The following is a 119,478-nucleotide window of genomic DNA, read 5'->3' as shown; positions in this document are numbered from 1 at the left end:
CGAGCGAGCGCGAGTTGGGGCCACGAACAGCGGTGGTTTGTCCCCAGTCAATGGATGGGGAGGATACGGGTTTCTTTGCTTTTTAGCCAAGAGGATGGTGAGAATGTGCTCTTGGTGTACAGGCTTAGGCAGTGATGTTGAATATTGGAGCAAACGGACTTTCTTTTAAACTCGACTTTTGTTTTATGCACTTTTTTTTCGTTCCAGGAATGTGACGTGAGAAAAAACTTATCCACACAGCGAGTGGTGCTGGTCTGGAATGCACTGCTTGGAGGTGTGGTGGAGGCAGGTTCAATCGAGGCACACGAGAGCATTAGATGATTATTTGAATAGAAACAATGTGCAGGGGTACGGGGGAAAAGGTAGGGTATTGGCACTAGGTCAGTGCAGACACGAAAGGCTGAATGGCTTCCTATGCCGTTAAAATCCTGTGATTCTGTGAGCCTAGATCAGTATTTGTTGTCCATCCCTAATTGCCGTTGAAAAATGTGGTGAGCCCCTTTATTGAATCACTGCAATTCATGTGGTGTAGGTACACCCACAGTACTGTTAAAGGAATTCCAGCTTTTTAACCCAGTGACAGTGAAGGACTGGTGATATATTTGAGTCAGGATGGTGTGTGGTTTGGACCAAAACTTGCAGATGGGGATTTCCCATGTGTCTGCTGCCCTTGTCCTGCTGGGGTAGTGAGTTTGTAAGGTGCTCTCAAAGAAGCCTTGGTGAGTTGCTGCAGTGCATCTTATATATGATACACACTGCTGCTACTGTGTCAGTGGTGGAGTTAGTGCATGCTTAAAGTGGCAGATGAGGAGGTGATCAAGCAGGCTGCTTTGTCCTGGATGGTGTTCAGCTTCTTGAATGGTATTAGAACTGCACTCATCCAGATTAATCGATCACACTCTTTACCTGTGCCTTGTGGATGTTAGACAGGTTTTGAGGAATGAAGAGGTGAGTTACTTGCTGCAGAATTCCCAGCCTCTGACCTGCTTTTGTAGCCACAGTATTTGTATGACTGGATCAGTTCAGCTTTTGGTCAATGTTACCCCTAGAAAGTTGATTGTGGCGAATTCAGCAGCAGTAATGCTGTTGAATGTTGTCATGAGTTAGAATCTCTCTTGTAGGAGATGACATTTGTGTGATGTGAATGTTACTTGTCACCTAGCCTAAAATTATCCGGGCATTGCTGTATGTAAGCATGGGCTGGTTCATTATCTGAGGAGTTGCAAGTGGAACTGAATCCTGTATAATCATCAGTGAGCATTCACAATCAGACCTTATGATGGAGGGAAAGTCATTAATGAAGCAACTGAAGATGTTTGGGAGTGGATCACTTCCCTGAGCATCTCCCGCAGTGACGTCCTAGGCTGAGATGATTGCTTTTCACTGACCACACCATCTTTCTTTGTGTTAAGTATTTCTAGAAATAGTGTAGAGCTTTTCCCCTGATTCTCATTGACTTCAACAAAAACAAAATGCAGGAAAAACTCAGCAGGTCCAGCAGCATCAGTGGAGAAAAAAAGATAGTTAGCATTTTGAGTTCTTATGACTTTTCTTCAGAGCTGCAACACCACATTCACAAAAACATAGACTGATGTGATGAGTTCAGTAATGCATCTCCAAACTCAAGACAGGTGAGGAAACATACACAAGTTGGGATGAGAGAAAATCATTTAAGAGTGTTGCTTAAAACTTTCATCTGAAGAAGAGTCATAGGACTCAAAACATTAACTCTTTTTTTTTTCTCCACAGATGCTGCTAAACCTGCTGAGTTTTTCCAGCATTTTCTGTTTTTGTTTCAGGTTTCCATTACCTGCAACATTTTACTTTTATCTCATTGGCTTCAGTTTTACTAGAGCTGATTGATGCCACACTTGGTAAAATGCTGACCTCATGTCAATGACTTTTACTTGCCTCTAGAATTTTCTAGATTTTGGACCAAGGCTGTAATGAGGGAATTGAGTGACCCTAACGGAACCCTAACTGGCCATCGTTGAGTGGGTTATTGCTCACTAAGTGTGGCTTGATAGTACCGTCAGTGATACTTTCCATCACTTTTTGATAACAATCAAGAGTTCACAGTGGTAATTGGCGGGATTAGATTTGTGCTGCTTTTTGGGAACAGGACATATCTGGGCAATTTTCTGCATTGTTGAGTAAATGCCAATGTTATAACTGTGCTGGAACGCAGCTAATTCTTGAACACAAGTCTTCAACACTGGGGTTGGCTGTGGTATAGTGGTATTGTCACTGGACTGGTAATCCAGAGACCCAGGGTAATGCTCAAATCAGCTTGGCTAGGAACACAGCTAATTCTCATCATGCCACCATGGCAGGTAGTGGAATCTGATTTCAATTAATATCTGGAATTAAAAGTATGTTGTCGATTGTCATAAAACCCATCTGGTTCATTAATGTCCTTTAGGGAAGGAAATCTGCTGTCCTTGCCTGGTCTGGCCTACATGTGACTCCAGATACACAGCAATGTGGTTGACTCTTAAAAATGCCCCCTGAACAGGGCAGTTAGGGATGGGCAATAAATGCTGGCCTAGCCAGCGGTGCCCACATCCCACGAACGAATAAAAAAAAACTTATAGCCAGAACGTTGTCTGGACTTGCTGTGTATTCAGCTGTTGCCTGATATCATGTTGAGTGAATTGAATTGGCTGAAGACTGTACAGGAGGAGGCCAAGATGGGTCATTCACTCAACACTTTTTCACACAGTGAGTGAATCTGGAATGCACTGCCTGGAAGTGTGGTGGAGGCAGGTTCAACCGAGGCATTCAAGAGGGAATTGGATGATTATTTAAAAGAAACAATGTGCAGGGTATGGGGAAAAGGCAGAAGAATGACACTAAGTCATAATGCACATTTGGAGAGCTGGTGCAGACATGATGGACCGAATTTCCTCCTGCGCCATAACAGTTCTGTGCATTTATATGAAGATGGAGCTACCTAGTTGAGACTTTTCCGACTCGAGCTTCCCAACTCAAAGGCAAAATTCAGGCCACAAAATTAAGGCAGCTATAATGAAATAAAATCGGAAAATGCTGGAAGTACTCAGCAGGTCATGCAACATCTCTAGACAGACAAACAGTGTTAACGTTTCAGGTCGATGATCTTTCATCTGAATCACTTGACTATGATGAACCTTTATATAACACTGGTTCAGCCTCGACTGGAGTATTGTGTTTAGGAAGGGTGCACAAACGGTTTACGAGAATGGTTGCAGGGACAAGGGATATGAGTTACGTGGCTAGATTGAAAAAGCTGGGTTTGTTCTCCTTGGAAAAGAGAAGGTTGAGAGGAGATTTGCCAGAATTGTTTAAAAGCATGAGGGGTCTGACCACAGTAGATAGGGTGAAACTGTTTCTATTGGCAGAAGGATCAAGAACCAGACGATACAGATTTAACGTGTTGGCAAAAAAAGCAATGGCGACATGCAGAAAAACTTTTTTATGCAGTGGGTGATTATGATCTGCATGGCCTGTAAGGGTGGTGGAGACAGAGTCAATCATGACTTTTGAAAGATAATTTAATAAGCGCATGAAAAGAGAAAATTTGCAGGGCTCGGAGAAATGGCGGGGGAGTTGAAGCAGCTAACCTGCTCTTGCCGAGTCTGCCACTGGCTTGTTGGGCTAAATGGCTGCCTTCTGTGCTGCAACCATTCAGTGATTCTATGTATGGCATTGGGATTCTCATTCAGGGACCTGATCAGGTTTCAGGAAAGGAGTAATTGCAATATAATGACTCAGCTGTTTCTATTGCCTTATTTTGAATATGCTGATAAATACGTTCTATGTGTATTTTTCATCTTGTTTTAATTTATGTTTTCAAATGTAGTGAATAGGTAGCAATAATAGGTAGCAATAGGGTATGATATAACAGCATGCATCAAGTTGTTCACAAACGAGTGAACTGACGTTGCATTTGTTGTATGCTGCAATAGTGATTACGTTATGATGTACTGTTATGTGTTAATAAGATTGATAATGTTTCCAAACAGGTTTTGTGCCACTTTTAAGATACTGAGTAACCCTTTCTTGCCATTTTCAATGTGCTGGTACAAAAGCAATCATGCATTATGATTGCTAGCTCAGATTTAAGATCACTTGAGTATTTCCACTTTATATTAGATTGTTTAAATTTATATTTCTATTTGAATATAGAGTTATTTTTAGTCTTAAAATTTTAGTCTGAATTGAAATCGGGGTTTAAAAGTTACCTTTACATTATACTGTTAACCTAACTCACCATCATGTTGGCAAGTTCATCCAACATGAATGTTTCTAATTCCTTTATCATCCAGATTTCCTGTGATATATAGGCCTAGGTTTTGCAGTGATAATGATGTTGAACTATTAGGGTTTTTGGTATTCATCCACTGAAGTTGACAGCAACTTCTGGAGGGAAGGTTTCTGTCATGAAGAGCCATAGAGGCCTACAGCACAGAAAAAGGCCCTTCGACCCATTGAGTCTGCACCAGTCAAACAAGTACCTGAACTATCCTAATCCCATTTTACAGCACAATGCATTGCACTCATCTATACACCTGGTCATGTCTTTGAAAAATTCAATTAAATTGGTCAGGCATGACCTTCCCTTAACAAAACCACGCTGACTGTCTTAGATTAATCCAAGTGTAGATTAATCCTGTCCCTCAGAATTGCTTCCAATAATTTCCCCATCACTAAGGTTAGACTGACTGGCCTGTAGTTGCTTGGTTTATCCCTTCCTCCCTTCTTGAATAACGGTACCACATTGGTTGTCCTCCAGTCCTCTGGCACCTCTCTTATGGCCAGAGAGGTATTGAAAATTATTGCCAGCGCCCCTGCTATCTCCTCCCTTGTCTCACGCAACAGCCTAGGATATATTTCATCCGGGCCTGGAGATTAATCTACTTTTAAGCCTGCCAGACCACTTAGAACCTCCACCCTTTCTATGCTAATTTCTTTAATTATATCACAGTCCTTCTGCCTGATTTCCACAATGTATTCATTTAGAACCCTACCTACGTCTTCCAGCTCCACACACAAATTACCACCATGGTCCTTAATGGGCCCGACTCTTTCCCTAGATATCCTCATACTCTTAATGTACTTGTAAAATAACTTTGGATTTTCCTTTATTTTACCTGCCAATGTATTTCCATGCCCTCTTTTTGCTCTCCTAATTTCTTTTTTAAGTTTCCCCCCTACACATTCTATACTCCTCTAGGGCTTCCGCTGTTTTGAGCCCTCGGTATCTGCCATAAGCCTCCCCTTTTCTCTCTATCCAATCCCGTATGTCCTTTGACATCCAGGGTTCCCTGAATTTGTTGGTCCCACCCTTTATCTTTACTAGGATATGTTGGCCCTGTACTCTTCTTATTTCCTCCTTGAATGAGTCCCACTGCTCTGATGCAGATTTACCTAAAAGTAGCTGCTCTCAGTCCACTCTGGCCAAATCACATCTGATCTTATTAAAATCGGCCTTCCCCCACTTTAGAACTCTGATTTGTGGCCCATCCTTGTCCTTTTCCTTAACAAGCTTGAATCTAACGGAGTTATGATCAAATATCTGCAAAATGCTGCCCCACTGATATCTCTACCACTTGCCTGACTTCATCCTCTAAGGTTAAGCCCAGGACTGCCCCTCTCTTGTAGGACCTTCTGCGTACTGGCTTAAGAAGCTCTTCTGGATGCTTTTAAGAATTCTGCTCCCTCTAAACCTATCACACGATGACTAATCCAGTTAATGTTGGGGAAGTTGAAATCCCTCACTATTACTGTCCTATTATTTTTATACTTCTCTGAAATTTGCCTACATACCTGTTCTTTTTCTCTCTGTTTGGGGGGGCCTATAGTACACTCCCAGCAATGCGATTGCTCTTTTTTTGTTACGTTTTACCCATGTGGCTTCATTTGAGGAGCCTTCTAAGATGTCAGATTGATGAAGCTATTAATGTATATAATATTTTGGAAAATATTTTTTTTAAAATAGAGGTTTAGTCTGTGACTGTCTTAATTGGATTAAAGCCAGCTAGTGTGGGTGCTTTGATATGTACTAGCTCTGAGATGTAAACAGAGAGGTAGAGTGCATTTAATTTTTTGAATCGAGCATTCAAGAAGTGGGGTGAAGCCTTGATGCCTTTCTAGCAGCTACCAAGCAATATGTTTATATTATTAATAAAATTTGCCACAATGAATGGGGTTTCATTGCTAAAAGGTAAAGTTCAAAGAGCCTGGTGAGACAAAAGTTTGAATTCAATCAGTGGTGGTAGGTATAACTTCAGTAGTTTTCTGGTGTGCAGAGCAGAGGCAGTGTAAGATCAAAAGGCAACTGCATGCCTCCAGCTGGCTCCACAGTGAAAAGAACCTCATTTTGAACTCGTAAGGTGAAAATGCTTTGCCTCATGTTTAAGTTGATGGGTTGCTGTTGCTTAATGGAGATTAGTTTGGGAATTTGTTAAAAGGAGAGCAAAGAGGGGATATGAGAAAGCTCTGGCTGGTGAAAGTAGGGAAAATCCCAAGATATTCTATAAGTATATCAATGGGAAGAGGATAGCCAGGGAAAGAGTAGGGCCCATAAGGGACCAAGGGGGCAATCTATGGGTGGAGCCAGAGGACATCGCTAGAGTGTTGAATGAATACTTCACGTCCTTCGTCACCCAAGAGAATGAGGATGAAGGTATCTAACTCAGGGAGAGAGACTGCGAGTTTCTTAAGCAAATTGATATAGGGGTGACAAGGTATCGGAGGTGTTGGCAGGCTTAAAAATGGACAAATCTCCAGGTCCGGATGATTTGTGTCCAGACTGCTGAAGGTGGCAAGGGAGGAGATCGCAGGGGCTCTGACCCAAATTTTTAATTCCTCTCTGGCCATGGGTGAGGTGCCAGAGGACTGGAGAACAGCTAATGTGGTTCTGCTATTTAAGAAGGGTTGGAGAGATAAGCCAGGGAACTACAAGCCAGTGAGTCTCATGTCAGTGGTTTGGAAACTATTGGAGAAATTTCTGAAGGAGAGTATCTATCTCTATTTGGAGAGGCAAGGTTTGATCAGGGATAGTCAGCATGGCTTTGTCAGAGGGAGGTCATGCCTAACAAATTTGATTGAATTTTTTGAGGAGGTGACCAGGTGTGTAGATGAGGGTAATGCAGTTGATGTAGTTTATATGGATTTCAGCAAAACCTTTGACAAGGTCCCACATGGGAGACTTATAAAGAAGGCAAAGGCACATGGGATACAGGGTAATTTGATAAGGTGCATTCAAAATTGGCTTAGTTGTAGGAGGCAGAGGGTGATGACAGAAGGATGCTTTAGTGACTGGAAGCCAGTGTCCAGTGGCGTACCACAGGGATCTGTGCTCAGTCCCCTATTATTCGCCATTTATATAAACGACATAGAAGACTATGTGGGGGGTAGGATTAATAAGTTTGCGGATGACACAAAGATTGGCCGGGTGGTTAACAGTGAGGTTGAGTGTCTTGGGCTACAGGAAGATATAGACCGGATGGTTAAATAGGCAGATAAGTGTCAGATGGAATTTAACCCTGAAAAGTGTGAGGTGATACACTTTAGAAGGAGTAATTTGACAAGGAAGTATTCAATGAACGGCATGGCACTAGGACATTCTGAGGAACAAAGGGACCTTGGCGTGTGTGTCCATAGATCTCTGAAAGTGGAGGGGCATGTTAGTGGGGTGGCATATGGGATACTTGCCTTTATTAATTGAGGCATAGATTACAAAAGTAGGGAAGTCATGTTGGAGTTGTATAGAACATTGGTGAGTCCACAGCTGGAGTACTGTGTATAGTTCTGGTCGTCACATTGTAGGAAGGATGTGATTGCATTGGGGAGGGTGCAGAAGAGATCCACCAGGATGTTGCCTGGGATGAAACATTTAAGTTAGAAGTGAGGTTGGATAGACTTGGGTTGTTTTCATTGGAGCAGAGAAGACTGAGGGGCGACCTGATCGAGGTGTACAAGTTTATGAGGGGCATGGACAAGGTGGATAGGGAGCAGCTGTTCCCCTTAGTTGAAGGGTCAGTCACAAGGGGACATAAGTTCAAGGTGAGGGGCAGGAGGTTTTGGGGGGATGGGAGGAAAAACCTTTTACCCAGAGGGTGGTGACGGTCTGGAATGCACTGCCGGGGAGGGTGGTGGAGGTGGGTTGCGTCGCATCCTTTAAAAAGCACCTGGATGAGCACTTAGCACATCATAACATTCAAGGCTATGGGCCAAGTACTGGTAAATGAGATTAGGTAGGTAGGTCAGGTGTTTCTCACGTGTTGGTGCAGACCCGATGGGCCGAAGGGCCTCTTCTGCACTGTGATTGTGTGATTACGATAGCAATTTGTAGCCATTTGTATATATATTTTTGACCGGTGTAAATTAATAAAATGTTTCAATTAGTTCAATGGTCTGATTCCTGAATTTAGAGTCGTATTGCAAACATAACACTTAAACTATAATTTTATGACAGTTGTTTAAAGTTTCCCTCTGGGATTTTTAAATAACTCCGCTTTACCAACTGCATCGGTCATAACAGTTTCAGATATCTAGGGAAGATGGGATCTGTACAAGCTGGACGGTCAACACCTGACCAGGACAGGGATAAACGTCCTTGCAGGGAGATTTGCTGGTGTTGTTGTGGAGGGTTTAAACTAGATTGACAGTGGGATAGGAACCTGAGGGCAGATTCAGAAAGGAGAGATTCAGAGCAGGGTGTGGGAGGCAAAATTAGTGAGGGAGTCTGAAAGGCTAAAGATGCAAAAATTTAAACGTGTACAGCACAGTAAGTTGGCAGTGTTAAAAGATATATATTTAAATGCAAGAAGTATAGCAAACAAAGCCGATGGTCTGAGGGCACAGATAGACACATAGCATGGTGTAATTGCTATTAATGGAAACTTGGCTTAAAGAGGAGCAAAGATGGCAGCTCAATATCCCTGGAAATAGGGTTTTTAGGCAGGATAGAGAAGGGGCTAAAAATGATGGGGGTGTAGCATTATTGGTTAAAGAATCAATTACATCTATGAGAAAGGATAATATACTAAATGAATCATCAAAGGAAGCCATATGAGTTGAGCTCAGAAATAAAGGGGCAACCACAATACTAGGAGTGTACTATAGACTCCCAAATAGTGAGAGGAAAATAGAAGCGCAAATATGTAGGCAAATTTCTGAGTGCAAAAACAAAAGGAGGAGTGCGAAATACATAATAGTTCATGACTTCAACCATGACTTCAACCATCCTAATGTCAGCTAGGATATGAACAATGTGAAGGGCACAAATTCTTGAACTTCCCTTAAGAGAACTTTTTTAGCCAGCACATAAGGAGCCCAATGAGAGGAAGCACAATTCTAGATTTTAGTCTTAGAAAATGAAGCTGGGCAAGAGGATGAAATAGCAGCGGGTGACCATTTTGTAGATAGTGACCATAATACAGTTAGTTTTAACATTATTATGGAAAAGGGCGAAGAACAGGATTAGAATTTCAAAATTGGGGAAAGACAAATTTTACGAAGCTGAGAAGTGATCTGGTAAATGTGGACAGGTTACAGCTTCTTGAAAGGAAATCAGTGACAGAGCAGTTGGAAGCATTCAAATGCGAGATTCTATGGGCACAGTGTAGACATGTCCCCACAGAGAAAAAGATTGGTACTGCCAAATCTAGATTAAGTTATCTAGATGCATGCAGGGTAAGATAAAGCAGAAAAAGAAAGCTTATAACGGTCAAAAAAAAAATTAATACATTAGTAAGCTTGGAGCAGTATAGAAAATACAGGGGTGAAGTAAAGAAGGAAGACAGGAAAGCAAAGAGAAGATATGAAAATAATATTGGCAGGTAAAATATGGAAAACCCCAAAGATGTTTCAGCAGTACACCAAGAGTAAGAGGATAACAGGAGGAAAGGGTACCTTGGGGTGTCCAAGGTAACTTATACATTGATACTGGAGTTGTGGGCAGGGTTCTTAGTGAGTACTTTGTCTTCACAAAGGAGAGGGGTGATGCAAACATTCTAGTTAATGAGGAGGAGTGTGAAATATTAGATACAATAAGATACATGAGAGAAGAAGTACTGGAGGGACTGAAGTTCTTGAAGGTGGATAAATCACCAGGGCCTGATGGATTGTATCCCAGGCTGTTGAAGGAAGCCAGGGAGGAAATAGCGAATGTCTTGAGGATCATTTTTCCATCCTCACTGGATACAGGTGAGGTACCAGAGGATTGGAGGTCTGTGAACATTGTACCAGTGTTTAAAAAGGGTGTGAGGGATAGACCAAATAATTATAGGCCAGCCAATCTGAGTTTGGTGGCAGGCACATTATTAGAATCACTTTTGAGAGCCAGGATAAACTGTCACTTAGGCACAGATTAAATGGGGATAGTCAGCATAGTTTTAAGGGAAAGTCGTGACTTATTAATTTAATTAAAATTTTTGAGGCAGTAACAGGGAGGATTGATGAAGCTAGTGCAGTGGATGTGGTCTACATGGATTTATTAGTGACTAACTTATATTTATGACTACTAGTTTTGGATTCCCAGAAATGGAAACATCTTCTCTACATTTACATAACAAACTCCCTTGTAATTTTAAAGACCTGTATTAGACTGTAAGAAATAGAAGCAGGAGCAGGCCAGTTGACACACCCCCCCTCCCCCGCCATTTCTCGATTCCACCTCGCATGGAAACATTCTCTCAGCCTCTACCCTGGCAAGCTCCTTCAAAGTCTTTTATGTTTCAATAAGATCACCTCTCATTCTTCTAAACCCCAAGAAGTATCAATCCAACCTGCTCAACCTTTCCTCAAAGGACAACTCTTTCATCCCAGGAATCAACCAAGTTGGACTTTCTCTGAACTGCTTCCAATGCAAGTATAACCCCACTTAAGCGAGGTAACTAAAACAGTATGCAACAGTCTGCCATCTGTACAGTTGTAGCAAGACTTCCCTACTTTTATACTCCATCACAGCAGATAAGGCCAAAATAGCAAAAATATAAAACTAAAGGCTTTGTATTTGAATTTTTGTAGCATTTGTAATGAATTGGATGAATAGTCAGCACAAATAAAAATAAATATGTATGGTCTGATAGCCATCACAGAGACTTGGCTGCAAGGTGATCAAGGCTGGGACCTGAATATTGACATGTACTGACATTTCGGAAGGAAGGAAGCGAGGAAAAAGTAGTGGGGTAGCTTTGTTAATTACATATGGTATTAGCACAATAGTGAGAGATGACTTAAGTTCTAAAGATCAAGGTGTCGAATCAGTTTGGGTAGGGATAAGAAATATCAAAAGTAAGAAGTCTTGTGTGGGTGTAGTTTATAGACCTCCATACTAACTGCACTGTAGGACGGGATATCCAGAAAGAAATATTGGGGGCTTATAAGAAATGTACAGCAATAATTATGATGATATTAATCTACTTATAGATTAGATAAATCAGATTGGCAAAGGTAGCCTGGAAGATGAGTTCATGGTGTTTTCGGGACAATTTCTTAGAGCAGCACATTTTAGAGAGAGCAGGCTATTCTAGATCTGGTAATGTGCAATGAGACAGGATTAATTGATGACCTAATAGTAAGGAATCCTAAAAGTAACAAAGACCAAGTTAGTGTTTTGTTATATGCTGTCGGGAGCATCATGGATGACATGCTGGCCGGATGGGATGAACGAAGATACAACCTCCTACAAGGATGTCATCGGAGCCTTTGATTCATACTTCACTCTCTCTAAAAAATAATATTAAAGAGGGCAAAATTTAATTGATGCAGTCAAAAACAGGGTGAAGGGGTCGACTCATTCATATGTTGTACCACCTAGTTGACAATTGAGAGTAGGGAATATTGAGAGATGACCTGATCATAGATAGAATAGTTGTAATTGTTTAGGATGAAAACCTCTGACTTTTTACAATCTCAGGAAGCTGTGCAACTGGCCAGGCAGGCTGAAGAGTGGAGGCAAAATAAGGTCTTTGTAAGAAATGTGAGGAATTCCTGCAGGAACTGCCCAAAGAAGTTGTTCAGTTTGTGGGTTGTAAAACCGAAAGGACAGCAAGGCAGCAACGAAGGAAACACCCTGAAATGGTGCCAACCACCATTTTCCATTGTTTCTGCTGTGGCACGAACAATGCCTCGCCTGAATTGTGCAGTGCCATGGGCAGGTTGGCCATTTTAAAGTGGTCTGCCGTTCCAGGAAATCTGTGTTCACAAGACAGAAGGAGAAATCTATTAAAGGAGCCATCATTCAAGAAATCCAAGAACTTGACGGCCAGTAAAATTGCCTTCCTAGGAGAAATAAAGGAAAATAAAAGCCAGTATTGAAGTGCTGACATTTGAAGTAAATCAAACAGGATACAGGAACTGGAGTCTCAGTTTTATCTTAGTTTTATGGGTAAACAAGATAACTGCAATATTATAAAAGCAAAATACTCCGGATGTTGGAAATCTGAAAAAAAAACAAAAATAGCTGGGGAAAAACTCAGCAGGTCTGACAGCATCTGCGGAGAGGAACACAGTTAATGTTTCGAGTCTGTATGACTCTGCAACTGTCCTCTATTCAACTGCAGGGTCCAGGTGAGATGAAGCTTAATATTAAAAGTCAGTTTGACACCACTAAAATACAAAGATAGGAAAATTTCTGCAGCATTATATGTTATTCATAATTAAGAATGCTATTTGCTGAGCAGAAAAGCCTGCATAGCTCTGAACCTGCTCATGAAAATTGGTGAAGTCAAAGCACAAACACAAGATAATGAATTTAGAAGGAAATTCCCCACACACTTCAAAGGCTCAGGTAAATATCGCATGCAATTCTGGTTGCCATATTACCAGAAGGATATGGAGGCATTGGAGAGGGTGCAGAGGAGGATGCTGCCTGGCCTGGAGGTTATTAGCTATGATGAGAGGTTGGAGAAACTCGGATTATTCTCTCTAGAGCGACGGAGATTGAGGGGCAACTTGATAGAAGTTTACAAAATTATGAGAGGCATGGACAGAATAGATAGTCAGAAGCTTTTTCCCAGGGTGGAAGAGTCAATTACTAGGGGACATAGATTTAAGGTGAGAGAAGAAAACTATAGAGATGTGCGGGCAAGTTTTTTTTTACGCAGAGGATAGTGAGTGTCTGGAATTCGCTGCCAGAGGAGATTGTGGAAGTATGATAGTGATGTTTAAGAGGCAGCTTGACAAATACATGAATAGGATGGGAATGGAGGGATACAGACCCTGGAAGTGCAAAATGTTTTAGTTTGACAGGCAATATGATTGGTGCAGGCTTGGAGGGCCGAAGGGCCTGTTCCTGTGCTATACTTTTCTTTGTTATAAACAGATAAGACTAAAGGCTCTGTATCTGAATGCATGAAGCATTCGAAATGAAACAGATGAACTGAGAGTGCACACACAAATGAATAAGCACGATTTGGTAGCCATTACAGAGATATGGCTGCAAGAGGACATGGACTGGGTCTTGAATATTAAAGGGTACAGGACATTTGGGAAGGACTGGAAGCGGGGAAAAGGTGGAGGGCTGGCTCTGTTAGTTAATGCTGGTATTAGCACAATAGAGAGGGATGACCTAAGTTCAGGAAACCAGGATGTGAGAACGGTTTGGGTAGAGATGAGAAATGGTAAAGGCAAGAAGTCATTTGTGGGAGTTATGTACAGGCCCCCTAACAGTAACTACATGATGGGCTGGAGCATTAAGGAAGAAATAATGGGAACTTGTCAGAAAGGCATTGCGATTGTCATGGGAGACTTTAATGTACATATAGACTGGAAAAGTCGGATAGGCAAAGGTAGCCTAGATGAGTTCATAAAATGTTTCTGGGTTAGTTTCTTAGAACAGCATGCTCTGGAGCCAACCAGGGAACATTCGAACAAGGAGCAGGAATAGGCCATTCAGCCCCTGAGCCTGCTCCGTCATTTAATAAGATCATGGCTAGTCTGGTGGTAATCTGAAATATGCATCCCACCTACCACCGATAACCTATCACCACCACCACCTCCTCGCCCCCCTGCCTTGCTTACCAAGAATCTATCCACCTCTGCCTTAAAAATATTCAAAGACTCTGCTTCCACCACCTTTGGGAAGAGAATTCTAAAGATTCATAACTCCCCTAAGTGAAAAAATTTCACCTCATCTCTGTTTTAAATGGGCAACTCCTTATTTTTAAACAGTGACTCCTTGTTCTAGATTCTCCCACAAAAGGAAACATCCTCTTCACATCCACCCTGTCAAGTCCCCTCAGGATCTTGTATGTTTCAATCAAATTGCCTCTTATGCTTCTAAACTGCAATGGATACAAGCCTAGTCTGTTCAACCTTTCCTCAAAGACAACCCACTCATTCCAGGCATTAGTCTGGTAAATCTTCCCTGAACTGCTTCCAACACATTTACATCCTTCATTAAATAAGATGACCAATACTGTACACAGTACTCCAAATATGGTCTCACCCATACCCTGTGCAGCGGAAGCATTAGCTCCCTAATTTTGTACTTAATTCCCCTCACTCTAAATTATAACATTCTATCAGCTTTCCTGATTACGCTGTACTTGCATACTAACCTTTTGTGATTCATGCATGTTATGACGGATGCAGTTGGTAAAGCAGGGTTACTTAAAAATCCCAGAGGGAAATTTTAAACACCTGTCATAACCTATAAGTGCTATGTTTGAGATGTGACTCTAAATTCAGGAATCAGACCATCTCGAGGTTTTACATTAAACTAAAGGAAACATTTTATTGATTTACACAGATTGAAAATATATATACACATTGCTACAAATTACTACTATCATAACTTTTAACAAATCCCCAAACTAATCTCCATTAAGGCAACAGCAATCCATAGACTTAATCAGACACCAGACAAAGCATTTTCACCCTATGATTTCAAAATGAGGCTCTTTTCTTTTTGGTTGCTGTGGAGCCAGTTGGAGGCTTACAACTGCCTTTTGATCTCAAATTGCCTCTGCTCTGCATACCCGAAAACGGTTGTCTTGTTATACCTACCACTCCTATTGAATGTTAATTCTCATTGTATCAACAACCTCTGAGCTAATGCTCTCTAACAATAAAACCCCTTTCAGAGTACCAATTTTATTTGTAATATAAACATATTGCTTGGTATCTGCTAGATAGGCATCAAGTTTTCACCCCACTTTAATGCTCTATTCAAAAAATGCAAATGCACGCTATCTCTCTTACATATCAAAACCAGTACCCATCACAGCACCCAGACTAGCTGACTTTAATCCAATTAAGACACACCCACAGTCTAAACCTCTATTTTAACAAAAATATGTTCAAAATATATACATTAATATCTTCATGACAATGCACTAGGTCACCCAAATCCCTTTGCACCTCAGAGCTCTGCAATCTCTCACCATTTAGATAATATGCTTCTCTTTTATTCTTCCAGCCAAAATGGACAATTTCGCATTTTCCCACATTAAACTCCATCTGCCAGATCTTTGTCCACTCATTTAATCTATCTCTATCTGTTTGTAGCCTCCTTATATCCTCTTCACAACTTACTTTCCTACCTATCTCTGTGTTATCAGAAAATTTGGCAACCCTTCAATCCCTTCATCCACGCCATTCATATAAATTGTAAATAGTTGAGGTCCCAACACTGATCCCTGTGACTTGCCACTTGTTACATCTTGCCAACCCGAAAAAGACCCATTTATGCCTCCTTTCAGCTTCCTGTTAGCTAGCCAATCTTCTATCCCTGCCACTATGTTACCCCCTATACCACGAGCTTTTATTTTTTGCAATAACCTTTGATGTGACATCTTATCAAATGCCTTCTGGAAATCTAAGTACAGTACATCCACCGGTTCCCCTTTATCCACAGCACAAGCCACTTCCTCAAAGAACTCCAATAAGTTGGTTAAACATGATTAGTGCTGGGATCTCCAACTGTTTAGAATTTATATAAATGATTTGAATGAAGGGATGTTTGCCAAATTTGCTGATGACGCAAAGATAGGTAAGAAAAGAAGTTGTGAAGATGGCAAAAGGAGGTGACAAAAAGATATAGATAGGTTAAGTGAGTGGGCAAAGATCTGGCAAATTAGTATAACGTGGGAAAATGTGAAATTGTCCATTTTGGCAGGAAGAATAAAAGAGAAGCATAAATGTATTTCAGAGCCTTGCAATCTCTCTCCAGAGGGATCTGGGTATCTTAGTGCATAAATCACAAAAGGCTAGTATGCAGGTTGTTACAATACCCAGCTTGATTATCACTAGACAAGCTTGATCCCAGGGTGCAACCCAGCTGATAGGATTTGTTTATTTAGATACATGGAGCGTAGCTACTGAACAGAGTCACAGGAGTCTGCCGATGAACTTTTAACAAAAGAATAAAACATTTATTCAACAACAAAAGATGAACTATATTACAACACTCTTCACCCACAGTTATACCCTTACAGATGTATACAGATTTGTAAGGATAACACAGGTTACAAAAGCAATCTTATACTCTAATATCCACAATAAGTATACAGTCCATGTACCAATAGGCACCGTGGTCAGATACACCACGCTGAAGGTTACAGACCTTCAGCCGTCTCTTTGGAACTTCTTGCCTCTTGCAAGCTTTCTTGCTTTAAATCTGCTTTCTGCAGCTTTTGTCTCTTTAAATCTGAAGCATGGAGCCGTTCTCTCTGCCCCTCACTCTTAACTTCATTAAAAGGGTCTTTTCCAGGTTCCTGTCCTTCCTTTGACTAGAAGGTGGTCTTGGGACTTTCCCCTGTTCCACTCCCCTGGACTTTGGGGTCTTTTCTTTATCTTGGGACTGGTTATCTGTCCCCTTTGCTCCAGTCTCTCTCTGGCAGCGACTTTCAACTAATTTTAGCTTTAGCTTGGAGCTGGCTATCTGCCCCTTCTAGGTGGCTTCTGTTTGGCAGCTGTCTTCCAAACCAGCTGAACTCCAACAGCTTGCAAAAAGAAAACTGCTGTCTTTCTTCTTGTGTGTGTTGCCTGTGGGAGGGACCTGCCTCTCTGGACTGCTGTTGCTAGGCAACAGCCCAATTCTTTCATACTTGTTTGTTTACCTTAGCTTAAGTCATAAAACTCCCATTAGAAATGCAAGCATCTTTTTAAAATGAAACTAAAACTCCATTTCACCTTTTCTTAACAGATACACAAGTACAAATGAAACTTAAACTTTAAAGCTAAAACTCATTCCTAACATTCACAAATACAAATATAACTAACTCAAACTATCTCTATTTTCTAACAAGGTACAGCAAGTAATTTGGACGGTTAATAGAATGTTATCATTTATTGTGAGGGGAATTGAATGTATAAAATAGGGAGATAAAAGCAAAATACTATGGATGCTGGAAATCTGAAACAAAAACAGAAAACACTGGAAAAACTCAGCAGGTCGAACAGCATCTGTGGAGTGAGAAACAGAGTTAACGGTTCGAGTCTGTATGACTTCTTTGGAGCTGAAAAGCTAAATCCTTTTAGCTCTGAAGAAGAGTCATACGGACTCTCAACATTAACTGTTTCTCTTTCCACAAAAATGGGGAAGATATGCTTCAGTTATACAGAGCACTAGTGAGACCTCATCTGGAGTACTGTGTATGGTATTAGTCACCTTATTTAAGGAAAAATGTAAATGTGTTGGAAATAGTTCAGAGAAGGTTTACCAGACTAATACCTGGAATGGGCGGGTCGTCTTATGATGAAACGTTGGACTGGTTAGGCTTGTATCCACTTGAGTTTAGAAGATTAACAGGCGACTTGATTGAGACATATAAGATCCTGACAGGGTGGATGTGGAGAGGTTGTTTCCTGTTGTGGGAGAATCTAGAACTAGGAGTCACTATTTAAAAATAAGGTGACGTCCATTTAAAATGGAGATGAGGCGAAATCTTTTCATTCAGAAGGTCGTGAGCCTTTGGAAATCTCTTCCTGAAAAGGTGATGGGAACAGAGCCTTTGAATATTTAGAAGGCAGAGGTGGATAAATCCTTTGTAAGCAAGGGAGTGATAGGTAATCGGGGGTAGGCAGGATGCAGATTTGAGGCTTCTTTCAGATCAGCCATGATCTTATTAACTGGGGAGCAGGCTCAAAGGGCTGAATGGCCTACTTATGCTCCTTGTTTCTGTGTTTTGTCTGAATGTGGCACCTTGTATCACAGAGTACAAATCAATAACTGAGACTTGAGCCAGGATTTTCCGCTCCCGTTTGCAGCAGGCATCATGACAGGCTGGGGGGAAAATTCAGTGGGAGGGACAGCAATTGGTTTCATGCTAGTGTGAAATGACTGGAGTTTCCCATGGTTTCTGCTGTGACAGGTCGCAAATCCTGATGGAGGGCGGCGTGAAATCGATTTGCATCCTGCTAATGGGATGTGAAGTATGGCCCAACCGGAATCATCCCCCCATGCCCAATTTACAGTTACACTGGCGGGAAAACACACCAGCCCAGAACATGTCTGGACAAGTGTAACACGCAAAAGTCAGCACTTACCTTTGGGGCCTTGCTCAGATCACGGACATCCGAGGAGATGATGATGCTGCTGCTGGAGGCCTACAGGTACTGGATCCTGGAGGAACATGTGTATCGCATGCTGGATGGATGCTCATGCACATGACTCCAGTGCAAAGCAGCTCTCGGATGGTGGGAGGTCACCATGCAGCAGCTTCGATTTCGTTGAGGCTTCAGATCTTCATGGATTTCGCTGATGCTTTGGACCTGGGTGTGCACTCAGTGGGTAGGAGGAGATGCAGGTCAGCTCAGATTGACAACTGAAAGAGAAGCCCAGCAGGCAGCATTGAAAATGCTTGGGACAGTGAGATTTGATAAATGACAGCTCCACGTGCTTGGGAGTCTGCTTGCACAAAGATCCGAATGGCTCTGCCCCACACGCATGCTTCTCCCTCTAGATTCACTCCTGATCTTGCTGCATGGCGGGGGCAATGCAGGGGGAGGACTTGCGAAGCCTGTAAATGAATCTGAAAGACAACATTACACATTATTCAGTGAAAATGAATATATTTTCAGATTATAAAGTGACAAAATGTGTTCACCATGCAACCACTTGTGATCAGTAGTTCTTTACTTTTCTAGGTCTACCATTTCTTCTTGGTGCTGCCCTGACATTTGCAGCAGGGGTGGAGACAGCCTGTGCAGTGGCTGACCCTGTTGCCTCAGGCCCTGGCTTGGTTTGGCTGTCCTCCTTTGGGCCTGCTGCTCCCTGTGGGGTGACAGGATGAGCTTTAGGGGGTCACAGGCAAAGGGGAATTGGAGGGAGCGGACAGCCTCCTGAGATTCCTGAGTGGATGACCCAGGGGTGTCCAGCTGCTGCTCCTGGAAACATAGAAAATAGGAGCAGGAGTAGGTCATTCAGCCCTTTGAGCCTGCTCTGCCATTCAATATGAACATGGCTGATCCTCTATTTCAATGCCATACTCCTGCACTCTCCCCATACCCTTTGACGCCTTTAGCATCGAGAAATCTATTTCCTCTTTAAATATATTCAGTGATTTGGCCTCCACAGCCTTCTGTAGGGGAGAATTCCATAGGTCCACCACCCCCTGAGTGAAGAGGTTTCTCCTCATCTCAGTCCTAAATGGTCTACCCCGTACTTTGAGACTGTGACATCGTGTTCTATACCTTCCCCCCACCCCAGCCGGAGGAAATATTATCCCTGCATCCAGTCTGTCCATCTGTGTCAGGATTTTATGTTTCAACGAGATCTCCTCTCATTCTTCTAAACTCCAATAAATTCAGGCCTGGCCAGCCTAATTTCTCCACATACAACAATCCTGCCATCCCAGCAATCAGCCTGGTGAACCTTCGTTGCACTCCCTCTATGGCAGGTATATCCTTTCTTGGGTAAGGAGACCAAAACTGCATTCATTACTCCAGGTGTGGTCTCACCAAGGCCCTGTACAGTAAGCTGCAGTAAGTTATCCTTGCCCCTGTACTCAAGTCAACTCGCAGCGAAGGCCAACATACCCTTTGGGTGCCCGAGGACCTCAGCCTGACTCCTTGAGGGGAAGGAGCACCTGGAGGGACATTAAGATGCCCCGTTGCTATTGTAGGAACTCGCCCATGGCGACCACGATGGAAAGCAGGTCTGCGCGCATCTGTGTTCTGCTGGACCAGGGTCTCCGTGGCATCTACTATCCTTCCCATGAAGACCTCCATGCAAGCACATGTGGGCACCACTTCATCAGAGAGTAGGCAGATGCACTCCTCTGACTCGTGCTACTCTGCTGAAGGCTTCCAACAGCCCTGCGTAATGTTCCCTCTGTCTTCTGCTGACTCCCCATGATGAGCTGAATCCAGAGGCTCATTGTTTGACTCAGACCTCAAGACGCCTCTCTCCTCACAGTCCTCTGAGTGCCAGGGAGCTTGGCTGAACCTGCCTTCTGCTGTGGACATGTGCCTGTGTGTTGACCACCAGATTGTGAACCTGAGCCTGCGTTACATCTAGGTCTCACCGAGGTGTATGTTTGTGCTGGTGGAAAGTGTGGGTAAACACTGAGACAGGTCTTCCAGGCTGCTTATTTCCAGCTCTTCAATGGAGGAAGTATCCTCTTCGCTGGAGGTAAGGACCTGGATGAAGCTGAGGGACTGACTGGCTGAGGGCGTCGGTCTTTTGGCAGAACACCCTGTGAATCAAAGTAGAGATTATTAGTGTATGGCAGCAGAATCCAAAACAGGAGAGCACTCACAGTTGCGTTGAAAGAGGGTTGATCTGGTGCAGGATCCTCACGTGGGTGTTCGCTGCCGACCTCACCATCACTGCAGGAATGGTCCATGTCCTCACCAGCCAGTGTGATGGTATGCTCCTCTGAGTGAGTGAGGGGCTTAATATTGGCCACTCAATCTTTGGACTGGAGCCTCTCACTTCTGTTGTGAGCCAGCTTCTCCTGCATGCAAACAGAGAATGTGAGCAGGATGCATGTCACAGCAGATGATAAGGATGCGTGGAATGTTTGTGCGATGAGTGGAGCCATGGTCCGGACGAGGACATGAACTCCAGAGGATATGAGCCTGATGGAGATGTCAGGGTGTGAGAGAGAGTTGGTGGTGTCCCTTGAGGTGCGAGATCCCTGTGGATGTGTGATGGGTTTGTGAATGGAGAGTTGAGTGATGAAGTGGTTGACTTACCTTGGCGGAATGGATGAGATCATTCACTCTCTTCCTGCACTGGATGGCTGACCACCTCTGTGCTCCAGTGGCACTGACCCTCAATACCACCGCTTCCCAGACTGGATTAGTGACTCTGGTAGACTTCCTGTGGCCAGAGCAGGGTTATAGGACATGGCGGTGGGCTTCCATGGCGCCCAAAAGGCGCTCCAGTGAGGCATCACTACATTTGGGAGCTGCAGTTTTCCTTGGTTTTAGGGCCATCTGTCGCCTGGAGCAGTCCTAGCCTGTAGACATGAAGTAGGCTGTGCTCTGGTGTGCTTTAAATATGGCGCCCGGGGTGCAGAAGCACTAAGGTGACTGCGTAGCGGGCAAATTCAAGGCCGCCGCGGTGATCCACCGTGGTTCCCGTGCATGCGTTATTAATGAGGTTGGATGTGCTGAGAGTGGATGATACTGCACAAATCTGCCATTGCAGCCGGCGGGAAAAGCTTTGTTTGGAGAGGGATAAATGCAAAATTTATTTACAGTGAACGAACACTCGTACCACCATGTGCATTCAAAATTTCTTAATTTTCCTAAAGCTATCACTAGATATGGAAGCAACCTGCTGACTGCTATGCACTTTTGCCTGAGATGACTTTGATGGGTATCTTCTGGTGGCCAAAGGTCTGAATGGCCCTGGCTTGCTAAGAATCTTCTGTACTGGGAGGGTGCATCCTCCTCAGCCTGATATGCTGGAATTGAAGGGGTCACAGGCAGAGGGGATTTTGAGTGGCAGAACAACCTTGGAGATTCCTGGATGGCTGTCCCAGAGTGTCTGGCTGGCACTTCTCCCTTGGTGTGTCCTAGGGCCCCTTCCTGAGGAGAAAGGACAACTGGAGGGAGTCGAGGTGCCCCATCCTCTCTTGCCTAGTGACTGCTGAAATGCACCCATGGCTAGAGCAATGGGTTGCAGGTCCAAGCGCAAATCCAGCAGAAACTACTGGACCTGAGTCTCCAAGGCGGCCACCACTCTTCCACGGAGACTTCGATGCACTTGCATGCCAGAGCCACGACATCACACAGAACATGCACGGACTCCATCTTTTGTTCTATTCTGGTGACAGCCTCTAACAGCTCTGCCTGATGTTCCCCTGCCTTCTCTGCATCTCCAACATTTCTCTTGGGGTCGATTGTAGAGGTTCGTCATCAGACTCGTGCTCTGCAGGGGACTGTTCTCCTCAGTCCTCTTGTGTGTCAGACCTCGGCTGTCATTGCCTCCATCTGCTGTGGTCGTGTGTCCGTGAGGTGATCACCAGATAATGACCCCGAGGCTACTCTAGAACTAGGACCCACTGGGGTGCGTATATCTGCGCTGGTGGAGGGTGCAGGTGAACTCGGTGATTAGCCTTCATCCGTTGGTTCCTCAGCAGCCTCATTGGAGGTGCTCTGGGGGCTGGGGCTTAGGTGCTTGCTCATCGTCCTCATCCGTCTTTTCTTGCTGGTGGCTGGAATAGAGAAAAGAGATAATTAGTGATTGATTAGGTAGGCTCCCACAGTCGTTTACCACATGCAGCCGATGTATACTGCATGATACCTCACAGGCTTGTTCAGGAAAGCCGATCTTGAGTTTTGCGCAGGAACAACCTCTGTCCTCACCAGCCAGCGCTGCAGCCTTCTCCTCATGGGATGTGAGTGTCTTCTGCTCTGGGGTCCCCCCATTCCGATCTTGGCCCTGTCATGCCAATTATGGGCAAGCTTTTCCAGCATAAAGACAGATGGATTGACTGTGAGCACTGTAGATGAAAGGGCAGTTCATAAGCATGCATGCCTGCTGTGTGTGCTCAGCCCTCTCAGTAAAGGGTTAAGACCCTGTTTGTGCAGGATCTAACATAAGATGGGGATCATAAAGTGGCAGGCAGACATGCAGTTGGTGATATCCCATCTGCTGCTGGTGCATGATGTCCCTGTGGACTCTAATCCTTTAGACCCCCAGATGCCCTTATGAGATTGAGAGTTTGGAGTGAGTAAAAGGTTCACTTACCCTGGCAGAGCACATCATTCATCCTTTCCTGTACTGCAGGGCGGACCTTTGTTGGGCATTGACGCTGACTTCCCTGGTGACCTCTTCCCAGGCTGACGTGGTCAAGAGTGTGACCATCCTGCTTCCGACCCTTGGAAAGAGAATCTGCCATCCACCTGTACAGCCTGGAGGAAAATCCCTAGGGGTGACTTGCTGAACCGTGGTGCAAGTGGTTTGTTTCTTTTTGGGGACATTGCTTTACTCGCTGCAACAACACCTGACCTGCATTGAGTGAATGTATGTGCCATTTAAATATGGCGCCAGGACCTTTGACTCCATGAGGTAATGAAAGGGCAGATGAATCACTGCCTGCCTGCCTGCCATGAGATTCAACAAGCTCCTTGCTGATGCATAATTAATGAGCTGAAAAGTGAAAGATCTGGTGCAAAAATCTGCCCCGCCGCCCAGTGGGAATCACACCATCTTCCCTGTTCGCCGCCGCACTTCGTCTCCAGAATGGAAAATTCCACCCCACGTTTGGAGTACTGTGTACAGTTTTGGTTTCCTTTTTTTAAGAAAGGATATAATTGCATTAGAGGCAGTTCAGAATCACAGAATCTCACAGTGCAGAAGAGGCTCTTCGGCTCATCGAGCCTGCACCGACGCGTGAGAAATACCTGACCTACCTACCTAACCCTAATTACCAGCACTTGGCCCATAGCCTTGAATGTTATGACATGCCAAGTGCTCATCCAGCTACTTTTTTAAAGGATGTGAGGCAACCCGTCTCCATCACTCTCCCAGGCAATGCATTCCAGACCGTCACCACCCTCTGGGTAAAAAAGTTTTTCCTCACGTCCCCCCTAAACTTCCTGCCCCTCACCTTGAACTTATGCCCCCTCGTGACTGACCCTTCAACTAAGGGGAACAGCTGCTCCCTATTCACCGTGTCCAAGCCCCTCATAATCTTGTACAACTCAATCAGGTCGCCCCTCAGTCTTTTCTGCTCCAACGAAAACAACCCAAGTCTATCCAACCTCTCTTCATATCTTAAATGTTTCATCCCAGGCAACATCCTGGTGAATCTCCTCTGTACTCCCTCCAGTACTCCCTTCAGAGAAGGTACACCCGACTAATTCCTGGGATGAAGGGGTTGTCTTACGAGGAAAGGTTGAACCTGTATCCATTGGAATTTGGAAGAATAAAAAGGTGATATTATTGAACTATATAAGATCCTGAAGGGACTTGACAGAGTGGATGCTGAAAGAATGTTTCTCCTTATGAGAGGGACTAGAACTAGGGGACACAGTTTAAAGATAAGATGCCTCCCATTTAAGACAAATGAGAATTTTTGTCTGAGGTTCATGAGCCTATGGAATTCTCTTCCCCAGAGATCAGTGGAGGCAGGGTCATTCAATATTGTTAAGACTGACTTAGATTCTTAATTTTAGCAATGGATTAAAAGGGTATAGGGGGTACTCGGGAAAGTAAAGTTGAAACCACAATCAGATCAACCATGATTTTATCAAATGGCAGAGCAGGCTTGAGGGGCCAAATGGCCTAATACTGCTTCTAAATCATATGCTTGTATACCTTGATCGATTTGATGGAGTCCTTCAGCATGTCCCAGTGAGAGTCTTGTGTACTGTAGTGGTCTGCTGTGCACTGCACAACCTGGCGCTGCAGGGAAAAGCATTGAGCAAGAGCTTCATGTGAATTGTGATGCTTCCTTCAGTAATGAGGACATGGAGGAAGCTCCTGACCGGGCAATGCAAGATGAGGACCACAGTGATCACCAGGCAAGGCACAACGAGATATGCATGAAGGGAGCTCTGGAGTTGCTAATACATAGATGTTTCATATGACCCTTACAAGCTGTTGGATCCATACCAGTAAATTCTTACCTTCATGCAGATTTGCTGTTGCTGCCTTCATTTCCATTCTATCAACAGAACCCAGGTGCACATTATACAGCAGCAAGGGTGAAGTGTTGACTGCATGTGGCTTCAACTCTTGTGACCAGCCCCTTGAGGGAGCTAGGATGATGGTGAAGTCCCATAGGGCAGCAAGAATTGGGAGGAGATGTAATGCAACATACATTAATCCTTTATTAAGCAGCACAACAAACAAGAGGCGTAATATTTAGATACTTTCACCAGTTAACCCCCCAAGTGCAGCTAGGTGATCTTCTTAAATTTCTTTTTTTATTCATTCATGGGATGTGGGGGTTACTGGCTAGACCAGCATTTATTATCCATCCCTAATTGCCCTCTTTCTTACCGTGCTCCTATGTAGTGCTCCCCCTGTGCTTGCAGCTGAATTGGAAGCAGGATGCTGACCTTGCCTCCCTGTTGCTTGGGATGATTTATCTTTCACCCTCTAGTTACCTGAAGCCTCAAGGGCCCTGGCATGCGGAGGAACTCCTACAGAGTGTAGGGTCCTTCTCTGTTTTTGTGACTACTTGAGGCACTGGTGTCAATGGCAGATGGGGCTGAGGAGCCACTGGCCACATCAGGAGGGCCGGGAAAGGAGTCCCCAGATGCAGAAGGCAGCTGCTGCTTCTCACATCTAAGGCATACTTCTACCTCCCTGCTGACCTGAAGTGAGAGAACATGGCAGAGACTCTAGGCACCTTGTCACACTCCCTTGCCACTTGCTGCATAGTGCTCATGGTCAAGGCAAGCGTAAACAGGTCTGACTGCATCACTGGCATCCACTAAGTGTTATGCTGGTTCATGCTCTCCATGAGGGTCGCCAGACTCCCATTGGAGGAAGCCAGTGCACATTGCCACAGACATGGCAGCACTCATGGCCTGGATGGACCATTGTCTGTGCTTAGGTGTGCATAGCCTTTGGAAACTCTGCTAGATGTTCCCTTGCCTCACTCTGCTGCTGCAGCACTTGTCATGTTGCTGACTCCTCCGTCTTCAGAGGTGGCTGGCTGTTCCCTGGTCTCTCCAGCTCTCTGCTCTTCGGCTTTACCCTGAACTGCGTGAGAGAATAGATAGAGTGAAGGGTTATGGGCTTCCCATTGTGTAATTCCAACTATCTCTACTGTGGACCTCCATGTGTCTAGTGGTGGACATATGAACACCATGCTTTGTGTATGCCAAATGCACCCTTGTGCCCCTATAATTGTCCACTCTGTCTCCTGGGTGGGCACTCCTGTGCCGCAATCAGGAATGGGCGGCTGCTGTGCTGTCCTGCAACTTCTAACACCTCCTTCGTGGAGGTCAGGATGGACAGAAATGATACGACTTTGATAGGTCTGCCTTGGATCGTACGGGCAGTCTTCTCCTGCAGGCTCAAAGATTACCACTGTTTGTCTCCCCATGGAGGCAAGCACAATGCCTATGCTGTTGGCAATGTTCCATGATGGGGGGAGGGGGGGTGCACATAAATGCCTCCTCCTTGTGGCCACACTTGAGGGATCTTGTGGATGTCAACAGTGACAGAGGAGTGTCACCCACCAAAATGCAGCTATGCCTCTGGCATATGCTGCTGCCTGATTCTTTTGCCACTGACTGGGTGGTCATTCCCTCTCCTCCAAACACATCCTCTTTCATTGCCACATGCTTGGCCCAAAGAGAAATTAGGTGTGGCATACTCACTTTGGCAGATCGACTGTGGTCATTGATGCACTTGTGGCATTGTGTTCAGGTGGTGAAGTCACGACTGCTGACCTCTTCTGCAATCTCCGCCTGTGCTTGCTTGGTTAGGCAGGCAGATCTCCTCCTCCCATTCCTAGCGAACAAGACTTCCTGCCATGTCCTTGCAGCCTGGAGGTGAGCCTGCAGAGAGGTATTGCTGAACCGTGGGGCCACCCAAGGTCTTCCTTCTGCCATTCTAGCTGTAGGTTTCCTTACGTTTCTCAGCTTTCCAGGCAAGCAGATGGTGCCTGTTAAGGGCAGTGCTGGCAGCCCTTTTAATATCTGCCATATTTCTGCCACCTCGCAAGCTGCTTTTGCACTCAACGGTCAGTGCCAACTCCTCCCCACTGTGAATTGGCCGGCAATCAGAAGATTGCCTTTGGCCGATCCCTGTCCAAACAGAAGTGGCACCCACTTCCGCCCCCAACGTAGGGACCTGTGACCTAGCTGTTAGCATTATAACTGTTTCCAAATGTAGAAATTAGCTAGTTGATTCAATTTTTATTTAAAGTTTTGCAATAACTACTTAAGATTTATGTAAAGTTTTAATTTTTAAAATCTTGCCTGCTCTTTTTTCGTGCTTTTCCAGGGAGTGGGTGGCAATATCTTGCAAGTTTCATCATTGCCCATATGCATGAGGCACCAGCCATCCTCCAGCTTCTTTCCTGAATTACATGTTTCACATTTCACTTTTATATCAGGACAGAAACTAAATGCCAAAATATTACTTATACTTATTTTCACTTGAGCATATCAACTCTTTTTTTTGTGCAACTAAAATTAAATCTAAAATAGATTACAGAAGATAAGCCATTTGGCTGTGAGGAAGAAGGTCTAGGTCACTCATCCGAGAGTCCTATCAGATGAATAAGCTATTCTATAGCTTTGGACTGTTGCTGTATTTGGGATGTCATTTGCTATCAGTACCGCTAATATACCTTCTCTGATTCTAGGTCAGTGCGTATGGCATGTTTTATTAGAACTAATATCATAGCAGTGTGGCTGTAGCTACCTCACATGGACTGCAGCAGTTCAAGGAAACAGCTCACCACCACCTTCTCAGGAGCAATTAGGGACCGGCAACAAATGCTGGTCTTGTGATGCTAACATCCCATGATCGAGTAAAAAAGTTTTCAAATGAGGTAGTAATAAGTGGTGTAAGACAATTTATTTGTCATGTGAAGATATGCTTTGCTATAACTAGTGTTCCTGTTTTTAGATATTAAAGACAAAGGTCAGATTTAATGTTGTTAAATGTGACTTGTCTCTAAGAAATATAAAACTGGTCATTGCCTGTTTAGAGTAACATATTTTTCATGAAAAACCTAAGCATTTATATGTTGAACATATCTTCAGGCTAATTCTGACATCCTATTGGGTCATAGTTTCCAATTGCTACAACAGCCTTTAGTTCAGTTATTACTACTGATACCTCTAACCTTCATAAATATGCACCTTAAAAGGATATACCTATCTTCAAATAGTGTAGCATTGATACTTTGTCTGAGATTTAGTTGCACTGAACAAGCTACAGTACAAATTTTTATTGAATGCCAGTGAAAATGCTGTGTTAACTTTTGCCTGAGATTTTGAATCCAAGTTGACAATTTCCAATTTTATTCAAAATGACCAGGGACAATCTTTTAAAATTATCATTCATGATATACATGTACCTATACTATTATGAAACATTGGGATCTTTTACATCCACCTAAACCTGATGCAGTTTCATTTTAATGTCTGTCCTGAAGATGACACCTCTATACTCCCATCAAGGACAGCCTAGATTATGTGCCAAAGTCCTTGAAGTAGGGCTTGAAACCTCAACCACATGACTCTAGGGCAAGTGCCCTGGTTCTGTTTTATGTTCTCAGTTTGCTTTTTCCATGTTATTTTTATACCACACCCCCACACCCCACCCCATTCTCCCAAAAGACATTTGTTTCAGCAAAAATGAAAGTAAAAGACAAGTTGCAGATCTGAAACCGACAGATGGAAACTGAAGAATAGATAGATGATGTAAAGTAGGAGGCTTATCTGGCGCATAAACACTGGCATAGGCCTGTTGGGCTTAAATATCTGGTTTGGTGCTGTAAATTCTACATAGTTCTATATAACCTTGCTCCTCGTGTTTTTTTTTCTTCTCTGGTCTGTTTTATTCACTTCCCTCTCTTCATTAATTTAAATATTCTCCTATGGCTCTCTTCTATAGCCTTATTTAACATGACAAGACTTCAAAAGCAGAGCAAGAGGGGAGAGACCGGCGAGAGTTGAAACGAGGTACAATAGGGGAAGAGACCAGTGAGAGCTGAAAAGATGCTGGGTCAAGCCTGTGAACTGACCACGTTCTGAAAAGAAAATCAAAGTCTGATGTCACAGGGAAACAGGTAAGTGATTGGTTTGTGAGTATTTTGCTTGTTTTTCTTTGAAAACTCATGTAATTTAGTGATTGTAAGTTTTCATTAGCACTAGCCCTAATCCTAAGGCTTGCTAGCAGTAGTAAAGCTTATTGGGAGTAGTAGGGTCTATTAATTATAAATTAATTTTAAAAATACCGAATTAATTAACACATAATAAAGATGACAGGGCAGGTGGTGAGTTGCGATTGAAGAATGTGGGAGCTCCTGGACACCAGTCTAATCCAGGGCAGACACATCTGTGGTAAACGTCAGAGTCATTGAGCTAGAGGTCGAGCTGCAGACACTGCATTGCATCAGGGAGGGAGAAAGTTACCTGGACACTTTGTACCAGGCAGCGCTCATGCTCTTTAGGATGGTGTCTTCTGATTTGGTCAGTGTTCAGGAACAGGAGGGTGTGACTGAGTGAGGCAGGTATGGGGACCCAAAAAGCAGAAATCGAGGAACCTCAACCCTTGCAATTTCCAAAGGTTCATGGCTCTTGCAGTTCTGTATGGATGAAAGCAAGAGCTACAAGGCGGATGAGCGAACTGACCATGGCACTGTGGTATAGGAAGCTATTCAAGTCGGCGGGGAGTTAATAGCAGTATTAGGGGACATTATGGCCAGAAGGGTTAACACAGTTCTCTATAGATGAGAGCGAGAGTCCAGACAGCTGTGTTGCCTACCAGGTGACAGGATTCAGGATATCTGCTTGGGATTGGAGAGGAACTTGCAATGGGAGGGGGAAGATCCAGCTGTTGTGGACATCAAAGGCATAGATAGGACTGGGAAAGAGTTTCAGCTTGGGGATTATGAGCAGATAGGGGCTAAATTAAGAAGCAGAACCTCAATAGTAATAATATCCTGGGTTATTACCTGAGCCATGAGCAAATTGGGATAGGGTAAATAAGACTAGAGATGAATGCTCGGCGCGAAAACTGGTGTGGGAGAAATGGGTTTTGATTCATGATGCACTGGCACCAGTATTGGGGAAAGTGGGAGCTGTGCCATTGGAATGGTCTTCACCTGAACCGTGCTGGGATCAGTGTTCTGGCAAGTCATATAACTAGGGTGATAGAGAGGACTTTAAGTAAATAGTAGGGGGAATAGAGCATACGAGAGGAGATGTAGTAAATTGAAGGGAAGCAATAAGGTAATAGAGCACGGTGGCGATATGGGTAATGATAACCAGAGTGTGGCAGGAAGGGACAGAGTACAAACTTAAGAGTGCACGAACAATATGGCCAAAGATTGCAGAAGTACTAAAAGACAGAGTTAAAGGCTCTATATCTGAATGCACACAACATTCATAACAACATAACAGATAGAAAATATAAATGAAGTGATAGTCATTACAGAGACATGCTGTATCTACATTGTTCCTTGTTTAACCCCCCTTGAAGACTCTTTGCATCGACATCCCACATTCCCTCTTGTCAGGGCAACAGCAGCAGGGGATGCAATGACTTTGCTGCATACTCTGTGCAGCCATTATTCTCAGAGGTCAGATCCTGGTGAGCTGCAAGTAATGGATTGCATGATGTGTGCTTAACCCGAACTCTCAAATGCTGGCCAATGCTTAAGCATCCTCATGTTGGAATATTCAGTGATCATAATGCTGATAATATGAGAGAAGTGGCTCCCCAGGAGTGCATTAATGGACTTTAATGTGGGAGCAAATTCCACGCCCTTAAATGCTAATAACCATTGAAGCATCTAAGCAGCAAGATGAGAATCCAGGAAACTTCCAACAGTGCAAGTGAACAAGTGCCAAAAATCTGCACAATAGTTGGAGACCTGTGCCACCTATGTCACTTCATTTCCTGTTACTAAGCCTATGTGCAGCCCCAATAACCACAACTGAGGTGGAGGCAGCCTGCTGACTGTTATGCTCTATTGATTGTGATGAATTTGGGCATCCTCTGATGACCCGAGCCCTGGAGGGGCCCCGGCCTGCTAAAGGTCTCTTGGACAGCTGCAGGTCCACCTGCCTTTGCCTGACCTTGGGGCGATGGGGTCACTGGCAGAGGGGTGGTTGAGTGGCAAGGCAACCTTGGAGTGTCTTGGGATGAAGCCCCCAGGGTGCTTTGGTGGTGCTCCACCTCCTCCCTGTGGGTGCCTGATGGTGCCTCCCTGACTCCTTGAGGGGAAAGGGCACCTGGAGGGGGGTTCGAGGTACCCTGTCCCCCTCTCGCCTAGCCACTGCTGCACTGCGCCCATGGCTAGATCGACGGTGTACAGGTCCAAGCGCATATCCAGCAGCCACTGCATGTTCTGCTGGATGTTCGTCTTCAAGGCAGCCATCACTCTTTCCATGGAGGCGGCTAAGCAGTCACATGCCAGAGCCATAACAACAGACAATAGTCAGCCTTCAGCCTAGTCTGCTCATGGCCTCTGCCTGATGTTCCCCTGCCTATCTCTGCATCCCTAACATTTCTCATATGGTTGACCCCAGAGTCTCATCATCTGCATGGGGCTGAGTAGGGGCCTGGTCTCCAGCGGTCCTCCGAATTCAGAGGCCTCAGCTGTCTCGGTCAGATGTAAATCCGTGTCTTTGATGTGCTTACCAGATTGTGACCCTGATCATACTTTAGAATATGTATCCACTGAGGTAACTCTGTCTGTGCTATTGGAGTGTGCAGGTGAACAGCGTGATAGTGTATCCCTGAGGATTCTGAATCACCATCCATTCAGGTGGTGATGGAGGCTGAGCTGCAGCTGGGGTTGGACTGCTTTCTTTTCCTCCCCTTTGTTTTCTTGCTGGTACCTGGAGTGAAGAAGAGAAATATTTACTGGATGCTTAAGTAGGCTTCCATGTCTCTTTCTCGATGCATCTGACAACTGCAGACTGGAGGCATCCACTGGCTTTCTGAGGGAGTCCTGTCTTGCCTTCGATGCAGGCATGGTCCTGCTCCTCCCCGGCTAGTTATGTGGCCTCCTCCATTTAGGTGGTGAGGACTCAAATTTCTGGCCACAGGCAGCCTTCCTGCTCCCTACTGTTGTGATCATTTTTGTTCTGCAGACAGAGAAGGATTGAGAGTCGTCCAAATGCGTGCATGAGCAATTCAAGAATCCTCCCTAATAATGATTAACAAGTACAATGTCTTGCACCTGATAGAAAGTTGACAGCATGAAGTGACTGTCCCGTATTCAATGCACATGTTCCATCTGCTGCTGAGCCTTGCAACCCAACTCCTGCTTGATAGCCCTCTGCACTCACATACGTACATTGCCTGATGCCATTATGAGTGTCATTTTGCAATGAGTAGACAGTGCCACTTACTGAGGGAGCGCAGCAGATCGTTCATCCTTTTCCTGCACTGCAGACCGTATCTGGAGAGGGTCCATGTGTGCTAACCTCCACTGGATCATATGGGAGGGACTTCTGCTGCCACCTCTGGGAAACAGGACACCCTGCCTTTCCTGGACGGCCTGGACGAGAAACTGCAGGGAGACATCCTTGAGCCATAGTGCCACATGTCTGCTGTGTGACATTCTGCTATCTGCAACAGGTCGTCTCTGCTGGAACAACAGCCAGACTGATTGTCTGGGTGGTTAAAAGCTCAATGGCTGTCTGAGTGCCCATTAAATATGACGCCAGGACCCTCGACCCAATGAGGTAAGGGCGGGGATGGTAACTTCTGCCCACCGCCACCACAAGATTTGACGTACTCCTTGTGCATGTGTATGTAATGAGCTGACCAGCGCGAGATAACAGGGAGCCAGTTGTCCCGCCCCCAAGCAGAAATCACTCTTATTTCCGCCCAAGACCCAATGTGTACACCAGAATGGAATATTCCATTCTATTTATTCACAGAATGTAATTATAATGAGAATTTCCCTTTAACTGTCAATTTACAAAGCAACTAAGAAACTTAATAAGTTTGTAATTAATACAGCTGGAGAAAAACAGAACTTAGTTACATTATCATTTTTTTGACTAACAACTGTGGAGTAAAGGGTTAACTCTAATGATAGCTACTCAGCATGTGCATAAGGAGCTGTGTCAGGGTGATGTCACTCGCTGAGAGCAGATGAGTATGAAGCACCTTATAGAGTTGCTCCTTATCGATGCACCTTGTGATCCATGTGTAAAAGTTGAATCTGATTGTACTTTTGAGATGGTGATTTTGAAATGTTTTGGAATGTTCTTCCAGATATTTTATGAATAAAGTATATTTTTCAAAAAAAAACCTTAGAGAGTTGCTCCAGCTATGTCTTAGCCTTTCTTATTCTTTGTAAATAGTTAGCATGTAAATAAATGTATTTTCAACAAAAGTCATTGCCTCAAGCAAGATCTCCTCTTCTAGAGTAAGAAGCTAACGATCACTAAGGTAAAACCACAATTACAGCAGGTGACATCAGTGACTACACCCACAGAGAAACAGTAGGAAACGGTTGGAAATACCTCAAGTGAAACCTCGCACATTGCAGCTCAGTGGGTGAAAGACTTCAAGACAAACCCAGCAACCACACTAGAGATGACAAAATAATGATTAATGCTCTGGCAAGACAAGTGCAGGAAAAGATAACAACGAATCAGGGTGAGAAATGGCTACTACTTTGCCCCTACTAGAATCATTTCAAAATATGGAGGGCCCCAGACAGGCTAAGCAACAGCAAAATTGGTGAAGACATTTTAACCTGTATCGCAAAACCTTAGGTCTTGCCAAAAAAACGAACAGAGCTCAAGTTAACACTTTGCTATATGTTATTGGGAACATAGCAGATGATGTGCTGACCAGACAAGAGGTGCACGAAGAGACAGCCACCTACGAGGATGTCTTTGGAGCCTTTGACTCATATACTTGTCTTTGTAAAAATATTGTCATTGAGGGGGTGAAATTTAATCGGTGCAGTGAAAAACAGGGTGAAGGGATTGACTCATTCATAATGACTTGTACTGCCTAGGTGAAAATTGAGAGTATGGAACACTTAAAAGCTGACCTGATCAGAGATAGTCGTTAATTTTTTGGATGACTTCTTACAATCTCGAGAAGATTTAAATTTAAGCAAAGCTGAACAACTGGCCTGACAGACCAAAGAGTGGAGGCAGAATAAAACTTTTATCAGAGATATGAGGGAAATTTCCCAAAAGTCATTCAATTTGTGGGTTGTTAAACCAAGAGTATCACAAGGCAGTAACCAGGGCAATGCCTGAAAAGGTGCCAGCCACCATTTTCCAATGTCCCTGCTGTGATGGGAAGGTTCACAGGTGGGAAGAATGCCCTGCTTGAATTGTGCAGTGCCATGGCTATGGCAAGTTAGGCCACTTTAAAGTGATGTGCTGTTCCAAGAAAGCTGCGTTTGTAAGACTGAAACAGAATTCTGCTAAAGGACCCTCCATTCCAGAAATGCAAGACTTTGACAGCCAAGAAATCATCTTCCTAGAAGAAATAACAGAAAATAAAAACTAGTATTGGAGTGCTGACATTTATGAATTCGAGCTGGACATGGGAGCTGGTGTCTCATGTTATCTGACGGATTTTCATGGCTGAATAAATTGACACTGCAACCATCCTAAATTCAACTCCAAGAACCAAAGGACGATATTGTAGATCTTTAACTTCTCTTTGGGGACAGGCTAGAAGAAGTGGTAACAGGATGGACCAAGAATGATGATAACCACCTGCAAGAAGACATTCTAGACCCTAATTTGCTCTTTCAGGAAAGAGTGAAAGAGAATGAAGCTGCAGAGGCAGATGGTCTGTAGGAAGAAGAGGTCCTGGACCTTACTACACCCTTTGATTCCACTGCCAATGATCATGTAGTCTTTTACTCTTTTGAGGAGAATTACCCTTTTGTTGAAAAGGTAAAGAGGTGAATTTGTCTGAGGCCACCGACATGCAACAACAATTGCAAGCAGCCAGCAAAAAGCTATCCAGGAAGAATTAGACACTTAACATTCACTATGGGTGTGATCCAATTTGGAGCTAAGGGGTTATTAATCTGTAAGAATGTAAGTTAGCACTTGGATCTCATCAGCAAGCCATGGTAACACTCAAGCTTCTTTTCGGTAAAGAAGCAGCTTGTACAGCTGATGAGTACCTTAGAAAAATTTAAAGTTGAGCTTGAAAATACTAAAATTGAGTACGAGTTGGAGAAATCTAACTGCGTAAAAGAGAAAGCTGAACTAAAACCGCAGCTTTTAGCAGTCGCACAGCACTCCAAGCCACAGAGAGGGATTTACAAAATAGGAATGTCGCAACAAAAGGAAGTGAACATATTGCAGTATAGGAGTGTATAAATGCTATACTCCATCTAAGGTAATAGCCACAGAATCAGACGAAAGAGTTGGCTGCAGAGCAACAACTGAACAAGTATTGGCACTAGCGGCCTTTCTTATTACTACTCAGACTGTTGTAGTAAAAACACCCGAAGCTGATGTTGAACTTTCAAGCAAGTCTGCAAACCAGAGTACTATGCAGGAACTTCCTGTGGATCCTGGTCCTGAAGTTTATTCCATTGATAGTGCAATCCTACTTTCTGCAGCTGACCCCAAGATCTCATTGTCTGCAGTGGATCAGCCTCACTCTGAAGCAAGCATGGAAGAGATACCATGACCTATAGAAAGAGAAATTTCTACTCTAAGAGTGGTAAGGAAGTCCTTCTTTCCTCATCTCCAACAGTGTCTTCAGGATGTTCTTTTCGTCTACCAGATTCATTCCTTGCTCAGGTATCGATTGCTTCTCTTGTTGTCACAGCAGCTGTGAATGATGCAGCTACAAAGATCTTCATAGGAGCTGAAAGTGCTTCATTTTGTCAAGCCAGGATATTTACCCTTCTGCAATGCACACCGGGGAGAGGGAGAATTTCAGTCCATTGTCTTCCTTTCAAGGAGTTGTGATCGTTGGAGCCCTGGAGGGCTCTCTTGAATCAGTTTTTCCTTGATTAGTCTGCATCTGAGCCTTCTGCAGCAGAACCACAAACAGATCAACCATGATCTTATTGAATGGCTGAGCAGGCTCGAGGGGCTGAATGGCCTACTTCTGCTTCTATTTCATATGCTCGTATATAATTGGAATATGATCACACTGTCGGGCGAGCTGGCACTTATGGCATCCTATCACCCTAATGTATTTCCTGCACACTTGTACCCTATGATCACCACATATAGGCATCTCTCCCTTGGACACCAAACTACATGTAGTGCCAGTATCTGAGCTGGTACGGGTGAGATCCAGTGATGCTAACTCATTAGGAAGATTGGCCTCCTTTTCTTCAAGTGACAGTTATATTCACATCTTCAGTAGCTGAAAGAAAAGAATAAAAAGGCAGAGCAAAAAAAGATAAGTGGTGTGGTGAAACTTCTACAATTAGTCATGGAGAGTGTGAGATAGAAGCAATAAGGGGAAAGTAGGAAAAGGTGTGAAGATCCCACAACATTTCCTTCAGTGTTGCCAGTTGCCATGATCACAATCTGTGCCTGCCTGTGATGGCCAGCACTGTTTCTTTGAAGTGGAATGGTGTTCTCATCTGTTGGTAGTATGCTTTCTGGAGTTGTTCATGATTTTCTCCCACAAGAAAGATGGTAATTTGTTAGTGGGTCATTTTAACTCCAAAAGTGGATGTTTTGGGTCGTGTGGAAGGTTAACATGTTAATAACTGAATCAGAAGCCCACAGGCCTCAAACCTACTAACTTCTGGTTTTAACCTAGGCAGGAAAAGGAAGCGGCAGGTGACCAATCTGTTCTCAGGAGGCATGTCAGTCATTGAGGCCTTTTAAGGAGGCTACATGCCTCCATTTTTATGCTGTATTTATTTTTAATCAAAGCTGGAATTCTTGGACTTGGGAAACACTATAGGTAAAAGGAAGTGGCATGTGCTTTTGCAGCACTGCTTATGGGCCAGGGAAAGCAGGAGTTTTTTTCTATAGGTCCAACAAGCTGACCTATAAGGAGGAAAGAGAGTTTGCGTGATGGTCTTAGTTCACAGGAATGGAGAGATTGTGAGGTGGGGTCAGATTGTGGGAACAAAAGAGTTCACAGGAAGGCTTTGATCCTGTATAGAAAAGAGGTGGCTTCAAGTTGCATGGTGGATACAGATTGAATAGCAGGTTTAAATTTCAGGAGGGAAAAAAGATGATGAAAGGGAGCAGAGATTACAGGAGGTTAGAGAGATCACAAGATGGGCTTAGATTGCAGAAAGGAAGAGAGATTGTAGGGTTGGGGCAAGAGATAGTGGCATGAAATTGGAGCATGGTGTGGATTCGGATCCCAGGCCCGCTCAGAATGCAGGAGGGAAGAGTGTTTGCTATAATGGCCTCCAATCATGTAATGGGCTTAAATTACTGGAGAAAGGAGAGATCAGCCACTTGGCTCAGATCACAGGTTGGGCTTGATTCCCACAGTGGGCTCGGATTGCTGAAGAGAAGAGAAATCAAGGGGTGGGCTCATTGCGGGAGGGAAGAGAGACCCCATGGTGGGGCAGCCAGAGTTTGTTGAGTGGCACTGATTGCAGATGTGAAGGATGATCGGCGGTGGCTCATCTTGCAGGATAGGTTTAAATGGTGGTTGTGGGTCCGAAAGATTACATGATGATCATTGGTTCCTGTCCCCCTCTAACTTCTGGGTTTCCCAAGCCCTGGTTGAGGAGGTGGATGCATGTAAATTCAAATTGATAATAAATCCTGAGGTATGCAGCCTCATTTAAATATTATAATTACTGACCCATTGTCAGTGTAGTTTACTCATCTGGTTAAACTGGAAATGGACATTTTCATACCAGCTTAGTGAGTTTTCCTATTTTTTCAAATGTAGCCTCCTCTCCGAGTTGTCGAGACAGTGATGGAGAAAGGGTGTTCTACTCCAGAAAGCTAATTGGTGAAGGATAGAACTGGATCTAAATATCAGACACTTTCATACTTATTACGTGTTACCCATTACATGCATCCACTTCCTAACCCAACAATCATAGTTTTAGTCTGTCTTTTTACATGTCTTTTGATCCAACCAAAAGATTGTCAATAAAGCAAAACTAAGTGCCCCTTTTCAAAAGTATGCCGCTAGACACTAACAAAAACTAAAATTTGAAAGGAAACTTAACCAATCAAATTAAGGTGAGAGTTCTGGGGTTGATGATACACTCCAGTCTCCCCAATGTCCGCCAGTTGCAGAAAGCCTTAAGACGACCTGTATACACCACACACTCCCTTTCCAGGGAAAACTTGCTGCAGATATAGTTATGGAAGAAAGGCAGGCTTCAGGCTGAATAGCTGCCTGGACCTGATGATGGTCACCTTGAAACAGGAACAGCAGCAGCACTCTCACAAGGAGGTCCTCCAATTTATCTGTGGCCAAAGTTCAGGCATGTGGGATTGAAGTGCAGCCAGAAATTGAAGAATAGCCCCCTTAGATAATGAAAGAGGGGTTGCGACCTCACACATCATACGTAGATGTGAAACACAGACCCTTCAGATTGCAGAAATTGCAGGTGGCCTGGGAGCCTGTGAATTGAATCAATATTGCACAGGACTGCAGTGTGCAACACCCTCCACTTCAAATCCCCAGTGGATGAAGGGAGGAATCCTGCATAGAGAGCCTCCCAGCTGGGACACCAGCTGCCTCCAGGCAGCAGGATGGAATGCCATGGTGTGCCTGGATAGTAGACAAGGATGAGGAAGCGGAAGGTGTCCCTGTGGAGATTGGTGGCACTGAGGGGATTTCCAAGAGATGGCTCAAGTTGTGGGGCTAAGGTGTGGTTTTGGGGTCTGGCATCAATGAGAAATTCCATCTGAACAGGGATCAGCTCAGAAGGAAGTCCTCCATAAGTTTGAGCTGCCTTGAGTGCAGTCAGGGCACTTGTTTAAGATTTTTAATGGATTTGGCCATGAGCTAGATCCACCCAATGACTTGCATTGTGCCAGCTTCTCCAGTGATATCCAGCCCCCTCTTCCCCTAGCCACACAAACCCACAAAAATCATGGAGGAACAGATTCCTGAGCAGTGGATCCCAAAGGATAGCCAACACTCTTGATGGCGGAGAGCTCCACCTGGGGGTGACTATATTCCAGACTCCGATCAGGAGTTGGTAAAAGATGGGCAGCTCCTGCAAGAAGACATAGAACCCCCCACCAACCATAAGAAGATACGTGACCCAGACCAAGAGTCAGTGTGATGTTAAGACCTAGACATAGCTTCTTGCTTGTACCTTTTAGTGTGTAAATATATATGGTTTCAAGTAGTTAAAGACTTTCTACTACAAAAAGACTACAAAGACTTCTTCAACACACATTTCTGTAACCAACACCATCCCAACATGGTGTCGATGGTGGAATCAAAAACCCTCAACCTCACAGAAATATTGAAAGACTAAGAAAAAGAAACCCTTCAACAGAAATTCTGACCTTAAAGAAGCTCCCATCTGAAGCTGAAGATGCTGATAAAATTCGCCAGAGAAAGCTCCAGAGAAAAGTAGAATCTCCCTTGGGAGTCCAGAGCCTGCAAGAGTCAGCCAAACCGTTTTAAGTTCCAGGCTGCAGCTAGTCCTAAGAACCCCTTTCACCAATCCATTTGAATGAAACTCATCACTAAACCCAATCCCAGACTCTGAGCCTCCACACATGGCCTCCGAGTTTGAAAAAGGAAAAAAATTTACGTTGCTGTTTCTCGGGAATGTCGCAACCATCTGATTCATAAAACAGCAAGCCTGCATTGAATTTGAATGCCTTGTTACTCGCAACAATAAATCGCTCAATGAAATAAAATCAGCAGATAGACAACCCATGCAGCCATTGTTAAAAATTTTTCTTCCAGAAGTTCGCCACTTCCTCTCCACCCAAAATGTTCAGAAGCCCACCAAAACCATTAAGCAAGGGAAATCCTTTATACTGCAGTGAGTAGCAATACCATCCTGAAAGCCTGTAAGCTTAAACACACTTGTTTATGCAATAGGGCTAATTGCAGACATCATTGCATGATAGGATATTAATGAGCCATCTGCCAAATTTGATGAGGTTCTAAAATCTTTTGACATTTATTTTAACTTGCGATGCAACAAAATATTGGAAAGAGCCAAATTCAATTTGAGAGTCCAACTGCCTGGAGAACCTGACGATTCCTTCATAAATGATATCTGCAGGATGGCAGAGGGATGTGTATACGGAGATTTAAAGCTTGAACTCAGACAGAATAGCGGTGGGTATTGTGGACAGTTCACTCTCTGACCTCTTACAAGCAAAAAATGATCTAACCATGTACAAGGCAATCCAGATCACAGAATCTCACAGTGCAGAAGAGGCTCTTCAGCCCATTGAGTCTGCACCGACACGAGAAACTCCTGACCTACCTGCCTAATCCCATTTACCAGCACTTGGCCCAGAGCCTTGAATGTTATGACATGCCAAGTGCTCATCCAGGTACTTTTCAAAGGATGTGAGGCAATCCACCTCCACCACCCTCCCAGGCAGCGCATTCAAGACCGTCACCACCCTCTGGGTAAAAAAGTGTTTCCTCACATCCTCCCCATACCTCCTGCCCTCACCTTGAACTTGCGCCCCCTCGTGACTGACCCTTCGACAAAGGGGAACAGCTGCTCCCTATCCACCCTGTCCATATCCCTCAATCTTATACACCTCGATCAGGTCGCTCCTCAGTCTTCTCTGCTCCAACGAAAACAACCCAAGTCTATCCAATCTTTCTTCATAACTTAAGTGTTTCATCCCAGGCAACATCCTGGTGTATCTCCTCTGCACCCCCTCCAGTGCAATCATATCCTTCCTATAATGTGGCGACCAGAACTGCACACAGTCCTCCAGCTGTGGCCTCACCAAGGTTCTATACAACTTCAACATGACCTCCCTGCTTTTATAATCTATGCCTCGATTGATAAAGGCAAGTGTTCCATATGCCTTTTTCACCATCCCACTAACATGCCCCTCCGCCTTCAGAGATCTATGAACACACATGCCAAGGTCCCTTTGTTCTTCAGAACTTCCTAGTGTCATGCCGTTCATTGAATACTTCCTTGTCAAATTACTCCTTCTAAAGTGTATCACCTCACACTTTTCAGGGTTAAATTCCATCTGGCACTTATCTGCCCATTTGACCAACCCATCTATATCTTCCTGTAGCCCAAGACACTCAGCCTCACTGTTAACCACACGGCCAATCTTTGTGTTGTCTGCAAACTTACTAATCCTACCCCCCACATAGTCATCTATGTCATTTATATAAATGATGAATAATAAGGGACCCAGCACAGATCCTTGTGGTACGCCACTGGACACCAACTTCCAGATAGTTAGACTGTCTGAGCTATGCCAGCAACACAGGACAACCCTAAGGTGAGAGAATACAACATGGGGCAGAAGCCAACCTCAGTCCAGCTTATCAGGTTACAAAGATGCAGGGACAATCCAAGCCAGGGAAAGCATTTCCTGAACCATCCAGCAGAGCGACCTTGCTGGTGCTGAGGTGTGAAGTGCCCTCACAGGAGAGATCAGTATCCTTCGGGTACAGCCCAATGCTTCCTCTGCAACAGAAAGGGGAAACTGTGCAAGTCAAAACCCTAGCACCGTACAGATAGCCTTAAGGTAATTCACGAGTTTGTGACCGAAAACCCAGAAGACATACAGCCATGCTCCTTGGGTGAGGTCAAAGATTGTGGTTCTTATTTTGGAATGCTGACATCCTGGTAAATGGCCATCTAATAAATTTTATATTATTAAATTCAGGTGACAGTCCTGTAGACAAGAAACCATGGCTCAAAGACCTCTTGCTTTGAACAAAGGACAGTCCACTTTGACTCCCTTGTCCCTTAAACTCCTGGTCATCAGCAGGATTCTGGAACCATTGAAGTATGGCAGCAAGCAAATCTTTGAGCTGAGGAACATTATCCATAACCTTCCTTTCTCTCTCCTGAGCAGGGATGCCTGCGTAACCCTGGATTTCCTCCAGTCGGAAGAGGATGTCTAAAACTACCACTGTCGTTAGCCAGCCAGAACAGCATGATCCTGAGCATTCAAACGCAAAAGAGTATTCAGACCTTCGATCTTTCTTCTCATTGCAGAATAAGTTTGTCCATTATCATTCCAGTCCCCAGTGATCAGACCAACCTACTGCCCGTGAGATTACCATGACGTCCCCAGTGGAAGTGGTACCAGAGAATGATCAGTCTGAGAAGCCTCTACATCCAACTAGGATGATAGTACAGTTGGTTGACACAGCAACCACTATGCATGTACTGTAACTTCCAATCAGCATACCACAACCACAAGGGATGCTTGAACCTGGTAGCAGTTTCTCATGATCGACAACAAAACCTAGAGGTGAGTGTACCACTAAACCATCTTTTCACCACAGGAACACCCTTCCTCTGCCTCAGAGGGCTTCAAGACGGCCCACATGAAGAAAGAAGGAAAAGTGCCAAGGAGATGAATACCCTGTTTGCCCACCCCAAGAAACAATTGAGAGTAACGCCAATCATGGACCAGCTCAACAGTCAAACCGACTAGGTGTGGCAAAAGAAGCAAAAGCGATATGAGAAAAAAACCTTTTCACACAGCGAGTGGTTGGGGTCTGGAATGCATTGCCTGAGAGTGTGGTGGAGGCAGGTTCAATCGAGGCATTCAACAGGGAATTGGATGATTTTCAAATAATGTGCAGGGTTACTGGGAGAAGGCAGGAGAATGGCACTAGGTGAAATGCTCATTTGGAGAGCCAGTGCAGATACGATGGGCTGAATGATCTCCTTCTGCGCTGTAAATCTAAGCTACATCCAGGCCCATGATCAGTTCTTGCCTCATAACCTTTTCTCACTCCCACTTTTCGCAGAATGTGCATTATTTCAAGTTGAATGATTATCCACATAACATTCAATGGGTGTACTATTTTCAGTACTTCCCTTGTACAGAATTTGACTTAACATAGTTGCTAAATAGAATCCCATATCCACTGAATCCACAAGAACCAGTTTTTCAGCAGCTAAAGAACTTTTATCAACTCTTTTTTATTTTTTAAAATCCCAAGCTATAGGATGACGCTTCCCATTTTCATCCATCAGAAATATGAAGCCAGCTGAATACTCATCAAAATGATTCACATGTGTAGCATTGTTAAAAATTAATAGTTTCATGTTCTTTGAATTTTGTAAGGATGGGAACTTATTTCTCTAGGTTTATTTTTTATAATGTTTTATTTGCCCTTAAAATATGCTTTACTTCAGGGTGTTTCACTCTAATGCTTAATTCCCAACGTATCAAAACTAACTTCTGGTCTAGAATATGTGCCAGATCAGTTCAACTGACCAATCAAGCTTCACAATTGCTCTGTCTCTTCTTTAAACCATCATCTTTCTGTACTGAGTTGGGTGTAATATTCTCTAAATCTGATTGTAGATTTAAAGTTATTCCAGACCTACTCTGTTTAATATCTAAATCAGTATATTTAAAAGTCCCACAAGATTAACAGGATTTTGCCATAGATTAATTGATGGGGACTATACCTTCTAAGTGGAGCTGATTCGCTCAATTGGCTAGACAGCTGTTGTTATGGATTAGATTAGTGCCAACAGCATGGGTGTTTGATCTCTGTTTCTGACTGAGGTAGATTTGAGATCTGTCTCCTTGCCCTAGCTGTAGTTTAGTGGATAATCACTAAAGACATGCATTTGGGCAGAGAACTGAAGATGATGCCTTCCAATTGTTTGGAGTGAATTCTTCGCATGAACTGCCCATACCAGGATGGATTTGTCAACTTGCAGTCTGGTTGATCATCTAAATTTTTATGCAGCATTTCATTTATCATCGCATGATTCCTTTCACAAAGTCCATTGCTGAAAAGTCCTTGAGCTACAGTATTCATGACCATGATGTTCAGGTTTTCACACATTTTTCTGAACTCATCATTGGTAAATTTCCCTCCATTAGCAGTCAGAAATATTGCTGGTGCCCAAGTCTGGTCCCTATCCATTTCTCCATGATTTTGTTTATACTATGTATTAATGTAGAAAGACTTAAATCTGGTCACAAGGTCTACATAATGCAGAAAGAAAATATTTCTGCCTTTGTCTCATGCCAACTGCCTTGTCAAAGTCACGTGCCAATGGAAGGCTTAAAATATGTTGTTAACACTCTCCAATACTTTTACATATTTCACACTCCTATTAATTTCATATTCTTTTCATCAACCATACCCTTACCTTTTAGCAGGATTTTAAACCTTTAGGTAAGTAGGGTAAATTGTCTATGCAACATTAAGACAATTTGCTCTTTTCTCTCAAATTCATATCACATATGATATGCCCTTAATATTTGTCTAAAGATCTGCTGAGAAGACCCAGGCAAAATAATTGTCTTTTCATGCTCCACGCCAAGTTTCATTTGTGCACTTTTCATAGAAAGTTTACTCAACGGCATAGGTATCTCACTAGTCTGCATCTGTACTTGTAAAATGGCTTCTTACTCCAGCTGTTTTACATGGAATTACAAACTTTTAGTGACCTCAACCCTAAAGCAAATAGTACTTCTATGTTGTACTATCAAGTGAATTAAGGTAACGTTTGAACCAATTTATTCCACAAAACACCAAAGCGCAAGCATTATCTAGCACTGCGCAGTTAAATGTCTGCGCGATTATCATCACAGGATTAGAACACCTTGTGACCAGTATAATTTGTTCAGATTCATCATTATCTTCACCTTCCTCAGAATTCTGTCTTTTGCAATAATAGCTGGATTTGCTCATGGTGCTTTCATCTTGATTCTGCCTGTCATTAATCCTGCCATAGTTTTGATGTGTATATCCAGTATCTGGACCAGTTTGAAATCTGGCAATCATTGAATCCTTTATTCATTGTGTCACTGTGGAATGTTTCATTTGTTTCACTGAAGACTTAAGGAAATGACTGTTTGCCCAGGAATTTTTTTCAAGGAAGTTGACATCTGATCAAACAGGGTCTCCCTCTCTGAGAACCGAACATCAGTTAGAACCAGGAGCCTGTCCATATGAAACACCTAAGCACAATATAGCAAATTAAACGCTAGTGCTGATCCAGAGATTCTCAAATTGAATTTCTTCAATCTTTTTATACAATCTGTTAAAGTCCATAATATGTTCCTCCATCTGTTTTTTGATTTCTATCAAGGTCTGAGCATGCCTTATAGGCACTTAACAGATCATCTTTCTTGTAAATCTCATCCAAGAACTGTAATAGAAGGCCCAAACTTTCATCACTATCCAACTGACGGGCTTCCAGCTCACAAAACACTTTTAACTTTACTTCTTGATGGAAGCAACAACTTCAAGGCCATACTTTGTCTCTTTGGTAGGGACAAAAGCTCTGTCCGCATATTCATTTGTCTACTGGTCATATGATTCAGAGTTGTTTTCTGCCATTTTTCACAATGGTCCCTAGGATAGTAGTTTTCTGGCAGATAATTTTTTTCTTAGCTTCCAACCTTCAACTCTAGGCAACCATCCTTTGCTATTAATGTTCTATTCCAGCAAGCCACTTGGTGAAGGATAGAACAGGAGCTAATCTTTACACACTTCTATATCTACTTATAGAGCTTATACATTACAAGCATATATTCCATAAACCCAACAACCACAATTTCAGTCTGTGTCTATTTATAGGAGCTCAAGTAAATCCCCAGTTAATGCCCACCACATGTATTCAATTAACCTCCCCTAACCCTACAACCCTCCAAGATTTCTCATTCGTCCAATTCTGACCTTTTGCATATAACTGATTTTAATCACTCTGCCATTTTGCAGCTGTGCCTATTACATTCCTTTGTTTAAAAAGTGATGTAGGATGCCAGGAAATACTCTACAAAGAACCGTCACCCACTGCTAGACATTGAGATATCTCATGAGTTCAGAATTGATTCAAATTGAAAAATTCCTCAGAGTTCCATTCTAAGTTGCTTGCTGGCTGTAATACAAGGAATCCTGGGCCCCTACAATCTCCCTGAGCTTGCTTCAGGAACTTGGAGAGAAATTTTCTAGATTTTTTTCCTCCAGAATTGCCAACAGATTTCCATTTGGCAAGGTCAGAGTATGATAAGTGGGAGAGTAAAAATGCACGTGAGGTTGCACTTTTGACTGGATAAGTGACTTTGATGGTCTTAAGTTCACATCATGTGCAGCTGGCTACAACTTAAAGATGAATAAGATGAAGATGGGAAGAGTTTAAGGTGGAAACTACAAACCATACAGCCTAGGAGAGTGAAGACATGACCCTCACTGGTGATGTCAATAGAAAGTGGGATGCATAAGATCCAGAGTCAGGTAATGAAGTGGACAGAGCATTAATAGAATTCAAGGAGATGAATGAGGCTACAGAAGGATTGAAATTTTAAATTTGAACCAGCTGGAGAATGGGGTCAATGGTGAGTGGGACATATTGCGGAATAGAAGTTGGGTGACACAAATTGGGATCAGCTGAAGTTTATGCAGGGTAGAAGATTGAGTCTGGTCAGGAGGGCAATAGAGTAATCGAATAAAGCTGACAAAGGCAAGAATGATTGTTTCAAAAGCAGATGGATGAAGTAGGGGCAGTGGCAGGTGAGGTGGGTGTAAGTAATCATTGTGATGGAGAAGATACGAGTGGGTAACTCTGTTCATGGGTTGAACAAGCATTGAGATTGCAAACAGTTTGGTTTAACTTAAGACAGTGGTCAAAGTCGGGGGCGGGGGGGCGCAGAAATCAGTGATGGGAATTTACAGGTCAAATGTTTTCCATCTTCCCAATATTTAGTAGTTCCTCAGATACTAAAGTAGTTAGTGCCTGTATGCAACAAGACCTGGACAGCATTTAAGGCTTTGGATGATATGTGGTGAAAATGTTGCTTGCCACCTAAGTGGCAGGCAATGGCCACCTCCAACAAAGAATATAACCACCTCCCCTTCACATTCATTGGCATTACCATTGCTGAATCTTCCACTATCAACATCTTGAGGGTTAACATTGATCAGAAACTGAACAGGACCAGCCATATAAATACCATGGCTACAAAAGCAGATCAGAGGCTGGCAATTCTGCTGTGAGTAACTCACCAATTGACGCCCCAAAGCATGTCCACCATCTATAAGGCCCAAGTCAAGAGTGTGATAGAATGCTCGCAACTTGCTTGGTTGAGTAAAGCTCCAACTCAATAAGCTTGACACCATCCAGGACAAAACAGAATGCTAAAACGCCATCCCATCCACCACCAACATTCACTCCCTCCACCACCGACGCACAGTGGCAGCAGTGTTACCATCTACAAGGCACACCAGCAACACACCAATGTTCCTTCGACAGCATCTGCCAAACACGCGACCATTATTACCTAGAAGAACAAGGAGTTGTTTCTTATTATAACTGGGTGAGGAGGAATGAGCTGGCTCCCCCTTTTTTTTAAGCCCCTTTGGTTGGTTGCAACAGAGGTTTGTTTAAAATTCTTTCCCGTGTGGACACCTTTTCCAAATGTATTTATTTTTCAACAAGGAAACAATCAAACCAGGTTTCCTTGAGTCATAGAACCATAGAACAATAGAACACTACAGCACAGAAAACAGGCCATTTGGACTTTCTAGTCTGTGCCGAAATATTATTCAGCTAGTCCCATTGACCTGCACCCAGTCCATAACCCTCCAGACATCTCCCATCCATGTATCTAATTTATTCTTAAAATTTAAGAGTGAGCCCGCATTTACCACGTCAGATGGTAGCTTGTTCCACACACTCACCACTCTCTGAGTGAAGAAGTTCCCCCTAATGTTCCCCCTAACCCTTTCCCCTTTCACCCTAAAGCCATGTCCTCTCGTGTTTATCTCTCCTAATCTAAGTGGAAAGAGCCTACTCGCATTTACTCTGTCTATACCCCTTATGATTTTGTAAACTTCTATCATATCTCCCCTCATTCTTCTACGCTCCAAGGAATAAAGTCCTAACCTGTTTAATCTTTCCCTGTAACTCATCTCCTTAAGACCCGGCAACATCCTAGTAAATCTTCTCTGCACTTTCTCAATCTTACTGATATCCTTCCTGTAGTCGGGCGACCAGAACTGCACACAATACTCCAAAGTTGGCCGCACCAATGTCTTATACAACCTCACCATAACAACCCAACTCCTATACTCAATACTTTGATTTATGAAGGCCAGTATGCCAAAAGCTTTCTGTACAACCTTGTCTACCTGTGACGCCACTTTCAGGGAACTACATATCTGAACTGAAACAAAAACAGAATTACCTGGAAAAACTCAGCAGGTCTGGCAGCATCGGTGGAGAAGAAAAGAGTTGATGTTTCGAGTCCTCATGACCCTTCCACAGAACTGGTTCCACAGAACAGTTCTGCGGAAGGGTCATGAGGACTCGAAACGTCAACTCTTTTCTTCTCCACCAATGCTGCCAGACCTGCTGAGTTTTTCCAGGTAATTCTGTTTTTGTTTTGGATTTCCAGCATCCACGGTTTTTTGTTTTTATCTATGTATCTGAACTCCCAGATCCCTTTCTTCCTCCGCTCTCCTCAGTGCCCTACCATTTACTGTGTATATCCTACCTTGGTTTAACCTTCCAAAATGTAACACCTCACACTTCTCTGCATTAAATTCTATCTGCCATTTTCTGGCCCATTTTTCCAGTTGGTCCAGATCTCTCTGCAAGCTTTGCAAGCCTTCCTCGCTGTCCACAACGCCTCCAATCTTAGTGTCATCAGCAAACTTGCTGATCCAATTCACCACATTATCATCCAAATCATTGATATAGACAACAAACAACAATGGTCCCAGCACAGATCCCTGAGGCACACACTTGTCACAGACCTCCAGTCTGAGAAGCAATCATCCACTACCACTCTCTGTCTTCTCCCACAAGCCAATTTCAAATCCAGTTTACAACCTCTCCATGGATACCAAGTGTTTGAACCTTCTGAACTAACCTCCCATGTGGGACCTTGTCAAAGGTCTTACTGAAGTCCACGTAGACAACATCCACAGCCTTTCCTTCATCTACTTTCTTGGTAACCTTGAAAAACTCTACAAGGTTCGTTAAACACGACCTACCATGCACAAAGCCATGCTGACTATCCTTAATCAGCCCTTGGCTGTCCAAATAATTATATATCCGATCTCTCAGAACACCTTCCAATAATTTACCTACTACTGATGTCAGGCTCACTGGCCTGTAATTACCTGGTTTACTTTTGGAGCCTTTTTTAAACAACGGAACAACATGAGCTACCCTCCAATCCTCCGGCACCTCACCCGTGGCTAAGGACATTTTAAATATTTCTGCCAGGGCCCCTGCAATTTCTACACTAGTCTCCCTCAAGGTCCAAGGGAATATCATGTCATGCCCAGGGAATTTATCTACCTTTATTCACTGTAAGGCAGCAAGCACCTCCTCCACTTTAATCTCTATGTTCCATGAAACTACTGCTTGTTTCCCTTCCTTCCCTATGCCAGTTTCCTGAGTAAATACTGATGCAAAAAAAACTGTTTAAGATCTCCCCCGTCTCGTGAGTCTCCAATCATAGACGACCACTCTGATCTTCAAGGGGACCAATTGTGTCCCTTACTATCCTTTTACTCTTAATATACTTGTAGAATCCCTTCAGGTTTACCTTCACATTATCTGCCAAAGCAACCTCATGTTTTTTTTTGCCTTCCTGATTTCCTTTTTTAGTATTTTCTTACATTTTCTATACTCTACAAGTACCTCATTTGCTTCTTGTTGTCTATACCTGCTATACACCTCTCTCTTCTTAACCAGATTGCCAATATCCCTTGAAAACCAAGGTTCCCTATGCCTGTTAACTTTGCCTTTAATCCTGACAGGAACATGCAAACTCTGCACTCTCAAAATTTCGCATTTGAATGCCTTCCATTTACTGAACACATCTTTGAGAAAACAACTTATGCCAATCCAATTTCTCATTTCCAAAAAATTGGCCTTTCTCCAATTTAGAATCTCAACTCGAGGACCAGACCTATCCTTATCCATAATTAGCTTAAAACTAATGACATTGTGGTCACTGGACCCAAAATGTTCGCCTACACATACTTCTGTCACCTGACATGTCTGGTTCCCTAATAGGAGATCAAGTATTGCATCCTCTCTCGTTGGTACCTCTATGTATTGATTTAGAATACTTTGCTGAACACATTTGACAAACTCCAAGCCATCCAGCCCTTTTACAGTATGGGAATCTGCTATCTCTCTACAGATTTGCTCCTCCAATTCTCTCTGACTATTGGGCGGTCTATAATACAACCCTATTAGTGTGGTCACACCTTTCCCATTCCTCAGCTCCACCCATATGGCCTATGTAGACGAGCCCTCCGGGCTGTCCTGCTTACGCACAGCTGTGATATTTTCCCTGACTAGTAATGCCACTCCTCCCCCTTTCATCCCTCCCCCTCTATCACGTCTGAAACAACGGACCCCGGAACATTGAGCTGCCCCACCTGCAACCAAGTCTCACTACTAGCAATAATGTTGTAATCCCACGTGCCAATCCACACCCTAAGCTCATCTGCCTTTCTGACAATACTCCTTGTATTGAAATAAACGCACCTGAGAACATTTCTATCATGTACGGACCCTTGATTTCTGTCTATACCTGCATTCCTCGCTCGACCTTTATCCTCCTCCACCCCACTATCTGCTCTAACACTCTGGTTCCTCTCCCCCTGCAAATCTAATTTAAACGCCCCGGAGCAGCACTAGCAAACCTGCCCGCAAGGATGTTAGTCCCCTTCCAGTTCAGGTGCAAACCGTCCCGGAGTCAAAGAAAGAGTAAGTTTATTAATTACTAGAACCTGAGGAAAAATAATAAAAGATGCAACACAGATTGGAAAAGAAGGTTGAATCCAAATAAAAGTTAAGAATATACAGATAAGTCCTTGGCTTGTCCATGAGGTGTAGCTGGTGGTACGTTGCAGTCGTTAGGTGATTTCAGTAGAACTCTGGAGCTGACTTTGGCAGTTTTACAGTCTGTTGGAGACACTTGTTGGCTTGTTCCCAGAGGGACAGATTACCTACTTGTCTCTGCAAGAATGACTTAGAAGACTGGTGTTTCTTTTTTGCTTCTGTTTGTCTTAAAGACACTTGTTTTCAGCGAGAGAGATAGAGAAACAGAGGGAGAGGTATCCTGGAAAAATTTATTAATTTTGCTTCCAATTTCCATCTCTCCATCATTTTCACATGGTTCATCTCTGACACTTCCCTTCCTTGACCTCTCTGTCTCAATTTCTGGTGATAGCCTGTCCACCAATATTCATTACAAGCCTACCGACTACCACAGCTACCTGGACTAAAACTTCTCACAACCTGTAAGGACTCCATCCCATTCTCTCAGTTCCTTCGCCTCCGTCGCATCTGTTCTGATGATGCCACTTTCAAAAACAGTTACTATGACACGTATTCCTTCTTCCTTAACCGAGGTTTTCCACCCATGATGGTTGACAGGGCCCTCAACTGTGTCCGGCCCATCTCCCACGCATCCGCCCTCATACCTTCCTCTCCCTCCCAGAACCATGATAGGGTACCTCTTGTCCTCACTTATCACCCCACCAGCCTCCACATTCAGAGGGTCATCCTCTGTGTTTCCGCCAACTCCAGCATGATGCCACCACCAAACACATCTTCCCTTCACACCCCCCCCCCCCCCCCCCCCCCCCCCCCCCAGCCAACCCAGCGGCATTCCGCAGGGATCATTTCCTCCGGGACACCCTGGTCCACTTCTCCATCACCCCCCTATACCTCAACCTCCTCCCACGGCACCTTCCCATGCAAACGCAGAAGGTGCTACACTTGCCCCTTTACTTCCCCCCTCCTCACCGTCCAAGGGCCCAAACACTCCTTTCAAGTGAGGCAGCATTTCGCTTGCACTTCCCTCAATTTAATCTACTGCATTTGCTGCTCCCAATGCAGTTTCCTCTACAGTGGAGAGACCAAATGAAGACTGGGTGACCGCTTTGCGGAACACCTTCGGTCTGTCCGCAAGCATGACCCAGACCTCCCTGTCGCTTGCCATTTCAACACACCGCCCTGCTCTCATGCCCACATGTCCGTCCTTGGCCTGCTGCAATGTTCCAGTGAGGCTCAATGCAAACTGGAGGAACAGCACCTCATCTTCCGACTAGGCACTTTACAGCCTTCCAGACTGAATATTGAATTCAACAACTTTAAATCATGAACTCTCTCCTCCATCCCCACTCCCCCTTCTGATCCCCCCTTTTCCAATAATTTATATAGATTTTTCTTTTCCCACCTATTTCCATTATTTTTAAATGTATTTCCATCCATTGTTTTATTGCTACCTTTTAGCCTATTTCGATCCCTTCCCCCCACCCCACCCCCACTAGAGCTATCTGTACCTTGCTCATCCTGCTTTCTACCCTTAATGTCACCATTAGCACATTTCTTTGCTTAATATCACCACTGTCAACACCTCTTTGTCCTTTTGTCTATGACATCTTTTGGCAATCTCCACCTATCACTGGCCCTCTATCCAGCTCTATCTGTCCCACCCCACCCCTTAAACCAGTTCATATTTCACCTCTTTTCTATTTTTCCTTAGTTCTGTTGAAGAGTCATATGGACTCGAAACGTTAACTGTATTCCTCTCCACAGATGCTGTCGCACCTGCTGAGTTTTTCCAGGTAATTTTGTTTTTGTTTAGGGAGAGGTATGCTTCTTGCTTCTGTGTCATTGTTCTTCTGCTCTGTTTTTCAGAGCCAGTTTTAAACTCATTTCTTTGTGTATTCCTGGGAGGGACTTCAATAGGCATGTCTTGCATCCAAAGTCCATTTTGCTTTCATCTCAAGCTTTTTGACACATTCTTAGATATAAATCAACAGGAGATGGTTTCCGGATGTCTGATCGGATGTAGCTGACTGGGGGACAGTTTCCATTGTCTTCAGAGAAACCTTGATTTAAAAGTGAAGCCTTTTGCATTTTTTATGCCTTCCTTTCAAATGTCTATGTTTGAAGTGGGCCTTGACAACTCCCCAGGTGTGAAATTCCATGTCCTCATGGGACAGGGCACTCAGTATAATCCACATAGAAATTTTCCAGAAGGGTCCCTTTACAGTAAAGCCATATTTTGATCAGTGTCTTTCCTGTATTTTTTCTAAAGAAACAGAGGCAGAAATTTCCTCCCCATTGTGGAGGTTGTGCATGGGCGGGGGCAGGCATGAACCTGATCGGCGCCCCCAATTGGGGCTGTGCCGCCATTTTACATGGGCGGGCCCGAAAGTGCTGAGCACTCCCTGTGTGGGTTGGGGGGGGATTCCCTGAGTCGGGGCCTGCATTCTTTCACGCCTGTGTGCGAAAGAGTACAGAAATCTCCAAGGCACGGAGTTGCCTTGGGGAGATAAAGTTCGGAATGAAAGTTTTTATTAAAGACAGAAAGATTATTTAGACATGCCCCCTCATGTGACAGCATCACCTGAGCTGGGACATGTTTATGAAATGCTTGAAAATTTTTTACTTGATTAATAAACCCTTCATGAAACCTCATCCCGCCTGTGGATGAGGTTTCATGAAAAACGTGAAGGCTGCCAGGGCTCTTCGCCTGCCCGCCAACCTTAAGGTTGGACTGGCAGCGTTCTTAACTACTTTATTTCTTTCTTAATGGCCTTAATAGGCCTTTGACAGTTTAGCGGGCACACAGCCAAGTCAGCTGCACGCCCGCCAAACTGAAAATCTGAATAACGAGCTGTGATGTCGGGAGGCGTCAGCGAGCGGGCCCCGCCCCTGCTCACCAAGCCAAAAATTCTTCCCCAGGTCTTCTTGAGGCAGCTCAATATGTTCGTGGTTAGTTAGTTGTTAGTTGTGAGTCACACTGATTCCGACATTGTGTCTGCTGCCATGGTATTCTCTATTGACACAAAAAGTTACAAAATCTGGAGTCTGGGTTGTGGGGTGAGGGAGGAGGAAGCTCATTGGTAAAACTATCTGCAAATTCCCCTCCAAGTCGTACACCATCCTGATTTGGAATTATATCGCCATTCTTTAACTGTTGCTAGTCAAAATCCTGAAAATTCTTCCTTAGTAGGTAGGGTTTACCTACTCCACAAGAACTGGAGCAGTACTTCTCAACATCAAGTAGGGGTGGGCTGACCTTGACAGTGAGGTTCTCATCCCATGAACAAATGAAAAAAAGCTGGAGGAAAAATGGCCCTGGGAGCAATGTTCCACCTAACTCGTAATTATTCCAGCATCACACCTTGAAATGTGGACAATTTCCATGCTAGTCAAAACTTTACAAAATTGGGCCCCATTTAAGGGCCATCAGATTTTCAACATTTTGTTTCAATTACATGCGTAAATAATGCAGAGAAACAAAGCATGTTCATCTCTTGCACAAGTGCTTACGTGTTCCGCCCTTTCCTGCTTCCCTGTGGTCTGTCATATGTCACTGACGCTGCATTTTACCTCAGTGAACAGCTTGTGTCTCTTAATGAAAGGATTTCCAGCTTACGGCATGAAAAGCACTTAGCAGGAATTGATCTTAGCCATATATTTCTGTAATTGGAAATGTCTGCATCTATCAGGTAGGATTTTTTTATGCTTTACCTACATGTAATGCTGAAACAATGTTAACCGGTACACTTCCCTGACAAGATGGTAGAACATCTGTTTCAAAACTTTAACGATGACAATGAGACTATTTTTCTTCAATAAATGTGATGATTTTTTTGTATGTTTGTAATTATTGTTAACGTATTCCAGTCATTCAATCGTGATAATAAATTGGTAAGTCAGTTGCAACTGTTGCTTCTTGTTTCAGCTGCTGTGGCTTAGTTTTAAGTTGACAAGCACTAGGTGTAAGGTCAAAGCAGAAACCACAACCTCAATCAGACATCACGAGTAAGTATGTCACAAACTGTACAAAATTCAAATTGAAGTATAATTTAAAAATTACAGAATAAAATGCATCAAATCTATAGTATAATTATCCTAATCATTGCACATGTGGATGAGCATATGAGATAATAAATTCTGCAGTTTCATCACTGCTTCCCAACCCCACTTTAGACAATTTTAATACTTTTTGGGTGAATATGGAAACAATCTTAGAGTTTTTAACATGATTGAACATTTTGTCTCCAGAAGGGGTGGATTATAATTGAATTGCATTGGAGGGGGTGTAGAGGAGATTCACCAGGATGTTGCCTGGGATGAAACATTTAAGTTATGAAAAGAGATTGGATAGACTTGGGTTGTTTTCGCTGGAGCAGAGAAGACTGAGGGGCGACCTGATCGAGGTGTACAAGATTATGAGAGGCATGGACAGGGAGCAGCTGTTCCTCTTAGTTGAAGGGTCAGTCACAAGGGGACATAAGTTCAAGGTGAGGGGCAGGAGGTTTAGGGGGGACATGAGAAAAAACTTTTTTACCCAGAGGGTGGTGACGATCTGGAATGCACTGCCTGGGAGGGTGGTGGAGGTGGGTTGCCTCACATCCTTTAAAAAAGTATCTGGATGAGCACTTGGCATGTCATAACATTCAAGGCTAGGGGCCAAGTGCTGGTAAATGAGATTAGGTAGGTAGGTCAGGTGTTTCTCATGTGTCAGTGCAGATTTGATGGGCCTCTTCTGCACTGAGATTCTGCAACATTTTATTACATGAAAATGATCAGGTCTCAGCTTTTGTTCCTGGGGTATATATTTATCTTGATATATCCATGATTATGTAACATTTCCCACTCATTGCATTTACACTTGTTTTACTATGTTATTCTTGGTTTAAGAAAAAGGCTGCCTATTCACCATGTAGTAGGAGCAGGAATTATATCAGTGCCTCTCGACTTCCAATGGGCAATTACCCTGCACTGGGAACCATCAGAGACTTCAGATGGTTATGGCTGTCTTACCAGAATAGTTACCCAGGAAAAGTTAGAAAAATTAAAACCACTTCTAACTCCTGGGTAACAATAGTACTGACCAACCCCCCTCATCCTGACCCACTCTTGGGACTACCTCCAAATTACAATCTTGAATTCCTGTCTACCTCCCACCCTGACCAACCCCTACGTTGTTGACCATCCTCCCGACCCTAGGACTATCCCCCACCCCAACTAACCTCTTGACCCTCTGCACCTACCAGGGGAGGTGGTGGCATAGTGGTATTGCCACTGGACTAGTAATCCAGAGGCCCAGGCTAATCCTGATGGACACGGATTCAAATCCCACCAAGGCAGCTGATCAAATTTAAATTCAATTTAGAAATCTGGAATTAAAAGCAAGTCTAATGGTAAAGAAGGGTAAAAACCCTTCCGGTTCACTATTGTCTTTTAGGGAAGGGTATCTGCTGTCCTTGCCTGGTCTGGCCTACATTTGACTCCATACCGCAGCAATGTGGCTGCCTTTTAATACCCTCTGAAATGGCCTAGCAAGCCATGGAGTTGTATCAAAAAACTCTACTAAGTCTAAAAAAGGAATAATGAAACCCAACAGACATCGACCTAGGCACCGGAACCGTCAATGGCAAAATCAGCCCTGTCAATCGTGCAAAGATCTCCTCATTACCATCAGGAGGCTAGTGCCAAATTGGAAGAGCTGTCCCACAGAATAGTCAAGCAACAGCCTGACATGGTTATACTCATGGAATCATACCTTATAGACAATATCCCAGACACCACCATCACCATCCTTGGGTATATCCTGTCCCATAGACCCAGCAGAGGTGGCGGCACAGTGGTGACAGGATTGGCCTGTGAGTCCTCAACATCAAAACTGGACTCCATGAAGGCTCATGGCATTGGGTTAAATATGAGCCAGGAAATCTGCCACCATCCCCCCCTCCTCAATCAACACTCCTCCATGTTGAACACCATGGAGGGTGGCAAGTGCACAGAATGTTCTCTATGTGGGGGACTTCAATGTCCATCACCAAGAGTGGTTTGGTAGCACCACTACTGGTCAAGCTGGCTGAGTCTTAAAGGACATAGCTGCTAGCCTGGGCCTTCAGCACGTGGTGAGGGAACTAACAAGAGGGAAAAACCTATTTGACCTCATCCTCACCAGCCTGCCTGCCGCAGATGCATCCGACCATGACAGTATCAGTAGGAGTGACCGCAGCACAGTCCTTGTGGAGACATAGTTCCAGCTTCACGTTATGGAGACCCACAATTCTAAATGGGATTTGGATCAGATATAGCACATCGATACTGGGTATTCATGAGGCACTGTCGGCCATCAGCAGCAGCAGAAAAACACGAATGCAGGAGGGCACGACAGGAGCAACACCAATGATACTGAAAAATGAAGTGTCAACAAGGTGAAGCCACAACAGGCAACTGCTTGCATGCCAAGGAAACAGCATGCAATAGATAAAGCTGAGCGATCTCACAACCAATGGGTCAGATCTAAGCTCTGCAATCCTGCCACATCAAGTCGTGAATGGTGGTAGACAATTAACCAACTAACTGGAGGAGGCTCCACAAATATCTCCATCCTCAAAAGATTGGGGAGTTGAGCACATTACTCCAAAAGAAAAGGCTCAAGCATTTGCAGTCATCTTCAGCCAAAAGAGCTGTGGGTGATCCATCTTGGCCTCCTCTGGAGGTCTCCAGCATCATAGATGCCAGTCTTCAGCCAATTCAATACCCTCCTTGTGGTATCAAGAAACAGCTGAAAGCACTGGATACTGTACAGGCTATAGGCCCTGACAACATTCTGGCAATAGTACTGAAGACTGTACTCCAAAACTAGCCATGCCCCTAGCCAAACTGTTCCAGTACAGTGACAACGCTACCATCTATCAGCAATGTGGAGATTTGCCTAAGTATGTCCTGTCCACAAAAAGCAAGAAAAATCCAGCCAATTACCGCCTCAGCAGTCTACTCTCGATCATCAGATAAGTGATGGAAAGTGTCGTCGACACTGCTATCAAGTGGCACTTACTCAGCCATCACTTGCTCGCTGAGCTCAAGAGGTGAGGTGAGTGTGACTGCCCATGACATTAAGGCAGCATTTGACTTGAGTGTAGCACCAAGTAGCTTTAGAAATACTGAAGTCAATGGGAATCAGGGGGAAACCCCCACTGGTTAGGAGTCATGCCTAGCACAAAGGAAGATAGTTGTGGTTGTTGGAGCTCAATCATCTCAGTCCTGGGACATCGCTGCAGGCGTTCTTTAGGGTAGTGTCTTCGGCCCAACCATCTTCAGTTGTTTCATCAATGACCTTCCCTCCATTATAGGGTCAGAAGTGGGGATGTTCATGGATGATTGCATAATGTTCAGTACCATTCGTGACTCCTCAGATACAGAAGCAGACCATATCTATATGCAGCAAGACCTGGACAATATTCAGGCTTGGGTTTATAAGTGGGAAGCGTTCATGTCACACAAGTGCCAGGCAATGACCATCTCCAAGAATAGATAATCTAACCATCTCCCCTTTACATTCATTGTTTCAGCAATGGCGATGCCAACAGACATTGACCAGAAACTGAACCAGACTAGCCATTTAAATACAGTGGCTGCAAGAGCAGGCCAGAGGCTGGGAATTCTGCAGAGAGTAACTCACCTCCTGACTCCCCAAGCCTGTCCACCATCTACAAGGCACAAGTCAGGAGAGTGATAGAATACTTTCCACTTGCCTGGATGAATGCAGCACCAAAAACACTCAAGAAGCCCACCAGCTTCTAGGACAAAGCAGCCTGCTTGATTCGCATCACATCCACCACCTTAAACATTCACTCCCTCCTCCACCACCAATGCACAGTGGGAGCAGTGTGTGCCATCTACAAGGTGCACTGTAGAAACTTACCAAGGTTCCTTTAGCAGCACCTTCCAAACATGCGACTTTTACCACCTAGAAGGACAAAGGCAGCAGATGCATGGAAACACCACCACCTGCAAGTTCCCTTCCAAGTCACACCCCATCCTGACTTGAAACTATATCACTGTTCGTTCTCTATCGCTGGATTAAATCCTGGAACTCCCTACATCACAGCACTGTGGCGTTCCTAAAACACATGGACTGCAGCAGTTCAAGAAGGCAGCATACCAGCAACTTTTCATCGGCAGTTAGGGATGGGCAATAAATGCTGGCCTAGTCCCGTGAGCAAATACAAAAAGCCCAACTCTCCCCCATAGACCACTCAACCCCCACCCCACTGACCACCTGACCCCCCACCCACCCCATCCTACCCACTTACCTTATAGACTTACCTTCTCCCTGGCTTCTCAAAGTGACTGGGAGCTTTAAACTTATCTGCTTTATAGCAGCTCGTGGCGTAAAAAATGAGGCGTGGCTTCACTCCCCCTTACTCTGCTGCACTTGACTGAAGGCCTTGAGAAACTGCTGCACTACACTTTTCCCAATCAGCCTGAGTTGGAAGTTCAGGTAAGAAAGGTACAGCTGCATTCCAGTGTAAGTAAAAAGAAGCTACTGCTTGGAAGTTCTGGCCCCATACCTCAGTTCATCCATGTTCCTAGCTGAATCTACCCTATTGTCGTCAACCTTACTCCACCATGGTCTGTCTGACTTTAACTTTGAATTTCTTTCTATTGGCTCCTAGCTTTTTCAGTTTGTTACTCAGACATATCTGTCCTAATCTTGGTACGTAACCATGCTCATGTAACTTGACTTTCCTGTGTGCACGTGCATGCATGTTTTGGCTGCTGCTCTAGATACAAGCACTGTAAGACACTTGAATGGGGGGTCTCACTACCCTATAACCCAGAGCTTGGGTATCATTGACAAAACCAGGCTTCGATGCAATTTCTACTTCAGGTGGAAAAGCATTATTTATCCACTAAGTGACAGTGATACTCACTATAAGGTTCTTGGCGATCCTGCATGCATGAGTACACACTTCAGCTGGTTGGCCCACCAGGTGACGTCTCCGCACATCTTTCAGTGACTGACCAGGCCACTATCCTTCGACTATAGTGTCGATGTCTTCTTGGGCTGTAACTTTTAAACCCTTTTTCTGACTCCAGCCCCTTTTCCCTTTGACAAATAAGGCAAAACCCCGAAATGGGTTATCTGATTGGCCTTCAGTACCTTGGGTGATTCATTTCTGGCACCTCACCACCCCCTTCACGTGCACCTCCCATATGGCCATTTCCTGTTAACAAGGGGTGAGGTGGTGCATACTAGTAACAAATGTCCTTTGTTTGGGATACCTTAGCTCAGGTAAGGCAGGAAGAAAGCCATTTACATCTTCCCAGGGGAGTCATTGTCTTTGAGGGTTGTTGCAGATAGAATGGTGTAATCAATCTGGGCCACCAGCTTAATGACATGCCCTGGCATGTCAGTGTGCATTTATTTTATATCCCTAGTCCTTTTTATTAATAAAAAGTTCAATATATATGAGTCTCACTGATGATACTTTTGGTTAAGATTATTCTCCCCTCATCCCAATGTCCTCTCTACTCCGTGTCTCTACCACCTGATGAACTCTGCACACAGGATCCACACCACAGCCAGTTACATTGTTCTACAGGTAAAACTATAAGTTACTGAATGAATATAAAAACACTGAATTAGTGGGAACAATTCATGAGGTCCATCCAGAGTTTAAAATACAAAACATCAAATCAATAAGAGCAGGTTCTGCAATCATTTAATGGGGTACATAAATTTTAAAAAGCTGTTGGATTGCCCTACAGCATATCACTTCTATTTTCCTCTTTTTCCTCCTTTCCCTTTAATGCTCTAGGCCTCTTTCTTCTGTCACCATGCATCCTTTCATGTCGCTCCATGAGTATTCTGCTTCCCTGAAGCAAATCCCCACCTCAACTCTGCAGAACTCCTATACCTTCCTACTCTCCAAACACAATCTCAGACTCTTTGATAAGTGCACAGCTTCCCACATGCATCTTTTGGCAGCCTCTGCCTCCTTACGAGCAGCAGTCCAAATTTCCCCATCCTACTCTCTCACCAAACTTCCCATCCAGCATGCTTGCTGGGGCTCATCTTCCCAATTACCTTCCTGGCCCACTTAATGCTCCCAACTGTGACACCGTGGATTCTGCCAACAGATTAACTATCACCTCTCTTCCTCCAGAATGTCTGCTTGCTTCTGAACATCTTTGCCATCCATAAGCAGACTGGATAATTGCAGAGGAACCCTGGTCTTGACCAAAACATGGCTGTCGGATATAATGAAGCATTCCTGCATGGCTGTTTCTTTTACCATTTCTCTATTCAGATCACTGTGTTGGTGATGTTAGTCTCCGTCACCAAATCACACCTTGGTCTGTCTACCTACTCCTCTGGCACTTTGTCCTCATTTGGGGAGGTGGTGGTACAGCGGCAGTGTCATTGGACCAACAATCCAGAGGCCCAGGATAATGCCCTGGCATATGAGTTCAATTCCTACCACAGCAGCTGGTGGATTTTAAATTCAATAAAAATCTGAAATCAAATGCCTCTCGTTAATGGTGAGCATGAAACTATTGTTGATTGTCGTGAAACCCTCCTGGTTCACTAATGGCTTTTAGGAAAGGAAATCTGCCACCCTTATCTGGTCGTCCTACATGTGACCCCAGACCCACAGTGATGTGGCTAATTCTTAAATAGCCTAGCAAACCATTCAGTTGAATTGAACCACTACAAAAAAGTCAAAATGAAATGAAATCAGATGGACCACCCAGCATTGACCTATCCCTGTTGACCCTGCAATGTCCTCCTTAGTAATATCTTGGCTTGTGCCAAAATTGGGAGACCGGTCCCACACACTTGTCAAGCAACAGCTTGACGTAGTCACATTCATGGATTCATACCTTACAGGCACTGTTCTAGATATCCCCATTCCTGGATATGTCCTGTCCCACCAGCAGGACAGACCCGCCAGAAATGGTGGCACAGTGGTACACCATCAGGAGGGAGTTGTCCTGAGAGTCCTCAACATTGTCTCCAAAGCCAATGAAGTCTCAAGCCATCAGGTCAAAAAGGGGCAAGGAAACCTCTTAATTGACATCCCTCCTCAGCTGCAGAATCACTAAGAGTGGCTCAGTAGCACCAGTACTGACCGAGGTGGCTGAGTCCTAAAGGATGTAGCTGCTGAATTGGGTTTGTGGCAGGTGGTGAGGGAACCAACAAAAGGGAAAAGCCTACTTGACTTCGTCCTCACTAACCTACCAGTCGCAGATTCATCTGTCCATGACAGTATTGGTAAAAGTGACAAGTCCTGGCTTCACATTGAGGATACTCTTCATCGTGTTGTGTGGCACTACCACCATGCTAAATGGGATAGATTTCAAACAGACTTAGCAACTCAAAATTGGGCATCCATGAGGCACTGTGGGCCATCAACCAAATTGTATTCAATCATAATCTACAACTTCATGGTCCAGCATATCCCCCGCTCTACTGTTACCAACAAGTTGGGGAAATAAACCCTGGTTCAATGAAGGGTGCAGGAGGGTATGCTGGGACCAGTACTAGGCTGGAGAAGCTACAATACAGGACCACACACATGTCAAGCAGCATATAACATCCTACAATACAAACATATAAACTAGGGGCATGAGTAGTGATCCCATTACCAATGGATTTGATCTAAGCTCTGCAGTCCTGCCATATCCAGTCAAGAATGGGGGTGAACAATTAAACAACTATGGAGAGGTTTTCATAGATATCCCCATTCCCAATGATAGAGAGCCCAGACAAGGCTCAAGCATTTGCAACTATCATCAGCCAGAAGTGCCAGGTGTCCTCCTGAGGTCTCCAACATCACAGATGTCAGTCTTCAGCTATATTGATTCACTCCACGTGATAGCAAGAAATGACTGAAGGCACTGGATGCTGCAAAGGCTATGGGCCCTGACAACATCCCAGCAACAGTACTGAAGACTTTTGCTCCAGACCTAGCTGTGCCCCTTGGTCAAGCTGTTCCATTACAGCTACAACACTGCCATCTACTTGGCAATGTGGAAAACTTCCCAGATATGTCATGCCCCAAAAAGCAGGACAAATCCAACCCGGCCAATTATTGCCCTATCAGTCTACTCTTGATCATCACTAAAGTAATGACAGGAGTTGTCAACAGTGCTATTAAGTGGCACATACTCAGTAATAACCTGCTCATTGACATTCAGTTTGGGTTCTGCCACTCAGCCATTGACCTTGTTACAGCCTTAGTACAAACATGGGCAAAAGAGCTGAATTAAAGAGGTAGGATGAGAGTGACTGCCCCTGATATCAAAGCAACATTTGACCCAGAGTGGCATCAAGGAGACCCAGTAAAACTGAAGTCAATGGGAATCAGGGGGGAAATTGTCCACTGGGTGGAGTCATACCTAGCACAAAGGAAGGTGGTTTTTGGAAATCAATCAACTCAGTTCCATGACATCAGTGCAGGAGTTCCTCAGGGTAGTGTCCTAGGCCCAACCATCTTCAGCTGCTTCACCTTTCCCCCATAATAAGGTCAGAAGTGTGGATGTTTGCTAATTTTTGCATAATGTTCAGTACCATTTGTGATTCTTCAGATACTGAAGCAATCCTGACAACATTCAGGCTTGGGCTGATAAGTGGCAAGTTACATTCGTGCCACACAGGTGCCAGGCAATGACCATCTCCAAGAAGAGCGACTCTAACCATCTGCCCTTGGCATTATCATCACTGAATACCCCACTACCAACATTCTGGGGGCTTACCATTGACCAGAAACTGAACTGGACCAGCTGTATAAAGGCTGTGGCTACAAGAGCAGGAGAGAGGCTGGAATTCTGCAATGGGTCATTTTATGACTCCCCAGAGCGTGTCCACCATCTACAAAGCAGAAGTCAGGAGTGTGATGGAGTACTCTGCACTTGCCTGGATGAGTGCAGCATCAACAACACTCAAGAAGATCCATACCATCCAGGACAAAACAGCTCGCTTGGTTGACAACCCATCCACCACCTTAAAAATTCACTCCCTCCACCATTGACACAATGGCAGAAGTGTGTATTATCTACAAGATGCACTGCAGTAACTGACCAAGGCTCTTGCGATCTTTACCACCTAGAAGGACAAGGACAGCAGATGCATAGGAACACTACCATCTGCCAGCTGCCCGCTTCCAAGCCGCACACCATACTGACTTTGAATTATATTGTCGTTCTTTCACTGTAACTGGGTCAAGATCCTGGAACTCTCTTCCTAGTAGCACTATGGGTGTACCGACACCACCATGGACTGCAGCAGTTCAAGAAAGTGGCTTCCCACCACCTTCTCAAAGTCATTTAGGTATTGGTAATAAATGCTGGCCTGGCCAGCAATGCCTACATCCAGTGAAAGCATAAAAAGTATCTCACCTTATTCCACCCCTATTATCTTCCCTTCTAAATCCTTGTTCTCTACCACCTATTCAAGTAACATGCCATGTTTCTCACTGAGCTATCTTTGTACTTTTCCTCAGTCAGCCTCTGCCATATGTTCTAACCCACAGTGATTTTAATCTCAACTCATCATGCCCTTTGTCCTCTAAGTTCATTGCCATCCTAACCCCTCTTAATTTATCCCTAAATATAGATTTCCCGTTCCATATTCATGGTCACCTTTTTTAATTCTCTTTTTGGAATGTGGCAAAGGTAGCATTTATTGTTAATTCCATTTTTTTTTTAAATCTTTCACGGGATGTGGGCTTTGTTGCCTAAGCCAATATTTATTGCCCCAGTGGCCTTGCAGTGATGAGCTGCCTGCTTGAACTGCTGCAGTCCATGTGGTGTTAGGGTGGGAGTTGTAGGACTTTGACCCAATGACAGTGAAGGAATGGTGATATATGTCCAAGTCAGGATGGTAAGTGGCTTGAAGGGCGACCATGAATATGGACAGGGGAGTTTACATTTAGGGAGAGATTAAGACGGGATAGGATGGCAGTGAACTCAGAGGACAAAGGGCATAATGAGTTGAGATTAAAATCACTCTGGGTGAGAATACACAGCACAGAGGCTGACAGAAAAGGTACAAAGATAGCTCAGTGAGAAACATGGCATGTTACTTGAATAGGTGGTAGAGAACAAGGATTTAGAAGGGGAGATAATTGGGGTGGAATAAGGTGAGATGCTTTTTATTCTTTCACTGGATGTAGGCGTTGCTGGCCAGGCCAGCATTTATTGCCAATCCCTAAATGACTTTGAGAAGGTGGTGGTAAGCCACTTTCTTGAACTGCTGCAGTCCGTGGTGGTGTAGGTACACCCACAGTGCTGTTAGAAAGGGAGTTCCAGGATTTAACCAGTTACAGTGAAAGAACAACGATATAATTCAAAGTCAGTATGGTGTGTGGCTTAGGGGCAGGGAGCTGGAGGTGGTAGTGTTCCTATGCAGGTGTCCTTGTCCGTCTAGTGGTAAAGGTTGCGGGAGCCTTGGTCAGTTACTGCAGTGCATCTTGTAGATAATACACTTTTGCCACTTGTGAAAATGGTGGAGGGAGTGAACATTTAAGATGGTTGGATGGGGTGCCACCACCTCCCATCTGTCTGCTGCCCTTGTCTTTCTAGAGGGTAGTGGTCATGGATTTGGGAGGTGCTTTCTAAGGAGGCTTGATAAGTTCCTGCAGTGCATCTTGTAGATGGTACACTGCTGCCACTGTGTCGGTGGTGGAGGAAGTGAATTGTTGTGAATGGGAAGCCAATCAAGCGGGCTGTTTTGTCCTGGATGGTGTCAAATTTCTTGTGTTGTTGGAGCTGCACTCATCCAGGCAAGTCACTCCTGACTTGTGCCTTGTAGATGGTGGACAGACTTTGGGGAGTCAGGAGGTGTGTTTCTCGCTGCAGGATTCCTAGCCTCTGATCTGCTCTTGTAGCCACAGTATTTATGTTTCTGGCCAATAGTAACATTGAGGATAAAAACAAAAAACTGCGGATGCTGGAAATCCAAAACAAAAACAGAATTACCTGGAAAAACTCAGCAGGTCTGGCAGCATCAGCGGAGAAGAAAAGAGTTGACGTTTCGAGTCCTCATGACCCTTCAACAGAAGTTCTGAGGACTCGAAACGTCAACTCTTTTCTTCTCCGCCGATGCTGCCAGACCTGCTGAGTTTTTCCAGGTAATTCTGTTTTTGTAACACCAAGGATGTTGCTAGTGGGGGATTCAGCGATGGTAATGCCATTGAATGTCAAGGAGCGATGGTTAGATACTCTTGTTGAAGATGGCCATTGCCTGGCACTTCTGTAAAGCAAATGTTACTTGCCACTACTGCCTCTCCTACCCTTTCAGGCAGTGAGTTACAGACCCCCACAGCACTCTGGATGATAAAGGTTTTCCTCATCTCCCCTCTAATCTTTCTACCAATCACTTTAAATCAATGCCCCCTAGCACTGACCTCTCAACTAAAGTAAATATGTCCTCCCCATCCGCTCTATCCAGGCCCCTCATAATTTTGCTCATATAGATCAATTGTCCCTTAAGCTATCTCTGTTCCAAACAGAACAACCCCAGGCTATCCAATCTTTCCTCATAGCTGCAATTTTCTAGGCCTGGCAACATCCATGTAAATCTCCTCAGTACCTTCTCTAATGCAATTACATCCTTTCTATAATGAGGTGATGAGAACTGCACACAGTATTCTGTTGTGGTCTAACTAATATTTTATTTAGGTCCAGCATAACCTCCCTGCTATTATATCCTATGCCTCAACTAATAAATGGAAAGAATTCCATATGCCTTCTTCACCTGACCTGCCACTTTCAAGGACCTGTGGACATTCCCTAACTTCCTCTCAATCCTCCCTTTGTCTTGTTTGACCTCCAAATGCATCACCTCACCTTTCTCTGGACTGAATGCCATTTGCCACTTTCTTTTGCCTATCTGACCAGTCCATTGATATCTTCGAGAATTTTTTTTTTAATCCATTCACGGGATGTGGGTGCCATTGGCTAGGCCAGCATTTATTGCTGATCCCTAACTGGCCTTGTTCAGAGGGCATTTAAGAGTCAACTATATTGCTGTTGGTCTGGAGACATATGTAGGCCACACCAGGTAAAGGTGGCAGATTTCCTTTCCTAAAGGATATTAGTGAACCAGGTGGGTTTTTCTGACAATTGGCAATGGTTTCGTGGTCATCATTAATTTCAGATTTTTATTGGATTCAAATTTCACCATCTGCTGTGGTGGGATTCAAACCCAGTTCCCCAGAGCATAACTCTGGGTTTCTGGAATACTAGTCCAGTGACAACGCTACTACTCCACCACCTCCCCAATATTGGGCAGTTGGATATTGACGTCCATTGATGCCAAGGATAGTCACTCTTATGTTACATCTGAAATTCAACTCTTTCGTCCGTGTTTGGGCCAAGGATGTAATGAGGCCTGGAGCTGAGCAGTCCTGGCCAAATTGAAACTGAGTATTAACAAGCAGTTGTAAGCAAAACAACAAAATGCTGGAAAATCTCAGCTGGTTTGACAGCATCTGTGGAGAGAGAAACAGAGTTAACGTTTCGAGTCCTTTTGACTTTTCTTCACAAGATTCTGAAGATGAGTCATACAGACTCGAAACGTTAACTCTGGGTGGAGTTTTCTGTGCTTGCTGGCGTTGGGCGTGTTTGGCGGCGAGAGCAGACAAAATAGCGAGAAAGCCAAATATCAGTTTTATGACGGGGGAGGAGGCGGTAACAGGTGAGAAGACATCAACTGGGGAGACAGATGTAAGGAAGGTGTAAGGGAAGGAGGTTGGGGAGGGGGAAGGAGTGCGGAGAGAGGGGAGGGAGTCCAGGGGGAGGAAGGTGTTCGGAGGAGGGGGGACCAAGGGGGAGGGAGTAGGACTGGAGGAAGTAGTAAGGCTGAAGGAAGGAGTCAGGAAGGGGAAGGACTAAGGTGGTGGCGGGGTGAAGCACTAAGTGGGGGTGAGTCCAGGGTGGGGGGGGGGAGCGGGTGTTGGGACTGGAAAGAGTTCCATATGAGCAAGGAACAAGAGCAGCCCCTCAAGCCTGCTCCACCATTTAGTTAGATCATGTCTGATCTGATAGTAACCTCAAATCTGCATCCTGCCTACCCCCGATAACCTATCACCCTCTTGCTTACCAAAAATCTATTCACTTCTGTCTTAAAAATATTCAAAGACTCTGCTTCCACTGCCTTTTCAGGAAGAGAGTTCTAAAGACTCATGAACCTCAAAGAAAAAATTGCCTCATCTCCATTTTAAATGGGTGACGACTTATTTTTAAATGGTGACCCCTAGTTCTAGATTCTCCCACAAGAGGAAACGTCCTCTCCGAAACCACCCTGTCAAGACCCCTCAGGATCTTATATGTTTCAAAGAAGTCGCCTCTTTCCCTTCTAAGCTCCTGCAGATACAAGCCTAGCCTGTCCAATCTTCCCTCATAAGTCAACCTGCCCATTCCTGGTATTAGTCCAGTAAACCTTCTCTGAACTGGTTCCAATGCATTTACATTGTTCCTTAAATAAGGTGACCAATGCTGTACGCACTACTCCAGATGTGGTCTCACTAGGGCTCTGTATAATTGAAGCGTAACCTCCCTACTTTTGTATTCAATTCCGCTAGCAATAAATGATAACATTCTTGGAAATATATCGCCATTCCTTCACTGTTGCTGGGTCAAAATTCTGGAACTCCCTAACAGCACTGAGAGTGCATCTACACCACATGGACTGCAGCAGTTCAAGAAGGCAGCTCACCACCACCTTCTCAAGGGCAACTAGGGATGGGCAAAATATACTGGCCCAGCCAGCATAGCCCACATCCTCTGAATGAATTTAAAAAAATTCTATTCGCTTTCCTAATTACTTTCTGTACCCATATGCTAGCCTTTTGTGAGTTTATGTACTAAGCCACCCAGATCCCTCTGCATTTCGGAGCTCTGAAATTTCTCACCATTTAGATAATACACTTCTCTTTTATTCTTCCTGCCAAAATGAACAATTTCATATTTTCCCCACATTATGCTCCATTTGTCAGATCTTTGCCCACTCATTTAACCTACCTATATCCTTTTATCGCCTCCTTTTGTTTTCTTCACAACTTAATTTCCTACCTATCTTTGTGTCATCAGCAAATTTAGCAACCATCCCATCTATCCCTTCATTCAAGTCATTTATATAAATTGTAATCAGTTGAGGTCCCAGCACTAATTTCTGTGGCAGACCACTCGTTACATCTCGCCAACCTGAAAAAAGACCCATTTATGCCTACCCTCTGCTTCTTGTTAGCCAGCTAATCTTCTATCCCTGCCAATATGTTACCCCCTATGCCATGAGCTTTTATTTTATGCAATAACCTTTGATGTGGCACTTTATCACATGCCTTCTAGAAATCTACGTACATCCACCGGTTCCCCTTTATCTACAACATCTGCTACTTCCACAAAGAACTCCAATAAATTGGCTAAACATGATTTCCTTTTCACAAAACCATGTTGACTTTGCCTGATTACCTTGAACTTATCCAAGTGCCCTGCTATGGCTTCTTTAATAAGAGCTTCTAACATTTTCCCTATAATAGATGTTAAGCTAACTGGCCTGTAGTTTCCTGCTCTGTCTCCTTCCCTTTTGGAATAATGGAGTTACATTTGTTATCTTCCAATCTAATGGGACCTTCCCCGAATCCAGGGAGTTTCAGAAAATTAAAACCAACGCATCAGCTATCTCATGAGCCACTTCTTTTAAGACCCTAGGATGAAGTCCATCAGGACTCATGCACTTGTCAGCCCTCAGCTGCAACAATTTACTCAATATCACTTCTCTGATGATTGTAATTTTCCTGAGTTCCTCCCTCCCTTCTATTTCCTGATTTGTAGCTACTTTTAGGATGTCACTTGTATCCTCTATCCAATTGGGTGGGGCGGGGGGGTGGGGGGGGGGGGAGTGGGGTGCGTGGAGATTCTGGAGGGGAAAGGAGTCCCAGGTGGTGGGGGAGTGCTATCCAGGTGAACGTGCAAGGGAGGGCTCTGATAGGTCTATGACCGCCTCCTGGGAAGCGAACTGAGGGTGGGCGTGGTACGAGGGAATGGTGAGAATAACTGAGGGCAGGGTGTGGCGGTAGAGTGAGAGGGTGAGAATTTGATAGTATTGGTAGAAGGGTCAGCGAGGGTGGTTGGTGCGGACTCGGAGGCAGGCATGTACCCTGAGGGTGCGAAGGATGAGGTGGGGAGGTTAATGTGGATGGGGGTGGGATTTTTGGGAAAGAAAGAAAATGTGCATGTTCACCTGGACATCCCTGAAAGAAAAGGTAAAAACAAAAAACTGCGGATGCTGGAAATCCAAAACAAAAACAGAAATACCTGGAAAAACTCAGCAGGTCTGGCAGCATCGGCGGAGAAGAACGAAGTTGATGTTTCCAGTCCTCATGACCCTTCAACAGAACTGAAAAGGATTTGGTAGTAGGTCATGGAGGGGAGGTGAAGGTGATGCCGGGGGTGAACAGCGATTGGGGAAAGGAAATGGGTGACTGGGTGAGGGGAAAGGATGGGGGAGCGGAAGAAAACTGTATTACTACCATGTAGGCTAAGTCGAAAGTGAAATGAGTTGTGGTGGGTATGATCAGGTGCTGCATGCGAGTGTGATCAGTGGGTGGGCGGAGATGAAGGTCAGTTCACATGGTCAACTGAAAGCAAACCCCAGCAGGAAACATTGAAAATGCTCAGGACACAGATGAGTGTAAAATGGGAAGGATCTGCATGGGAGATGCTTGCACCAGGCTCCAAAAGGCCCTGTCACACACACGCCTTTCTGTTGAATCATTCGTCAGCCGGCTACATGCAGCTGAACAGGTTGTGTGTGTGTGTGGAGGGGGGGCGGTGCGGGGTGGAAATACAGTGGATGAAGCTGAAATATACCATTACACATTATTCAGTGAAAGTGAATATATTTCCAGATAGTAAAGTGACAAAATATGTTCACCCATGCAACCAACTCTGACCAGGATTTCTTAACTTTTGAATGCCTTAGACTTCTAGTTGCTTCCCTGATATTCATGGCAGGGGTGGAGACAGCCTGTGCAGTGGTTGGCCCTGTTGCCTCTGATGACTTCGGCGTGGGCCTTCTGGAGAGCCGAGCCCTTGGGAGGCCCTGGTTTGCTTTGGCTATCCTCCTGTGGGCCAGCTGCTACCTCTGTGGTGACAGAAGGAGGGGGCCACAGGCAAAGGGGACTTGGAGAGAGAGGACAGCCTTTGAGATTCCTGAGTGGATGACCCAGGGGCGTCCAGCTGCTGCTCCTCCTCCCTTTGGGTGCCTGGGGGCCACGGCCTGACTCCACAAGGGAAAAGAGCACCTGGGAGAGGTGCCCCCTTTCTTCCTCGCATCACCATTGCAGGAACTCATCCATGGCTCCTGCGATGGACTGCAGGTCTGCACACATCTCCTCATTTTGCTGGATCAGAGTCTCTGTGGCATCCGCTTTCCTCCCCATGGAGGCCCCCATATGCACACATGTGGGCACCACTTTATCAGAGAACAGGCAGATACGCTCCTCCGACTCGTGTGCCACTCTGTTGAGTGCTTCTATCAGCTCTGTTTGATGTCCCCCCCACCTTCAGTTGACTCTCCAAGATGAGTTGGAAGGCCAAATCCAGAGGTTCATCATCTGACTCAGACCTCACACTTGCCTCTGTGATGGGTCTTCCAGGCTGCTTATTTCCAGCTTTTCAATGGAGGAGAACTTCTCTTGACTGGAGGTGAGGACATCGATGGAGCTGAGGGACTGGCTGACTAAGGGTGTCAGTTGTTTGGCAGAGTTCCTTGTGAACCAAAGTAGAACCAAGTACTAAAGTAATTAATGCATGACAGTGCAGTCAAAGGCAGGAGAGAGAGGACTCACATTTGAATTGAGAGAGGGATCATGTGGTGCAGGATCCTCATATGGGCGTTTGCCACCAACCTCACCCTTTCCGTAAGCACAGTCCATGTCCTCACCAGTCAGCACAATAGCACGCTTGTAAAAGGGAGTGATGGGCCTAATGTGGGCCACTCCATCCCGGGTCTGTGACCTCTCCCTGCTGATGTGAGCTTCTCCTGCATGAAAACAAATGGAGAGAGCATGAACAGGATACATGGCACTGCATGGAATGTTTGTGTGGTGAGCGAAGATTTGGACAGGTTGAGGACGTGAGCTCCAGAGGATATGAGTCTGAGGAAGACAAGAGGGCATGTGCGAAAGTTAAGTGGTGTTGTCCCTGTGGATGTGTGATAAGTTTGAGAGTGAGAGAGTTGAGAGTGATAAAAAGAGTGACTTACCCTGGCGGAATGGAGGAGATCATTTATCCTCTTTTGGCACTGGATGGCTGCTCTCTTTTGCAGGGCATTAGCGCCGACCACCATTGCCACTGCCTCCCAAGCCAGATTGGTGATGTTGCTGTCCATCCTGTGGCCAGAGCCAGGGTAGAGGACATCACGGTGGGCCTCCACAGCATCCAAAAGGTGCTCCAGGGACACGTCATTAAATCTTCTTGCCTTGTAGGGCCATGTTTTCTATGCGGCAGTCTTGGACTGGAAGCACAGAGAGGTGTGTGGCTGCACTTTAAATATGGCGCCCGGCATGAGGAAGCAGCAAGGTGATGGCGTGGCGGGCGAATGAGCCCACTTGCCATTGAAACAGCATGTTTCCTGGGAATGCATAATTAATGCAGTGGGATTGAGACGATATGGTGTGAGAAGCCACCATTGTAGCTGGTGGGAAAAACATTGTTTCTCCCACCCACCACCGCACTTAGTGCAAGTCTGGGACGATTCCACCCTCTGTTGCTCTCTCTGCAGATGCTGCCATTCCTGCTGAGTTTTTCCAGCATTTTCTACTGATAAGCAGGTTTTTGACGATTAAGTGCGGCTTGATAGCGCTCTCAACAACACTATCAATGACTTTGCTGATGATCCAGAGTAGATTTATGGGGCAGTGATTGTTTGGATTGAATTTCTACTGTGTTTTGTGGATGGCACACACCTTTGCAATTTCCTACTTTACATATAACATAGAAACATAGAAAATAGGAAGAGTAGCCCATTTGGCCCTTCGAGCCTGCTCCGCCATTCATTATGATCATGGCTGATCATCCAACTCAATAGCCTGCTCCAGCTTTCTCCCCATATCCCTTGATCCCCTTCACCCCAAGAGCTATATCTAACTCCTTCTTGAAAACATACAATGTTTTTGCCTCAACTACTTTCTGTGGTAGTGAATTCCATTGACTCACCACTCTCTGGGTGAAGAAATTTCTTCTCATCTCAGTCCTAAATGGTCTACCCTGTATCCTCAGACTGTGACCCCTGGTTCTGGACTCCCCTACCATCAGGAACTTCCTTCCTGCATCTGCCCTGCCTAGTCCTGTTAGAATTTTATAGGTTTCTATGAGATCCCCCCATATTCTTCTGAACTCCAGCGAATATAATCCTAACTGACTCAGTCTTTCCTCAGATGTCAGTCCTGCCATCTCAGGAATCAGTCTGGTAAACTTGCTTTGCACTCGCTCAATATCAAGAACATCCTTCCTCAGATAAGGAGACAAAACTGCACACAATATTCCAAGTGTGGTCTCACCAAGGCCCTGTATAATTGCAGCAAGACATCCCAGCTCCTGTCCTCGAATCCTCTGGCTATGAAGGCCAACATACTATTTACCTTCTTCACCGCCTGCTGCACCTGCATGCTTACCTTCAGTGACTGGCGTACGAGGACACCCAGGCCTCGTTGCACATTCCCCTCTCAATTTATAGCCATTCAGATAATAATCTGCCTTCCTGTTTTTGCTACCAAAGTGAATAACCTCACATTTATCCATATTATACTGCATCTGCCATGCATTTGCCCACTCACTCAGCTTGTCAAAATCATACTGAAGCATGTCTGCATCCTCCTCACAGCTCACCCTCCCACCCAGCTTTGTATCATCTGCAAAATCTGGGAGATATTACATTTAGTTCCCTCATCTAAATCATTAATATATACCCTGAATCCCAGCACCGATCCCTGCGGTACCCACTAGTCACTGCCTGCCATTCAAAAAAAGACCCGTTTATTCCTGTTTCCTGTTTGCCAACCAGTTCTCTATCCATTTCAATACACTAGCCCCAATCCCATGTGCTTTAATTTTATACACTAATCTCTTGTGGGACTTTGTCGAATGCCTTCTGAAAGTCCGAATAAACCACATTCACTGCCTCCCCCATATCAATCTGCTAATTACATTCTCAAAAAACTCCAGTATATTTATCAAGCATTTTCATAAATCCATACCAACTCTGTCCAATTCTGCAACTGTTTTCCAAGTGCTCAGCTATTAAATCTTTTATAATGGACTCTAGAATTTTTTCCACTACCGACGTGAGGCTGGCTGGTCTATAATTCCCTGTTTTCTCTCAAATTCCCTTTCTAAATAGTGGGGTTACATTAGCTACCCTCCAATCTGTCGGAACTGTTCCAGAGTCTATGGAATCTTGGAAGGTGACCACCAATGCATCCACTATTTCTAGGGCCACTTCCTTAAGTGCTCTGGGATGTAGATTATCAGGCCCTGGGGATTTATCGGCCTCCAATCCCATCAATTTCCCCATCCAACACCATTTCCCTACTAATACTGATTTCTTTCAATTCCTCCTTCTCACTAAACCCTGTGTTCCCCAACATTTCTGTTATGTTATTTGTGTCCTACTTTGTAAAGACAGAACCAAAGTATGTATTTAGTTGGCCAGCCATTTCTTTGTTCCCCATTATAAATTCCCCTGTTTCTGACTGTAAGGGACCTACATTTGGCTTCACCAATCTTTTTCTCTTCACATACCTATAGAAACTTTTACTGTCAGTTTTTATGTTCCCCACAAGCTTACTCTTGTAATCTATTTTCCCCTTCTTAATCAATCCCTCGGTCCTCCTTTGCTGAATTCTGAAGTGCTCCCACTCCTCAGGTCTGTTGTTTTTTTCTGGCCAATTTGTATGCCTCTTCCTTGGATCTAATACTATCTCTAATTTCCCTTGTAAGCCATGGTTTGGCCACCTTTCCTGTTTTACTTTTGCGCCAGACAGGAATAAACAATTATTGCAGTTTACCCATGTGCTCTTTGAACGTTTGCCATTACCCATCCACCATCATCCCTTTAAGTAACGTTTCCCATTCCATCATAGCCAACTCGCGTCTCATACCATTGTAATTTCCTTATATCAAGATTCAGGACCCTAGTCTCAGAATCAACTATGTCACTCTCCATCTTGATGAAGAATTCTATCATATTATGGTCGCTCATCTCTAAGGGGCCTCGCACAACCAGATTGCCAATTATTCCTTTCTCATTGAACAATACCTAGCCTAGGATGGCCTGTTCTCTAGTTGGTTCCTCAATGTATTGGTCCAGAAAAACATCCTGTAAACACTCCAGGAATTCCTCCTCAACGGTATTGCTACTAATTTGATTTGCCCAATCTATATGCAGATTAAAGTCACCCATAATTACAGATGTTCCTTTATTGCATGCATCTCTAATTTCCTGTTTAATGCCATTCCCAACATCACTACAGTTTGAGGGTCTATAAACAACCCCCACTAACATTTTTTGCCCCTTGATGTTGCTCAGCTCTACCCATACAGATTCTACATTGTTGGAGCTAATATCTTTCCTCACTATTGCGTTAATTTCCTCATTTACCAGCAATGCAACTCCACTGCCTTTTCCTTTTTGTCTGTCCTTCCTAAATACTGAATACTCTTGGATGTTTAGTTCCCACCCTGGTCATCCTGCTGCTATGTCCCCATAACTCGACTATATCATACCTGTTTACATCTATTTGCGCGGTTAATTCATCCACTTTATTGCGAATGCTCCTCGCATTACTGCACAAAGCCTTAAGGTTTGACTTTTTAAGACTACTTGTCCCGTTCCCACTATTTTTCATTGAAGCCCTGTTTGATTCTTGCCCTTAATTTCTCTGCCTATCACTTTTCTTATTCCCCTTTCTGTCTTTTATTCTGGTCCTTGATTCCCCTTCCTCTGACTCCTTGCATAGGTTCCCATCCCCCTGCCATTTTAGTTTAAACCCTCCCCAACCACTCTAGCAAATATTCCCCCTAGGACATCTGACCTGGTCCTGCCCAGGCATAACCCATCCAGTTTGTATTGGTCCCACCTCCCCCAGAACTGGTCCCAATGTCCCAGGAATCTGAAATCCTACCCCTCATCATCTCTTCAGCCATGTATTCATCCGATATATCTTGCTATTTCTACTGACTAGCACGTGGCACTGATAGTAATCCTGAGATAACTACCTTTGAGGTCCTACTTTTCAACTTATTTCCTATCTCCCTATATCCTGTTTTTAGGACCTCATCCCTTCTTTTAACCTATGCTGTTTGTACCAATGTGTACCACGGCCACTGGCTGTTCACCCTCCCCCTTCAGAATGTCCTGTAGCCACTCTGAGACATCCTTGACCCTAGCACCAGGGAGGCAACATACCATCCTGGAGTCTCCTTTACGGCCACAGAAATGCCTATCCATTCCCCTTAAAATTGAATCCCCTATAACTATTGCATTCTCACACTTTTTACTCCTTCCCTGTGCAGCAGAGCCAACCATGGTGCAACAAATTTGGCTGTTGCTGCTTTCCCTGAGAGGCCATTTCCCCCCAACAGTATCCAAAGCGGTATATCTATTTTGCAGGGGAATAGCCACAAGAGATTCCTGCACTGCCTGCCTAGTCCTCTTGCTCTGCCTGGTGGTCACCCATTTCCTCCCTGCCTGTGGACTCTTAGACTGCGGTGTGACCACCTCTCTATATGTGCTATCCACCCTCCACCTTGCGGATGCTCTACAGTGTCCCCAGCCGCCACTCCAGCTCTGAAACTCCGGCTTCCAGGAGCTGCAGCTGGAGACACTTCCTGCACACATCCTGGCCCCGTGCACTGGAAATGTTCCCGGCTTCCCACAGAGCAGGAGGAGCACAGCACGGCTTTGAGCTCTCCTGCCATGACTTATCCCTTTAAATTAAATTAAACCTTTTGGAAGATACTTAATATCAAATACGGGGCCCTTCTTCCCTGCTCCAAGTTGTTGCAGAATATAGCTGTTACAAACAATGAAGCACAAAATAAGACCTTAAAAACTATAAGCGATAAAAGTAGTAAATACTTACTCATAGGATTACCTCGTTCCCTCCTCAGCAAACTCCCTCAGTTACCAAATTCCAACTTAAGCACTCTACTGCAGCCAGGGGCAGCAGTTCAGTACAGACAAAGTCAGCACTGTAAGATGGCCTGTTTTTATACTCTCTGAATCTAGCCTCTGAAAATCTGTTTAAGCCTGTTATCTAATTAACCAGTTGTAGCTATAAGCAGAGCCTGTATAAGCCCTGTTTTAAAGCTGGCCTAAAACTCACCTGCTTCCAATCCAAACAGCAACTTTCAGTTAATTACTAAATTAAAGAAAGACCAGGCTATAGATAGAAATTATCCCTTAAATTCCCTCAGTGACCAAACTCCAACTTAAGCATTCTACTGCAACCCAGAGCAGCACTCCAGTGCAGACCTTTGCTGTATCGAGTGTGAGTCATTGTTTCTTGATATCACATGGAATGATTTGGCTGAAGGCTGGCATATGTGATGCTCAGGATGTGAGGAAGAGACTCTGACCTCCCCCACCTTGATATCTCACCTAGCCTCTGTATTCCTATTGTGGCAATCACAGATAAGGCCATTTCTGACCACTTATATCCATCTTCACTGACATACCCTTTCTCCCTCCCAACTTCACTTACTTCTGTGTTCACTCCGAGAAAAGACTCTTCATACTTCATGTATAATGACACTTCCAAATTCTCAAACTTCGAGCATTTGGCACTCCATATACAATGACATTTGTGCAGCAACCAATCTGCCCAATCCCACCCTCATTTACACATTTGATGCTCTTGTCCCTGCTAAAATTATTACCTTCTCTCGCCTTGGTTTTTCCCCTTAGTATGGCCCTCATTCCCCCTCCCTTAAAGCAAGATATGCAAGCAGACTTGATGGGCAACTGGCTTAATCAATTATCACCAGATTTGGTTGGCTACAGAAAGCACTATTAGGTTCTGTGCTCCTCTGTTAAAATGGCTCATTATTTCAGGATCATTCTGGAATTCAAAAATAACCCTGGCTTCACCTCCACTGCAAAGCATCTACTTAAACATCTTTCCCTTGCCTCCTCCAGCTTCACCTCCAGCAAGTATAAGGAGGCCATGGACTTCTTTGTCACTAAAATTGAAAACATCCATTCAGCTAACTCTGCCGCTTCCCACCTTTCCTCTAGCCCGCCAGGTCCAACTTCCTCTAAAATTCTCCCCTGTCCTAGCCCTGAATTTGCATCTTTCTCTTGACTCTCACCTAGCTCCTCTCATTCCCAGACTAATCTTATATATGAGACCCATCTCCTGCTTCTTTGACACTATTCCCACCAAGCTACCAACCATTCAGCTTCCCATCCTGGATTCCACGTTACCTAATATGGCTAATGGTTCCCTCTCCTACTGTTTGCCTCTCATTCAAAGCTGCTGTCTCACTTCCTTCCTCAAAAAACCCAACCTTGACTCTTTTCCAAAGTTCGTGAATGTGTTGATGCGTCACAAATCTGAGCCCATCTTTCCTGCAACTCTACATCGGAACCCCCTCAAAAAACTTTCCACCCCTGCCATATCACTGAAATGGCCCTTCCAAATTCACAAATGACATCCTATGTAACTGTGGTAAACTATTCCTCCTTATCCTTCTCGACATCGCTACAGCCTTTGACACGGCGGATCACACTCCAACACCTCTCCTTCATCACCCAGCTTGGTGGGACTGCCCTTGCCTGGTTCCATTCTTATCTATTCAGTCATAGCCAGAGAATCATCTGCAACGGATTCTCTTCCTGCTCCCGCAGTGTTACCTCTGGAGTCCTACAAGGATCTATTCATGGTCCCTTACTGTTATGTATTTACCTGCTGCTCCTTGGTGGCATCATCTGAAAAAAGAATGCCAATTTCCACATGTACGCAGATGACACACAGCTCTAACACACCACTACCTCTAACACCCCTTGCACTTTCTCTGATTTGTCACACTGTTCATCCGTCATCCAGTTCTGGCTGAGCAGAAATTTCTTCCAACTAAATGTTGGGATGACCAAAACCATTGGGTCCCTGCCACAAACTCTGTTCCCTAGCCAAGAATTACATCCCTCTTCTTGGTCACCTGTGAGGTTGAACCAGATCATTCACATCTTTAATGTCCTTTTTGACCCTAAGATGAGCTTCTAACTACATATCTACTTCAGCTTCAAGAATGCCAACTTTCACCTTTGTAACACCGGCTGTCTCTGCCTCTGCTTCAGCTCATTTGCTGCTGGAGACCTCATCCATGCTTTTACAAGTCTTGACTATTCCAGTAGTCTCTTGTAATAAAAATAGAATACACTGGAAAAACTCAGCAGGTCTGGCAGCATCTGTGGAGAGAGAAACAGAGTTAACGTTTCAATTCCATATGACTCTTCTTCAGAGCAGTCTCCTGGTTGGCCTCCTGTCTTCCAGCCTTCATGAACTAGAACTCATCCAAAACTCTGCTGCTTGTATTCTAACTCATCTCAAGTTCTGTTCATCTACCAATCCTGTGCTTGCTGACTTACATTGGCCCCAGTCCAGCCACACCTCGATTTTAAGATTCTCATCCTTGCTTTCAAATTCCTTCATGACAATGCCACTCCCTGTCTCTGTTACTTTGTCCAGCTATACAACCCTCCTCTCTGTGCTCCTTAAATTCTGGCCTCATGCACACCCCCAATTGTAATTGATCTACCATTGACAGCCATGTCTTCAGCTGCTAGGCATTAGGTTTCTGAATTCCCTCCCTCAGATGAAGAAAATTACATGAGGGGACTGAGTGTAATATATCCAAGTTTGCTGACAATACAAAGCTAGGTGGGAAAGTAAGCTGTGAGAAAGGAGTAAGAAAGAAATCAGGAAGCCAAATGGAACGTTAGCCTTTATTACAAGGGGGTTGGATTATCAGGGTAAGGAAGTCTTACTGCAAATAAACAGGGCTTTGGTGAGACCACACCTGGAGAACTGTGTACGCTTTTGATCTCTTTACCTCAGGAAGGATATATTTGCCTTAGCATGAGTGTAAGGAAGAAAGGGACTGATTCCTGGGATGAAAAGACAATCTTGAGAGATTGAGTAGAATGGGAATATATTTCTTGTTGTTTAAAGAATGACTCATAATGTCATTGAAACATAAAATCTTTAGCAGATTTGGTAGTTTAGATGCTGAGAGGCTGTTTCTTCTGATTAGGAAGTTAAAACCATGGCCTTTAACTCTGGATAAAGGGTCGGCCATTTAAGACTGAGATGAGGAGAAATTTTGTAATTCAGAGCGTTGTTAATTTTTGGAATTCTCTACTCCAAAACGATGTGAAAGCTCAGTTGTTGATTATATTCAGAACTGAGATTGATAGGATCTTTGGAGCTCAGGGAATCAATGGATATGGGGATCAGATGGAAAAGTGGAGTTGATGTAGTCTGCCATGATCCTATTGAATGGTCAGACTTGAGGGGCCTTATGACTATAGCTGCACCTTTTTCTTGTGTGTTATAATGATTTTATGTTAAACCTAGTCACCTGTCTACATCTCTCGCCCCCTTTAAGATGCTCCTTTGAACCTGCCTGTTTGACCAAGTTTTGGTCATAATGTGGCTTGGTGTTAAATTTTGGAAGGTGACTCTCCTGTGAAGTCCCTTAGGAGGATTTCTTACATTAATGGTGCTCTATAAGTGCAAGTTTTGTTGATATACCCAGATGCCCAAATTCTATCAGTCCCCAGTTCCTGTTACTGAATTGGATCCAGTCATGGGTAACCAGAATGATAGGTAATCTCTCAGTCAAAACATTTTAATTAGAATCAGTCAATCTGTACTGGACAAGTTTTTTTGCATTACATACCATAACCCATGTTAGGAAAATCAATGTTTAATCATTATTTCTGTCTTTGTCTTTCAGAATATTGAGTTTGTTGAATTGAAAATCTTGGAACCAAAGCTTCAGTTCTGTTTTCATTATGGCTTGGTGTCAGACGGACTGTATTGAAAAACCTCTCTGTGCAGCATTCAGGAAACTGGGAACTTGTGTTGGTCAAAATCCCTGGTGGTTTTTGCTGGTCCCTCTGGTTGTTTCCGGAGGAATAGGGGCAGGATTTTGTTTCTTTGCTGAAAATGAAAGCAATAACATAGAGGATCAGTTCACACCCACTAATGGGCCAGCAAAATCAGAGAGAGAATTCATTAAAGAACATTTTCCAACCAATGATTCTGGATTCTTCTCCAGACAGAGGCTTTACACTGAGGGTGCATTTGCTTCTTTCATTGCTGTTTCAAAAGATAGCAACATCCTTACAAAAGCAGCGTTTGAAGAGATTATATTAATTGATAAAAAAGTCAAAGACTTTCACTTTTATGACAATGGCACTGTCTACAATTATTCTAATCTCTGTGCAAAAGCAGGAGCCACTTGCTTCTCAAATGCACTCTTAGATTTGCTAAATTATGACCCTAATCTGGTTGAGAACACAAATATTTCTTACCCAATAGCAAATCGTTCTTTTATTGCTAATATAGTGGGTGGAGTTCAATTAGATGAGATTGGAACTGTTATCAAAAAGGCTAAAGCTTTAAGACTGCGTTACCAATTAAGAGAAGATGATGAAAAAAACAAGAGACTCAGTTTACTTTGGATTGAGAAGTTTCTTAGTGAATTCCCAAGGGACCTTGCACATTCAACACATATTGAGGTAAGGATTTAAAATAAGCGAATTAATTATTTTGGACAACTCCATCTCTTCCCCACCGGCAGAATTTGGCCTTATGCTGTGTTCAGAAAAGTTCTATTTAGTTACCTGTCATACTTGTAAAATCATTGACCATCCTTGTAAATATATATTTGAAATATTTGGGAAAAAATAATATGCCTGTGACATGCCTGAAAATTTCCCATACTCATGGAATTCTTTTGAGAATACTACACTGCAAAAAGTTGCAACTTTATCACATTTCACTGAGAAATGATACAAGGTTGTGTAAAAATAATAGATGTCCACAGGTTTATACTGTTGCTTCACTAACTTGAAATTTTAATACTTTATTAAGCTTTTTAAAAATGTTTTTGAAAACCAGATGTGCCTTTATAAATGTGTAAAGCATTGTTTTTAGTACATACAATGTTTGCATTAAGGTATAAAATATATTTTTCAAGGTCAATGAGTTGGATTCAATCAGATCAAAGTTAACTTATTAATAAGTTTCCAGCAAGGCATAGTTGACCATTATTTGCTGAAACAGGATTGTGAGATAAGATTGTATGAAACTATGATATGTCATTGCTGTATCTAATATAATTCCTCCAACTTCTTCAGTGGTCCTCAGGCATATAGAATCTCAAACTCTCTCTTCCAAAGGTTTTGGATGCTAGGTTGTCAAGTTTTCAAGATTGGGATCCATAGATTTTTGTCAAGTAAGGGTATTGTTATGTTCAGAAGTGGTTTAATTTAGAACAGCCCTGATTTCTTCACTCACTACCTGTCCATAAACAGAAAGGCGTTTTTGATTTTTAATTTTCCCCTTTATATTTTCCCCAACGACTCAGTTTTGGAGTGATCCAGTCCTCTATTAATAACCCCAACTCAAGCAAACTCAAAATAAGGTAAAATGAAAGGGGTAGTTTATTTTACACACACACAAAATGTGGGAAGGGGTTTCACAACATTCGCCCCTTTTTGTATTCATACAATAAAAAAGAGAGAAGGGAAAGAAAGGGATTCAGGGCAAAGACCACGATAAAAATTAGAATTAGTTTCACGTGAGTCCAGAGTCTAGAATCAAAAAGTCCAATGGTGCATTCATTCAAGGGTTAGTAGGCTGAAAATGTTGGAAGGTGATCCGCTTTTCCAGAAGTGATGGTGGCATGATGGAAGAAGGCACGTAGAGATGAATTAGTCTTCTAGCCACAAATACAGAAGTTCAGATGTTCCAGTAGTACACAGTGTAGACGAGGACCAGGTAACTTAAAACCTGGACAGAGCCCTGGTTCCGTTGCTGCACTGTTTGGTAATAAAAGGCAGACAGGGTGGTTTACTAGTCTGGAGTCCTGGTTCTCCTCTGAGATTAAACAGCAATTGAAGATACAACCCAAAAGCTGTTTAATTAAAGCAATTCAAACAGCTCAAACCTCGGTCATATGATAGGGTGCTTTCGGGTTGAGCTATTCAGCTAATGAGACCCTTTGTTAAAACCCATTGTGTTTTGAGTGGCTAACTATAGAATCATTAGTACAATATTGGAGATGAGAAGTCACAAATAGCTCTGCCTTTGTCCATAGCTGGCTGGTGCAAACGTCTTGTCTGCTACCCTTTGTGTTGGCTTGGCTGGAACATTTATACAATGCAAGGAGAGTTACATTCCAGGAGCTTGATTTGTTAGCCTTTGTCTACTTTTAAACTGCTCAGAAACTTCCAGAACTACCATCATTTAGTCAGCAGTGGCCATTTTATCACTCCAGTCATTTGTCCATAAAAAAACAAAATTTAAGCAAGAACATATGGAAGAGAAACAGATTTCTTTTAGTTTCGTGCCATCTCGGTGGGACAGTATCAAAGAATGTGGAGCAAAAGTGGATAAATAGGGTTGAAGTACAGATCAGCAATGATTTAATTGCATGGTAGAACAGATGTGAGGAGCTGAATGGCCTATTTCTGTTTCAATATGCTGAGAGCCAAGTAGGTCACATTAATGAGAGATCGGTCCTTATTCCAATTGTTTTTGCAAATTCCCATTGATAGGGCAGAATATATAGTACGTTTTTTTATAATGCCTTTATAAGGCCTTATGTCTTTGAGGGACATCTCAAAGCACTTCACACACTGTACTATTGAGGTGAGGTAACTTTCACGCAGGCAACAGCAGCCTATTGGAGGAGGGGGAGGAGTATTGCGTGCCTCCTGGTTACAAAAGTTGATCACAAATTACCAATTTAAAAATAGGCCACCCTGCAGTGATAACATGCTGCCGGCAACCTAAACAAACAGAGAATGAGACTTCCACCCCTCAGTTGGAGGAAGACACGCCTCTGATTGGCCAGCAGCTCTAGCAATCCCAGGAGTGCCCACTACTGAGTCCTGCATGACCAAGGAGCAATGGATCCTGGAGGACCCAATTCAGCTAAGTCCAGGATTTTTGGGTGGGGAAGGATTGAGGGGAGGGGAAAGGGGGCGGGCAGAAGGTATGAGTTTTGGAGGCCAGGTAGGGAGCACAAAGCGGGAGTATCATCTTGCGGGGTGCCCCCCATGCACACAGGGCACTGCCCAAAGGATTGCCCCCTTCCTGCTTTTTAGCCTCAGATGGTGAAAAAATGGTTTCCCACTCTTGCCTGCCTGCTCACGCTAGCCTTGTTATGCGTGGGCAACATAATATTCACGTTAGTTGGCTTGTAACAAGGTCAGTGGCCCATTAATGATATTTTAAAAATGGAGGGCAGGCTGCCGATTTCGACACCCTGCAATACCCTATTATAGGAAATCGGCGTGTTGATGTTGGGTTCATGACCCAGTGTCATCATGCCGGATTTTACGTATACATGGAATCGCGGCAGTCCCAATTTGCAAATGTAAAATCCCTGCTATGATTCCACAAAGTAATCCACCATGCAAAGGAATTTCTCCTAACTTCACTCCTCTTAGTGACAATTTTAGCTTGTTGACCCTTCATCACTGACTCTCCAACCAAAGGAAATAGTCTTTTTCTATTCACTCTATCAAAACCAACATAATTTGATTATAATCTCCCTTTTCTCCACTGTGGTGGGAATGGTCCCAGTATCTCTCCTCATAACTATAGTTTCCCATCTCTAGTTTATACTGGTAAACCTACATTATATGCTCCAATGGCTTTAATGTACTTTCATATCTATAATAGGGTTCCCAAAACTATGTATTATACTCTTAGTGGTGGCATGGTATTATTAATTCTTTACACCTATGTCCTGTTTATAAATCCCCATACCCTGATGGCCTTTTCTCTTACTGCACTTTCCTGCATTTTCACTTTCAGGGATTATATATTTTAACCCAGGTCTTTCTGTTTTTTTTTTGGAAAAATATACTTTAATATCTAAAAGAACATTACAAAACATTTCAAAATGGCCATCAGAAAAAGTGCAATCATATTCAACTTTTCCATATAGATCATGAGGTGCTTCAATACAATCAATGAATATTACAAATATTTCAACATGTTCATTACAGACAGTGTAATGGTATTCAAGTTATCCACCTAGATCATGTTGCACTCTGAGGTGCTTCAATACAATTATAATATATTTAGTATTCACTGCATACGTTCGTTGTGAGTCAAACAGTCCGAGAGGTCTATACAATTCCTAGCCGCTCGGTGCACTATGACAGAAAGGTCTTAGAAAGCGACCTTTCCCCATTGCGCCTTTGCGGTGGCTGTCCCAAGCTTGGTGCATCCCTCAGCACATAGTCCTGGACCTTGGAATGTACCAGTCTGCAACACTCGGTCAGGGACAATTCTTTGCACTGGAAGGCCAACAAGTTTCAGGCAGACCAAAGAGCGTCTTTCACTGAGTTCATGATCCTCCAGTTGCGGTTGATGTTTGTCTTGCTGTGTGTCCCTGGGAACAGCCCGTGAAACACAGAGTCCTGTGTCACAGAACTGCTCGGGATGAACCTCGACAAAAACCACTGCAAAGGCACATTCCACAACGAGGTGAACAACGGTCTCTTCCCCACCACAGCCAACTCGAGGGCAATGTGCAGAGGGGGTGAGACTCCTGGCATGTAGAAAGGATCTGACGGGGAGGGCCTTTCTCACCACCACCTAAGCTACATCTTAGTTCTTGTTGGAAAGTTCTGGCAATGGGGCATTCTGCCAAATGACTTTGATAGTCTGCTCGGGGAACCATCCGATAGGATCCACTATCTCCTTTTCCCTCAGGGCCTCTAGGATGTTACATGCAGAACATTGCCTGATGGACTTTGTGATCAAAGGTGTTTCTCTGCATAAATTTTTCCACGAGGGACAGGTGGTTCAGCTACTTGGAGCGTTCTGCGGCAGCGTAGCCAAACCCATCCTTTGCAACACCAGGGACAGGTAGAACCTCAGCACGCAGTGACACTTGGTGTTTGCGTACCGAGGGTCTATGCACAGCTTGATGCTGCCACATACAAAGGTGACCATCAGGATGAGGACGATGTTGGGCATGTTTTTCCCCCCTTTATCTAGAGGCTTGTACGTCGTGTCCCTGCGAACACGATCCATTTTCGACCTCCAGACAAAGCAAAAGATGCCTCAGCTGATCGCCACCGAGCTGGAGTGAGGAATGGGCCAGACCTGTGCCATGTACAGGAACACTGAGAGTGCCTCACACCTGATGACCAGGTTCTTAACTGCAATGGAGAGGGAGCGTCGCTCCCAAATGCCCAGTTTTCTTTTCACCATTTCCACTTGCTCCTTCCAGTTTCTGACGCATGCCCTGATCCCTCTGAACCATATCCCCAGCACCTTCAGGCAGTCTGACCTGATGGTGAAAGGGATAAAGGATCGGTCAGCCCAGTTCCCAAAGAACATGGCCTCGCTCTTGCCACAATATACCTTGGCTCCTGAGGCCAGTTCAAACTGGTCGCAGATGTTGATCAGTCTACACACCGACAGCGGATCCGAGCAGAAGACAGCGACACAGTCCATGTACAGGGAGGCTTTAACCTGGGTGCCTCCACTGCCTGGGATCATCACTCCTCTTTTGCCTGGATCCTTCCTGATAGACTCAGCAAAGGGTTCTATGCAACACATGAACAGTACAGGGGAGACAGGGCAACCCTGCCTGATTTAATTGGAAAGCTTTCTGATTCCTACCCATTGATTGAAATTGCACTACAGATGTTTGTAGAGCAGATGGATCCATGTGGATTCCCTCCCCAAACCCCATTTTGGAGAGCACATCCACCATGTAGGTGTGTGATACTCTGTCAAAGGCCTTCTCCTGGTCCAGGCTGATGAGGCAGATGTCCATATCCCTGTCCTGTACATAGGCAATCGTATCCCTGAGTAGCACGAGACTGTCAGAGATCTTCCTGCTGGGTACAGTGCAGGTCTGGTCAGGATGGATCACCAACTCAAGAGTAGACCTGACCCGATTGGCAATGACCTTGGACAGATTCTTATAGTCCACATTCAACAGTGAGATGGGCCACCAATTTCTAATTTCTTCTCTTTCCCCCTTCCGCTTGTAGATGAGGGTGATGATGGCTTTCCTCACAGCAGGGATCAGTGTTGGGTCCCTTGCTGTTTGTGGTATATATAAATGATTTAGACTTGAATGTAGGATGGTTGATCAGTAAGTTCGTGGATGACATGAAAATTAGTGGGGTGGTAAATAGTGAGGAGGATAGCCTTAGATTACAGGAGGATATAGACAGGCTGGTCAGATGGGCTAATCAGTAGCAAGTGGAATTTAATCTGGATAAGTGTGAGGTGATGCACTTGGGCAGGACAAACAATGCACGGGAATACACAATGCATGGTAGGACCCTGGAAAGTACTGAGGATAAGAGGCACCTTAGTGTGCATGTCCACCGGTCCCTTAAGGTAGCAGGACAGGTAAATAAGGTGGTTAAGAAGACATATGGGATACTTGCCTTTTTTGGCCGAGGCATAGAATTTAAGAGCAGGGAGGTTATGCTGGAACTGTATAAAATGCTGGTTAGGCTGCAGCTAGAGTATTGTGTGCAGTCTGGAATCCATATTATAGGAAGGATGTGATTGCACTAGAGAGAGTGCAGAGGAGGTTTACTGGGATGTTGCCTGGGCTGCAGAGTTTTAGTTATGAGGAAAGATTGGATAAACTGGGGTTACTTTCCTTGGAGCAGAGGAGATTGAGGGGGGACATGATTGAGGTGTATAAAAATATGAGGGCCATTAATAAGGTAGACAGGAAGGAACTTTTGCCCTTGGTGGATGGATCAATAACCAGGGGGAATAGGTTTAAAGTAAGAGGCAGGAAGTTCAGAGGGGGTGTGAGGAAGAATTTTTTCACCCAGAGGGTGGTGAGAATCTGGAACTCACTGCCTGAAAGGGTGGTAGAGGCAGAAACCCTCATAACATTTAAGAAGTATTTGGATGTATACTTGCGATGCCATGGCATACAAGGCTATGGGGCTAGTGCTGGAAAATGGGATTAGAATAGTTAGGTACTTGTTTGACCGGTGCAAACTTGATGGGCCGAAGAGCCTTCTTTTGTGCTGTAGACTTCTATGGGCAGAATTTTATGTGTCAGCGAGTGGGGGCAGGGCCTGCTCGCTGACACTTAAAATGACAGGCGATGATGTCGGGGGGACCTGATTTAAATTTTCAGGAAGGCGGGAGCGCAGCCAAATCAGCTGCGCGCCCGCTGACCTGTCAATGGCCAATTGAGGCCATTGACAAGGTCAATTAAGTAATTAAAGGACCTGCCCGTCCAATTGTAAGATTGGCGGGCAGGCCAGGAGCCCCGGTGGGAACTGGAAAACACATGAAACCTCATCCACAGGTGGGATGAGGTTTCATGTAGGCTTTAAAAAGTTTTAATAAAGATTTTGTAAAAATTATGGACATGTCCCAACTCATGTGACATTGCCATATGAGGGGACATGTAAGGGAAATTTTATTTTTCTATTTTTGTCTTTTTTACATCTACAGCCGATCTCCCTGAGGCAGCACTTAGCCTCAGGGAGATGACCGCGCTCTTCCGTGCGCATGCGCAAAAGAGCGCACTTTCGATTTTGGGATTCCCCGCCACCCGCACAGGGAGTGCATAGTGCTTCTGTGCAGACGTCACGCTGGGCGGGCCTTAATTGGCCCACCCACATAAAATGGCAGCACGCCTCTGATCGGGGGAGCCGGTTGGAAGCGCGCCCGTACGTGCCCGCCCATCAACTTCCCCCTCAACGGTGGGAAATTTCAGCCCCATGACTCTATGGATTCTGACGTGCTGCTGGCCAGGAACATATTCTCATATACTTCCAGCAGGTCTGGGCCAATCCAGTCTCACAGAGCCGAATACAACTCAGCTGGTAAGCCATCACCTCTAGGAGTTTTACTCTCCCCGAAGGACTCAAAGGCTTTAGTCAGTTTGCCAGGAGTTAGCGGTTTGTCCAGACTCTCCTGAGTACTGTCGTCTAAGACCTCTGTGTTAGAGGACAGGAAGGACCGGGAGGCTGTGTTGTCTGTGGGCTTCACATCATACAATCCGACATAAAAGGATTTGCTGATCCTCAAAATGTTGGACTGTGATGACTTTACTGAGCTGTCTTCTTCCTTCAGGCTGCTGATCACAGAGCTGTCTCTGTGTACCTTTTGGAAGAAGAAACGTGAGCACGTCTCATCCTGCTCCACAGAGCAGACTTTGGACAGGAAGATAATCTTGGAGTCCTCTGAGGCAAAGAGCGAGGCTTTCTGGCTCTTCACGTCTTGGAATTCCTCCTTGACATCGACCCCCATCAACTGCAGCCAGAGCAGGTTCTGCATGTTTTTCTGGAATCGAGACATTTCCCTCTGTTCCTTTCTAGCTTTCTGGACACCTTTGAGGCTGAAAAACTTCCTGATGTTCTCCTTGATCACTTCCCACCAGTGTGTCAAGGACTCAAAGAGAGGTTTCACAGTTCTCCAACCTTTGTAATCCCTCATGAGTTCCTCAATGTTCTCTGGGGTCAGCAGTTGCACATTCAGCTTCCATGTCCCCTGCCAACCCTCTGGTCTTCCTGTAACTGGCAGTCAGCCGTTAGGAAGCAGTGGTCAGAGAAGAACACTGGCTTGACATTGGTGGATCTGACTGTGAACACATGGGACACAAACAGGAAGTCTATCCTGGAATGGCTGGACCCGTCTGGCCGTGACCAGGTGTATCTACACTGCATTCCATCTGTAGGGTTGCTGAAGACGTCATGCAGCTTGGCATCCTTTACTGTTTCCATCAGGAGTCTGGGCGTGGCGTCTAGTCTGCTGTCAGCCCAGCCGGATCAGGGGTGCACTGAGCGCTTCACTGCTCCCAGCTTCTTGGGACTGGGGTGTGCTGGCCTCTTCAAGTGGAGGGCGAAGTTGGGGTGCGCTGTTCTCTTCATTGTCTCTAATGTTTTGGAGCTCAGGTGTCTCCTCCTCCAGCTCCATAGAAATTTGCCGCTTCTTCTGTTGGTGCCGCCCTTGCCCTTCTCTGTCCGAAGAGCAGCAGCCCTTGTCATCCATGTCGGATGGGAGACACCTCTTGCCACTCGTCTGCAAAGTGGCTGGGTCCCTTCTTAGCCCCTTCTTCTTTTTGGTCCTCTTCACCAGCTGCCACTCCCCTGGTTGATTGTCTGTTGGTTCCTCCTCCGTTGGTTCACTCTGCCGAGGAGTGGGAGGTTCAGGGGGCAGTGCAGTTGTTTGGCCATCTGCTGCCTCAATGTTTCCCTTCATCTTGTCTCTCTTTCTGTCACCTCCTTTGTCCCATTGTGTCACTGGAGGCCTTGGTGGGTGGAGGTTTGCAAGTGTCCTTGGCGATAATGACACTGACCATCTCATCTGCTTGCCCCTCGTTGGCTTTGGCCGCCTGTGCATTAGTGAGGCAGCGTTTGGGGCATGTCTTGTAGAGGTGGCTTGCCTCCCCACATAGGTTGCAGCACTTAGTCTGTTTGCAGTCCTTTGTCTGGTGCCCTTCCTGCTTGCAATTATTGCAGAGGATGGTGCTGCAATTTGTTGGCACATGACCAGATTTGCCGCATGAGTGACAAAATTTGGGCTGCCCAGCATAGACAAGGTAGCCACTGCTTCCCCCGATAGCAGAGCTGGAAGGAGGGTGGAGGACTGCTCCCTTACCATCCATCTTGAGTGTGATCTTGACCTGGCATTTGCTGGTCCAAATCCAAAAGGCACCTTTGACCTCAGTACAGTTCCCAACCTTGTCGACATACCTGGTGAGGAAGGTGAGCACATCAGCAACAGGAACATGGGGCTTGTAGAGATGCACAGTCGCCACATGGCCCCGTTGCAACGGCAGAGCAAAGAGTGGATTCACTGTGACGATTCTCATCTGCGGCTGGTCTCTCTTCTTGAACACCTTCAGGAATTTGATGCAGGCAGCAACATTCTTTAAGGTCACATTGAAGTATCCAGCACTGGGGAAGTCTTGCAGGCAGTAGATCTCCACAGCTTCAAATCCACAGGACTCCAAAAGGACTCTTAATGAAGAAGGCATTGTCGATGGGTGTACCTCCTTCATTGTCTTTCACCGCCACCCTAACAGTGTTACGTACCCCTTGGTTTGGGGCTCAACTGATTGCAATTATCACTTCTTTAAGTTTCCAATGTTAGGCATTTGTCCTTTTTGTCCTTAGACACTTTTCAGTGTCCTTTCATTGAGCGCATTCTTCAATTTTTTGTTTTTCTACCCACAAAATATTATCTCACACCTCCATATTAAATTGCATCTTCCATCTATCTGCCTATTTTATCAGCGTATCAATTTTTTTCTGAAGTCTTGTAGCCATTGTACTAGTTTTCCCCTGCTTCTGTGTCATCGGCAAATGCTAAGGTTGTGCTCCATATGTTTAAATTCAAATCATCTGTAAATGCTGAGAAACTTCTTTACTGTGTTACCATGGAGCTTTTAAGTATGGAAATTGAGTCCTTAGGTGATTACTTTCCTAAGCATCAGATAACAGGGACTTCAACTTCTTTCAGACAAACTCCATGCATGGCCAGGTATATAGAACAGAGTGAATTAAATCATAACCAACAGCAATGAGACAAGTGAGCAAATAGAAAAGCTCTTTGCTTTCTACCTATTGGTCTCTCCTTGCCCTCTTTACAAATTCAACTCTCCCTTCACCCCAATTCCAACAGCTCAGCTCCCAAAATCATTACACAGAACTTCCAGAACATCTAAAGAATGTTTACGTTTATTGTGTACAGAGTCTGCTCTAAATGTATTGTTTCTGCCAGCAAACTTATATGGGTCAAGCCAGTTATAAAATTTTTGTTTGTTCAGATAAATGGATGTCAAACATGGAAGCCCATCACTCCATTTAAGAGTTGCCAATTCAAACTACTTGAAAAATCTGTATACACCTTCAAAGTTTCTTTTTTCCTAACATAGGGCAGGATTTTCCCATCTGTGCTATGGCGGGTGGAAAAGTGGTGGATTTTCATGCAGTATTGTCTGCCTTCCGCCTTGTTGATTATGCAAAAACTGGAAGCACGTTGGATCGCAGGCAGACTCTGTTTTACGTGCCCAGAACTCAGCGGTTCTGTCTTTCGGGCACCATATTTAAACTGCACCTGCACACCGCCTTCTCAATGTCTCCAGACCAGGATAGCCCCCATGGAAGAAATGGCGCTGAAAGGCAAGAAGAGTGTGGCTCCCAAGTTCAGTGGCACTTCGCTGGGCCACCTGCTGAACCCTGTTGAGGCCCGCTGGGATGTCCTCTACCCCAGTAATGGCCAGAGGAGGTCCTTCAATGCCACCACCCCAGCTTGGGAGACGTTGTCTTCATCAGTCAGCGCAAACGTGGGGCAGAAAATGTCTGCAATCTAGTGTAGGAAAAGGATGAATGATCTCATCCATTCTGGCAGTCAACTATCTCATCACCCTCATCTCACACATTTACAAGCCCATCAGGCCTTAGCAAGATGACACTCCACAGAGATCTCACACAATGCTAGCTGAAGGCAGATCACCACTCATTCTCTCATATACACCTTCGCATCTCCATCTGGGCTCATATGCTCTGTAGATTTTGTCCTCATCCCATCTACTGCTCCACTCACACAATCATTATCATCTGTCTTGGCACATGTCCTGCTTACAATCTCTCCATTTGTTTTCATGCAGGACAAGCTCGCACACAATAGGAGGGAGAGGTCCCAGACAGGAGGTGGAATTGCTGAAATCAAGGCCCTCACTCCATATGATGAGTGTGCCATCATGCTGGCTGGACAGGGCAGGGATCGTGCATGTGGCAACGGTGAGATCGGTGGTGCCAATGCCATTGAGGACCCTGCACCAGCTCATTCCTCAGACAGCCATACTGTGAGTCCAGTTTGCTACTTTCCAGTCGCTTGCATGCTTAAGTAATCATTACTTTGTTTCATAGGCACCTCTGGAAAGCATCTGAAGGCATCATCCAGCAGGGCCTCATCTCCAGCCCTGGAGACACTTCGCAGGAAGAAGAGGAGTGCATCACTGAAGACCCGCTACAGCGCTTACCCACACCCTCCACCAGTGCAGAAACACACACGTTGGCGGGACCTAGTTCTAGAGAAGCCTCAGGGTCACATTCTGGTGAGCACGGCATGCTATCTGGTCTACAGCAGGCGGAGACAGGGACATCCAAGGTAGCCAGCGCTCAGAGGACAGCTGGACTTGGTCCTAACTTAGTTGGTGAAACTTCAGTGATAGTCAAGGGGATATCAGGAAAGAATTTCAGCTGCTTTGCACACATTGCAATGAACGATGGAGGAGTCCTTCCATGTTCAGTCTGATGTTATAGTACCAGCATGCCAATGCACCAAGGTCAATATCCCTAGGATGGTGGCCACCACAGAGACCTTGGTTCAGGTCATAGGTCCTGCACTGTGCCAGAAGCTGCACTCATCAGTGTAGCATCCGTCAGTGGCTATGCGAGAGAGGGACAGGGCAACGCTATCTCACTCCAGCTTACCTGTCTCCTCAAGGAATCAGCCTGGGACACTTGGGCACCCATTGGGAGGGAGAACCAGCATCTTGACACCCCAGGGCCTTCCACCCAAGTGGCTCCGGGAGTGTCCAACCAATCCCAACCCTCTCTGAGACCCCATCACCTCCAGCTCCACAGGCCGAGGAGGGCGCACCTGCCCCACAGCAGGAGACCCAAAGCAGGCCAGGGCCATCCAAGTCTCAGCCCTCCAGAGGATGTCTCACAAAGTCATCATGGACAACAGGGCATGGCATTCAGCAGGCTGCCTCCACCTCTGCTGTGGATGTCGGGATGCTGCAAGACAAAGCAGGAGGGTTGGGAAAATTAAGAAACATTAGGAGCACCACGGTGGCAAACCACATGTTATATACTTTGCACCAATGTAAATACAATAACACCCGTTTCACATCTTTTGTTTATGCTACCTCTTTATGATCTGCTCTATTGTTGTCCATCAGGTGTGACACAATGCTCCCTACCACCACTTATTGCAGATTTGAAACCAGGTGCCTCAGGTAGATGTTGTCATCTTCCATATTACCAAAGTTTGTGTGCGCATGCATATAATTTTCCAAAATCCTGGTCTTTAATGTCAAGTCTGCTTGTGTAAGGAACCTTGTTCACATGACATGCTGCTTCATGTCATCTTCATTTTTGGCTGTTTAAGATTGAGGCTAAGCTCTTCATCCGTCTTGTGTGCATCATTGTAAGGTGAAGCTCTCGTGATCATTGAGACATGTGTAATTGCATGGAGAAGGGTCATAGATCCTCACAGCTCATTTACTTACTGTCATCTGGCAGGATTCTCTATCTATCAGACCTTGCTCAGAGATTGTGAGCGACCCTGTCCACCTTGCATGTATCCGACTTTCATAGTGCACAATTGATAAGCTCAGTGAGAAGTGCGAACACCTTTCCACCTTTAAGTGCTGGAGCTCAGACCTTTGTAGGCACTTCAATTTGCTGGCACTCAAGCCTCCAACTTCCTGCCTTTATGATCTTGCAGTTGTCTGCATTACGGACACAAAGCTCTCGTCACAGTGTAGAGATGCAGCGCAGAGCCACACATTTTGAGTAGGCTCCCTTCGCCTGTACACTTGTCGATTGAAGATAAGTACAAGTGGTAAAGTGTTGTGATCAAAGGAGCCTTGGAGCATGCTCTGGAAGTGCATATGGTAGCTTTTGGCAGTTTTGAATGTATCAGTGGGATGCAACCCAGAATGTAATGAGCCTGCTGAGTAGTCCCTATTATTAAACAAGCATTACCTTGTGGTAATGGTTCATGGTGTCTTTGCATTTTGTAGCTGGCAAGGGCCAGGGCTGGCCATGAGGGCAGACTGACTGTATGAACTTTGTGATCCTCAGGTTGGCTGAAACCATGCAACGTCAGGATGAATGCATGCCTGCATCCCTAACTAAGAGTGACAGATGTCAAGGTGATGGAGGAGAAGGCAGCACAAAGGACTAGATGATGTCAAAATGGAATTAGATCTGTGTAATGTCCTTGGTTGCCTTGGCACAAATGTGACCTTTCAGTTACGCCATCAAGGTGACACAGAATGCCTTGTCCCATTTTGGAAGACGTTTCCTTGAGGAACTTTGTCAAGGCATACAGCTATGAGTGGACTGAGGATTGTAGAACTGCTCCTGCCTTTACTAGGCTTCCATAGAAACTAGGAGCAGGAGTGAGCTATTCGGCCCTACGAGCTTGCTCAGCCATTCAATATGATCATGGCTGATCCTCCATCTCAATGCCATATTTCCGCTTTCTCTCCATACCCCTTGATGCCTCTAATATCCAAAAATATATTAATTTCTTTCTTGAATATACTCAGTGACCTGGCCTCCACAACCTTCTGTAGTTGAGAATTCCACAGGTTGACTACCTTCTGAGTGAAGAAATTTTTCCTCATCTCAGTCCTAAATGGCCAGTATCCTGAGACTGTGGCCCCTGGTTCTAGACTCCCCAACCAGGGGAAACATCCTCCCTGCATCCAGTCTGCCTAGTCCTGTTAGAATTTTATACGTTTCAATCATATCCCCTCGCATTCTTCCAAACTCTAGTGAATACAGGTCCAGTCGAACCAATCTCTCCTCATACGACAGTCCTGCCATCCCCGATATCAGCCAAGTGAACCTTCGCTACACTCCCTCTGTAGCAAGTATATCCTTTCTTGGGTAGGGAGACCAAAACTCCAGGTGTGGTCTTACCAAGGCCCTGTATAACTGCACTAAGACATCCCTACTTCTGAACTCAAATCCTCTTGCAATGAAGGCCAACATACTATCTGCCTTCCTAATTGCTTGCTGCACTTACCTATTTACTCTCAATTTACTGGCATACAAGGACACCCAGATCCCTTTGTACATACACATTTCCCAATATATCACCATTTAAATAATACTCTGCCTTTCTATTTTTCATATCGAAGCATATAACTTCCCATTTCTCCATGTTATACTGCATTTGCCATGTGTTTGCCCACATACACAACTTGTCTAAAACGCTCTGAAGCCCCCTTGCATCCTCCTCATAACTCACAACCCCGCCCAGTTTTGTGTCGTCAGCAAACTTGGAAAATTGCATTTGGTTCCCTCGTCCAAGTCATTCATATATCTCATGAATAGTTGGGGCCCAATCGCTGATCCCTGCGGTACACCATTAATCACTGCCTGCCACCCGGAGAAAGACCCATTTATTCCCACTCTCTGTTTCCGGTTTGTCAACCAATTTTCAATCCATACCAGTATATACCAATCCCATGTGCTTTAATTTTGCCCGCTAGCCTCTTATGTGGGACTTTATCAAAAGCCTTCTTGAAATATAAATACACCACATCCACTGGTTTTCATTTGTCTATTCTACTAGTTACATACTCAAAAAACTCCAGTAGATTAGTTAAACATGATTTCCCTTTCATAAACCCATGCTGACTTTGTCTAATGCCGTTAATGCTTTCTAGTGTTTGTTACCACGTCTTTTACAATAAACTCTAGCATTTTCCCCATTATTGATGTTAGGCTAACTGGTTTGTAGTTCTCTTTTTGCTCTTTCCCTCCTTTTTTAAATAGTGGAGTTACATTTGCCACCCCCCGATCTGTAGGAACTGCTCCAGAGTCTATAGAATTTTGGAAGATGACCACCAATGCAATCAATATTTCCAGGGCCACTTCTTGTAGTGCTCTGGGGTGTAGATTATCAGGCCTTGGGGATTTTTCAAACTTTAATCCCATTAATTTCTCTAGCACCATCTTTTTACTAATATTGAATTTTATCAATTCCTTCCTCTCACTAGACCCTTGGTTCCCTAACATTTCTGGAAAATTAATTGTGTCCTCTTTTGTGAAGACAGAACCAAAATATGTGTTCAATTCTTCTGCCATTTCTTTGATCCCCATTAAAATTTCACCCGTTTCTGACTGTAAAGGGCCTACATTTGTCTTTGCTAATCTTTTTCTTTTTACATATTTGTAGAAGCCTTTACAGTCAGTTTTTATGTTCATTGAAAGTTTACTTTCATACTCCATTTCCCCCTTCTTGACCAATCTTTTTGTCCAATTTTGCCGAACTCTAAACTGCTCCCGATTCTCAGGCTTGCTGCTTTTTCTGACAACTTTGTGTGCTTCTTCTTTCAATCTAATACTATCCCTAATTCCTTTTGTAAGCCATGGTTTGGCCACCTTTCTTGTCTACTTTTGCGCCAGACAGGAATGAATAATTGTTGTAATTCATGCATACATCCCTTAAATATTAGCCATTGCCTATCCACTGTCAATCCTTTCAGTAAGGTTCCCCAATCCATCATTGCTAACTTGCACCTCATACCCTCGTAGTTTCCTTTATTTAGGTTCAGCACCCTCGTTTCAGATTCAACTTCTTCACTCTCCATCCTAATGAACAATTCTATCACTTCATGGTTGTTCTTCCCCAAGGGAACAATGAGATTGCTAATTAATCCTTTCTCATTGCATAATACCCAGTCTAGGATAGCCTGCCCTCTAGTTGGTTTTCAACATATTGGTTGAAAAAAAACATCACATACATACTCCAGGAGATCCTCCTCCACAGTATTATTGCTAGTTTGGTTTGTCCAATCTATATGTAGATTGAAGTCACCCATGATTATAGTTGTACCCTATTGCATGCGTCTCTAATTTCCATCTTAATACCTTCCTTTACATTTCCATTACTGCTTAGGGGCCTATAGACAACCTCCACCAACATTTTCTGCCCCTTGGTGTTTCTTATCTCCACCCAAACAGATTCTACATCCTAATTTTCCAAGCCAATATCCTTTCTCAATTTGCATTGATTTCCTCCTTTACTAACAGTGCTACCCCACCTTCTTTCCCTATTTTTCTGTCCTTCCTAAATATTGAATGCCCCTGGATGTTCAGTTCCCATCCTTGGTCATCCTGCAGCCATGTGTCTGTAATTGTAACTAGACCATAACCATTTATACCTATTTGCACTGTTAATTGCACTGCAAATGCTCCGCGCATTAAGATACAATGCCTTTAGACTTGTCTTTTTAACCTTGTTAGTCACCTTAACTTTATTTTGCACTATGACCCCCTTTTTTTTCTGCCTTCCACTTTTGCTTCTTACTTTTCTGTCTTTCATTTCTATCCTTGTTTCCCAACCTCCTCTGTCTCCGTGCTCAGGTTCCCAACCTCCTGCCATTCTAGTTTACACCCTCCCCAACAGGTCTAGCAAACACCCCCTGAGGAGACATTGGTTCTGGTCCTGCCCAGATGCAACCCATCCTGTTTGTACTGCTCACACCTTCCCCAGAATCGGTCCCAATGTCCCAGAAATCTGAATCCCTCCCCTGTACACCATTTCTTCAGCCACATATTCATCCAATATATCCTGTTGTTTCTACTCTCACTATCACTGGTAATAATCCTGAGATTACTACCTTTTGAGGTCCTACTTTTTAATTTACATCCTAACTCCCTGTATTCAGCTTATTGGACCTCATCCCTTTTTTTACCTATATCGTTGGTACCAAAATGTACCATGACCACTGGCTATTCACCCTCCCCTTCAGAATGCCCTGCAGCCTCTCCGAGACATCCTTGACCCTGGCACCAGGAAGGCAACATACCATCCTGGAGTCTCTTTTGTGGCTGCTGAAATGCCTGTCTGTCCCCCTTACTATTGAATCACCTATCACTACAGCCCTGCCAATCTTCTTCCTCCCCTCTTGTGTAGCAGAGCCACCCGTGGTGCCATGGATTAGGCTCCTGCTGCTCTCCCCTGAGAAGTCATCTCCCCCAACAGTATCCAAAATGGTATATCTGTTTGAGAGAGGGACAGCCACAGGGAACTCCTGCACTACCTGCCTTCCTCTTGTCCGCCATCCCCTTTCTGCCTGTTCAGTCTTTACCTGCAGTGTGACCACCTCATTGAACATGCTGTCCACGACAATCTCAGCATCGCAGATGCTCCACAATGAATCCACACGCAGCTCCAAAATGCGGTTAGCCAGTAGCTGCAGCTGGACACACTTCCTGCACACATGGTCGCCAGGGACACTGGAAGTGTCCATGACTTCCCACATAGTGCAGGAGGAGCATATCAGGTGAGAGCTCTGCTGCCAAGACTTCCTTTTAATCAAGCTCATTAGTTAATTCTTTTAACGAATACTAACAATGGTAAGGCTCTTATTCCACTCCAAACACTCCCACTAGTCCAAAGTCCTCACCTTATTTTGTTTAAGCTAATGGACTGAAGCAGTTTAATTAGTAGAAAAAGTAGAAGTATTCACCTGACCCTATTTACCAATCAGCTTCCTCTCCCTGGCGTTGCATCAGTTTTTGAATCATGATGTCACTTCGAACTCCACTGCCTGAAGGTCCTGAGGGTACGTTTCTCCTCTCTGGTGTCAGCCTCTGTTTCTCATGCCCTTTTATATCGCTCTCACTGGCCTCTCCTCTCTGATCTAAAACTCATCTTCTTCCAACCCAAACAGCAACTTTTAATTACCTTTGAGGTCCTATTTTTTAAGTTACATCCTAACTCCCTGTATTCAGCTTATTGGACCTCAGCTAAATTAAAGAAAGAGTAGACTTTAGATAGAATTTAATCCTTAACTTAATCCTTAAACTCCCTCAGTCACCAGTCTCCAACTGAAGCTCCTTACTGCAGCCAAACACAGCACTCCTGTGCATTTTCATGGTTACAGGCATGCTGCAGTGACGTTACAAGAGGCTGTGCCTTCTGACCTGTGCTGCCAGAATGCCCTCCAGGTTTGGACCTCCTGTTAACAAGGACACATGTTACCGAGCCTTCATCATCCTTCGAAGGACCAGGACAGTGATTGGTAAAATGGTGAGAACTCACTCTCAGATTGAAGTGCATGATTGCAAGGAGAGGGTTAGCAATGCTGGCGTTCTTGTGGGCCCATGAGAGACGACCCTTGTCTAAGAGGATGCAGGCTATTACTTGTCGTCGTCCTTGTGAAATCTGGTGACTATGAGGACGTCACATTTGCCCCGTCTGGCCAGCTATAGCCTCTTCCCCTGCAGCCTTGGCTTCGTCAACCTCTTTGGCCTCGTTCCTCTCAATGTCCTCCTCATTGGAGGAGACGTGCAGTTCCCCCATGTCTGCACCTGGCAAGACCTATCCCCTCTGCAGCGCCAGATTGTGCAGTGCACAGCGGACAACAATAATGCAGGAGACCCTCTCGGGAGTGCTCTCCCAGATCTGTTGAGGCATCAAAAACGCATCTTTAAGATGCCAATGCTCTGTTTAGGTAGTGAAATGACCCATCGTTGTACCTTCTCTCTGCAGAACTTTGCGGCCATCGTAAGGGTGTCATCAGTCAGGTCCTTTGCGGGTACCCCTTGTTGCTGAGGAGCCAACCCTGAAGTCTATGTTTTCCCTTGAAGATGTCAAGGACCTGTGAGCTGCTCAAGAGGCATGAGGCGTGGTGGCTTCCTGGGTATTTTGCACACACTTGCATTATTTGCTTCTTATGGTTGCAGACCAGCTAAACATTGAGTGAGTGGAACCCTTTCCTGTTTATTTATTGGGTGTCTGTTGCCAGGGAGCTTTGATAGCCACATGAGTGCAGTCAATAGCACCCTGCACCTGTGGGAATCCCGAAATCTCAGCAAAGTCCAGTGCTTTGGCCTGCTGGTTCTCTTGATTTCTGGCGAAATGCACAGAATTGTGGGCCTTCGCAAAATGGGTGTCTGTCACCTTGTGTGTGCACTTGTGTTTTGATGCTTGGGAGATCCCGCATGGGTCCCCAGTGGAGTCCTGGAATGAGCCACTCATGTAGAAGTTCAATGCGGCGGTGACTTTCAGAGCCACTGGCAGTGGATGCCCTGTCAGTCCCCCTGCTGCAAATTCCTAGAGAATGTGGCAAATGTAAGTCATCAAGTCCTTGGACGTGCAGAGGCATTGGTGACATTGTCTCTCGCTCGTCTGCAGACAAGACATGCGAGGTCTGTATATCCTCAGTTTCCAGAGACACCTATGCAACATTTCTGTTAGCCTCATCCTCTGCATCTGGAGGGGGCCCTGCTGCCCCTTGCTCTTGAGGGTTTTGCTTCTTCCTCCATTCCTCCAAATGGCCCCCTCAGCCTTCACTAGCTGAGCTATTCTTCAAATTAATTTTGTGCTGTGCCATCGCTTCAGGTTGCAAGACGGTGGTGCTCATTACCAGACCAGCTTGGACCCTCCCTTGTGTGACTGTGGTAATCCCTGCCATTGTCCTCATGGAAGCCAGTCATGTCAAGGGGGGTAGGACTGGTGCACTGCACTGGGGGCCCAAGTCAAATGGCACCCAACTGAACTGTGTATTACCAAATGGAGAGAGATGCACACCTGAGACACGTTAAGAGCCTTTCAATTATAATACAGGAAGTCAGGAGAGTGAAGCAATGAAGCGCATTCAAGCAAGTTTAATGACGAGTTATGGTAGTAATTCTTGAACCACTGCGGTCCATATGGTGTGGGTACAACCACAGTACTGTTAGAGAGGGAATTCCAGGATTTTGACCCAGCGACAGTGAAGGAACAGTGATATATTTCCAAGTCAGGATGGTGACTGGCTTGTAGGGTAACTTCCAGGTGGTGGCGTCCCCATGCATCTGCTGTCTTTGTCCTAGATGGCTGTGGGTTTGGAAGGTGCTGTCGAAGGAGCCTTGGTGAATTCTTGCAGAGCATCTTGTAGATGGTAGATACTGCTGCCTCTGTGCGTCGGTGGCAGAGGCAGTGAATGTTTGTGGATGGGGTGCCTATCAAGTTTGTTAAAAAATCACTTACCCGCCTGCCCGTTGGGCCCGTGCGCCAAGGCAAAGATCACACAGGCTCCTCAAAATGGGCATCAATTGCCGAGTTAAGGGCCTTAACAAGGCCTTTAATTAATGGCGGGCACGTGTCGCGCTTCATAGCACGCCCGCCCACCTAAATATCATGATGCTGCATGCTGACGTCAGGACGCTCGCCCGATGTCAGTGCGCAACATTTTAAGCCACCCGCCAGTCACCCATAAAATTCTGCCCAGTGTGTTTATTTTTCCCAAAGATTACTGGTACAACTTAGCGCTATGAGAGGCTTTGTTCATTTTCATTATTGCACAACATCAAAACCTACCCAATTATGTGTGGTTGATGGAGTGACTTTTTATGACATAGTTATGCTTTTTCAGGCAAGTTGTTTCAATTATGTGACAGTATTTTGTAAACAAAAATGTTTTCCAAATATGATTCTTGGGGCAGGATATTATGCGTCGGCGAATGGAGGTCGGGGCCCACTCACCGATACGTAAAATGACGCACGGTGATGTCGGGGGGATCTCCCAATGTCACCCCGCCCCATTTAAATTTTCAGGAAGGCAGAGGCGCAGCGAAATCAGCTGTGCACCCGCCGACCTGTCAATGGCCAATTGAGGCCATTGACAGAGTCAATTATGTAATTAAAGGACCTGCCTGTCCAACCTTAAGGTTGAAGAGCAGGCCAAGAACCCCGGCGTGAGCTAGAAAATGCATGAAACCTCATCCAAGGCGGGATGAGGTTTCATGTAGGTTTTAAAATTTTTATAAAGTTTTTGTGACAATTATGGACATTGTCACATGAGGGGACATGTTAGGGAAATTTTATTTTTCTATTTTTAGGTTTTGTACATTTTGAGCCGATCTCCCTGAGGCTACATTTAGCTAGGTGGGCCTTAATTGGCCCACCCACATAAATTGGCGCCGTGCCTCCGATTGGGGGTGACGATCGGAAGCGCACCTTGCAGGCCCACCCTTCAACTTCCCCCATAACAGGGGGAAAATTCAGCCCTTGAAGTCAGTGCTTATTCCACATACAAGCCAGTCAATAATAAATCCAATAGTGAACTCAGGAGAAACTTCTTTACTCAAAGACTGCTAAGAATATGCAACTTGATATCACATGAAATCGTTGAGGCAAATAGCATTGAGGTCTTTAAGGGGAAACTATATAAGTACATAAGGGAGAAAGGAATAGGAGGATATGTAGGTACAGTGGATGAAAAAGGATGTGAAGAGGTTCATGGAGCATTAACACCAGTTTAGACCAGTTAGGCCAACTAGCCTGTTTTTGTCCTGTAAATTCTACATAAAATATTCAAACTGGTTAAAAAAACTACAGAATAGTTGAAAAATTATTAATTGACAGGTAAATCCTACAAAATACTATACTGTATATAATACTTATATTATCAAGCATAATGTTGGTTTTAAGTCATTGAATATAGTGAATAGCCTCCTTTTGTACAGCAAGACTGTATGAATGAGACAACGAGGTCTTCTTACTTGCTGCTGTACATTCAGAAGCATTTAGTCACTTGATGATAGTATGTAAATAACATTTATTTTCACTGATTGCAGGTTTCACATTTTACTTCTGTATCAAGGCAAGAAGAATTTGAAAAAAATTCTAAAAGAATTATTCCACTTTTTTCTGTAACATATTTGCTTTCAATATCCTTTTCCATCATTTCTTGCATGAGGTAATGCTATTTTCCATGGAACTTGCAGCATACTTTTATATGATAAATATTTCACATAAAATGTTATTTTATAGAAGTAATGTCATTTATTTTCAGGCTTGACTGTGTGAGGAATAAGGTCTGGGTTGCTGCTCTGGGAGTCATATCAGCTGGATTAGCTGTGCTTACAGGATTTGGATTTCTGCTGTATTGTGGGATATCATTTGCCATCAATACTGCCAATGCACCCTTTCTGATTCTAGGTCAGTATCTCATCAATTTGTGGAATATCATTGTCCATCAAGCAGGCTTGTGTCTAGACTCTGTTCTGGCAGGTTCCAGAGATATTTTTGGCAGTAAATTGGTAGTACGTTGCAACTTGGCAGCATTCTGGCCGCAGTAGGTGCTTGTAACTGAAACCTACCCTGAGCAAGACACACTGCAGCTGCGTAAATACTATGCTATAACTTAGCATCCATATAATCTTCACATATTGAATATGGCTAATTAAATTTAAACATAGATAAAGCACTACATTGTATTTATGTTAACCAGCAAATATTTTATAGTTTCTATATACTATGCAAAGTCCAGGTTTAGTCACTATTTTTTCTCTTTTTCTAATAACCAACCCAAAACCATCAATTCTATCACATGGGTGATATGTGTAGTAAAAGCTTGAAAAATTGCAGTAGTGGAGGGTGGACAGACTGCCAGTGGCATGGCACCCTAATTTACGGATCCACCCACTTGCTTTCCTGTTCACGGGTGGTCATGAAAATTCAGCCCTCAATGAAATTTCTTTAGAAAAGTAAAGTCTTTGAGGTCGTCTAACTGCATTTTTCTGGACTATGAAGAAAATTGACAAAATTGACAGACTTATTTGTTACCGTGTTGAAGGCTTCAAATCCCAGAGTACACAAATTAAAAGTTAGGGACATTAGAAGACAATTCAAACAGAGTTTTATCATCCAAAATATTAAAGAGGTGTGGAATAAGTTGTCAGAGGAGGCTGCTTAAACATTCAATCTAGATAGGTTCAAGAGGCAATTGGATGGAGAAGGATTGGTGTATATCGATTTATTTTTTGTGCAATGTGTGAATCATTACAAAAATGGTGGACTGCACCAAAAATAGTTGGCTTTTAATAGTTGTCTCTAATACTTTGAGTCAATTTGACAGACAATAATGCCATCCATTGAGACATGATGTTAATTTTCAAACAAACATTCAGCTATCCAAGAGCCGTTTTCCACAATGTATAATGTTAAGAAAGTATTTAGTTAAAAATACTCAATATCAGGCAATGACAGTTTAGCTCAATGATTTCTCTTTATTTATCAGTTACAGGATTCTTTTAGCTCCAGGTGTCACCAGACCACTCTATTTAAGAACTCGATTCTTCCATTAGACTATTAGGAAATACAGATGCAAACTTAGCACCAGAGAAGCCAGAACAGAAAAAAAGACCTCCCTTTCTGATTGCTTCCAGGCTACATGAAAGCCAAGAAGATGGATGGATTTCTCTCACAAAACAACAAAAGGATCAAACCTTGCTCCTTTAAAATATTGCAAAAGAAATTGAAACAATTTCTGCATGCTTTAACTCGATTGAGGCAATTCCATATTTCAATAGATTACAATAATTTCCTTCAATTAATTTTATTTCTAACAGCCTGGAAGCAATCAGAAAGGGAGGTCTTTTTTTCAGTTCTGGCTTCTCTGGTGCAGGAAAATCCATGAAAATTGCCTACTGTGGATTATCTATTCACATAGCAGGAAAAAGTATGAAGTAGCACTTTTAATGAACAAAAAAATCTACTGCAACTCTTAATTGTGTGATAGAGTCAATCTTCTGCTTTTGTTACTATTTTCAAACTTTGCACCTACATTCAATGGTAGTGCTCTATACAACTGTTTGACAAATTGCACATGTGGCTACATACCTTGAATGCAAAAAGAAAGTCAGTCGTACTTTTCTTTAAAGAAATATTCTTTTATTAAATTACTAGAGCACTACACTAAAGATATTAAAAGCCGAACATGTTAATGACCGATTTATCATTCATGACATTTGGTCTACAGGTATTGGTGTGGACGATATGTTTATTATGCTCGCTAACTGGCAAAAGACAAAAGTGCATGATAAAGTTGAAGATCGCCTGGCAAAGACTTATGCTGAAGCAGCTGTTTCTATTACAATCACCACTCTGACTAATGTTTTGGCCTTTTATATTGGTGTCATGACACCTTTTCCATCCGTGCAGTCATTTTGTGTTTACACAGGCACAACTATTCTGTTCTGCTTCATTTACAACATTACATTTTTTGGAGCTGTTCTCGCATTGAACGGAAGAAGAGAAGCCAGTAACAAGCATTGGCTGACGTTCAGAAAGGTTGAGGAAGATCATAAACCTGGAGAATCTAAACTCTATGCATTATGTTGTGTAGGTGGGACTTACAATCAGGAATCAGGTGCAGAATCAGAACACAAAGTTTATTTTTTCTTTAAGAAATATTATGGTCCATTCCTTACAAACCGATGGACCAAGGTAATTGTGGCGCTCCTGTATGTTGGATATTTGACTGGCAGTATTTATGGCTGTTTACACATCAAAGAAGGAATCGATCTCAGAAATCTGGCCTTTGATGATTCATATGTGATTAAGTTCTATGATGATGAAAGTGATTTTTTCTCAGAATATGGACCACGAGTCATGGTTACTGTCACTGAATCTGTGGAATATTGGGATTCCACCATTCAAGATGAAATTGAAACCTGTATGGGCTGCTTGGAAAACAGCACACATGTAGACCGTGAGCTGTCAGAGTCCTGGCTTCGTATGTACATTGACCGTGCTGAAAAGATGTCACTAGATATAAGGGAGAACAAAACATTCATTGGAAATTTATCTAAATTGTTTAACTTTGTCTCTACATTTCAACAAGATATTGAACTCTCAGAAGATAAAATGAGCATTAGAGCATCACGATTTTTCATTCAAATTGTGAATGTCAGTGATTCATTTGATCAAAAAAACATGTTGATTGAATTAAGAAATTTGGCAAGGGAATGTAGAATCCCTTTGCTTGTATATCATCCAGCATTCATCTACTTTGATCAATTTCTTGTAATTCTGACCACTACAGTCCAGAATATAACTGTGGCAACTGCTGTCATGTTGATCATTTCTTTACTCTTAATACCTAATCCAGTTTGTTCTTTATGGGTAACATTTGCCATTGCATCAGTTTTAGTGGGTGTGGCTGGTTTTATGGCTTTCTGGGGTGTCAATTTAGATTCTATATCTATGATTAATTTGGTTATTTGTATTGGATTTTCTGTGGACTTTACAGCTCATATTTCATATGCATTTGTTTCAAATGATAAAACAAGTGCCAATGAACGAGCTATTGATGCACTGTACACTCTTGGCTATCCCATTCTACAAGGTGCTCTTTCAACTATAATAGGTATTGCAGTGTTGTCTGTTGCAGGAAGTTACATATTTAGAACATTTTTTAAGATCATGTTTCTTGTCATATTTTTTGGTGCAGTTCATGGCATTATGTTTATGCCAGTGATTCTAACACTTTATCAATCTTGTGGCAATCAGAATCTTGGTTCCTCAAATATACATGACAGTAAAGAGAGGAGCGAGAGCAGAAATGCCCACAGCTACCAGCATGTTCACCATTGCAAAATAAATGGAGCTGATTCCTGTGAACTGACAGAAAGGTACTAGCAGTTGCCTGTTATGAGACCAAGGAGATCTATAGCAACTTTATTAATATATTCTTTTCTTAACTGTGATCCAGGGCTTAAACATTGAACTTAATTGGCAGCATAGGACTTATTCTTTTTCCTCAAAGCTCCATAATGTTGTCATAACTTGAAATAATTAACTGTTGTAAGGTCCAACTTGTTCATCATAAGCTACAAATATGCCATCCTACTCTTTCCTGCATTTCCATTGAGTTGAAGTCAAGTGCAATGGCATCACCTTCTGCTTATTTATATTTTCTCAGGACCTCAGTACTGTGGAGCTCCTTAATTTCCTCAGTTTTTCTCTCCTATGGGTTTGAAAAATCCTCGTTTGCTGATACTTAAACAATATTTCTTAATTTATCTCTTTTTTCCTATTCTTCTATCTTATGTTGCCCTCTACCTTGACCCTCCCATTCACTTTGGTTCCTCAGTCAAAATTTTACTCTCCCAGCAGTTTTTACATAAAATATGAAGATGGCCATAGCAAACAATGGCACAGATCTTCTAGTCTATGGATGGTTAGAGTCTGGACGTACCCCCCAAGGTTGTACTACTGAACCCTCGGAAATCCCAATGCAAGTACTTTGCGGGTTTGTCCAGGAAATTTCAACTTCTGATGGGCAATTCCCCTGCTCCCTGAGAACATCCAAAAAAGTCTCCAACTCTGAGATAGAGTCGGAGGCTTGGGAGGGTTCTGACATACTTACCTGGATAGCTACCCTGGGTAATTATACAACTGACATCTCCATTAACTGTCTGACTCCCTGAATCCATTTGACCCATCAAACCTCTGACCCTGCTTGACCCTCCAAACCCCCCCGACCCTCCCACTATCACGCTGACCCTATGACTCCACCCCGACCCTCCAACTACCCCGACCTAACATCACCACCTTACCCACCCTGCCACCTACCACCCTGCCACCCTACCCACCTTCCCTAACTCATTTCACAGGGAAAATCTATTCAAATGCCCCAAAGTTTTTCAGTGTGTTACTGAATGAAGAGTTACCAAAATGTGGCAGCTAGTGCCGTCAAAAGGGGCATAGCGTGACTTCCCCTGACGATCCTGCAATACAAAGAAGATCTCCAAGAATAGGTACGCTCTGCATTTCTGTACAGGTCCATTCAGAAGGCCAGGCCAGAAATGCGGAGCTCCACAACAGTGTAAGAAAATAGGAACAGAGTGGCTATCCAGCGGTGATTGCCATACTTTGGAAGATACGGCCCTTTATACATTAAACCCCCAAAGCAAACCAAAGTTTGTACATAATGAAGCAGGGATGAAGAATTATGGGAAAATTTATTATAATATGTGTGACACCTATGAGAGAGATGTTCAAATAATTTCAGAGATGTACTTCGGAGATGTTTTTATTTTTCTCAGGTGAGACACTGGCATGGCTAGATTTATTTCCCATCCCTATTCATCCTGAGATGCAATGAGGATCCTTCTTCTGTCCAGTGGTTGTACACCTGAGTGGCTTGAACGACCACTTCAGAAGAAATTAATAACCAAACACTTAGTGATCACTAACTAAGAGCTGCAGACCAGATTAGGGTGATAGGTTCCTTCCCTGAAGGATATTAGTAAACTTGTTGGGTTTTTAGAACAAAAATAAAATGACCAGATTTATTTAATTTAATTTCATAACTTGTAATGGTGGGCAATTTATCTCATAATCTCTAGCCAGGGCAAAAACTAATTACATTTTCTAAATGGGAATGCAATAGGTACAATTATGTTAGACAATAAATTCCCTTAAAAATAACTCATAAATCAGAGATATTCTTTCCTTTGGTGTTCAAATATGTTTTTGCAATGATTTGGCAATCAGCGTGTAAACAAACTTCTCAACTTACAGGCAAAATAGTGATCACTTAAACCCCAGGCTTCCTGGTTGTTTTGACACCTGACAGTACTCAAAAATTGCATCCTCATGTGCATTTGTGAACCATCTTAATTATTTTGTTATTACAGGATTATAAAATTGGTGCTGCCATCTTATTATCACGAGTCAGACCTCCAGTCAGCTATTCATTGGCTGTACACCTATTTGGTGATGGGGATATATGGTTTGACTGATGGCATTTAAGACACAGACATCGGGTCTGAAAGAGAAGATATAGTCTGGCTGCCTACAGCAGGGAATGCGATAGAAGAAAGCAATGGGTACAGATCAGATCCCCAAGATCTCCAGTGCCACTTTAGAGGTTTTGGCCCAGATGGTTGTCATGAGGCAAGAGATTCTGTTCCTCTCCTCTTCCACCGGCCCCCACCACTCCCACCTACATCACACCCCAACCCAGGTAACAGAAGGTCCTCCAGGCAACACCTCTACTGCCAATTGGAAGAGGTTGCAGAAGAGATTAATGCCAGGAGCATTGCACTGAGGACATGGCTGGAATGCAGCAAAAGGAGATGTGTTGAACCAACAATTCTAACTCAACTCCCTTACAGCCTGCTCACACCACCACCATCTGCAACCTCCCTGCTTAATTTCCTTCAATTACTACAATCAGTGCACCACATTTCATTGTCATCTCCCTCTCGTACACCCTGCACCTACAACTCTCACCATTATTCTACCATAAATAGCCATTATGTCACAGAAATCCTAGCTACTGAGTGCATGTCCCCTTTACTCATTTCTATACAGCTCTAGCTAATGCTTACTGTAATGCTATAGATTAAATCCATCCATCTGCCTGTGAAAGCTTCATGATATCAAAAGAGCAGCAAGTCTTGGTCAATGCCACTTCGCCAGCCAACACTATCAAAACTGATTATCTGGCTGCTTATTCATTTACTTTTTGAGATCTTGTGTGGAAATTGTTTTCTGTACATCCAGCCCTACCTCATCACTGCCTCTCTCGTATCCACTGCTGTTGCTAAATTTTCAGCCTGTTTATCTGATATCCAGCACAGAAATTTCCTCCAATTAAATATTGGGAAGACAATGTAACCATTTGTTTTTGGCCCCCTCTCTAAACTCCATTCCCTACCTACTGACTCCACCCCTCCTCTAATAACAGTCTGGGACGAAACCAGTCTATTTGCAATGTAGGTGTCATTTTCAACCCCAGGATGAGTTTTAGACCACATATTCACGCCATCACCAAGACAGCCAATTTCCACCTCTGAAACATCTTTGCACTTGTCTCAGCTCATCCGCTGCAAAACACCTCTTTCTTGACTTTGCTACTTCTAGAATTGATCATTCTGACACAATCCTGGCTGGTCTCCCACATTCTCCCTTTCCTATAAAGTCATCTAAAACTCTACTGCCTGTGTCTTAACTCGCAGCAAATCTCATTCCCCTATTACCCCTATGCTCACTGATCTACATTGGCCCCTGGTTAAGCAGTGTCTTAGGTTTCTAAATTCTCATCCTTGTTTTCAAATCCTCCCCAACACCCCTTACCTCTGTACTCTCCAGACTGACAACTCCCTGAGATATCTGTGCTCATCTAATTGAGGCCTTTTGAGGTCCCTGATTTTACTTGCTCCACAATTGGTGACTGCGCCTTCAATTGCCCAGATCACAAGCTCTGGAATTCCATCCCTGCACTTCTCCACTTCTCTTCCTCACTTTTCCACCTTTAAGGCATTCCTTAAAATCTACTTCTTTGATCAAGTCTTTGGTCATCTGACCTAATATCTCTTCATGCAGATCAGTGCCATATTTTGTTTTATAATGCACTTGTGAAGTGCCCTGGGATGTTTTATTATGTTAAAGGTGCTATAGAAGTATAAATTGTTGTAAAAATAAAAACAAAAAAACTGCGGATGCTGGAAATCCAAAACAAAAACAAAAACAGAATTACCTGGAAAAACTCAGCAGGTCTGGCAGCATCGGCGGAGAATAAAAGAGTTGATGTTTCGAGTCCTCATGACCCTTCGACAGAACTTCGACAGTTCTGTCGAAGGGTCATGAGGACTCGAAACGTCAACTCTTTTCTTCTCCACCGATGCTGCCAGACCTGCTGAGTTTTTCCAGGTAATTCTGTTTTTATAAATTGTTGTTGTTGTATTTTCCCATCTGATATCAGTTGTTCTTCAAAAGTAATCCATTGGTTATAAAGCAAGTCCAGACACCCTGATGCTGTGAGAAGGCATTGTTTAAATGCTGCATCTTTTGTTACTCTTAATACAATAGAAATAATTGATTCAAACTTATTTGCTTAACTGTACATATTGCAGAGTTTGTTGAAACATCTTTAATTGAATGGATTATTGAGGTTGCTTCTACATGTTTTTCTTGTGTGACAATTAAAATTAGCTTGCCTTTCATATAACTGTGTCTATGATGACAGAGCCTAATAAGCTCAACTATGTGCTATTTAGGATCAGCTATTACAATAGGTAATGCAATCAGTTGTCACCAGAAGAGGTTGTTGTGTGATACTACTGTCATTGCCAAATACTGTCTGAAAACATCTTATTCAAATAAAGATCATGGTTACACTGCATTGATACAAAAATAATTTGGACTTTTACACCCTGTATTTACCACTCTCACCATAAGTGTCTCTATATCCTTCATATGGGGAGAATTTTCAGCATGTCAGACGGGCTGTGTGGGAGTGGTCACGGGCAGGCGCGGAGCTGATCCCTGCCCGCGATTGGCTCTGTCCCATTTTATGTGGGCAGGCCAATTAAGGCCTGTCCAGTGTGAAACGCAGCTCTCGAGATCAGCGGAAGGGGGTAGGCTGCGATGGGTCTCCAATGACTGCCAGGTCCAATGGTGACTCGGCGGCTTGTTTAAAAACTGTGCACGCGCACAGAAGGGCTCCCGAGAGCGGTCTCGGAGAGCAGGCCAGGCAGTTCGGTGGGGCAGTGGGCCCTGAGATTCACGGATGAGTGTCTCGCTGCCCTCATCGAGGAGGTGGCAGCACGGCGCAAAATCATCGTGCCAAGGGACGGGAGGAGGAGGCCACACCCCACATGACAAAACTGGGAGGAGGTGGCAGAAGGGGTCAGCGCACACAATGTGTGCAACGCACCTGGGTTCAGTCGCAAGCAGTTCAATGACTTCTTGCGATCGCGAAGGGTGAGTACTGTGTTGGAATGGGTCACTTAGCACAGCAGTTAGGTTGGCTCCCCTGGCCCCCCACCCCCCAACTCTGAATGTAGTTACTGCATTGAATCATTCATGGCATGTTGCCCTCGCAGGGTGGGTCAGCATTTATTGCCCATGCCTTGTTGCCCCTGAGAGGGTGGTGCTGAGCTAGCTTCTGTATTCACTGCATGTGGTGCACTTACACCCACAGTACTATTTTAGGGGCGACCTCAAGGACCTGTACCTAGGCGCAGTGCTGCAATGCCGAAACATTTCAAAGTCAGGATGCTGGCTGACTGGGAGGGGAACTTCCAGGTGGTGGGGCAGCCATCCATCTGCTGCCCTTGTCCTTCTAGGTGGTAGTGCTTCCTTGCTTTGAAAGGTCATACAGCGTGAATGGCAAATGTGGTGGAGGCAGTATCTGGGGGTCAGCCCTGGCTGGTTGGAGTGAGTATATGGCGGCTCCAGACTCACGAATCACATGAGCCCTGCAATGTTTCACTCAGGTGGGGCTGCAATGGCAATCCAGGTACAGGGTGGACTAATCAATGCTCCTCTCTCCTTTCAGGAGAAGACCGTACACAATAATGCTGAACAAATGCGGACTGGAGGAGGCCAGGCTCTACTACTCATACTAACCAGATACAAGCAGGAGGCTCTCAAGCTGGAGAGGTCTACCGGCAGCAATGAGGTTGGGGTGCCAGTGGGAGGTAAGAGTGCCGTGCACTGAGGTCACAATGTCTGTCATTGCAACTATTCCACTGTTGACTGTTTATTGAATTCAGCATCCAACATGGGTTTCCCATTGATCATGGAAGGAGGAGCGCATCCTGATCCTGGGGCCAGGCATGCACATTAACAGTGTTACGACTTCAACTAATCAAATGTCCTTGTTCTTCCTTTCAGCCTAACTGGAGCATGCCCAAACTGAGGAGGCAGAGGGCCTGCCACTGACACCTGAGGGCCCTGAAGAGATACACGCACCAGCGTCACACCATCTCAGCCAGGCAGGCACCAACGCAGATACCAGCACCTCGGTGGGGATAAGAGTGTTGGTAGTGTCCCGGGGGACAAGGATGAGGGCATTTCACACTCACTTGAGGTGCAGGCAGAGACAGAGAGTGTCCATGGCGCCGGCAGTCAGAGAACTGCAGGGGACCAGGAACATGCTCGGTCGGTGGCTGATGATGTGCCTCTGGAGTCGTCCCTGAGGCAGCAGATGCTGGAGGTCCAGCAGGGACTGCGGGAGAATCTGGCGGAGATACATGAGGCAATGTGTGCCATGGTCTCCGTGATGGAGGAGTCCATGCGGAGCATCAGCAATGCATTGACCCTCATGGCCGAGCACAATGCTTCCTCCATGGAGAGAGAGGTGACTCTCATGGAAAGGCTCCTCCAGGATAACAATCAGGACTTCCTGGGAATGCACTCAGACCTCCAAGCCCTCACAGCGGCATTGACCTCTGCTGGTCAGTGTCAGTGTGGGAGGTGGATTGGGCACCCATTATCCCAGCTAGGTGCCCATCCATCAGTGGTGAGCAGGGAGGTCCAAAGTGACCTCACATTGGCCTGTCATCTCTGCGAGCACCTCTCAGGGTGCTCTGGATGAGGGCAGCTGCCCCTTCACCCCTCTGCCAATGATCATGCCATCCGATGAGGCTGCAGTGACTGGGGAGATGCCAGCCGTGCCATTGGCCACTCCCTACCAGGCGGGGCCATCACAGGCTCCACGGGCCAGAGGATGCTCGCCAAGGTCATCAAGGCCAACAGGACAGCAGAGTGAGCAGGCTGTCTCCAATGCCAGTGCCAGCAATGGGGGGAGCACCTAGACATTGCACCTGAAAACGTAAGCGTAAGGCACCTTAGACACACCACGGATTTTTCACTGGTGGTTTTCTGTTGCCCCTGTATAAGTTGCTTATTAGATGGTGTGCAGCTCAACACCTCTGAATGAACTTTCATTTCTGTTCTGTTGTATAAAATCATTAAGTGTTTTAGTTCTGAACAAGGCTCAGGGTGCTTCGTTACTTCTGCGAGTGTAAGGAAACCCATGAGTGACTTGTTTGTCATTGAGCTTTATTGACAAGGCACATAGTTAATGTTCCTAACCAGGCAGATGTTGCTCTCAGGTATTGAGTATGGAGCCTGCAGCCCTGTCATGTGTTGGAGGTCCACCTGCGGTGGGCTAGCTGAAGGATTGTTGGATCAAACCTTCCCTGGTGTCCCTGCATCCCTGGAGGTTGCCTGGGTCAGCGTCTATCCCCTTAGCATTCTTCTGAGCGTGCTCGTCCTCGGACTCACTACTGGACTCATCGTGTGCAGCCAGATCATCTGCATCTGCATATTCTTCCTCCACTGTGTCCCCCCTTTCCAGTGCCAGATTTTGGAGAGCGCAGCATGCAACCACTGTCAGTCACACACGATCTAGGGGTATTACAGTGTGCCCCTGAATGGTCCAGGCACTGGAAGTGCAATTTGAGAAGACCGATGGTTCTCTTTACCACACCCCATGTGGAGGCATGGCTCCTGTTGTACCACTTCTCAGCCTCTGTTCTTAGACGGTGAAGGTGCGTCATGAGCCATCTTTTGAGGGGATAGCAATTGTCACCGAGCACCCATCCATCCAGCCAGGCTGGAGCACTGAGGAGCCTCGGCACCTGGGAGTGTCTCAGAATGTATGCGTCATGGGAGCTGCTTGGGTACCTTGCACAGACTTGCAGAATCAGCCTCCTGTGGTCACACACTATCTGCACGTTCATGGAGTAGAATCCCTTCCTGTTGACGAAGGCACCGGCTCACCTGCTGGCGCCTTGATGGCCACATGTGTGCAGTCGATTGCACCCTGGACACAGGGGAACTCAGCAATTGCTGCGAAGCCTCTGGCTCGCTCCGCTTGGCTGGCCTCGTCCAAGCGATGGTGAATGAAAGTCAATACATGCCTGAACAGAGCGTCTGTTACCAGCTTGACACAACTGTTGACAGCAGACTGGGAGACTCCGCAAAGATCATCAACCCCTGGAAAGAGCCGGAGGCATAGAAGTTGAGGGTAGCCGTGACCTTCAATGCAACTGGCATGGGGTGTCCAACCACTCAGTTAGAGCTGATCTCAGGGCCCATCATTTGACAAATTGAGGTCACTGTCTCCCTTGAGAGGTGCAGCCTCCTTCAGCAATACACTTCAGACATATTGAGGTAGCTGCTTCGCTGCCTGTAAACTCTGGCAGCAGGATAGTGGCGTCTTCTGTGGCCCCTTCCACCTTGCACTTCCTGTTGGCCCTGCGCCCCTTTGCCTGCGCCTGTCCTCCGAAAGGTGGCTCCCCTGGAGGGTGAATATGGATTCCTGGCCTCCTCCCCCTTCTGGCCCTCTCTTCCTCCTCAGAGGAGGAGCCTCCAGTGGAGAGTACAACACCCATTCCCAGAGTAAGGGAAGGCTGCCTGAAACCTGCAAGGCCCCAAGAATGATGTTTACTCCAGAGTCCTGACCTGAAGCCTGTTATTACTGTACAAGCAGCCCTGAAGAGATTTGAAGTTCACACAAGCAAGTAGCAGTAAGTTTAACCAATAAATGACTAACAAATAGCATTCACGAGCCCACTCACCCCTCTTATCCCGCCTGTGGATGAAGTTTTAAAAATGTGGCCTACCCGCCTGCCCGTTGCACCCATGCGACACTCTGAAAATTGCACGAGCTCTGAAAAATCATGGTTTATTAATGGCTTAAGGGCCTTAAGTGGCCCGTTAATTAATGGTGGGTGTGCATTAGAGCTCATAGCGTGTCTGCCCACCGAAATGTTGTGATGGTGTGCGGTGACATCGAGACGTACGCCCAACGTCATCATGCATCATTTTACGTGTCAGCTTGTTGGGCCCGCCCCCGCACGCTGACGTCAAAATTCTGGCCATAATATGGAGACTAGAATTGTTCACTATATTTCAAACATGGACTAACCTAGATTCTATGCAAATGTAACATAACTACTCTGCTTTTTAATTATATCCCCGCAGAAATGACTGGGTGCTTTGTTTACCATTTTGATGGTCTTATTAACCTGCATCACTACTTTTAATGATTTGCGTATTTGTACCTCTAGATCCTTTGATTCTTTACCTCATTTAAACACTTATTTTCCAAGGAATATGCGGGTTCCTTATCCTTCCTACAAAAAGGCATCTTTTACATATCTTTTTGAAGTTCATTTCCCAATTACATACCCATTCTGCAAAATTATTAATGTCTTCCCGAACTTTGTTGTAATTTTCTGTATTAACTACATCCACAATTTGGTGTCATTGGTAAATTTTGAAATTGTACTTCTGATTCCTGCATCCAAATCATTTAATGGTGAGTGTTATGTACCACCACTGATCACCATGTTGTGTTTTGGGTTCGTTATATGTCTCAATGATGAGATCTTGAGACTTATATGTTTAAAAGTGAACTATTTATTGTTAATCTTTAACTGTGCACATATCTCAGTTAATGTCATACATGGTGCTGCTGCCATACAGGTATGCTGCTTCTAGAGGGTTCTTGATTGTTCTGTCAGCCTATTCCCATGTGGATCTATACATACCGTAGCTGGGGCTATTCTCCAGTTGCATGTTAACCCTTGCTCTGCTGAGCACCTTTTCATTACAATTGCATGTAGGTACATACAGCATCATACAGCAGCCAACATACAAATAAGATTCATAGATGTCTTAAACTAAGTGATTGTATTTCAAAGCACTCTATATTATTTTAAAAGAAACAACCACCTTTTGAAATTCCTTATAGGAAACCATGACTGCACTACTCTCATCAACTCTCACTATTACTTTGGAAAAGAACACGATCAGGACAATTAAACATGATGGGATGAATTTTTGCGGCCTCTTTTTGACAGGTTAGGAGGTGGGAGGGACAGCAAATGTTGAGGGGAGGCTTGGGATGGGGAGCCTAATGTCTTCCTGCTGCCATGTCATATTGCCAGCAGTGGAAAACCTGGCGGCTCACTCACCTGCTGGGCAGCCAAATGGGTCACTTAAGTGCCCATATAAGGGCTACTTCCCTCTTCTGTGGACCTGATACCACATGAGGAGACCATTGGATGAAAGCCTAGCCGCCTCCCAATGGGTTCTGGGGTGGGAGTCCTTCCCTTATGGGCGCTCAATGGCCCACAGAGGGTAACGTTGCGGCATTGGCACCATTGTTGATCAACCACTCCCCACACCATTGGTGGTCTGGTTGCCTGACCTCAGCTTCCTCCAACCTAATTCACCTGCCTTTGAGGCTGACCATCTTTGAGGCTGTCTCTAATGTAGCAGGTTGAGATATGGTCACCACTAGCAATGGCGCTGCTGAGCTGCCGGCCCTCTGAATAGGTTGGTAGCTCTTTGGGATCAGGCTGCCATCCTTAATTGACCATTGCAAGTAATATGTCAACCCAGGTCCCACCTTCTGTTGATGGGGTTACCTGCTACTTTCAGCCCCGATGTCAGGACTTAAGGTAGGTGCTAAAATTCAGCCCAATTTGTCCTTAATAAATCTGTGCTCACTTTCATTTATTAACCCATATTGCTCATCTGCTGTTTTATCTGTCAATCACGGATTTCAATCTACCTCGGTCAGTTCCCTTTTCAACTCACTGAAATCAGCCCTCCTCCAGTTGAGTATTATCACAAATAATTTTTCCTTGTCTTGTTCCATGACTACTCCAAAGTTACAACAAGGGCATCAATGTGAAAATTTGGAAAATCGCTTAGGCTATGTCCTGTCTACAAAAAGCAGTACAAATCCAACCTAACCAATTACTGCTCCATCAGTCTTCTCTCAATCATGAGCAAAATGATGGAAGGTGTTGACAGTGCTTTCAAGCAGCAGTTACACAACAATAGCTGCTCGCTGATACTCAGTTTGAATTCTGTCAGGCCCATTCAACTCCAGATCTCATAATGGCCTTGGTTCAAACATGAACAGAAGAACTGAACTCAAGAGGTGGGGTAGAATGAATGCTGTGGACATCAAAGAAGCCTGAGTGAGTGTGTTATTAAGGAGCCTTAGCAAAACTGAGGTCAATGGGAATCCGGGGGTGGGGTGGGGGGGGCGGGGGGGGGTGGTGGGGGCTTGGGGGAGAAACTCTCCATTGGTTGGAGTCATATCTAGCACAAAAGAAGATGGTTGTGTTGTTGAGGACCAATCAGATCAGTCAGACATTGCTAAAGGAGTTGCTCAGGCAAGTATCCAAGGCCCAGCCATCTTCAGCTGTTTCATCAATGACCTTTCCTCCATCATAAGTCAGGAGTGGGGATATTTGTTGATGATTGCACAGTGTTTAGTACCATTCATAATTCCTCAGATTCTGAAGGATTTCCATGCCTGCATGCAGCAAGATCTACACAATATTCAGGCTTGAGGTGGTAAGTGGCAAATAGCATTCGTGCCACACAAGTGCAAGGCAATGACCATCTCCAACAAGAGAGAATACGACCATATCCTCTTGACATTCAATGGAATTTCTGAATACCCTACCATCAATAACCTTGGGGTTACCATTGACTAGAACTTTAACGGGACCAGCCATATAAAAATGTGGTTACAAGATCTGGTCAGAGGCTAGGAATTCTGTGGTGAAAAACTCTGCTACTGACTTTCCAAAGTCTACCACCTTCTATAAAGCACTCCACTTGCCTGGATGAATGAACCTCCGACAACACTCAAGAAACGTGACACCATCCAAGACAAAGTAGCCCATTTGTTCGGCACCCCATCCATCACCTTACACATTCACTCCCTCCACCACTGATGCACAATTGCAGCTTCAAATGCTGTGCACAAAATGCAAGATGTGCTGCAAGACTCCTTCAATAGCATCTTCCAAACCTGTGACTTTTACTACCCAGAAGGACAAAGGCAGCAGACACTTGGGAACACCACCGCCTACAATTTCCCCTCA

The 119,478-nt window shown here is 44.4% G+C and overlaps 1 protein-coding gene across 3 annotated transcripts; it reads left to right on the top strand.

Moving 5' to 3' along the window:
* Positions 1–29,005: 29,005 nt before the first annotated feature.
* On the top strand, positions 29,006–111,151 carry LOC121275646 (patched domain-containing protein 3-like). 3 transcript variants are annotated; one of them, XM_041183152.1, is made up of 7 exons: positions 29,006–29,156; positions 54,895–54,974; positions 59,337–59,457; positions 80,991–81,777; positions 103,612–103,733; positions 103,830–103,975; positions 105,798–111,151. In XM_041183152.1, the coding sequence occupies exons 4-7, from the start codon at positions 81,049–81,051 to the stop codon at positions 107,456–107,458; spliced, it is 2,658 nt and encodes an 885-aa protein (XP_041039086.1). In that variant the 5' UTR covers positions 29,006–29,156; positions 54,895–54,974; positions 59,337–59,457; positions 80,991–81,048; the 3' UTR covers positions 107,459–111,151. The 3 variants fall into 3 exon arrangements, with proteins under 3 accessions (XP_041039086.1, XP_041039085.1, XP_041039087.1); XM_041183151.1 differs by lacking the exons at positions 29,006–29,156; positions 59,337–59,457 and adding an exon at positions 54,546–54,658; XM_041183153.1 differs by lacking the exons at positions 29,006–29,156; positions 59,337–59,457 and adding an exon at positions 54,546–54,658 and having other exon boundaries at positions 54,895–54,978.
* The last annotated feature ends 8,327 nt before the right edge of the window (positions 111,152–119,478 follow it).

This window comes from Carcharodon carcharias, chromosome 3 (assembly GCF_017639515.1).
Source record: "Carcharodon carcharias isolate sCarCar2 chromosome 3, sCarCar2.pri, whole genome shotgun sequence".
NCBI lineage: Eukaryota > Metazoa > Chordata > Chondrichthyes > Lamniformes > Lamnidae > Carcharodon > Carcharodon carcharias.
Note: the sequence above shows the minus strand (reverse complement) of the source record. Positions and strands in the feature narration are given on the sequence as shown.

Excerpts from the sequence above, each read along its gene's own strand:
- LOC121275646 (XM_041183152.1), top strand. The coding sequence starts at position 81,049 with ATGGCTTGGTGTCAGACGGACTGTATTGAAAAACCTCTCTGTGCAGCA. Across the intron at positions 103,734-103,829 it reads TCCATCATTTCTTGCATGAG|GCTTGACTGTGTGAGGAATA; the intron begins GTAATGCTATTT and ends ATTTATTTTCAG. Across the intron at positions 103,976-105,797 it reads TGCACCCTTTCTGATTCTAG|GTATTGGTGTGGACGATATG; the intron begins GTCAGTATCTCA and ends TTTGGTCTACAG.